Source organism: Neurospora tetraspora (assembly GCF_033439725.1).
Source record: "Neurospora tetraspora strain CBS 560.94 chromosome Unknown B0H65scaffold_9, whole genome shotgun sequence".
Classification (NCBI taxonomy): domain Eukaryota; kingdom Fungi; phylum Ascomycota; class Sordariomycetes; order Sordariales; family Sordariaceae; genus Neurospora; species Neurospora tetraspora.
In genome coordinates this window covers 1-122,822 of record NW_026944391.1, presented here as the reverse complement: position 1 = coordinate 122,822, position 122,822 = coordinate 1, and the positions used below count along the sequence as shown (strand labels likewise).

The 122,822-nt window shown below is 48.7% G+C and overlaps 29 protein-coding genes across 29 annotated transcripts; 17 read left to right on the top strand and 12 right to left on the bottom strand.

Annotated features, from left to right (window-relative positions):
- Positions 1-1,183: 1,183 nt before the first annotated feature.
- B0H65DRAFT_436465 (uncharacterized protein) lies at positions 1,184-1,357 on the top strand (the record flags this gene model as incomplete). Its single annotated transcript, XM_062825244.1, has 1 exon — positions 1,184-1,357. A coding segment is annotated over one exon (174 nt), but the record flags the coding sequence as incomplete, so codon positions are not given.
- A 10,426-nt stretch (positions 1,358-11,783) lies between these two features.
- Positions 11,784-15,906, top strand: B0H65DRAFT_436245 (uncharacterized protein; the record flags this gene model as incomplete). The annotated part of the gene is made up of 3 exons (XM_062825236.1): positions 11,784-12,042; positions 12,093-12,888; positions 12,972-15,906. Coding segments are annotated over 3 exons (3,990 nt in total), but the record flags the coding sequence as incomplete, so codon positions are not given.
- A 502-nt stretch (positions 15,907-16,408) lies between these two features.
- B0H65DRAFT_329780 (uncharacterized protein) lies at positions 16,409-17,671 on the bottom strand. The gene is made up of 3 exons (XM_062823497.1): positions 17,273-17,671; positions 16,810-17,105; positions 16,409-16,724 (listed from the first exon to the last, which is right to left on the bottom strand). Exons 1-3 carry the CDS (start codon positions 17,560-17,562, stop codon positions 16,543-16,545), a joined length of 768 nt encoding a protein of 255 aa, XP_062676895.1. The 5' UTR covers positions 17,563-17,671; the 3' UTR covers positions 16,409-16,542.
- Positions 17,672-18,681: 1,010 nt separating this feature from the next.
- Positions 18,682-20,250, bottom strand: B0H65DRAFT_329808 (uncharacterized protein). Its single transcript, XM_062823498.1, has one exon. The coding sequence runs from the start codon at positions 19,907-19,909 to the stop codon at positions 18,917-18,919; it is 993 nt and encodes a 330-aa protein (XP_062676894.1). The 5' UTR covers positions 19,910-20,250; the 3' UTR covers positions 18,682-18,916.
- A 10,951-nt stretch (positions 20,251-31,201) lies between these two features.
- On the top strand, positions 31,202-33,210 carry B0H65DRAFT_436036 (protein phosphatase PP2A regulatory subunit B; the record flags this gene model as incomplete). Its single annotated transcript, XM_062825219.1, has 5 exons — positions 31,202-31,245; positions 31,492-31,532; positions 31,638-31,735; positions 31,822-32,473; positions 32,564-33,210. 5 exons carry the CDS (start codon positions 31,202-31,204, stop codon positions 33,208-33,210), a joined length of 1,482 nt encoding a protein of 493 aa, XP_062676893.1.
- Positions 33,211-34,727: 1,517 nt separating this feature from the next.
- Positions 34,728-35,604, top strand: B0H65DRAFT_329690 (HRDC-like protein). The gene is made up of 2 exons (XM_062823495.1): positions 34,728-35,130; positions 35,251-35,604. Exons 1-2 carry the CDS (start codon positions 34,812-34,814, stop codon positions 35,370-35,372), a joined length of 441 nt encoding a protein of 146 aa, XP_062676892.1. The 5' UTR covers positions 34,728-34,811; the 3' UTR covers positions 35,373-35,604.
- Positions 35,605-35,831: 227 nt separating this feature from the next.
- On the bottom strand, positions 35,832-37,325 carry B0H65DRAFT_329696 (uncharacterized protein). The gene is made up of 2 exons (XM_062823496.1): positions 36,402-37,325; positions 35,832-36,315 (listed from the first exon to the last, which is right to left on the bottom strand). Exons 1-2 carry the CDS (start codon positions 37,105-37,107, stop codon positions 36,029-36,031), a joined length of 993 nt encoding a protein of 330 aa, XP_062676891.1. The 5' UTR covers positions 37,108-37,325; the 3' UTR covers positions 35,832-36,028.
- A 690-nt stretch (positions 37,326-38,015) lies between these two features.
- B0H65DRAFT_479612 (armadillo-type protein) lies at positions 38,016-40,508 on the bottom strand. The gene is made up of 2 exons (XM_062827540.1): positions 40,082-40,508; positions 38,016-40,006 (listed from the first exon to the last, which is right to left on the bottom strand). Exons 1-2 carry the CDS (start codon positions 40,316-40,318, stop codon positions 38,216-38,218), a joined length of 2,028 nt encoding a protein of 675 aa, XP_062676890.1. The 5' UTR covers positions 40,319-40,508; the 3' UTR covers positions 38,016-38,215.
- A 142-nt stretch (positions 40,509-40,650) lies between these two features.
- On the top strand, positions 40,651-41,609 carry B0H65DRAFT_479611 (ubiquitin-conjugating enzyme/RWD-like protein). The gene is made up of 2 exons (XM_062827539.1): positions 40,651-40,880; positions 40,952-41,609. The coding sequence occupies exons 1-2, from the start codon at positions 40,814-40,816 to the stop codon at positions 41,566-41,568; spliced, it is 684 nt and encodes a 227-aa protein (XP_062676889.1). The 5' UTR covers positions 40,651-40,813; the 3' UTR covers positions 41,569-41,609.
- On the bottom strand, positions 41,610-43,102 carry B0H65DRAFT_479609 (uncharacterized protein). Its single transcript, XM_062827538.1, has one exon. It carries the CDS (start codon positions 42,983-42,985, stop codon positions 41,822-41,824), a length of 1,164 nt encoding a protein of 387 aa, XP_062676888.1. The 5' UTR covers positions 42,986-43,102; the 3' UTR covers positions 41,610-41,821.
- Positions 43,103-43,972: 870 nt separating this feature from the next.
- Positions 43,973-44,815, top strand: B0H65DRAFT_436354 (uncharacterized protein; the record flags this gene model as incomplete). The annotated part of the gene is made up of 1 exon (XM_062825240.1): positions 43,973-44,815. One exon carries the CDS (start codon positions 43,973-43,975, stop codon positions 44,813-44,815), a length of 843 nt encoding a protein of 280 aa, XP_062676887.1.
- Positions 44,816-45,445: 630 nt separating this feature from the next.
- Positions 45,446-50,371, bottom strand: B0H65DRAFT_542896 (muts domain V-domain-containing protein). Its single transcript, XM_062829213.1, has 6 exons — positions 50,338-50,371; positions 50,004-50,238; positions 49,508-49,891; positions 47,221-48,931; positions 46,726-47,155; positions 45,446-46,667 (listed from the first exon to the last, which is right to left on the bottom strand). The coding sequence occupies exons 2-6, from the start codon at positions 50,057-50,059 to the stop codon at positions 45,532-45,534; spliced, it is 3,717 nt and encodes a 1,238-aa protein (XP_062676886.1). The 5' UTR covers positions 50,060-50,238; positions 50,338-50,371; the 3' UTR covers positions 45,446-45,531.
- An 815-nt stretch (positions 50,372-51,186) lies between these two features.
- On the bottom strand, positions 51,187-53,563 carry B0H65DRAFT_512415 (uncharacterized protein; the record flags this gene model as incomplete). Its single annotated transcript, XM_062828571.1, has 4 exons — positions 51,187-52,828; positions 52,909-52,965; positions 53,044-53,171; positions 53,474-53,563. 4 exons carry the CDS (start codon positions 53,561-53,563, stop codon positions 51,187-51,189), a joined length of 1,917 nt encoding a protein of 638 aa, XP_062676885.1.
- Positions 53,564-54,325: 762 nt separating this feature from the next.
- Positions 54,326-55,250, top strand: B0H65DRAFT_479599 (uncharacterized protein). The gene has a single exon (XM_062827537.1). It carries the CDS (start codon positions 54,651-54,653, stop codon positions 54,963-54,965), a length of 315 nt encoding a protein of 104 aa, XP_062676884.1. The 5' UTR covers positions 54,326-54,650; the 3' UTR covers positions 54,966-55,250.
- B0H65DRAFT_329626 (uncharacterized protein) lies at positions 54,872-55,380 on the top strand. The gene has a single exon (XM_062823494.1). The coding sequence runs from the start codon at positions 54,974-54,976 to the stop codon at positions 55,238-55,240; it is 267 nt and encodes an 88-aa protein (XP_062676883.1). The 5' UTR covers positions 54,872-54,973; the 3' UTR covers positions 55,241-55,380.
- Positions 55,381-56,747: 1,367 nt separating this feature from the next.
- On the bottom strand, positions 56,748-60,042 carry B0H65DRAFT_329611 (uncharacterized protein). The gene is made up of 5 exons (XM_062823493.1): positions 59,434-60,042; positions 59,279-59,373; positions 59,099-59,216; positions 58,937-59,035; positions 56,748-58,881 (listed from the first exon to the last, which is right to left on the bottom strand). Exons 1-5 carry the CDS (start codon positions 59,608-59,610, stop codon positions 57,010-57,012), a joined length of 2,361 nt encoding a protein of 786 aa, XP_062676882.1. The 5' UTR covers positions 59,611-60,042; the 3' UTR covers positions 56,748-57,009.
- A 1,130-nt stretch (positions 60,043-61,172) lies between these two features.
- Positions 61,173-68,359, top strand: B0H65DRAFT_329600 (Ion transport protein-domain-containing protein). The gene is made up of 2 exons (XM_062823492.1): positions 61,173-67,306; positions 67,368-68,359. The coding sequence occupies exons 1-2, from the start codon at positions 61,542-61,544 to the stop codon at positions 68,206-68,208; spliced, it is 6,606 nt and encodes a 2,201-aa protein (XP_062676881.1). The 5' UTR covers positions 61,173-61,541; the 3' UTR covers positions 68,209-68,359.
- A 1,386-nt stretch (positions 68,360-69,745) lies between these two features.
- On the top strand, positions 69,746-70,114 carry B0H65DRAFT_436570 (uncharacterized protein; the record flags this gene model as incomplete). The annotated part of the gene is made up of 1 exon (XM_062825250.1): positions 69,746-70,114. One exon carries the CDS (start codon positions 69,746-69,748, stop codon positions 70,112-70,114), a length of 369 nt encoding a protein of 122 aa, XP_062676880.1.
- A 2,503-nt stretch (positions 70,115-72,617) lies between these two features.
- On the top strand, positions 72,618-73,556 carry B0H65DRAFT_446443 (uncharacterized protein; the record flags this gene model as incomplete). The annotated part of the gene is made up of 1 exon (XM_062825796.1): positions 72,618-73,556. One exon carries the CDS (start codon positions 72,618-72,620, stop codon positions 73,554-73,556), a length of 939 nt encoding a protein of 312 aa, XP_062676879.1.
- A 4,348-nt stretch (positions 73,557-77,904) lies between these two features.
- On the bottom strand, positions 77,905-80,037 carry B0H65DRAFT_329515 (G2/mitotic-specific cyclin-B). The gene is made up of 4 exons (XM_062823491.1): positions 79,806-80,037; positions 78,434-79,711; positions 78,231-78,369; positions 77,905-78,173 (listed from the first exon to the last, which is right to left on the bottom strand). Exons 1-4 carry the CDS (start codon positions 79,815-79,817, stop codon positions 78,061-78,063), a joined length of 1,542 nt encoding a protein of 513 aa, XP_062676878.1. The 5' UTR covers positions 79,818-80,037; the 3' UTR covers positions 77,905-78,060.
- A 1,431-nt stretch (positions 80,038-81,468) lies between these two features.
- B0H65DRAFT_436496 (60S ribosomal protein L2, mitochondrial precursor) lies at positions 81,469-82,749 on the top strand (the record flags this gene model as incomplete). Its single annotated transcript, XM_062825247.1, has 3 exons — positions 81,469-82,444; positions 82,507-82,580; positions 82,645-82,749. The coding sequence occupies 3 exons, from the start codon at positions 81,469-81,471 to the stop codon at positions 82,747-82,749; spliced, it is 1,155 nt and encodes a 384-aa protein (XP_062676877.1).
- A 2,130-nt stretch (positions 82,750-84,879) lies between these two features.
- On the top strand, positions 84,880-86,541 carry B0H65DRAFT_553063 (PAP2-domain-containing protein; the record flags this gene model as incomplete). Its single annotated transcript, XM_062829941.1, has 3 exons — positions 84,880-85,160; positions 85,244-85,686; positions 85,772-86,541. 3 exons carry the CDS (start codon positions 84,880-84,882, stop codon positions 86,539-86,541), a joined length of 1,494 nt encoding a protein of 497 aa, XP_062676876.1.
- Positions 86,542-87,050: 509 nt separating this feature from the next.
- On the bottom strand, positions 87,051-88,863 carry B0H65DRAFT_479580 (casein kinase II, regulatory subunit). The gene is made up of 3 exons (XM_062827536.1): positions 88,494-88,863; positions 88,163-88,408; positions 87,051-88,071 (listed from the first exon to the last, which is right to left on the bottom strand). Exons 1-3 carry the CDS (start codon positions 88,548-88,550, stop codon positions 87,526-87,528), a joined length of 849 nt encoding a protein of 282 aa, XP_062676875.1. The 5' UTR covers positions 88,551-88,863; the 3' UTR covers positions 87,051-87,525.
- A 177-nt stretch (positions 88,864-89,040) lies between these two features.
- Positions 89,041-93,018, bottom strand: B0H65DRAFT_479577 (RIC1-domain-containing protein). The gene is made up of 3 exons (XM_062827535.1): positions 92,429-93,018; positions 90,195-92,372; positions 89,041-90,134 (listed from the first exon to the last, which is right to left on the bottom strand). Exons 1-3 carry the CDS (start codon positions 92,825-92,827, stop codon positions 89,370-89,372), a joined length of 3,342 nt encoding a protein of 1,113 aa, XP_062676874.1. The 5' UTR covers positions 92,828-93,018; the 3' UTR covers positions 89,041-89,369.
- Positions 93,019-93,504: 486 nt separating this feature from the next.
- On the top strand, positions 93,505-95,051 carry B0H65DRAFT_329365 (WD40-repeat-containing domain protein). The gene is made up of 5 exons (XM_062823489.1): positions 93,505-93,730; positions 93,821-94,133; positions 94,186-94,561; positions 94,617-94,661; positions 94,721-95,051. Exons 1-5 carry the CDS (start codon positions 93,600-93,602, stop codon positions 94,882-94,884), a joined length of 1,029 nt encoding a protein of 342 aa, XP_062676873.1. The 5' UTR covers positions 93,505-93,599; the 3' UTR covers positions 94,885-95,051.
- Positions 95,052-97,220: 2,169 nt separating this feature from the next.
- On the top strand, positions 97,221-100,994 carry B0H65DRAFT_436008 (fungal-specific transcription factor domain-containing protein; the record flags this gene model as incomplete). The annotated part of the gene is made up of 8 exons (XM_062825218.1): positions 97,221-97,515; positions 97,598-97,946; positions 98,030-98,107; positions 98,229-98,498; positions 98,561-99,224; positions 99,279-99,521; positions 99,585-100,225; positions 100,457-100,994. The coding sequence occupies 8 exons, from the start codon at positions 97,221-97,223 to the stop codon at positions 100,992-100,994; spliced, it is 3,078 nt and encodes a 1,025-aa protein (XP_062676872.1).
- A 1,550-nt stretch (positions 100,995-102,544) lies between these two features.
- Positions 102,545-106,681, bottom strand: B0H65DRAFT_479567 (Pkinase-domain-containing protein). Its single transcript, XM_062827534.1, has 3 exons — positions 105,867-106,681; positions 105,508-105,810; positions 102,545-105,422 (listed from the first exon to the last, which is right to left on the bottom strand). Exons 1-3 carry the CDS (start codon positions 106,467-106,469, stop codon positions 102,795-102,797), a joined length of 3,534 nt encoding a protein of 1,177 aa, XP_062676871.1. The 5' UTR covers positions 106,470-106,681; the 3' UTR covers positions 102,545-102,794.
- Positions 106,682-113,459: 6,778 nt separating this feature from the next.
- B0H65DRAFT_582861 (uncharacterized protein) lies at positions 113,460-117,754 on the top strand (the record flags this gene model as incomplete). The annotated part of the gene is made up of 4 exons (XM_062830866.1): positions 113,460-113,604; positions 113,662-113,819; positions 113,878-116,539; positions 116,579-117,754. The coding sequence occupies 4 exons, from the start codon at positions 113,460-113,462 to the stop codon at positions 117,346-117,348; spliced, it is 3,735 nt and encodes a 1,244-aa protein (XP_062676870.1). The 3' UTR covers positions 117,349-117,754.
- A 491-nt stretch (positions 117,755-118,245) lies between these two features.
- Positions 118,246-121,358, top strand: B0H65DRAFT_542880 (uncharacterized protein; the record flags this gene model as incomplete). Its single annotated transcript, XM_062829212.1, has 3 exons — positions 118,246-119,266; positions 119,441-120,273; positions 121,273-121,358. Exons 1-3 carry the CDS (start codon positions 118,623-118,625, stop codon positions 121,356-121,358), a joined length of 1,563 nt encoding a protein of 520 aa, XP_062676869.1. The 5' UTR covers positions 118,246-118,622.
- Between the last annotated feature and the right edge of the window lie 1,464 nt (positions 121,359-122,822).

Below are 122,822 nucleotides of genomic sequence, written 5' to 3'. Positions count from 1 at the left end.
TATACTATCTATATTTAATTATAAAGTATTATTATTATATTAACGTAGAAGTTTATTCTTCGGTAAATACCATTAAATATATTTATAAATATATTTATAAGGGTACGAATAGAACTACCATAGAGATTATAAAACCGGACGAAATTATATAATATTTAATAGCATAATATATTAACTTTACGGAAGTATTTATGCGGATTATAGAGTAGCTTTTATATAAAGAATTCCCTCCTATTATACTATTTACTATTTATTTTAAGGATAGTCCGATTATTATTTTACGTAGTAATTTAAACCCTTAGGAGGTAGCGAAATAAATAGAATATACTATTTAAATTATATTTAAGAGCTTCTTCAAATATAATGCCGTATATCTTAACGGTCCAAATTGGGACGTTCTATACATAGATTTTCCTTTTAAGTATATTTAGCAGAGTAATATATATATTTAATAATTTCACTAAAGGAGTACTACTATAAGCTGTATTTATTATATTCCTCTTATTATTAGCGAATAGTATTATTTACGGCTATTATTAATAAATATACCCAGTCCTACCTCCATTAAGAATTTATATACTATAGATAGCGTAGTATATAATACTTTTAGGGAAACTTATTTAGTATATAGGCTCTTAGAAGATAATTTTCAGTAGGAAGCCTTATTCGAAGAAATAGGAAGTTAGTAAACCAGCCGGTAATTACGGTATTTATTCGCTATTTATTTAATATAAAATTCTAAAATACTAGGGCCGCAAATTATTTAAAATAAATTTACATATTTAATTTATAATAATTAACTCCGTAGGGTTATTGAAATAGTTAGGGTTGTTTTAAATTTAGAGAATCCGTATTACGATTATAGTCTTTATTTTATTAGTTAATATTTTAATTAGATAAAATATTTATAGATATATATCTTTCCGAATTGGTATTTGTATAAGAGTAAATAGATAGGAACTTTCTATTATAGTAGGAATTATAATACGATTTAGAGTAGTAAAAGCGGGATTTTAATAACGTTCGGTCTAAATTTAATATTAGTTAAACTATAATTTTTAATACAATTATTATAATTGTAGAGAATAACCTTAAGAAAGCGCTCTTTTTTATATAGGGATTAGGGGGTATTAGTAAAATATTCTTATATTAGGGTTTATATATTTATTTTCAGGTTTAAAGTAAAGTAGTATTATATATTATATTTTTAGGTATTATAGTACTTTTACTAGAAAGTAGGCGGACTATATTTTCCCAGTTCAAAATCCCGCTAAATATTTCTACCCTACAAGTTTATAAAATTAAAAAGGGTATTAATTTATATAGTTTATTAAAATATACTACTTTAATTATTTAGAATGAGGTTCCTATATAAAATCGGGGTTATATTAAAACCGTTAATCAATTCTTATAAAACCTTCTAAGCCGTAAGGGTATCCGTTTTAGCGGTATTCCTACTATATTCGGCGGCGATTTTGCTCAAATCTTACCAGTAAAGAAAAAGTGCTCCCGTACGGAAGTAATTTCTCTTTATTTAAAGTACTTTCCTATTTGGGCTAAAGTAAAAATTTAGCGTTTTATAAAGAATATATATATTTAAAGGGTTAACCAACGCACCCGTATTTTCGTAAACTAATAATAATAATTATTTTATAATTTTAACTTTCGTAAATAAATTTAAGCTTTCCTGGAAACGTTCGTTATTAATATAGAATAAAATTTCCTATCCCGGATTTATCCTAATTCCCTTCTTACCATTACCTTTGAAAATAATATTATTTTTATTAAAAGGGTTATCCTTTATAACCGTAACAATTTAATTAGGGCTATAAATACCGAAATCCTATCCCGTATACTAAACGAAAGTGTAATGGGGATAGTACGGCTAATATAAGTACTGGTCGTATAGTTTAATTGAGGTTCTATGAAGAAGGAAAGTTCTGTTTGAGAGGCGGTTCTATCGGAGATACGAGGTTTTGATAGGGGCTACACAAACATAGCCACGGCTCCTTATAACAACTCTAATCGATAATTAAAGCGCTATAGCCCGGGCCTTAGCCCTATAATATTACCCCTCTCTTCCCTCTTCCTACCCCTCTACACGTTCGCTCTTTCTATTTCGACCGATAAAGGTAATAGGTAATAAGTAGTAGCGTATATATATACGTACCTTTAAATTATATATAAAAACCTTTCTTCTGATTTTTTTTTCCTTTTTCTTTCCTTTCCTCTTTTTTTTCTAACCGTCGTTCAACTTATTAAAATAAATATTATTATCCCCTAACTAATTCTTTGCCTACCTTTTTTAATTAAAGTAGATACTTTATTTAATTTCGTCCGAACTATCCCCATCCCTATTTTAGCCGTTTAAGAACGAAGCCTCGTCTTCGCCGTTATTACGCGGCTCTTAGTCCCCTTCTTAGGAGGCCGCTACTTATTATAGGTATATTAAAAACCCCGTCGCTACCCTTAAAAAATTTAAATTTATTAAATTTAAATATTTGCTAGTAAATTTGCCTTATTACTCTTACCTTTAAAAATCGTCGTTAATCTTACTTATTCTTTAAGCGGATTATAACCTCTCCGAAGTCCTGTACATTTCGTATTTAAACATCCTACGCGAATACTATATTAAATTTGGAAACCGGGTATATATAGTTTACTATAATAACGGTAAACGGTGCAATTAGGCTTTATTCCTAATTTAGAAGTTCGTTATAATTTAAGAGGTGGCGACTTCTAATAAAGAAAAAATAAAAGCTTTTGGGTACGTCCGTAAAATTATAATTATTTAATGTTATATTACCAAATTATATAAAAATAACGCTATTTTTTTATAAATTTCTTTTATTTTATTTACTTTAATAAAAGTAAATTTCAATTAATTAAAACTTTTAAATAGGAGTATAGCTACTTCTTTTCGGCCTCTGGTAATATTATTACCATCTTTCCGACCTTTACTGCTCCTATTACTTTGGCCGTTTTTCTGACCCTTACCCTCCCCTTTAGGGATCCTATTGTAATAAAATCGGTAGCCTATTTCGAATCGTTTAAAAAGTAGTTAGAAATTATAAAATTAGGAATAACCGGAAATATAAAATACCGAAGAAAAATTAAAGAAATTTAAAATCAATATTTACTACCTTCTTTTTTCCTTTTTTTATTGCCGTCTCTATTGCTTCGTATATTCTATACTAAAATATTCGATTAGTTTATTATTAATATCGGCTAGGCTATATTTTGCTTTAAAACGGTCTAAGGCTACTATATTAGCAAACTCCTCTAGCGGCTCCTAAAATTATTATGCCTAGCTAATTTAATTAACTAAAATTATTTTGCGACCTCTTTTAGTCATATAGTAAAGGATTTTATTTATAAAGTATTCTTTTTTTCTATTTATTATAATAATTAGCAGTTGAGAATTGGTAATAATTTAGCCTAATAGAGGGTTATTATAAACCCTTTTAAATAGGTCTATATAAAATTTATTAAAGACTTTTGAGGAGAAATCGGAGAATTCTATTAGGAAAGGGTTGAAAATTCGAAATATTATATACTTCGTATAGATTTAATCGAACTTCTTCTTAGGGTACGCTATAGTAAAATTTTTAAAATTTAATTAAATTTTATCCCCTACTTTAAAAATTTTAATTAGTTACTTCTTACGATTAATAAAACGCTTTTACTCTTATACAGCGATTATTATAGTTATTTAATATAAATTTATAATTTGTTATAGTATTGTAACGAAATCTTTAATTTTTATTTACGGGTTCTTAAGATTTACTTCTATTAGGGGAGTTATTAGGGCTATTGGGGATTACGGGTAATAATTATGGGTAGTAAAGAATAGAAATATATTAATAGAAGTATTAATTTAATTATTAATTACTAATTATATTATTAAGTATTAACAATCCTAATCGTTTTGGGCGTAATTGATAAAAATTCTTAAGAAAGTTTATACCTCCTAGTTTATTCTCTCGGGGCTACTATTGGGTTGGGGGTAAAAAGCGGTGTTTAAAAATTGATCGATACCTAGTAAATTGTAGAAATATTTTTAAAATTAGTTAGTTTAATTAGTACCCTTATTACTAACGATAAATTACGGCTACCTATAATATTATACGAAGTATTTAAGGGAAGTTTTTACTATGACTTTTACTTTTATAGAGGGTATTAACTTTAAAATTACCAATTTACTAAATCTATTTTTAATAACGAAGAGGTAAATATAGCTTCTTATAGGGGGGAGATTAATAATGAAATTTATTTAAATATTTTTGAAAAATTAATCTAGGATGGGAAGAGGCTTTAATAACCCTTTTTTTTAATTTTTTTAGTATTTTACTTTGTTATAAGTATTATAATTGGTTAAGAACCGACGGATATAAATATTTATTAGTAATTAATAGAAGTTTTTATTTATAATATAAATAATACTTTCTTTTCTGTGTGACTTAAGAATTTTGAAATTATATATTTTTTAAATAATATAGGTACAGAGAACGTTCTTTTTAATATTTTTTAGGGATATATATAGGGTTATATTTTCGGTAATAGCGGAAGTTCTTAGAATTTAAATACGGCTTCTATAATATAATTTACTGAGTCCGTCAATAGTATATTTGTTGCATTAAACTTTTAAACTTTACGCAGAAGTTGGGAGGGTTTTATCTTTATTAATAACAGTTTAGCGGATAATTTAGTAGACTTCGTTTTTTTAAGAGACTTTTTCGAAGAATTATTATAAATCCAGATTTTTAAATACTTTTACGCCCTCTCCTACTATAATAAAGGAAACGATTATATAAATATAATTCTTAAGAGCGGATTAAGGAATTGATTATATTTCTTTAGCCTTTACGTCCTCTTCGTTAGGGTAGTCTTAGTCCCAATAGGATAGAATATTAAAAATTACAACGAATTTCCCTAGGCAGTAGAAGATTTCGAAATTGAATTGTAAGAGAAATTTAGCTTATTATACTTACCGTTTAGAAAGTTTTTACCTTTCTATAAAATATTTAAAATTACAATAATTAGTAATAATAACGAACTTTTTATAGCTTTTAAATTCTATAAATTATTCCTTTATATACTTAATAATTACAAATATCTCTTTATTATAAATAGGGTAATTATATTTAACAAGGGTAAATTTTTAGGAGTAATAAGTAATTATTATCTTTTATTTATATTTTTTTTAAGTAAGGATACTATTAAAACTATATCCGTAGTAATCTACCTTTAAAAAAAATAGGTAAATTAGGATCCTATTAAGTAGGAATAGGGGCTTTAATAAATAATTCCTTTAATTTTTTAAAAATTATATCGTATTATTCAATCCATTTAAAGGGGACCCTTTTATCTATAAGGGCTATTAGCAGTCTTATCATTAAAAAGAAATTTTTAACGAATATTTAATAATAATTAATAAACTTAAAAAAACTTTATACCCTTTTTTAAAATATAGGTACTTCTTATTTAATAATCGTTTTAATTTTTTCTAAATGCGTTTAAATATTAATATTTACAACGATAATAAAACCTAAACATTTAATATTCTTTACTACGAACTCGTATTTTTTAGGGTCTAAATAAAGCCTAATAATAATTATACGTTTAACGATTTTATATACTTTAATTAAATAATTTACTTTAAAGCCTAATAAGAAATTTAGTATATTATTTATATATATTGAGGTAAAATTATTGAAGTAATTCCCTAGAATATTATTAATATACTATTAAAACGTCACCAATATCCTTAATAGACCAAAAAATATAACTAACTACTCAAATAACTTATATCGAATTCGAAATACCGTTTTCCCTTCTTTTCCTTCGGCTATATAGATTTTATAAAACGTTTATACGATATTTATTTTGGTAAATTATTTTACTTTAGCAATAATTTTAAACATTTTTTTAATTAAGGGTAATAAGTACCAGTTTACTTTAACAATAGTATTAAGAGCTTTATAGTCGTAATAGAACCGAAGATTTCTTCCCGGCTTCCTAATAAAGAGAATTAGCGTAGCGGTAATTCAATTATTAGTACGGATAAAACTTTTATTAAAAAGATTTCTAAAGGTTTTTTTTAATATTAAGAATTCTTTTCGTAATATGTTATAAAGGTAATTATAAAGGAGAGGCAGCTCCTTACCGTTTTCGTCTTTTTTGAGCTCAATTTTATAGTCGATACTTAGGCGGTTAGGATTAACCTTATTAGCCTCCTCTTATTTCTAAACGAATAAATAATTGTATATCTTCATAGGGATTATTTTTCGTAGCTCTTTATTTATTATACTGACTTTGGGTTTAAAGGCCTTTTCGATATCTCGTAAACTTATTACGAATATCGTTAATTCTATAGCTTATTAGCCGCTTTTTTTCTTAATTTTATTTATTGTAGCTACGAATATAGTTATTAAATAGTATATTATTTTTTTAAATTCCTTAGTTTTTGGGGAGAAATTCTTCGGAGAATATCCTAAGTACGGAATTTAATAATTAATTATTATATGCTAAAGTTTATACTTATAAGGAATAGAGTAAGCTTTTATAGTAGTTAATTATAGTTTCTTTAGAATAATAGGGAATTCTAGTTTAGGGATTATATAAATATAAACGATGGACTCATACTTATAGATATTTGCCTTGAAATAAATAATCCCCTTAATTTCTACCCTTTCTATTTTTATTAAGGCTCCTTATATTTTTTTTTTAAGTCTAGGTATAACAGGAATTTTTAGCTTTTTAATAATATTTTTACTAATTGCGGTATAGTATTAATAACTTTTATCGACGAGGGTATAGAAACGATTTTTATTATTAATAGCGATAAGTATTTTAGTAATATTTATTTTTATAGGTCCTAGGAAATTTTTAATTCCTACTTCTTTATTTGATATTTTAGAATGCTCCTTTATTCGACTTTATAAGTGAGTTACTCTTTTTCCGACTCTTTAGAGGAAAAATACTTATTATTGTTTTTCAATATAGGTTTTACTTTAAGTTTAATTTTAGTAAATATAATGCTTATAAAGGGATATTATATTAATTAATCTATATAATTACCGATTATATACCCGTTGGCTCTATAACGGAAATAGAAACCTAAAATATAGCGCTTATTTCTTTCGTCCTAAGAGACTTATTTAATACGTTTAGCGTCTTTATTATTAGGGTTGCCCTTTATTTTAATATAGCCTATTATAATATTATTATTTATATTTTTAGGATATTTAAAGGTAGGGGTAGGGTTGCGCTAGAAAAGGGAGTTTTAGCGATAACTACTATATTTTTTACTATTACCCCCAATATTATAGAAGGCTTTACTAACTTTAAATTTTTGTATAATATTTTTTAATTATTCGATATAAATGTTATAGGTTTCGGGTATATAAATTATAAATAATTAACTATAAAGAGTATTAAATATAGAAAATTTTAATTAGGCTAGTTTAGAATTATTTTCCTAAGTAAAGCTTTTAATTTTCGTAAAGTTTTTTTCGAATGTAGGGAGTTAGTCTAATAAGGATTAATTTTCTCTTTATTATATAGTATATAAATTGGTTAGAGCTAGTCTTTTTTTATTCCTATTATCGAAGATTAATTTAAAGTAGTTAAAGAAATCTTTAGGTTTATAAGTATTATTAATACCGCTACAATACTAGAAGGCTTTTACTTTAATTATTTTATTAGCTGGGAGGGCGTCTAATAATATTAACTAGCCCGATTTATTATTAGTAATAGTTCCTGCCAACTTTTCTTCTTTATATATAAGGTGTAGTTAAATAATATAGAAATTAAATATAGAGGAGGTTCCGTCTTACTTTAACTAGCGGATATTTTTACGCTTAGAATTGCGGTAGGGAACGGCTTTTTATATAGTACCGATTGCGGCGTTCGGGGTAGTAATAGTTATTATAGTAATTATATTAATATTAAAGGGGTTCTATTAATTTTGAGTAGTAGGATATATATTGAACGTTATTTTTATTATTTGGGCGAATACGTTATTAGTAAATAATATCCTAACGAAGTTTTTTTTTTTATACGAGGCGTACGGTTTCGTTCTTTGTAATTTATTCTTATTTTATAGCTACAGCGGCTATAACAGCGAAAAATTCTATAGGAATTCTAATTGCAGCCATTTGGGTAGGTAAACCCTATTACTATTATTGTAGCGTTTATTTATTTTGTTTTATTGGGTCTATTATAATAGAACCTGATATAATAGGGATAGTATAATTAATATAGGTATTAGTCGTATAGTTTAATTAACGTTCTATAAAGAAGGAAAGTTTTATTTAAGAGGCAGCTCTATTGGAGATACGAGGTTTTGATGGGGGCTGTATAAATATAGCTACGGCGCTTTATGATAGCTCTGGTTGATGATTAGAGCGGTATAGCCCAGGCCTTAGCTCTATGACAGAAAGTATTAAATACCTTTCTATAAATACTATTAATTTTCGGCTAAATAAAATTCGGGATTTATAATTCACGCCCGAATTTTTATAAATTTAGGAGATTACGGGACTCCTTCCCGGTAAATTAATTTTAAAGAAAAGTATACTTATTTTATTCTTATATAACTTATACCCCGAGAATGGTATATATAACGGTACTAGGTTAATAGTAATTAAATTAAGTAAAAACGTAATCGAGGCGAAGATTTTAAGCGGTTCCTTTACGGGCTAATTACAGATGATTCTTCGTATTACATTGATTGATATAGAGAATAAATAGGTTTATTAATTAAAATATATATAATTTCCGAAATTATTTTATTTTTTTATAATTATTAATAAGAGTTAAGGATAATTCTTCCGGGTTATTAGCATTAATTTATATAATCTAGTCTTTAATTATAAGTAGTTGTATATAGCTATAAATAAGATTACTATATTAGAAAAAGTCTCCGTATTCTTATATAATATTAAAAGCGAAGAGGATAAGCGTTTACGTAACGTTATAGCCGGAAGCATTAATTTAAAGGTCTCTATATATATTACTTTTACTCTTTTCTTTCCTTACATCTACTTTTACCTTTATATTTTATACTAATATTATACCTAATCTTATACCTAGTTTTATTATTACCTATATATATACTCTTATATTCTTAATCGATTATTCGAATATATTATCATATCTATAGGTTATTATATTATATAAGGGGGTATTAAATTTCGTATTTTAATTAGGGTAGGAACCTCTAATTATAGTACAAATTACTTATTAATACCGAATTTAATACTTTCTATTATAATTTACACACTGAACCTATATAAACTCTATACTTTATACTATAAAAACCCCCTTACTTATCCTTCTCTAGCCTTACAATAGCCTTATAGTTTATAATAAATATAGTAGAAAATTAATCTCCTATAGTATTTAAAGCCGTAATACTTATAATTAGAGTGGGTAGTAATATATAAATATACGCGGGGGTAGTAAGGAAGTATAGGGATACCGGGCCATATTATATATATTATTTATATACTTTACGAAAATATTTTAGGGGGTTATACTATAATAATAATATATATTAATTTTAATTTATAGAGTATAAGTGAGAGTACTATATTTATACTATAAAGTACTATTAGGTAGTAAATTCGGGGTAAATAAGCCTATCCTTGCGGGCTTTCTTTATAGTATTAAGGGATTTAAAGTCCTCCGAAAGTTCCCTTCTAGAACGGCGTATAATATAGCGTACGGAGCCGGGAATATCGCCGTTAACGTTAACGTTGTAAAAGGGGTATATATTATTATTAGTATTATAGTAGTAATTATTATATATATTCTTATAAATATTAGGTAGCGAATAATATACTATAAATATACTACAGTTACTATAAATATTATAATCGATTTCTTTATTAATAATTGTTAATAATCATACTTCTATACGAGTATTATAGGTAGTATCGATTTCCTTAGCCTAAGTATTATTAAAATAATTTTTAAAAATTAGATCGCGCTTCTTCTACATATTTATTAGTATATAAAAAGTAATAAAGTAAAAGTGTAATATAATTTACGGATATACCGGTAGCTATCTTCTTATAATTGCCCGAAATAGAAATATTCCTATATTTAATAATAAATTAATCTAAGAAATTATCGCCGTTAATAGTAAAGCTACTTAATTTAATATTATCTTTAATTAAAGTTTTAACGCATTTGTAAATAGCTTATTAGGTATCGTTAAAGGTTTTAATATCGGTTTATACGATTTATTTAAATTAATCGTCGTCTTTAAACTATTTATTTTCGTCTTCCTTCTTACTTTGTTTCTTTTTACCGCGGTTACGAACTATAATAATGAAGTGGGAATTGAATAAAACTAGTATTAGTATATCGAGAAAAAATAAGCGTGCGTATATGTAAGGTACTTATTTATTTAATCCTTAATGCGCGCGCGCTTAATTACCAGGGTAAGGGTAACAAACGGGGGTGGAACGGGGGCAGAAGGATTAGGAGGGTAGTAGTTGCGGTAAGAAAGGGAAGGTTTCGAAAGCGGGTCAGAAATTTTTGCTAAATTCGTTTGTATGAGGGGTAGGTGTACGGACTCTTTGCACGGACCACCCCAGAATCCAGCTCTGTACGGGCCACAACCCTGGATCCAGCCTTATACCCTCACGGAAGGGTCGAGGACAGCTTGCTGGCCTCCCCGAACACTAGTGAGGGTGAGTGGCTGCTTATACCATGCAGTTGGTTCTGTTCATTAAGAAGGTAGCTAGACGATTTAACGACAGATGTATGTACTCCAAGCATAATTGAAATTGTAGAATGCCTCAAAAACATACCAAGTAAAGATTGTTCTCAAGAGTCAAGATGGTGTTCGTTCATTCTTCCAATCGGGAAAAGAACGTCATTAGACGAGCGGGACCCAGAGGATGCATACCGTGCGAATGATTTGCGAGTTTATTTAGCGGGTACATGCCGCCCATCACTCCATAATCAGCCTCTGATCCGGCGGGTTATCTGGGCGTCAACTCCCATCTTCTTGTGATCATCGCTCTTTGTCCTACCTTGACTGCTGGGGGCAATTGAATTTCAGCCTTATATATGGCTCCCAAGGCCGTAAGACTTGGAATCCTCATTTTGGTGTCCATTGATGCCAGCATGTTTCTTCACGAAGGAAGGATGTTGAAGCTTATGGTGGACAGGCTCCGTTGTTGCTGGCTAGTCGCTGCTGCCCCCTGGCGGCACTGCCTCTTTCGGCCATGGTGTGGTGGATCCTGTGTGGCTGCCACCTTGGTGTTCCACTTTCCTTGTGGGGAGAGGGTGGAAGAGCCTTGGCGCCCAAAGCCAGAAAGGCACCTCACCCACCACCCTCGAGTACACAGTATCAGCGACGATAAGGTGCATTGAACGGTGAAGTGGAAGTTGGCTACGCAGGCACTGGCAGGCCGGAAGCTTCCCGTCATGGAACCTCAACACCTAGCAGTGCTACCTGTAAGCGGCTGACCGTCCGCTGCCGCTGGAGCCGTGGAGTGGTGTGCTGGGGTTGGAACTTGTTGAATGCTTAGGTTTCTTTCCTTGCCAACTGCTATGCCTGTTCCTTCCAGGCCCATTTGCTTCGTTCCAACATCGAGATTTGAACTTCTTTCATATTCTTTCCGTCAGCGGGCATCTGATGGACCGACTCTGGGCCTCACCGTCTTCCTGCACCCGACCAGAGCGATTTCCACTGGATTCCAGCTCAGCGCCCCACAGTGGCGCATCGTTTGGGCACACCTTTAGCAGTCAAGTGCTCTCACTAGAGCAATCGCTACCACTACCACGACAGTCGCGACAAGCACCAGATCAATTACAACGACATCTACAGCCCTTGCGACGACGTCAAAGAAGCAGCCAAGACATTCGATCGCAACTACAACTGCAACTGCATCCACGACAGCAGCACCAACTACACGATCAACATCGGCGGCGGGGACGGCGGGGACGGGAAGAACGACAAGGACCAGGGCGAGGACAAGGACCAAGGCGGGAAAGAAAAGCGAAACACGAGGTTGCGCGACGGTGCTGCTTCTACGATTCCCAAGGACTCCGATATTCCTCAATATGTACAGCATGTAGACAATCGCCGCTGCACTGCTGTCTGTCATCTTCAACCATGCCGGTGGTTTATCCCTTCGACCTTCGGTTTGCGCCATCCGCAGCTCTTGCACCAGATCGAACATTGGAATTGGAGGATGGAAGCGTTCAAGTTCCGGGTCTTTGTCCAGGTTCCGCTGTCTGTGCCCACATGCCAGCGGGCTGCTGCGTCGACTGCGCGGACATGACATCTCAGAAAATGATCCCCTCAGGCGCCTCATCATCTCGGACGGGACGCACGGACAAGGACGGCCCAAGGTCAAGCGCACGCATAGCCCCTGGCTCACATAGCCGCCTGCTGCTGCGGTTATCTGGCAGGTTGAAATGCCTCTTTCTCTTGGCTTTGCAGTTGCTCTGGGTACAATCCGCTACGGCGGTTCTGATCCCGTGGGTCAATTGCCTGGACAAGTCCTACCAAATGGACAAGCCGACACGTCTACAATGGGTGCCTCTCTTTGTCGATGCCTCGTTCGATGATCAGGACGACAGACACACGCTAAAGCTGACCATGTGGGGGAATGTGACGGGCGTGGCTTCTTCTGGAAACATCACGCTTCCCCCGCCCGGCAGTCCGGACTGGAACGACACATCCAAACAAGATGGCAAGATTGTCGGCGTGCCAGAACCGTTCTCGGCCAATCCAAAGGTCACCACTCTTTTTACGAATATCAACGTTCTCACGTATTCTGAGGCTACGGAACGCACCGACTTTTGCAACCAATCTTTGAGGAACGCACACTGTCCTTTGGGTCCTGTCTGGGAGGTTAACAGGTAGGTTCAATCTCGCCCGTTCCTCATGACTGAAGGACTCGACACTTGGCCTTTCAAGAGTTATTGGCTGACTATGATCTCAGCACGAATCGGGAGCATCTTCCCTATGTGACCTACACCAAAGACTTCTATTCATCCTATGCTTTCAGCTCCTTTGCCTCCAAGTTTTCCATCGTTTACGGAGATTCTGGAAACACCCAGATTGGCTGTCTCACGGCTACCGTGACGCCTGACCTAGGAAATCTGGGTTGGATGCTCAAGTTCCTGCCCCTAATAGTCCTGGTCTTCGTCGGAGTTGCCACCATCTTCGCCGCCATTTTTAGTCCGTGGGGCACCAGCGATGTTTTCCACTGGACATCCAACTACGGCCGTGACCCCGACCTGCTGCGTTTGGTTACGCCAGGGTTTGGAGATTGCCTTCAGTACATACAATTCGTCGTGCTAACCGGCGGCCTAACCCTCAATTATCCGGGCTTTTACCAACCGATCGTCAGCCAGGGCTCATGGTCGGCACTAATGTTTAATCAGAGCTTTGTGAGCGACAGCCCTGGGTGGATAAGCCTGCGAGATGGCATCTATTTTACCGAGGGCAAGTACGGACTTGAACGACTTGCTCACTTGGTGGGAGTGGGGGAGGTCGAAGACATCTGGGCCGGGATGATGGTGTGGCTAATGGTCATCATCGGAGCCGTTTTTGTCCTTACCCAGGGAGCCTTCTTGGTCAAGTGGCTGTATCGTTCCGTTAGGCAGGTTCCCGAGGAAGATCTCCGACACAAGAACCTCCCATTTACTCTGGGCAACGTGGTCAGACTTGTCTTGAACTACTTCCTGCTACCCATCGTTGCTCTCTCGACCTTTCAACTGGTGGTAGCAACCCACTCGCCAGCTTACACAGTCGCACTGGCAGTTGTCACTTTGGTCCTCATCATTGGCTTTGCCGCATGGCTGCTTCACCTTATTGCTACCTCGAGGCCAAGGGCGTTTCTCTTCGATGACCTCCCTACGGTGCTTCTTTATGGGCCCCTTTACAACACTTACTCCGATGAGGCGGCGGCCTTCGCACTTATACCAGTTTTCCTGAGCTTTCTTCGAGGCATTGCCATCGGAGCTGTCCAGCCTGCTGGAGTAGCTCAGGTGGTCCTCCTCGCCATCTGCGAGGTCATTCAGATACTGACCTTGCATGCCTTTCGCCCTTTCCACTCTCCAACCTCGATGAACGCCTACCACACCCTCTTCAGTGGGCTCCGTCTCGTCAGTATACTCATGATGGTGGCCTTTGTACCGTCGCTAGAGGTTGAAGAAGGGCCAAAGGGCTGGGTCGGCTACGCAATCCTTGTCGTCCATGCCGGCGTTCTCGTTCTAGGATTCTTCCTGAACGCAGTCCAAACCATTGTCGAAGTTGTAGCGCGGCTGTTGGGGGCTGGTGGAGATGATGTTCGAGGGCAATCGAGGGGTGGACTATCCAAGATCTTTGGCATGCGACAGTTGTCACGCCGTATGCCCAGGCGTGCGGGTGGCCCCATCAGACACAGTCAACTCTCTAGCGCGGCGATGCTCGACACGGACGAGACATTCAAAACCGGTTATGTTATGAACGGAGGCCACATACGGAGCGAGTCGGCAGGGAGCATGGGGCTCATGACGAAGCATCGCCGTCATAGCTCGTCTGGGCTTGAGGACGTCAGCCTCAACACGGCCGTTCGAAATCTTGACCATGGATCGTTCACGCCGACCACACCTGGAGAGGCTAGTACGTTCTCGTTTGCGGCTTCTGCCCAACCTCAAGGACGATCTCCTAGCGCATTCGGCATGCCGACTGTCGACCCCTACTTTAGACCACCTCGAAGGCGCACAACCAACGAAAGCGCGTACTCTCCCGATGCCAAACCAGGTGGTTCGTGGACTAGCGCCGACTGGTCACAGAAACGCCTAAGCCAGTCAGGAGTACCGCTCAACGACACCGCGGAATTTGATCCTCAAATGTCGAGAAGTGCCAACCCTGGTCCTTATATGATCGCGTATCCGCCAAGGACCGATTACACCACTCGCGAAGTTGATTACTATTACGGTCTCAGAGGGGAAAGGCTCAACTCGGACGCGCCTAGCCGCAAGCTCGGAACCGGACCGGCCGACCCAACCGGGCCAATGGCTTCGGCGGCTGGGTGGCTTCGGAACATTCTCGGTAGAAGCAGCAAGGAAAAGGGCAAGGGCTTTGAAGTAGTGAGGAGTGCGCGTATGCCACCAGCAATGCGTACCGGAGCGGTCGACTACGAGGATGAATCGCCGCCCGAAGGAATACCAGTGGCGATGGGAGTTATCCGTAATGGGCCGATTGAATCCGACGAAGAGGATAATGTGCGACAGGCCAATGCAGACCGGGACACAGCAGCTCGTACAGCAGCAGAAGCGGTGCCTCTTAGGGCAGCAGAGGGTACCAACGATGATGTGCGAGACGACACGGAAACATACCACGACTCGGAAGGTTTGCCAACTGAGCCGGACCTCGCGACAGTTAGCCAGTCTAGTAGGGCTCAGACAGTTACCCGCCGCGGTAATCGGACTTCGAACGAGGACAACGGCCCGTCTCCGCTTCTTTCGCCGCCGCGGAGAAGCTCCAAACGCAATTCTTACCACCACACACGCAACGGCTCCGTTAGCAACACACCTCCCGCCCAGCCAGTTCTAGAATCCGGTCCTCAACAACAAAACAGGCCCGCCTCGTCACTGGCGGTGTCTGCACGCCTTCCCTTCGAACGCACCAATTCGCAAAAGAGACTGTCCAGCTCCTCGATTGGTGTAAGCGAGGATCTGAGTTCCGCTGACGCTTATGGAGGATCCAGAACGGGATCAGGGTTGAATGAAAGCTACGGATTCGTGAACCAGGGGAACGTAAATAGGGTCGAGCAGGGTCACGAGCCTGATCTGTTAGGCAGTGTGGCGGAGGTTGGGATAATTGGCCGTGACAATTCTCGGGGGAGCAGTCAAACGGGAAACACATCAAGGTACTCAGGGCTATGAAATGAAAGAAAAGAGTGGGGAGCTAGCTCGGCTATAATGTGTTCCATTTTGTTCACTTTTCCTTTTGATTTTATGTTGCCTTTTTCGCTCCCAGTTTAGATGGATATCGAAAAACGGTTATATAACTTTATGGTTTTGAGAGTTTAGCGATGGCGTACACAAGCGACTACAAAAATTGCTATGTTTTGGAGAATCCACGATGCCTTTTGCTTCTGTCCGACGAGTTGGCTTTGGTTTTGTGCATTGCGATATATGCCTTTTCACCCATAATTTGTGGTCACTCAGTCTTCTTGATCCTTGCGTATACTCACCACACTCGACTTTGTGGACCTTTTTGACTTGGCTTTCAATCAACGTCTTCAACAACATTTTGCAATTTCGTCATTCGTGTTGACCGTTTATAGATTTGGGACGTTGCTAATCATGATGCATACGTACAGACCAAGACAGAATCTCATGGCTCCTTAATTTCATTCATGACTTCGTTGATATCATAACTGCAAAGGAAAAGGTACCGGCCTCATTAAAGGTACCACTTTCGCGCTCCTCGTCACTCCGTTCGTTACTTTCCACTCAAGTGTCCGTCACCGATTTGCTCAAAACCGATAGGGGTAAGCGCCTCCCGAGAGCGCAGAATCAGAGAAGAGCCGACACCGTCGCCACCACAACGGCAGCGACAAGAATGCCGCTAAAGCCTCTGCGCGAGGACGCCCTGTTAGGAGCACCCGTGCCAAAGTAGAAGCCGCTGGCGGTCGTGGCGGTCATCGAGCACATGTTATTCTCTAGACCGTGGCAAGCCACGCTCGACAAGCTGCTGCCTGTAAAGAAGAAAGAGAGAACCAGTTAGCGGGATGCCCCTCAAAAAAAACCCGTTCAAGGACCAGCAGGGCAGCTAAGACTTACAGATGCTGGAAGCACTCGCAGGCCCAACCGTGGTCCCGACATTAACGCCCACGGTCGTCCCTGCGCCGCCGGGCACCACAATGGTGACGCCGTACTGGCCGCCTAGCCCGTCCAGCTTGTCGCTGCAGGCAACGTAGTTGGCGCTGCATTGGCTGACGGCCGAAGAGCATTGCTCGGCGTCCGGGAAGTACGTGGCGACATAGGGGAAAGAGAAATACGGGTTGACGACGAAGGAGACCGGCGCGGTTGGGCTGGGGGCGGCGAAGCCGGCCGGGGCGGTGCCGGTGCAGACGGCGCTGTGGTGCAGGTGTTAGTGAGTTTTCTTTTCTATGATATGAGGTGTGAGGTTTTCATCACCACCCAACTCTTTGATACAATACGCAGGCAAGAATGCTTGTGTACCGTAGGGATGAGTTGAGTTGGGGGTCAGTATGACAATATGTTGATGTTGTTGTTTACATACTTTACAGGACAGCAAGCCGGTTGGTTGCTCTGATCAAGGGCGCAGGTGTAGCCGTACTGGCAACATACGTCGCTGAAAGCAGCTCCTACTCCTGAGCAGCTGAAGAAGTTGGAGATGCATCCCTGCCGTTTTTCGAGTCCTGTGCTGCCACTGCCGTCGTTGTTGCTGAGTGCCCTCGCTGTTTCAACGGGCAGGAAGGGCTGTTGAGCGTGGACGACGGGCGACTGTGATAACGAGAAGACCAGGAAGGACAGCACAAAGGCTTGCCATGTCCCGAAATGATTACCCATGATGCAGTGGTAAATCTGTATGATCGGAAGTTGAACCAAATAAAGTCGGTAAGAGGGATGTGGCTAGAAATGGTTCGATAAGACCTGAGTGAGCTTGAGATGAGCGTGCTATCAGCCCCGTCCGGTCTCTGAGGCTCTTTCTCGATGAGGCTTCCGGATGAAGTCGGTCAGCAGCAGCAGCAGCTCAGACCAGCCACAGAAGTTATGAGTGAAGAGTGAATGAGTTTCCAGAGCATCCAGGTGGGAAGCCTATATGCAAAACCGAGATGCAACCCTGCGCATCCAGGGAACCCGGGAGGCTGGAAATCGTGGTTGGTACGGCGTGATAGGACTTGGCGAGCCCACCATCGCGGCGGGCTGACAGGGTGCTGGCACATCTCAGCTACGAGCAAGCGCTTGTTGGTGCCCGCGAGACTGGCCGGTGTTCCCGTCTCCCGTCACTGAAAACCTTCTAGAGAAGGTGCTTCTGAGTAAAGGGTCTACAGTCCAATACTGGTTTGTTTGTTAGCTCGAGACTTCGGGTATAAGGTTTGGGATAGCCCGGGATAGATTTCGTCCAAAATACTACACGTGTACGAGTACCCCAGCTAACAAACAAACCAGTATTAGATTGTAGGACTGTATTGACCAATGATGTGTCTTCAATACAGGCTATACGGTTGTCGTGTAAGCTAACCGATTGAAGCAAGCAAGGATTGCGCAAAGAAATGATTCAAGGATGGGAATATGAGATTGAGTGTACACTGTCAGCCCTAAAAGCCCATCAGGTGTTGAATAATAACATCTTCTTTCTCGAAAGGCATTGTCTGGTGTGTGTAAGGGTACCTAGAATTGTTGATCTAGGCGATAGCCTCACAGCTACCATCTCTCCACCGCTTGTGTAACATTCAGTGATGTCATTTGTTGGCCGAATCAGCACTCAACACTCAGCACCGCTGCCACAGCAACCACCACACACAGTACGGGGGTAGCCCAGCGGGTGTGTAAAATACATACGATCCATACGATCCATACTCTGCCTGTCGCCCATGCTAATTAGCAAAAGGTTTCGAAAGGTTTGCAGCAGAGACCAAAATGAGTTCAAGATCCCTTTGTCTATGATCCTTGTCTCTTTTCAGCTGGAACCCCACCGTCGGCATTCTCATATGAAGCTATGATGCTTGCTGTTCTTCTCCGTGGGGCTCGATGGCACGTCGACTACTTCAACTCCTAGCAACTGAGATGGCGGGTACACGGGGTTCAGTCATTTCAGTATCCGGGCGATAACACACAATCAACGTGCCCATGACCGTTGAACCGGGGCTGTTTCTGAACGGGCCGTGACTCTTGTCTGGACGTTCCCGAATCCCCTCCGCTATGCTCCCCGCAAATGTCCGAGAATGGCGCGGAGCCGCAAGAGAGCTGTTGGCTCCGGCGGCCTTTCGCCCGGCTTGACTTCCTCTAGTTGTTTTACCTCCTTCTTCGCTTCCTCCACCAGCGCGCCCAGGTCTCCCCAAACCTCGTCGTGATAGCCGGTCAACACGCGAGACCACTGATCGATCCATGTCTCCCAGCCCTCACTCACGTCGTCCGTGCCCAGCAGATCCCTCGTACTTGACGCCGTTGGAAACCCGAGCAAGGAGGGCGGGATGAAGTTGAGCGCGTGATCCCACGCAATAGGCGAGGGGCTGGTGCTGAGATCGTCTTGATTTCCGAATAAAGCCTTGCGCAAGCTAGCCATGTCGTCTGGCGATATCGTATCCTCCTCCGGGCCCGCGAGCTCTGAGTCCAGATCCAGATGGCCTGAGAGCAAGGCTACCACTTCCTGGCCATCGCGGGCTTCCTGTTCGGCGACAGTGGATGCCGGAAGAGAAGGAGTCCATTGGTTGTTTATTGTTGGTACTGTTGAGCTCGGAACATTGCTTCTCATATGCCACGTCCCTTGCAATCCGTCTGTTCCTTCGGGCGCCGAAAGAGGCTCGGTGGTGTCGAGAAAGGCGGCGAATTCGGCCTCTTGCATCGCAACATGTTCTTGTGTTTGAGCTGACCTGATGGCCTCGGCGCCATGAGAGGCAGAGTGAAGCTGGGCAGAACTCTCACCCACGCGCTCGAGACTTTCCGTGGCCCTTGGCGCTGCCGCCGCCGTTCGTGAGCCTTCTCCCTTCTCGCCGTTGCCTAGCCCTGAAACTGCGCCGGCCATGTTCTCTTTTGAGAACAAAGCTGAAGGTAGTGATGTTGCTGACTTGGCGATGCGGGCAAGCAGGTCGTCCCCGCCCCCGGTCTGCCCATTGTGGCCGACATCCTCCGACGTCCCAACATCCTTTCCTTTGCCCTTGGCCTTCTCAGGTATTGACCCTTTGCTCTCCATCTCTTGTTCATAAAACGGATTGGTGGTTGTATATATCCAGTGATACGTTGAGATGGTTAGATGGATGCGCTAATGGAAGAATTGAGAAAAAAGAGCCGTACCAACGAGATGATGATAAGAATGAGAAAAGGAAAAGAAATCAAGAATCAGCAACGTGCTGCCCAATGGAGGCCCTGTGACCTGTCTGGCCCGGGCCGGGGCCATGATGCGGACGGTGGGAGGGTGGGTATCAAGCAACTTATATAGTCTAGTCCCGGCTCCCGGGGCCTAGGTTTCTTGCAATGTTGCGGATCCCCCGAATTACACGTGCTTTTTGGATGATTCATGCAACATGTGCGTTTTGACATTTGCCGTGCGGCTACAGCAGCGACTGGAAATTTTAGACTCCTCGGATTGAATGACATCTATCTTGAAACAGATATACCAGATCTGCCACATTTTGCTGTCCGGTTGCGAACTTGACAGTCGGGCATGTCTCCGTTAAGCCCGGTCCCGAGATAATTGACAGCTGCGAACAAAAGACGGAAGCTGAAAGAGCTGCTGCACTTAGGCAATGAACAAAGAACGACAGGACCACAGGGCAACACATGCCATTGGCACGATAACCCCATGATGCCGTCAAGGGACGGAGAGACACACTTTGCTATGTTGATCCATAACATATCTCTACAAGTTCAATAGCTAATCAGATGGTGCAAAGAGACCATGCCTTTCCAGTGTTGATGTAGTGTAGAGGTTGTAGTATATCTCGTAGTTGTAGTCGCCGCCCGGGATGGAATGGACCCCGCAATTGCTCACTGGCGGAAGCTGTTGGAAGAAGTGGAAATGAACCTACGGGCGGACATAGAGGCTGTGCGTTGAAAACGCAGTGTCAGTCCCCACTTTTGAATTGAGCCGGCAGATACACACACATCGTAAATCCGTCGATACGTGACAATAGTAAAATCTTCAAACGCCCATATTATCACCAATCTTGAGGGTATTTACAATCCGATTACTACTATATACTCGCATAGATCCTTCTAATCGATTAAAGTTAATATTAAAAGGTCCCAATCAATAGGCCAGTTTATACCATATACGCTTCATACTAGGCACCGCCGCGCCCGCCTTAATTATACCTCTTAAACACTCCCTTTTTAACGATAGGGATAAACCCCGACGATCGAAGCGGCTTTCAATACCTAATGCCCGTATAGCTCGTATAAACGCTGGTTTAAAAGACGGAAATGGAGATAATAAAAGGACTCCTACTTGAGCAGCGTATACTATAAACGGTATAATTACTACAAAACTAACCCAACTAGCTAAATCTAATCTACGCATTATTATTCGAAACTCTATATTAAATAGCGGTAATACTTCGAAACTGAAGAAGGCTAATACTATTAACAAATAATATACAATCTCTATTACAATTCCCGCTGCCTCCTCAAATAATTTAAAAATTATATTCAAACTTCTAATTTCCTCCCTATCGACCGCTCCCCCAACTACTTCGACTACTCTTCCTCCAACTACCTCGACCGCTCCTTCTTCAACTCCTTCGACCTTTCGAATTCCCTTAACCTTTTGAATTCCTATTATTACTTCGTCCTTTCGAATTCCCGCCCCCCTTTAAAATTATAATTAAATTCCTAAATTACTATATCGTCGAATTAAAAAGTAATAACTTCCTTACTACAAAACCCTAGCTGATAATAAAAATAAAGACTATTTATTACCGATGGTAAATAATAGTTGAAAATTATACGAAGAATATATATATTCGCTATAGAAGTTATAAAGCGAAGTCGAAATTAACGAGCGAATTAATACTATACTTCCTACTCCCCATTCTCGTCAGTAATTAGCTTAAAAATCCTGTACTATAATAATATTTCGAAGGCCGCCCCTAATCTCCGACTTTCTATATATTTTATTTATATATAACGGACTATAGGTAGCGGATACCTATTTTAATAATCTCCTTATATAGTCCAGCAAATTACTTACTTTCGTTTCAACTAACCGTATTCGAATTGAGAAAAATAATAGCGGTAGTATCAATATAAAGGATTATAATAATTTTAGTATCGAATTCGTAATTAAAGTACGGAAAGTAAAGGGCAACCTTATAAACACAACTTACAACGAATATAATTTCTTCGGTATAAACCCTAATATTATTATACAATATATAAATTAATCGGTTAATATATAAGAGAAGAATAAAAAAGGTACTACGCTTTATTAAAATTATATTATCCCAAAAAGAAGTAATTATAAAAATTTAATTACGCTATTTAAGTATTATAATATTTCGAAGGTAATACACAATTTTCTTTAATAACCCGTTAAACGATATTTTATTATAATCACCGCTTATATCTATATTATTAGGGGACTCCCGCGGCCAAATACTACCTCTATCTTTAGTACGCCTACCCTATCTCGAATTACCTCTTTTATAGAGTGGTTAATTAGTTACAATATTTCCCAATTCCAATTATAGTCCTAGTTCCAATTATGGTCCCAATTCGTCAACTCCTACCATTAATTATTTATACCTATTACCGCGCCCGCCGCTACGTCCGTTAATACTTCTAAATAATTTAAAATAGCTAGCTCTAATCAAAAATTAATAATTAACTTAATACTATACGAATTCAAAAACCGCTGCGAAATTAAGCGCGAAGCCTAAAAGAAGGGTAGAGAATCATTTAATTTACTATACAATAAATTAGTCAAGACGTAGGGATATAAAGCTAAGCGCAAATATAAGAATTACTATAAAGAGTAAAAATAGTATTAGTATTATATTATACCTAATTAAAAGTATTACTTCCCCTTAATAATAAAGGATTTCGTTAATTAAATTCGCACTATTATTAGTAAATAAGCTACTATTAATATCACAGGGCTAGCCTATAGTATGGTTGCACTGTACTAACTACACATATACTATACCAGAGCTGGTGCTATAGCCTAGAGCCATATACGCACGCACTAGTCATATATTCTAATTATATATAATCTCACGTACGCGCGCACAAATTAGCCTACCTAAGCTCTCGCCTATATAGCCAATCCTCTATACACACTTCCCTTTCTCTCCTTCGTATAATAACGTATATCTTACCCTACCCTTAATAATACTCTTTCGCCCCGTAATAATTTATTATACCTAACTATTACGCTGCGCGCACTTATTTAAGGGAAGAGTAATTATAATTAATTAATTTCAATCGTTACGACGTTATTAATTTAATATTATTGATTCGAAGTTAAAACTCGTTTCTATACGATTAAAACCCCGCGTTACAATCCCAACCTCGAATTAAATAAACTACTAAACCGAATATCGCTATTAAACGGCTCGTACTCTCTTTTCCCTTTTACTTACTTAGCGTATTAATTTAATAATTAATATTTAGTAATATCGTTTTATATACTCCCCTAATAACTGATAACTTTCTTATTATTACCGCAATCAGCGCCTTCGCTATTCTAAATCCAGCTAATTAAAAATATTATTCTAATATTATTTAAACATTCAAATCTTTTAATAATTAAACAATTTAAATCGATATCGCTACTAAATATACATTTAATTTTATTTAATTCCTCGTCTTTTAAATAATTTTAGGTCCCTTAATTGCTTTCTCTATAATAATATTGTCGCCGTTCGTATTTAAATATAAGAAGTATAAAAAGAATTCGAAATATCTGAAGCTAAATTCGCTACCGCCCTATATAATATTAAACGTTGTAATAATAATATTACTATAATCTAAATTTAAACCCTCCTCTACGTATAGGAAATAGTTAAGAATTATAATAAGGTTATTAATAACTTCCATAATAATTACGCTGACGAATTCAAAACTATCTATAATATTTATTCTAATATCGTTAATTCCCTTAATAACAATATTATTATATAAAATAAAAATTCGCCGACTTTCGTACTAATTCTAAAAAAGCGTATAAGAAGCAACGTAATAAATATTTAAAATATATTAATAACCTTTATTAATATTTTATCGCCGCCTCTAAAATAAAACCCGTCCCCGAGCCCGAAGCTGCTATCCCGCCCCTACCTCCTAAAAATCCTAATAATAACGAAGACCCTAAAATAATAACTTCTAATAACAATAACGGCTATAGGTCGGTAATGTATATTATTATATCTTCCGCTTTCAATAGTAAAAGTACTTCTATTAAGCGTACTACTAAATATTATACTTAGCGTCTCCGTATTAAATCAATTTAAATTAATAAATTAAAGATCTTTATTACGGAACGTATTAAATTTTCGTTAATTGCCCGTTCTATTGAAGGCTCTCCCTTCAAAATTATCGAAATCGAATCTAATAAAATCCTTACTAACGAGCCCGCAAAATAGAATATAACCCTCGAACTATTTAACGAACTTAATAAAAAATATAATAATAGTAATATTATAATATATTCTTATTACGAATTAAAAGAATTAAAAATAATTAAAATAATAAAATAATAAAATTTTAAGGAGAAATTTACCTTCTTTATCGATCGTTATAGTTTCAATGATAATATAAAGATTTATTACCTTCGTTAAAAGATTAACGAATATATTCGTATTACTTTCGCTTATTAGAATAATTAGCCCGCTAATAATAAATACGAAGAATAGTTTACTAAAAGTCTGCAATTTAATTAAGAACCTAAAAAATAAGGATTAGTATAAGAAGAACGCTAACCCCTTTTATAAAATTAATACCGCTACCGGTGCCGGTATTAACGCCTCTACCCCCGAAGCTAATATTAATTAAAGCAGTAACGTTATAGACTTCAACGCTATATCCGCTTCCGATATCTAACTCTTTCATATAATTAATAATAAAATTTTCAAATTCTATATAAAGAACAGAATATATACTGTAACGGGTCTGCAAGAGTAAGGCACAGCGAGCAGTCGTGTAAGGTTGAAATGCTATATTTGATAAGGAAAGAAAGAGAGGAAAGATTGCACTAGAAGGGTATAGTCGAAAGAAGGTTTTGTATAATTAGTACTAAGATCGTATAGGTTAGGTAAGTATGTAGGTCTAATTAATTAAAAGGTTTATATCTTTATTGATAAGGTAGGGATTCTATTAATAAGGTAGGATACGGTTTAGTAATAATTAAATTTAACCTTTAGGCTTTAGCCCTATAATACTACCCCCTTACTCCCCCTTAGGAAGTTCGGTCTACCCTTCTAAAGAGTGTAGTCTACTGTATAAAGTATTGAGTAGCTAATTATATGAAGATAACGAAATTTATTAATGACCGTTCCTAACTAAATGCTTATTTGAATAGGGAAGAAATTAATAGTATTAAGAAAAGTATTTATATTGAGCCCCTAAATAAACGTTGTACGATTACTTGCTTAAAAATTATTTGGGTTAGTGATGTTTACGGTTGAGTATTACCTTTATAGAGTTGCGCTAAAGGCTTTGGTATTAAGATTAAATTAGGGGATATTTTTAGACCTTGCTTATTAGGGAATTTCTTTTGCCGTGTTATATTAACGATTTGTAATAGAGGTAATTAGATTAAGGCTATTACTTAGTGTTTCGTATCGCTTTACTTCCTTTGTTAGTAAGGGCTTTACCCTTATTGCTATAAAGGTAATTTAGTAATTTTTGTACCTACGAAATGTAACGTTTGTTGCCTTCTTACGGTTGCGTTTTGTAGTAAATACTATTAATAGTGTGGTTGGGCGGCGAAGGATATTGTATAGTAGTTTTATTATTTATTTAATTAATAAATAATATATTTAGTAAATTATAAAGGTCTCTCCTTTTGGATATGTAATACTCCTTTACTCTTAGTATTATTAGGGCTGCCTTTAATAGGGTATTGTTTAGTTTAAGAGTTTTTCTTCTTGGTTGTTGCCGTTATAACCGTTTGGGCCCTTAATTGGGTTGAGATGGATTGATTTTATTTTTGCGAAATTGGTATTGCTTTTTGGATTAAGGTTACCGCCGCTATTATTTTTTTTCTTTTATTTTTTCTATATCTTAGTCGGTTCCGAGGAATTCGAGGAGCGATTAGTTTTTATTACCGAAGCGTTGATTAGGGTGTTGGGTTACTTTTATTATTAATTGTAATATATTTTAGAGATGAGGAAGTAGAGGTTAAAAGAAAAGTGTTATTATTAAAGTATTTGATAGCGGGCGAAAGGTAGGCGATAAGTTTGTATTGTAGAAGGCGAGTTTATTTACGTGGAGGTTTGAATGTTCGAAATTTTAAGGAGAATTGGTGCTATTATTAAGAAGGATAAGAGTTTGGGTAGTAGTAGTTAAAATTAAGATAAATTATAAACGAATAGGGTAAATTGAGTAAGAAGAATATTATTAGGGATTGTAAGAGCGGTAGAGATTCTTTTAGCGTACTGGCGAAAGGGAGGTGATACGAGAGACGTAGAGGAAGGGGTATTATTATTAAGGGAAATGAGAGTAGTATAAAGAGGGAGATTTTTTGGGCGTATTCGCGAAAAAATAGTAAATATAATAGAGTATTAAAAAAGAGGGTTAAATATAATATAATAGGTTTGTAAGAATAAAGTATAGTAAGTAGTTGTGTAAGGTTGAAATGCTATATTTAATAAGGAAAGAAAGAGAGGAAAGATTGTGCTAAAAGGGTATAATCGAAAGAAGGTTTTGTATAATTAGTGTTAAGACCGTACGGGCTAGGCAAGTATATAAGTCTAGCCAATTAGAAGGCTCGCATCCCTATTAATAAGGTAGGGACCCTATTAATAAGGTAGGATACGGCTTGGCAATAGCTAAGCTTAACCCCTAAGCTCTAGCCCCATAACATATACTTACTATAGTAAAAAGGGTCACTTCTTAGCCGAATACTATTTTCGTATTAATTTAAAAAGGAAATTAAACTTTCTAACCGTAATAAAAATAAGAATAAAAATAGAAATAGCAATAATAATAATAATAATAATAGTAGCGGTAATAACGGTAATTAATAACTTACTTAAAGTTAATACGGCTATAATTACTAATGTCCCTACAATGGCGGTAGCTATTAAATTAATATTATAAGTACCGCTCCTCCTATAAATATACTAATAAGTACTTTAACTCCCAGTACCCCTAACCCCGGCGGCTATTACCACCCGGTCTCCGTTTACTAACCCAATTTTATTGACCCTATTATAGGCAACGAAAATAATTCTATTTATAACTAAGAAAATATATAACCTCCTAACTAAATTACGCTTGGAATTATTAATTTATAGGATAAAGAAGAAAATAAGGGCCTATCCTTATATAATTAAATATTATAAAAATAAATAAATCTTTAATAAATGACCGTTATAAATACCCTAATTTATTAAATCTTTCTATTTACTTATCTTATAGACCGTATAAATTATACTATTCCGCCCTCGTTAACAACGGTTATACTACTCTTAATTTTATCGACTATCGTTTTATTTATCGTTACCAACTCCTTTATTTTAAACTAGTAACCCCCAAATTCCTTTATTTCACTGACGGCTATACTAAAAGTAATATTACCCACTTCTTAAAATTAATAATATAAGTAGGCGTTTATTACGAAATTATCGACTTATTTATTTATAATTTAATAAAGGATAATTCTATTATCTTAAGCCACCCTTAATTAATTTACTATATTCCTAATATCGATTAGCCTAATAATTCCCTTCGTTTTAATTCCGCCTACGAATACCGTAGCTACTTCCTTTACGGAATTCTAATTTACTTTCGTTACACTCCGTTAATTAAACGATACGCCCTTTCAATACCCCCGAAAATAGCTAGTACGCGCCCTATATATAAAAAGCCTTCTTATAAGGAAATTCCTAACGAAAAGGAACTAAAACTATTATAATTAGAGTCCGCGCGCGATCTCTCTATTTCTATAATTATAAAGAAGGCCGCTTGTTAATAGTTTAACCGCTTTAAGAATCGAATCGCTAACTAATTAAAAATTTTACTTATCGGTAAAACCCCTAACGGCCCAGGCTAAATATTTATATTTGCCGCCTTGCTCCCGACCGGATTTTATATATTTTTAATACTTTACCGGATAATTAGAAAGGTTTGTACCGGTAATATTAACTACCAGATGCTAATTAGGTTTTATAATATCCCTAAGGGTCCTATTAACCCTAATGATATTAAAGAATTATCCGCTTTAAATTTTAATTAATTAACTAAAAAGTACAAATTATAAATTATCCGAACAATACGAATTAATATAGAGGAAAATATTAAAAGAATAGTTAAAGAAGATAAAATAAAGGAGGAAGGAGGAGCCTTAGACCTTAATAATATTAATAACGAATTAATAAAAAATATAATAAAGGGAATATTAGGAAGAAGAGGTTAAAAGTATAAATAATTCTTTAAGAATTATTTCTATTAAAAAATTAATACTCTAGTTAGTAAAGGAAATAAAGATATACTACATATAATAAAGGTAATTAACTCTATCCACCTTACTGGCAAAAATAAAAACTTTCCCAACTACGAAAAAGTTATTGACGATTACTTTGCGGTTAATAATATCTCAATTAATAAAATCACGTTTAAGGATATTATTAAATTCTACGAGAAAACCGACAAACCACCTAAAACCGACGCCTAAATCCAAACGAAACTACCTAAATAATATTAATATTATACTAATACTTTCCAGTAAGAAGGAGTTAAGGTTCTATCCCTAAACCGATTTTATAATTTAAAATTTAAATTCCACCTATTATACTTATAAATTATATTGATTTTAAAGAATTTCCAATATTTCTAATACTTTAAGGGTTTTTATCATTATTATTACTATTATTACACATTTACGCTATTTTCTTACTTTTTTTTTCATTTTATATTACTCAATTAGGCATTTAACTACACTCAATTCTAACCATACTCAATTCGGTATATCTACTATATAATTTAATATCTTATACTACCATTCCTATTAATTTCAATTCGTATAATTAATTCCTATACAACACAACATAATCCTTTAACTCGCTAGCCTCATTAAATTCGTTAAAGGGCACGTACGCTTAACGGTAATACCTTTGTATAATATAAACCTCCTACTCTATTACCCGCATTATTCCTTTAAAGAAGCTCTTAATCTCGCCCTCTTTTAATTGGTTACCGCCAACCTACTAATATAACCACTTTATATATACCTTTATATTATTAAAATAAACCTTAATAGGGTTAAAACTTAAAGAGTATAGTAGTAAAAACTAAAGTAATATATTTCTATTATCGTACGCGTTTTTAATAAAGGGGTATTTATATTATAATACGTTATCTATTATTAAAATACTATACCGGGCAAGGAAGGAATTTGTTTAAGGAGCACCTCCTCCTTTAACTATATAATAAAGCTATTCGTATCTATTACTCCTTTATAATATATTATAGCGATAAAGCTATCTATAATTAATATTAATAATAGCTAGAACCGTTTACCCCTAATTAACGCGCTCTCTAATTATAAAAATATACCCTTTAGCGCTTATCTTATATAACGAGCACCATCCTTCTTATCGATACTAAATTCGTTATAAAAACGTATATTTCTATAAAGAATTTAGAAATCTTCCTCAACCAATCTAACCGCAATAATTCATTGCGCTAGGAGGCTTTATAGGCCATCCTCTTATTACTCCAATTAGAAGATTTCAATTACTTCGATATAGCGGACCGTAATACGTATATATTTAATTTGCTAGCTAAAAAGTGCTATATCTCATCGAGGTATAGATCGGGTTTATATCGAAGGAACTCGAGAACTTCCTATACAATAGTAAATTAAATATAATTTAAAGCTATCGTATACAACTAACTATAATAGACTAACCTCTATAACCTAAGGCGCTAATATAATTGCGTTAAATATTAAACGAAATTAGGGATATAATTACCTAATCGTATCGTAATTCTTTTTCAATCTCCAAACCTACTGCTCACTAATACTAATAATATATACAATTTTACGAGGATGCTCGCCAGTAACTAGTATTACGTATATCGTTTGGCGCTGCTGGTTATTTATATAGTGCTTTATTGCTATAACTATCTTAAATCTTTTCCCTTCCAAAATCCAGTTAAAATCGTTAAATTTACGTGTAAATCGAGTATAAAACGACGAAGTTATAGATTTCGAAGGTCTGGTATATTAATATTGATGTATGTTTATGTATCTGGCGGCTCAATTCAAAAGTGGGGACTGACACCGCGTTTTCAACGCACAGGGGCATGGGCTGACCCCATGTTGAGGAGGGAGGGGCCAACCTGACCACCACAGTAAAGGGTACCTCGGCGCCCGCCCATCCACCCCGTGCCCACTCCGTACCTCGCTAACTAGCTCGTCATTCCCTTCAATCAAAGCTTAACTGCCCTGCCCAGAGGTCGTCTCGCTGCTCCTTCCCACGTCTCGGCCCATCCATCTCCATCTCCATCCACCATCTTTTGCTCAATCTTGCAAAGGCAACAACATTGACCTTCAACAACAACAATTTACGCCATATCCGCATACAGCACTCGACTTGACGTACCCCGCATCTCCATCACTTGGCTTTGCGCACCTGCAGCACCACGAAGCTGGCCCACGCCTAGAGGTAGCTCCCAGGAAGCAACGTCAGATTATCGCTCGGTCGGCGCCCACACACCTCCCGTCGGTCTTGTCCAGGTCCCGTCGCTGCGACAAAACCCTTTCAGTTGGGTTTGCACCTCAATCGCTTCGCTGCACTACTAGTTATACGTCTGGCCGTTGAGCCTCACACCCTCCATCCCGGTCCCTTCAGGTCCTCCTCCGCCCAGCTGCCTCCTCTCGTCGCCCTACGTACCTTACTACCACTCGGGTCGGGCTCTGCTTCCACCACACCCGACCGCCCACCACCTAGCCAGGTACATACCTTACCTCAACACCTACCAAGTCTCCGCTCGCTGCTTATTGCCCTCCTCCCGTCCTTCCCTACCCAACCCTTACCTTCATCCATACATACGCTCCCTGCAACAACATCCATAGCGCACCTACCTGTATTGACCCGGGCTCTGTTGGGCACCTCTACTCCAGATCTCCAACTCCCGTCTCTCCGCCATCCCTTGATTTCGCGCCTCGGAGCTCGTGAAATCTCTTCTTGTCCATCATCGCCATTGGGAACGCCGTCCCTTGCCATCGTTGCCCGTCTGTCCCTCCGTCCGCTCGTCGCCCTTGTCCAATATCTGGTAGAGGTGGGGATCTAATCGCCCACGGCCCCGGGAATCGTTGAAGATGGTGGAAACAGATACCAACTCTCCGACATGGAAGTTCACCCAGTAAGTCCAACTCCTCCCTGACCCTCCGTCTTGTTTTCCATTCCCATCGACTTCTGCCTCGCGAGCGTCCGTCTCGGTGCGATTGCGCTCGTGCCTGTCCCTGTGCCCGCACCCGCGCCCACGTCTGGGTCCGATCTCCGCTCCACGTTGGCCTACGCCTTTCTCCGTCATCGCTCTTCTTTGCACGAGACGTCGCCTCGTCTTCCTGCGTTTGCATCACTTCATCGTACTGAGATTTTGTTACAGATGCTTCGGCGACAAGGGAGATGTTGAGGACATCACCGAAGGTACGACCCACCCCTCCTCCCACGACGGGTCCCTCGACCAGGAGCCCGTCAATGCCCCTCCTCACGTCATCAATATCCTCGGCCATGCTGACCCGCCTTTACCAGCCGATATCATCTCCACGGTAGAATTTGACCACACCGGAAACTACTTGGCGACTGGTGATAAGGGTGGACGAGTCGTGCTATTCGAACGGAACGAGACGGTTAGTGGAGTTGCAGAACTCCCCCTTTCCCCTCCGGCCTACCTGCTGGCCCGCCACTTGTCTATATCTTGCTTACCTGTCGACAGAAAAAAACCTGCGAGTACAAGTTCCATACCGAATTCCAGTCCCACGAGCCCGAGTTCGACTACCTCAAGTCTCTTGAAATCGAGGAAAAGATCAACAAAATCAAGTGGTGCAGGAGACAAAATGCCTCCCACTACCTCCTCTCGACAAACGACAAGACGATCAAGCTATGGAAGGTGTTCGAGAAGTCGCTTAAGGTTGTCGCCGAGAACAACCTATCCCATGATTTGACGCCTGCAAACGTGGCCGGCGGTGGAGGCGCACCCCGTGCCTTACCTCATGCTCAGTTTCGCAGTCCCGCCGATCTCAAGCTACCCAGGCTTACCCACCACGACACAGTCGTTGCCGCCGTGCCTCGGAGAACATATGCCAATGCCCATGCGTACCACATCAACAGCATTTCCGTCAACAGCGATGGCGAGACCTTCATCAGCAGCGATGATTTGCGGATCAACCTATGGAATTTGAATATCCAGGACCAGAGCTTCAACATTGTGGACATCAAGCCGGCGAACATGGAGGAATTGACAGAGGTCATTACGGCCGCAGAGTTCCACCCTCTGAGCTGCAACTGGTTCATGTATGCCAGTTCCAAGGGCACAATCAAGCTGGCAGATATGCGCGAAAGGGCGTTGTGCGACCAGCACGCAAAGAGTACGTTGAATTTTGGTGAACCGTATTTGGAGAATGTTTTCTCCTCTATCTACCGCTGACCATTGCTTACAATTCGTTTTTCCGATACAGTGTTCGAACAAGAAGAGGACCCATCGTCCCGGTCTTTCTTCTCTGAAATCATATCTTCCATCTCCGACGTTCGATTCTCCCACGACGGCCGGTATATCCTTTCCCGCGACTACCTGACGGTCAAGATTTGGGACGTCAACATGGAGCGGCAGCCAGTCAAGACGATCCCCATTCACGAACACCTCAGGCCGAGACTCTGCGACACATACGAAAACGACAGCATCTTTGACAAATTCGAGGTTGTATTCTCTGGAGACGCCAAGAACGTAATGACAGGAAGCTACAACAACAACTTCATGATCTACCCATCGGATCCCGACAAGGAGGTGGAGGTCGTCCTGCAAGCGGATAAGTCGGCGTTCAAGGCCAAGAAAGTTGGGGTGCCGACACCCATTAACTCGTCGACAAGTCCTACAGCTAACGGTGGTAAGAAGGGAAATTCACGGGCAGGAAGCCCGGCAGCGGCAGGCCAGGGCCAAAGGATGCGCAAAGAGACAGACGCCGACCAAATCGACTTCAATAAGAAGATTCTCCATATGAGCTGGCATCCGTTCGAGGACAGCATCGCCATCGCAGCAACCAACAACGTAAGTTCTTGCCCCGCTAGTTCTTGGTCGCGTCTTCATCTAGGCCCTATTGATAGCTAACCATTTTTCCTATAGCTTTTTGTCTTTTCCGCGTTGTAGGCAGAATAACGAAGGCGGGAGGATGGATGAGATTGGGATTCCCTTCACACAACTGCTGAGACTATTATGCCTCTCGTTCCACAGTCTGACTGGGAGCGTTCGCGGTTCTGGTTTGTTCGCGCTCGATCTGTCGAGGCCTGGGGCATGGTGGCGTCTTTAGGAAGAGCGAGGCGGATAGTCGGGTTGAAGACCAGGGCACGTATAGGTCATGGATGCATTGGGAGGCAGTTTTGCGGGGAGAGTAGCAGTTATGAAGAGCTACGCCCGGTTCGGCATATCGACTTTTCCAAGACCCCATGAAGAAGACAGCGCGGGCGTGTGGAACGAAGCGGAAGTGAAACAGAGGGCCCAGGGAGCCGCCAGCCTTGGGCGAAGAGGGGAGAGTAACTCGTATGTTGAACAACCATCATGTCCTTCTCATTCCGTCTGCAGGACAGAGCGCCGAGTGTCATGTCACGATGGGGGGTGTAAACGCTTGGCTCGGCATGAATACCCACCAGTTCCCAGATATTCCGCACAGAACGTAGATGACAAAGATATAAATATGAAAACATGGCTAAGCGCAGGTTTTGGATCAATACTGGAATTCCAGTCTCCTAGTGCGAGTTGGGTTGAATTACAAACAAGGCAAGTTGTCAACACCCCCCCTGTTCGTTGTTTCTTGGTTAGCTTGGTTGGCGGAATAAGACTCATACCAACCCGTCCTGAACGCTGTAATGATACTTTGAAATGCATAATTATCAGCCAGACATAGATTAGCAGTACTTCATTTAACATATTCATACTAACTTAATTCCGTGTCATCGAAGACAACACATAAACTGGATGTGGAAACTCCTGGACAAGTTGACTAGAGGTCTCGAGCTAACGGACTTTCCAGGGGTGTATTGTAGATGTTAGTGGTATTGATACCGGTTCATTTGACGAAATATGCATGACTGTATCTTACGCTGTGTGTATTAACATGACGCTGTTCTGTCGGTTCCATTTGCACAGTGAATGCGGTGTCGCACAGGAGACACGGCCGGCAAACAACGACCCCCAACCTGGAACCTCCCAGTGACAATTCCTGGTGCGTAACAACCTTACCATTCAACGCCAAATCATATCTGTCATAACTGCCAAAAATACGAGCCTACAACCACACCTCGACACTTCAAGCAGACGTTTTATCGAATCACCGAATTATAGTGCCATTATCTTCGAACGGCGCACCCGGTACCAGCAGCAGCGCTCGAGCGCGACAACCGTAGCTTGGATTTTGGAAGGTTCAGTAGGAGGACAAGAACACAACAACTCAACGTCGAAGGCGTCGCGAACAAGACAAGAAACTCCACGAGGCTCACTGCCGGTCAAGCACATCGGCAACTTGGATCAAAGCCCATCTCGATAGCGAGCGCATCAATCCGAATACCGATCTCTTTCCTCTGAAACGCCAGGTTAGCCAGCCAGCCAGCCAGCCAGCGGCGCGCGCTCCCGTCCCCAGACGACACACCACACCAAACACACACACACACACAAGTGAACGAACGAACGAACGAACCCCCCAACCAAGCAAGAAAATGTCGGACCAACACCACGCACCCACCTCGCGCTCCAAGCCTCCCCCTCCCGGCGAGGAGGAAGCCTCGGCGGTGCTCAAGCTGGGCGAGTTCCAGGACGTGGACACGCTCACCCTCTCAGAGGCTTCCCTCGTCATCAACGCGCTCATGACTAAGCGTCGCAAGGACCGCAAGGACCGCAACGAGACGGACGTGCTCAACAAGACGCTCGACTACCTGGACGCGTTTGCGCGCTTCAAGCAGAAGGAGAACGTGGAGGCCGTGGAGAGGTTGTTGAGCGCGCGTAAGGAGTTGACCAAGTTTGAGAGGGCGCAGATTGGTATGTTTTCTCTCTCTTTCTCTCGTTCCAGGGGAAGTGGAGTTGGAGGATGGGGAACATTTGTTGTTGAGTGAAGATGTATGTGACTTGCTGACTGTTTCTGTTTCTGTGGCTATCTAGGATCACTCTGTTGCGATAGTGCCGACGAGTGCAAGACGCTGATCCCCTCCCTGGCGGACAAGATCAAAGACGAGGACCTACAAGAATTGCTGGATGAGATGGCCAAGCTCATGAGCACCTAGGAGGGCACACCTGAGAGAGTCATTAATTAGTACAGCAATTGGGAAATGTGGGTTGGCTTGCTTTCTTTGTTCCTCTCCTCTGTTTCTATCTGTTAAAATGCTTCTTACGACACACTACATAACTTCCTCGCTGGAAGATGATCGAACAGTGTGGGAAACCGGTAAGCTTGTTTTGAAAAAAGGACTTTCGGGCCACAAGCTGGATCATCGTCGTTGTCAGGACTGGTCACGGAAAGGGGAAAATGCATGGTTTGGCGTCTAAGGGCCGCTTTTTGATCAATTAGACCGTCTATTATTTCTTGTTCATCACATCATTCTAGTCCTTCGCTCGGGTGATCCCATTGAAGTGGTTGGTTTTTTCCAGGCGAGGTTAGGGCCAGGACACTATCCTAGTGAGCCGGAGTAAGTGTCCTCACCCTCACCTGCGCAACTGATGTGCCTAGATTAACAGTCCAAATCACCCATGATACTCGACCATAGCCCGTTCCTTCAATATCGTCTCGTTCTGGAGGTTGCTTCTCTCATGGAAGCCTATCGCATTCTTCATCGTCTCTTGTGTGGCTGTATATTATGGCCCCTTAAGAAACCCGTCTCATTATCGACCACAAAACCAAGCTATCGTGTCTCCCTGCTCACCACAATGGAGTGAGTCCTCGCTAGTTGTTCGGGCCTTGGGAGTGTTGTGGTGGCCTTTCATTGCCTTCAAGCTCGGGGATTTCGTGCATTGGTTCGAACCTTGTGCCCCATCCACCCTGCTGGTACGCCTGGTTGGTGTCGAGTTCCGAGGCCCCTCGTGATTGGAAGTTCGGGCTGGCCGGAGTGCTTCCGCTGTTGTGGCTCGCTGGGGTCGACATGGTCGTCGCTCCGCTGAAACGGTGACTCTCGTAGTCCATCGGCGAGCCTGGCCAGTTCGTGTTGGTCGTGGATGCCGAGCTTGTCACGTCTAAAGAGTTGTTGTCAGTATAGAAATCCCTACCGACTCAGTGCGACTGCGTTGCGTTTGACGCTTGGGGAATGGAGTTCGCTTACCTCGTCCTATGTATTCGTAAGGAACACCTGTGGGGACTGGTTGGTAGCTTCCAAGTGGGAAACGGGAGCCAGACTGGGACACATTCTTTTCTTGTCCCGTTTCGACTGGGTTGTTCCTGTCGGTTGGACCGAGAAACGACGAAACGTTTGCAGTGTCCGCGCTGTCCTTCTTCTCATCTTTCTTCGCTCGGCGCCGACCCCACCACATACAAACGGAGATGGCGAAGAAGATGAAGGCAAGGGAACATCCCACTGCGATTCCTGCTATCGCGCCAACTGAAAGTTCCTTGTGGACTACAGTGGGCGGCGCATCAGGAGTAGCAGTGACCGTTGCGCTAGCGGTTGAGGAAGCACTACCAGTAGTGCCTGTTGACGATGAGTGGGAAGTCAGAGTTGGGATAAGGTCCGATCTGGCAGAGGAAGTGATAGTGGTGAAGTGAGTTTCTGTGCTGGGAGATTCTGTACTGGTAATGACGATGGTTGTAGACGTGATATCATCATCAGGTTTGTACCGATCAGGGCAATCGACCATATCCGGACGGCAAGGATCCATCGCGCAGCAGCCCGAATAGGGAATGCCTTGGGCCACGTTACAAGTGTACCATTGGTAATCCTTTGGGCAGTCTCCGCCACCCCTCTGAACGACCATCGGGGCTGCTTCTGGGAGGCGCAAGCGAGGAGGCTTTCTGGACAGACCCAACTCCATGGCTTCCTGCTACTTTGTCGGGTGCGAGAGGCTGGTCGTGCCTGAGAAGTTGTCGCGATGGATGATGGGGAAGGTGTTTGGGTACAAGAACAGTCTGAGATCGAGGTCGAAGTCGCGTTGGAAGTGGTGACGGCGACGAAGGGGGGCGGCTACCGCAGAGCTGGAATTTGCTGCAACCTGGAAAGTGTCGCCTCGAGGAGGAGGAAATGGGGATGGGAGTTGGAAGGAAAGGAAGAGGGGAAAGCAAACAGCAAGAGTGAGTGGCACTCGTGGACGGTCAGAACTGGAGGGACGAACCGCCAAAGTGGGAAAGAGCAAGTGAAGGCAGCCTGAGGAAGGAACGATGGGGCACTCGCGTGCAGCCCCGGCCGTGGTCTCCCCGCTGGTGCCCGGAAATTCGGGAGAGGTGGCTACCCTCGGGAGCGCAGGTACCTGGGATGAAAGGGGGTACACTAGGTGATGATCCCATACCTTCGTCAAGTTCAACCCGGTCAGCAGAGTTGATGCCGGCTTCAAGCCTCCCGCCTCGTCTGATCTTTGCAAAAAGGGAGAGAGGCTTTGGAATCTGGCGAAACGCAAACCGAGGACACCCACCGCTGGCAACACGTTCAGAAACCCTCGTCCAACCTACCAGAACACCAGAATTCGCAAGGTCGTCCGGTCGATGGCCGCCCGGTGAGCTGGCCGGTGCACGAAAGATGTACGCGGCCTTGCACTAGTGTAGCCTTGAGACGGCTTTCTTCTTTCCTATGACTTCCAAGCGCCACTTGGCTATCAAGTAACGGTGAACTCGACACCTGTTTGTCCCGGCACCGCAGTCAAAAGGGTTGCACAGCAATTTGCCTCTACAACGCCATGTGGGTATGGAGAGGTCAGTATCAAATGTCACATCTGAGCCATTAATGAAGTCCGGAAATAAGCTTTTCTCTATACAGTCATAAATATCATGTCCAGATATGTAAACAGGGCTATCAATCATCCGCAAATTACGCGGGGCCCAACAAAATCGCATTGACAAAGTAAACAACATAAAAGGGGTATTTAGTCAACCTGTGGCCACCGTCCACTTTTGTCACTATAACCATGAGACTCTTACACTCTCCTCCACCTAAGCCTCAAGCTTCTCCAAAAGGAGCTTCGAACCCTGGTTGCCCTTGGGGGCAGAGGCATTCTTGCCCTTCTTGGCCTTTGGCTTCTCCTCCGTCTCTTCCTTCTTCGGCGCTGGTGCTTCAGTGGCGGCCTTGGTGAGAGCCTTCTTGTTAGACTTGAGGGTCTTGAGAAGCTCCTTCTTCGAGGAGAAGTCGGAAGCCTCGAGCAGACCCAGCGCTGTGAAAGAGCTAGGGCCGGTGGCCCATTGCACAACGTAGTCCTTGATGACGGGATAGAAAAGATCGGCAAAGTTGAGCGGGGGGTCGACCTTCTGGATGCTGCCCGTGGCCTTGTCGAACCGGCCGCCGGAAATCAGAGTCTTGAACATGCGGCCACCATGAATAGTAGTCGAGATGTGAGGGGGGAGGGCTTGGTAGGCATCCTCGGGCGCCTCGGCGTTGGGATCGCCACCAGCGGTAGAGGCAATAGCCTCCAACGCGGCCTTCTTATCGCCCGTTGCCGAGAGCAAAACATCAGTAACAAACTGGCAGCCGAAGGAGGTGGCCACCAGATCAGCGGGGGAGCTTGCGATGGCCGCAAGCAACTGAGGCGACATGGCCGTCACCAACTCCTTACGCCTAACCTCAGGGTCCTTCTTACTGGTCTTGGTGCGGATCTCGTGAATTTCCTTCAGAATCTCCAGGTCGGTGGCGTGGCTGGCGGGGAACAATGCTTTCGACATTCCCTCAAAGAGATATAGTGCCGTCGTGCGCGCGTTGAGGTCATTGGCGAGGAAAGCAATGTGCTCGGCATCCTTGCCAAGAATCTCGGAGAAGATCGTCTTGGATGTGAGAACAGTGTCGTCGAGAAGATCGTAGGCCGCGAGGATGATGGCATGCGCGTGATTGTCACCACTCATGAGCTGGTAGGTGTCCTTGTAGGCCTTGAGCAACTGCTTACGGTCCTTGGCGGTTCCGTGCGCAAGGAGCAAGCACACAAGACGAGCGCCCGACTTGGTGAATGCCATGTTCTTGAGCAAGTCGCCAGTCTCGTCCTCCTTGATAGTCTCGAAGAACTCCTTGAACTCGTCACTCTCGGGGTTAAGGTTGAGGAAGTACTGCAGCAGGGCGTCGTGGAGCATGGTGAAACCAGTCATCTTCTTCTGAATGAGACCATTGGCCATGTCGAAAAGGTACTTCATCGCCGTTGTCCTCTTGCTGGGCTCGTCGGCCAAAATCTTGGAAAGATCGCCGGTGACCTCGGTGCCCTTGGGTTGCCTGAACAGAGCAAATTCGGGACCGTACCACTCGCGAAGGAGGTTGGCCTTTTGCTCCTTGGTCGCAACACCGCGGTAGACATCGTCCAGAATCCACGAACCCTCAGCATGGTTGATGAGCTTGCGAACTTTGCCGTAAAACTCGGGGAGGATAAGGTCGCGGATCTCCTTGTCGTTCTGCACCAAAAGCTTGCCGATCAGGAACTTGGCATACCTGCTCTCGGCGAGCTGGGCATAGGTTCCTTGGAGCTCCTTCGCGATCTGCCTGCGCTGAGCCGGGGTGGCGTACTTGACGGCGGTCTGGACGGCACGGACAGCATCGTGCTTCAAGACAAAGTCCTTGACGCGGCCAGTTATGATGGTAAACAACTCCTCGACGAGCTGTTGGCGCTCCTCCTTGGGCACATGCGACTTGCGACGGAGCTTCTCCCACAGCTTCTTGGTACGGTGCACCTCATCGGCCAGCGGCTTCGCGTTCTTGCGTTCTTGGGCGACTTGTTTTTGCTTGGCGTGCGCCTCCCTAGAGCTTGTGCCTGCGTTGTGTTAGTCAAAGAACAGATCGAGGTTCGGTCATCATGGAGCGGATATGGTAAAGAGAGGCGACGTACCAGACTTGGCCTGGTTGGAGCCATTGCCGGACTCATTAGGCGTGGATGTTGTGTTCTCTTCTGTGTGGAACTCGACGTCTGAGCTTTCATCGGAGGACTCGTTGTCTTCGGCTTCGGCCTTGATGTGTTTCTTGCCAGAGATGGTCTTTGCTGCCTTCGTACGGCCATCCTCGTTGTGCTTGCCGAACGCCTTTCTCTTTCCGCCGGCAGCGGCTGCTGAAGACGACTTGGTCGCCATTACTGCTGTGTTATGTCTGTGTTGCTCCGGGGTATGGATAGTTGATCTCGAATTGGAGGTCGTGTTGATTTGGATTCCGGGTGGGCGCTGGTTCAGAGGTAGTGGTCGAGCAGGAATGAATGAAGTGCAGGTATTCAGAATCCAAAACTTTGGAGTACCCTGTATCTGAAGCCTCTGAATTGGAAATTCTGCAGCATGTTTCCGCTGAAAATTTCTGGATCCGCATCCTGGCATCTGCCGGGCGGTGAGGAGCTCTACTGGGGTCTTGTAGTGGGGCGGCTGGATTGACACTGTCTGGAACTGTCCATTGATAACAAGGAACCCAGGCGGGACCCACCATGGATTGAGCCGCGCTCGCATTTTGGAGTTTGGCCTGCACGCTGCAGTCACTGTGCCCCTCCTCTTCGCTAAACGCCTTGAAAGTCAACATTGCCAGCATCTGTCTGGAAGTCTGTCGCAGTCCATACACTCAAGTTTTGTACCGAATTGAACATCATGGGTCGCGAAGAGCAAATCGAAGAGAGGGAAGTCCTCGACTCCATCTTCCCAGATGAGATCCAAGGTTCGATTGTTCGCCCACTTCGGTTGCCGTTCAGGCATGGGCCTGTCCTAACCCGAGCTCGACTTGTTTAGATATCTCCGATACCGAGTACAGGATTTCTATCACACTGGACATTCCCGATGACGATGCCGAAGAAGCGCCAAGCATGGTCCTTACCGTACGGTACCCCGAAGACTATCCCGACAAGCCACCTTCCCTCGAGCTTGCGCCCGCCCCGAATGCACCGCCCCATCAGTACATAAACATTGCCGAAGATAGGTTCCAGCTGCTCGAAGGCATCCAAGAGACAATTGAGGAGAACTTGGGGATGGCTATGATCTTTACTGTTGTGTCGACGTTGAAGGATGCTGCGGAGCAACTGGCAGTAGAGCGGAGGGACGCTGCCATCAAGGCGCAAGAGGAGGCCGCCCTTGCCGCGGAGCGCGAAGAGAACAAGAAGTTCCAGGGCACTCCCGTCAATCGCGAAACCTTTTTGAAGTGGAGGGACAGCTTTTTGCAGGAACTGGAAGATCAGAGGATCAAGGAGGAGGAGGAAAAGGCGGCCGAGATGAAGAAGGCAAGGATAAAGGAGCCTGTCAAGCTCACGGGTAAACAACTCTGGGAGAGGGGCTTGGCTGGGAAGGGTGATGAGGACCTGGAAGGCGATGAAGACGTCCCCGTGGAAGAGGTCCAGAAACTCACGGTTTAGGACACTTAGACAAATAGTAAAGCCCTCCATCATGTTCGCCCAAATTATCTAATTCTTTGTTAGGGGTCTACGCTCTATTCCGCTTCAAGTATACGTGTTACCTAACCCGTGTGAAAACCAATCCCGAACATTACTTTTTTTTTCCCTCTTAACCAGACTCCAGGATATGCCATAAACAGTTTGCTTGAAAAACACGCCTCAACTGAACGCGGTATAGTTAGAAGATGAACGAGACGAAGCCAGTTCGGCCCCTTTAGTTCATCTCCTCATCTTCATCCTCCTCAACATCTGTATCTTCCCAAACCTCATCTTCCTCAGCACCAACAACACCAAGCTCACCCCTGATGGAGTCCAGCAATTCTTGTGCGTGTGCTCCGAGCCTCTCATCTTCGTACTCAATGGCCGCGTATGTCCGGAGGCACTGGGCAAGGTACTTGCGCGACAAGCGCCAGACATCTTGCCATGTCTCGCCTTCGGGAGCTTGCAGTTCTCCATTCTTGATCTTCTCGCCCAGGAGATATCGGCCGTAACCACTCAGATACCAGACTTCCACGGCTTGGTCATCTTCAATGATCAAGCGCTCTGCGACGTCTATCGCTTTCTCCTCCATTCCAACCTCAATCAGTAGTCGGACCAAGCTCACCCGAGTAGGGAACTGTGGCACGTTGGGGTCCTCGGGCTCAAGATGTTCCCACAGTGCCATACTCCTCCTCAAAGCCTCCTTAGCCTCGTCCACTCTTGTTTGAGAAATGCGAACATTGGCAACGGTTTGCCAGGTGTCGGCCAGCTCGGGTGCTAGCATGATGGCCTCGGTGATGAGAGCTTCGCATCGCTGCTCGGCGTCCTCCTCCCAGCTCAAATCGGTCATGTAAACCTCTGCCACGGCGCAGAGGATTGCCGCAAGCCGTCTCTTCTTCTCGGTAATAAGAGCCTCTTGTTGTTCCTTCCCGTGGGGCCTCTTCTCAAGCTCGTCGCTTAGAGTCTGGATCTGGAGGCGCAAAGCAGAGGCACCGCGGTCGTACCAGGAAACGCTGTCTTGTCCGCCTTCTTCGCTGAGCTGCGCAAGCCATAGGAACTTCTCGGGGCCTCCGGCAACATCCTCGGGGAGCGTGCCATCCTCGTCTGTTTTGACTGCGGCAAGGAAGAACTCGCGAGCAGCTTCGATCTCGCCGAGTTCGACGTAAATATGGCCCAAGAGGGAGAGGGCGGCGCCAGCCAGCTTTCCGTCCTCGCCAATAGCCTTGTAGGCGGTCTTGGCTGTCTTTGCCGCATTTTCAATGTCGCCGACCTCGAGCATCGCACTCGCATTGTTGAGCAGTTCTCTCGCGTTCACATTCGAGGGTTGAGCGGCGCCAGTTCTGGCTCGCGCCTTCGCCTTGTCCTTCTGGGACTTGTTTTTTGGCTTGGTGGGCGCCATGTTGTCGGATGAATCTGGCCGGTTCGAGGTAAGGTGAGGTTGGCGGTTCGTTGTTTACTAGCAGCTTGCGGTCCTAGCGAGGTGACGGGATCAGTGGTGTTTGGAAACTGGGAAATTTTGGGCTTATCGCACCTCACGATAAGAAAAAAGCCCCACGATACCGTCAGGGATAGTGCAATTCACTGCACTGTGGCTAGCGCGGCACACAGTGTCCGGATGAGAGGCCTAGACCAAAAGGGAGTTTCCCCACACTCCACAGGCGATCTGGGGCATGTCATCCGCTGACAGACTTCAATACGGTTACTTACACAACATACACAGTACAGGCCAATACAAACTTGAAAGATTCTCTCAGTCACCATCCAATACTTCTGAATACCCTCATTTCATTCCCTATTTGGACAAGTATGCTGAGCGATTCACCTACCTTTGCAAAGTGCATAGGACGCCCCCGTACACCACAATATGACTCCAATACGTATCACTCAGATGAGCGCGCTCAGGCTTCAAGTCCTTACCCGACCTTGACGACGTTGCATTGGAAAATTTGAATGATTGGCTGCCCTTTCTCGAAACGGCAACATAGCCCTGCTCTTTCATGTTTCAGAATGGGGGCGCCATCACCAGCACCATCTTCTTGGGCAACGCGCCCCCGCACGCGATCTTGACAAAGTGAGACAAAGCTTCCGTCTTCCATGCCAGCGGGCGGCCAGTCATCGTGAAGAAGTGCCAGCGGCATTGGAATGTCACTGGGAATTCCAACCGATTCCAACCACCTGGCGGTTGCTTCTCCTAACCTCCTCTTGATATCTGTCTCTTCCGCTTGCGTCTTCATCGTCATCACCAACCTCATCGTCTAACGCCCTCCAGGCACCATGCATGTTCTTTAAGAGTTACAACTTGACCTCGATCCTTCTCACGAAAGGAGCTCACTCACGACCACATCCAGCACACTCCTTCGTCCGTGAAGCCGAATCAAACAACACCATGATATCAAACAGAGTCATTCGTTTTGCGCTCATATGCGCCAGCTCATCACTCTTTTACACACCTAGCCGGGCATCTCCCACATCGTCCTCATCCTCACCATCGCCGGCAACATTTCCCTTCCCGTCCTGCGTCGAGAGCTGCGTCAATGTTTCCGGCTGTAACACCGACGACCCGCGGTGCTTGTGCCAGTTCTCAGGCAAGGGTATCTTCCTCGAGCTAGCCTTGACCTGCATGTCCTACTACTGCGAAGCCGAGCTCCGCCGTGCCGACGACACTCTGATCGACATCATGGAAGCTGGTTGCAAATCCGTTCGCCAACCGATACCCGAGGAGAAGCTGGAGATGGCTGAGGCGTGGGCTAGCAGGCTGGTGAAGAACCTTCCCCCATCGCCAACAATTGCGACCACCACGGTTCACCAGCCTTCCTTGCCTACGACACTGGTTACGATACAGCCGCCGCCGCCGCCAGTGACGGCAATTACTACCACGCATGTGTCTCCGCCAACAGCGGTGACGACCACAACAACAACGAAACCAACGACTTCTTCATCATCAACAAGCACTTCTTCCCCATCAGACGCCACCACCTCCGCCCCAGAAAGCAGTAGTAGCACCACCAGCGCTACCACGCTCCAACCCCAGACCTCCTCAACCAAACCAGCCAACGAAGCAGCTACGTCTGCTCCCGCACCAAAACCACGTCCGGATTCGAGTCCGTATGGGCCGTTTGTTGGGCCGATCCCCAGTTCTGCCGTCATGGGCGTCATGGTTTCACTTCCCTTCTTGCATTGGGTATCGACACTTGTGTGTTCGGCTGTTGCGGGGATTTTGTTTGCATAGCTGGAGTGATATTGAGTGGGTCGGGTCGACTTGGGAGAGGATGTATATACAGGAGAAAAAGAGGTGTGTGAAGAGGGGGAGGGGGGATGATCTCCGTTGTTGGGCGAGGAGGCAAGAATGAGATATGAGTTATGAGTTACGAGATAACAAAAACCAGGAAGCGGGCTTTTATGGTTTTGTTAGGGGAATCGTAATGGTTTATGTTGGAGAGCAGAGAACAGAGAGGTGATTGGCGTGGCATTGTGGCATTTATGATACCCGGGTGAGATCAAGTACTGGTGAGAGAGGGTGTTTTGTATCTTCATAATTATACATCAAACGATAAACGGTGGTAGAATCTGGATACCTTTAAACAAATGTAAATCTAGTACTCCAAGAACTCAGATCATGACCTGTTTTTGAACCAGTTGCCTAACATTGCTCTCCATTTCAATACTCATCTAAGTGACTTGTTTATTATGCCTCACGCACAAAGGCTCTAGCTTCGAGAGTCACATAGATGATGGACAACTCAGTCCGAGTTATTTAATCAGAGTAATGTCACAATATCACATCTGGTGTACATAGGAAAGAGACGTGAGCTGAACTACGAGAGTTGTGTGCACCTGTGTGACGCAATCTTGTTGCCCTGTGATTTAGAACATCCACACAAATTTACGACATCATCTCCAAGCAAACAAGACACTATGATTACAAGTTGACATCCACCTCAATATTCACTCTTCAGATTCAACCTCACCTACTTCTCCTCCATCCTCCTTAGGTGACAATATCTCCCTCAACATATCCCGAATCGAGCCAACTCCGCTCAAGGTATCCCTCCCACCTTGTGGTATATGCGCAGCAAGAAACCGCCTGGCAACAAGCTCCGAAGCCTTCAATGCCTCAATATCCTCATCAGTGGATTTCGCAAACACCTCCTCAATATCTTCGTCTCTTTCCAGCATGCCCAGAATCTCTCCCGCTCTCTTCAACACATCATCCTCGATATTATTGATCGCCGCACACATAAGTCCCAGGCTGTGTTCAGCCCGTCCGTGAACGAGACGGTACAAATATGTGATTTTCTCTTCACTCTCTTCCGCCTCCGGGTCCAGTCGAACTTCCATATGAGCATACGCAACACCCTCTTCAGGTCTTAGGAATCCTTTGTTGAACACATCGTGAAAGTGGGTGCTAACGAGCATCCTGGGCCGATCCGCATCCAACTCCAAGAAGTGGTACAGATAGGCTGTGAAGACTGCGGCGCCGGCTTCCATGGTGGTGCCTTTTCCAAACTCGTCCGCGAGAATGAGGCTTCGTCGGGTCGCAAAGTTGATGGAGAAGGCCGCTTGTTTGAGATCGGTCATGAAAGCGCTTTCGTCGTCCATGGCGGTTTCTCGGGTGGCAACCCGTGTGAGAATTCGATCAGTTACTCCGATCGTGGCACGCGTGACGGGCACGTAGCTTCCAATGTGTGCCAGATAGACGATTAGGGCAACCTGTTTCATGTAGATGCTCTTTCCGGAGTTGTTTGGACCCGTCAAGACTAAGGCCGATGGCTCTTTGGGTTCGTCTTCGACGCCTATGAGGTCAATCTCATCGCCATCTTCCGATCCGCAACCACCCCTGAGTAAGCAGTCATTGGGTATAAAGGATGGTACGAGAAGCTCCTGAAGTGGGTGACGTCCGCCCTCAATGTCAATGATATTCTCGGATGTCATCTTTGGTGGAGCCCAATTGTACTTCTCTGCAGCCAAAGCCAACGCAAGCAGACTGTCGAGCTCCCCCAGTAGTTCCAAGGCGCGAATCAGTGCATTTTCATGCTCTGAAACAGCCGCCGCGAGCTCCACTATCACCTCGATTTCCTCATCTGGATTACTGTCAGATGTGAATCTTGGAGTTGATATATAGATGTCATGGAAACTCACCGGCAATCTCCTCAGTTAAATCACCGTACATGTCGTCCAGTTCAACCATCGTCCTGTTCTTGTAGTAAGCCCGCTGTTCGTCCATCACCACCTGGCGCCACTCGTCATCAGCAATGCCCCTTCCGTTGAAAGCACCTTCTCCCGTTTCAGGGTTCAGGGTCACTGCAATGAGAAACCCAAGTCGGGGCACTATTGTACATTCCTGGACATATTGGACAGCCCATCCGGGGACTTGCGTCAGAACATCTCGTTTGACGTCGGAAAGAATTTGGTACACCTGAGTATAGTCGTCCTTGAGCTCGTCTAATCTTTCACTAGCGCCTGGTAGGATTTCTGTTCGGCCTGTGTCTTGTGATAATTTGAAGTCGATAGTGTTCACTATCGTCTCGCCGGCCTGCAGAATACCCTGAGTGTCAATATCCTCTTGGAGCTGGTAGAAAACCATGTGTGTCAGCAGACTATCCAACTATCCCCGTATGTGGCATATCGAATCACCTTTGCATAGATGTTTAAATCTTGGCCTCCCACAAGGGAACGTATGTCCTCCCTTAGTTGGGTGGCAAGCATTGTAAACCTTAAAAGCGCCCTCCAGTCGTTGATCCGAAGGGATAGCTGCCCTCTGATTCGGTCAACACCACCTCTGACATGATGTAATGCGGCCTTGATGTTCTTGACTTTTTTCAACTGCCTCCGCATGCTCTGTACGATATCACTATTCTCGGGACGGAGAAAGACCGCAATACTCCTCTGTCGCCCCTCGATCACGTCGACATCAATGCTTGGTTGGAAGAGCATTTGACGAAGTCTTGATTTTCCCTGGACCGTGCCTGCTAGAGCTTGGAGGAGCCCTGCAATCGAGAGGCTTTCCTTGACTTTGTTCTCGGAGCCGCCAAGGCACTGGAGCTGCGGGTTTGGGTGAAGCTCTGTTCGCAATATCTGTAGTGACAACAAGGCGTCTGCGCTTATGAGCATTACATCTGACGGCGAACTCATGGTGATTGACTTGACTCTGAAAGATATTGGTGCCTCGGCACCAGGGGCGAGATATTCAGTGCTGCGGCGACGCTCAAGGTCACTCAACACGGCACCAGCGCAACCAATGGAAAGATGGCTATTGAGATTGACTGTCTTCTCTAAGCGCATTAATCGCCTGTGGTTCGAAGAGCCAATGCAATGCACGGCGTCTTCGTCTTCTTCCCCTGGCGGTATCCCATCTCCGGACGAGGAATCATTGTAAAGCCCCGATAGCGCTTCTTTGCCTGCGTCATAGTCGAACTCTGCACTGGCAAGATGACGAAGGATATAGAGCCCTCGAATATCGGTGGCATCGTCATCGTCAAGCCTTTGAGCATCCTGTTCGAGGAACTCGGTAAGTGTTTGAGGAGCTCTGTTCGGCACCATGATAGTCGTTGGCTGTGCTTGGAGTACCATAGTGGCCACAGTTTCGATTCCGCCCATGGAGACATCTTCTTCGATGATCAGAGTCTCGTCCAGGACGACGTAGTATGCGCATCCGACCTTTCCATCTCTGTTCATATCGACAGCCATAATGACTTCGTTCAGAGCATCGGAAGTCTGCTCTCTGTACCTCTCCTCTTCTGCCTCATCGTATCGAGAAAACGTAGCAGTCTGGGTAGGACGGCGAGAAGTCGAAGATTTCGCGGTCAGCGGCGTGGCTGAAGAGGATCGGCGAAGATCTCTATTCGATGCTCTTGGAAGAGTCGGCAGTTTTGGAGAGCTTTGAGGTTCACGTCGCGATGAAGAGGTAGATGGGAGAAGGGGCTCCACGGGTCTAAGAGACCTGAAATTCAACCCGGGCGGCGTAGACCGGAATGATGACGATGACAATGTCGATCGTCTCTCAGAGGCTGTGGAGCCAGTACGTCTGGAGGCCTGGGTTCGAGTGTTCGGTGTTTGATGTTGTCTATGACGGGATGACGATGACGACGCGGGTCGAGGAAGAGACTGTGACGACGCTCGAGGCCGTGAAGTTCCCGATGGCGTGGAAGACGGTAGAGCAGCACTTGAACGTCCACCATGGGCTGAAGAGGAGCCGTTTACACTTCTACGAGAGGAAGAAGTGACGCTTCGCCGTCCCAAAGAGGCCCGAGACGCACTCGAATGAGGACGAGGTGAGGCCGTTGAGGATGCTGCCAGGCTTGATGGAGTGAGCGCCGGCGAGGCAGTAGAGCGGCCAGAACGGTCACTACTGATCTGAAGGGAGGAACTCATAGTCAGGAGGTTGACACCCTAACACCCTCATTGGTGGTATCGACGAGAGAGGTGAAGAGTGAAGAAAAACGGAGCTGGGGTCGCGGAAGGGAATAAACAATGGACAGGATACCATATGCTGGTAATAGCTGCTAGATAAGGATGGGCGCCGTCAGCACCTATAAGTAAAATAAAATCATTACTTGAAGGGAAATTGAAGAAGTGTGTGTTAGATTCTACTCCTTTCGATGAAAAAAACTTTTGTGAAGACGGGAGTCGACGCCTCCTTGTGGATGATTTGTCACCAGCAAGGCCGCTCAAGGCAGGAACTATCCTACCATCCTGGCCACACAACTTGGGAAGGAGCACTTTGAGCAGTCGTGGAGCTAGATATGAGGCATCTACTCCACCGTCACAGGAGCCCAAATAAGGTAGATGGCTCGCTAAAGCCTTAACAATATGCTCTTCACTTTGAACCACAACTATGCATGCACCCCATGGCCTGGATTATAGCACCAACTCAACGTAGGTCGTGAGTCTCCGATTGAATCCCGTCCTATGGGCTCTTCACTTCTTCCCACCGGCATCGCTGCCACCGTTCTTGACCCATTCAGCAAACTCTTTTCGCTGCCTTCGGATGTCGACAAAGCTGGGCCTGGACTCCAGATAGCTGAAGGGGTTGCCCATGTAGTCCTTTTCCACCTCTCCGTTGTTGCCCAAGAAGCCCTCCTCCCCTTCCCGCTCAATCTTGCCGGCCCAGACGCGCCATTGAATCGGCCGCAGCGGGCGCGTTCCCAGAACCAGACCAAGCACGATAACTAGAGTCGCGACAATGGTCTCGATGGCAATGTCCACGGGCAGCGACGATGCGACTGGAGGAGTGGACGAGGTGAGTGTGCTCGTGGCCGCCGCCTTGAAGGATTGCAGTGCTGCGTGCTCTTGGGCCGAGTAGCATCTGTATTTTGCGCGCAATTGTTAGATCCGAACCGGTCAGAGTAGGGTAGAGTAGGCTTTGTAGCAGACAGGGGTCCGACGCGATTGGGGGCGAGGAAGGGAGGGATGCTTACGCATGGGCGAGGAGAAGGCCGCCAAAGACGGTGATGGTTTTGGATATCCACGTCATGATTGACGTTGTTCAAGATACAATCGCAGCGTAAGAGGCGTCGAAAATTGGGTGGTTGCGACGGGCAGATTCGATTGCAGGTGCTGTGGCCGTAGAGGTGTCTGGAATGTAGATGATGGATGTCGATGTCAAGTGCTGGATGTTGACGTCCAAAGCTACAAGGTACCGTGTGTAACCTGCTGAAACCATACATTAGTATGCAGGAAAAAGGCATTTGTATCATTGTATGCAGCTACTAAGCTCAGCTGTGCAAGCGGGGCTATAGGGTGGTATCGCACGTCAGCCGGTGCTAGGGTGCCAATTGCGGCTCCATGGATTCGCAGGGAGAAGATGACTTCAACTCCAAGTCACAACCCTTGATCTTTACAACCACATGCCGGAAACGTCGCGGCCGCCGTGCTTGTCGTCGTCACTCACTTTCAACGCGGAAACTCCCGCCTAGCACCACAGCCACCTCCACCGCATCATGTTTATTTATTTACTTGATGATGAATTGACTAATCATGACCGGAGATTGAACCACAGGAAAACCTACAGATGAGCATGTTTAAGATAACGCGCACGACATACAGTACATGGTGTAAATTGTTTGCTGCCATGACTCGGTGAGTTTTGTCTACATTCAGATACGGTCTACTAGTACAATAAGAAAACCAGATCGAGAGATGCCGGGCACACTTCGGTCCCGAGCACACAAACCTCAAGCCTCAAAGCCTCAAAATACAATGGTGTGTTTGCGCCATGTGGTAAACATACAGGGTCTCTATCCAAGAGGGTGTGGTTGTGGTATCCAAGGTATCTTTCTCCATCCATGATTCATCCAATGCCTGTTTCCCAATCCCAATTTCCAATCCCCAATTCCAAAATTTGTGCCCGTTCCGTTTCCTGTACCCATGATTGTAATTCATCCTTGATCCTGTCCCGTTCTCATTCCAATTCTAACTCCTGACCTCGCAACCTGGTTTCCCAAACTCCGAATCCCAACAAGAGAGAGAGAGAGAGAGAGCGGCCTCCCTTAACCACGCCATTGTGGCAGTGCCTCCGCTTCCCAAGATAGCATCAACATCTAAAAACATTAACTGACATGGGTCCATCCAGGTGGTTACTGTACCCGTGACGACGATCGTTCACGGCGTGTGGCTGACCAGCTCCGTCTTGACGACCGCGTCAGCTACAGCGGGCTGGTCCATCATCCAGCTCGTGTCAAAGTGGCTGCCGTCCGGAAGCGGAGGGTCCACGCTTTCCACATGCCAGTTACCCCCGCTCAGCGCCCGCATGTGCTCGTCCTCGAGCCAGGAGCTGTCGACAAACTGGCTGCCACTGCCGTTGTCGCTATCAGCCCCCGACGCCATGGGCCCTGCTCCCCCGGAGGATCCCAATGTGTTGGGCTGCCATGCGCTCTGCGTCGACGAGGTGGTCGCCTGTGTCATGCTGTTTTTGCTGTCACTGCCGCCGTCATTGCCAGTCATGCTGTGAATGCCTGCTCCGGCCGAGGTCGTGTACACATTCTCTAGCGATGGGTCGATGCGCGGTTCGTCGAGCATATGGTACTTGTGCTCATGGTGGTGGGGGTCGTACTTGTGCTCGTGCTGCGAGTCATGACTATGGTGGTGGTACTTTTGCTCCAGATGCGGGTCGTACTTCTGCTCATGTTGGTGGTCGTAGTGCTCCTGCTTCAACAGCTGTGACTGCTGCGTTGGGAGGTCATACTTCGCCGGGCTGGCAGTGAAGTGATCGGTAAACATGGGCTGGCTGTACTGAAGCAAGTCGTGGGCACCACCAGTGTTGGACATAGAGAGCCCGTGGGCATGTCCCCCAGAGTAGGCCATGGTCGGCGATGGCGTCCTACGCATCACAATGTCCTCAACCGACATGCCATGATGAAGATGTCTCGTCGGCGGCGTGTGCACCTGCGCCTCATAGTACGACCCGTCCCGTAGCACCCCGGTGTGATGCTCATACGGCGCCGGTATGGCCTTGCCCGGGTTGGAATACTCAAAGGCCGACCGGTGCCCGGCAAGGGCTGCCATCGTGTTATGCATACCCGCCGAGTACCCCCCATAAGGCGGATAGGTCAAGCGGCCCATGACATACTGCGGATGATCGTCAAAGTCATCGCTGGATGCCCTTGTCAGCGAGCGAGCGCGCGTTAGGGCTCGCGACCTGATACTGCCGGTGGGGTCCCATTCGGGGTCCGAGCAGTCGCTCTCGTTGCCGTCCTTGTACTTGGGCGCCTTGGACGGCTTGGTGGGCGTGAACTTGTAGTCCGGGAACGCCAGCTGGTGGTTCTCGCGCTCCTTCTCGGCCCACGCCTTGAACTGCTCCCGCACCTGCTCCGGCTCCATCGGCCAGCTCATGCCGCACACCCGCGACACCACCTGGTGGTTGTGCTCGTCCGCCCAGCCCTTGGCCACGCCCTGGTACGTCTTGCGGTACAGCATGAAGGCGTTCATCGGCCGCTTGACTTTGCCCGGGTTCTTGCCGCTCTCCACCTCCCGTTGTCGCACGTCCTTCCCTCGGTTCACGTATTCCTCCATGTTGGTCAGCACCAAGTCTTCGGGAACTTTTTGCTGGCTTAGTGGCTTGTCGAGCAGTAGGGCTGCTACTTTGCCCTCGAGCTTCTTCGAATCCGTTGACGACTTCTTTTTCCTTGGCGCCTTCTTCTCGATCTTGGAGCTCCGAGTCAGGTTCCTGAGGGGAGAGTTTCGGTGGTTGCTGTTCATCAACTCGGCATGTCGTGCCGGTGTCGGTGGGGACGTCGCCGGAGTGCTGTAGGGCTGAAAGGGGTACGGTACCACGTTAGCGTCCACTCACAACCCCAGTTCAAGCCAGATTGGGAAAGAGTTTACCTCGGGGATAGGGCCATAGGGGCTGCTATCTTGCCCGTACAACTGGTTGTGATATTGCTGGATTTTCCCAACTTATGTCAGCATATCATGGACACAACACCGCCATGATGGGGGGAGATGTGATGTCTCTCTTACAGGTTGGACGCTGATGGCACGCTGGTACTGTTGCTGGAGTCCGGTATCAAAACTCTGAGAGTGGGATAAAGGATGGGGAACCGGTGTCCCATATCTTGTCCCTGGTTGCGAATGTGTCTGGAAAGGCACTGGCGCCATACTCTCCAATATTTGTGACGGGAAGGTCATTGGGTGGTGTTGTTGAACATAGTCATGATGAAGACTTATCCCAGATGGGGCAGCTGAAGGTGGAGTGCTTCTATCCATTGCGAGAGAATATGCAATTTGGGTCGATGTCGTCGTTTGGTACTCTTGGTTCCTGATCGTCTGGGCCCGATTATGTCGTCGTCGTCGTCTTCTTCTTCTTCTTCTAAAGCAATGGACTTTCTGAGACCAGCTGCTCTTGTTGATATCAAGGCTTGTTGTTTTTGTTGTTGTCCTAGTGGATAACTCGTGGAGTGGATGACCAAAGAGGAAGTGATCCGGTTACTGGTACCGGAACAGGAGTGATATATATCGAGCTGTTTCGGGCTTTGGACATGGGCAAAGCGAAGAGTTGTTGCAACTGTTCGTTTCCTAGCAAGGATGAGATGCCTTTCCTATCTGTCTCTTCTGTCTTCTTACAAACAAGCCCTTTTTTTTTTCCCAATCGGAATTCCCTCTCAGGTTGGAAGAAATGTCGGGCTTCTTGGATGCCGATGGAGAAGGAGATGTCGAGGTGGTGCGTCCGTCTGTTCGAACACCTTTACCGCTGTTTTCCAACCACTCCCGGAATTCTAGCCGGTCTTGCAGGACGATGCAGATGCAGTTGTCTGGGATGGTGTCTCTGGGCTGGTTCGCGTTGTGTGCTGGAGGAGATTGCGGTACCTATCCTCCTTTCTTTGTTTGCGAGAGCTCGGCCGCAGGACAGACACAGGTCGCTGCGTATGGGAGATAAGTGGCTAGATGCTTGTTGACCGGCTGTGATCTGTGTCTCCCGCGCTCGCTGAACGATATGGAGGAAAAAGGGGGTGCGAGGAGAGACTACCTTTGTTGGCTTGGACAGAGCAGCACTCTTTTGATGGGGCACACACGAGAGAAAGAAGAAAGGCGGGGAGACCACGAGCATGTATTTATTCATGACTTCTTTATTAGACATTGTTAACAAGCTGGAGGTGCGGTTGGTCTACGATCGTACTTCTTGCCGCATCCAGGAGAACGCTGCTTTCGGAAGAGCCACCTGGGCGAAGTTCAGGGAACTCTCTGAGAGGGCAAACACGGGCAACATCATGGGGAGGGGGTAGGGGGGGGTGGGCTGCCGTGTGGGAGCGAGTTGCTCTACGGAGACCTGGCAAACCTGACGTACCCGTGCCCAGGGAAGGGATCTGAATGGGAAGAGCGGTAGCCACCTGGAAAATGATCCATGGTCATGTCTATTTACAGAGGCATTGAGCCGTTGCGTCACAGGGATCGCAGAGCCTCGACCAACTGTTCTTGGCCGGTCCCGGATTCCGGGGAGCAGACAAGCTGTAGGGTTAGTGAGCCGGCAGCAAAAACTTGAAGGGGAGGGATGGGATGGCAGATGGGGGGAGGACCCTTTTCGTGCCAGTGAGGCTCTAGATTCTACAGTCTCTCTGGGGTCCCTGGCCATGGACTGTTTGGTTCTGCTCCACGGGTTCGAGCATCCAGCCGACGAACGAACGCCGCAACCATCTCCGGGGCTTGTCTGTCCTGAGGACCTGAGGAGTCCCAATTTCGAAAGTGGCATACAGTGGTGGGAAAGAGGGCTTGAATACGGTGCGATTTCTACAAACTACAGTACGCTCGCAAGTGCGGCAAGTGGGAAAACTGGGAGTGTTCACCGAGGAGAGGGCGGCTTGGTTGAGGGTCCAAAAGTGCTCGACTGGAATGTGCCGGCAACTCCCGGAAACGGCATGGGCAGGTACTTAGTAACCTGCCGCTAAGGGACCTCATGGCGTTGCGAATTTCTTTCATCGGAGCAAGTGTTACGTCCAGATCCGGGGAGCGGGCTAACAAGGTGGTGCTGCTATCTATCTTGAGTGTCGACTCCCAATCTCCGTCCCGTGGTTGGCACATGACTGGCGTTGGGCGCGGTCATCAGTTGCATCTTTTTTGCCAAGGTCAAGATCAGGAAGGGAGGGAGGTTCGATACGCCCTAGAATCCCAGGGATGGAGGCTGAGAAGAACCAGGATTTGTGGTATTATTATGATTTTTTGACCCTTCCCGCTACCATGTATGCAAGCCAAGCAAGCCATGGAAGCCAAGTTTGCATCCCAGATCTGGCATCCAGGGGAGTTAGTATGCATGCCATAAACTACGGTGTAGATGATGTGTGTAGAGGTAGGTAGGTGGGTTGGATAGATGATCAGCCTGCCATCCCGCTGTTGGGGGCGAAGGCACGGAACATGTTGGATGTGCATTCTAGTCCACCCTCCCTTCCAACGTGCACAAATCAATCTTCAACTAACAGCGCATGTTTGGCAGTGCGGAATCTGAAATATCTTGCGCCGCTCTGCTACGGACCCCTGTCGAGGGGAGGAAGCAAGCAAAGGAAAACTTGGTAGACAATTTCACTGGAGGGATGTCGATAAACTCCAAAGATGGCGTCGGGTAGCTGCATCACTAGCATTTCCCTTCCCACCCCTTGCCCATGTCTAAGGCACCGGATTCTAGCTCGCTTCTGTTTGGAGCGAATGTCAATCGCTGGGCAAGGCTAACCTTGAAGCGAGAGACTTGGCTTTGAAACCTACGTGAGGACTGAAAAGGCGGAAGGGGGACACGCGATAGATCAAAGGGAACCCCCATGGATCTGTTTCTCAATGGAGCCAAAAGGGGGGATTATACGGCAGCTAGCCAATAGCATAAGCACATGTGAATAGGGTAAGGTGAGCATCTCTTTTCCATCATCAACAAGATGCTCGGCCTACGCAAACTCAATGGAGCTGGAAGCACGTGGGATTTCAAGGGCGATCCCTTCTGTCTAACTCCAGATGCATTCCAGAAAAATTAGGAGGACGGGAGTTAACAAAAAGAACGCAAGTTTGAAATAGACGGCATCTCTCGTGAGTCGGACGATAAGCATCACGGCAAGTGCCCATCACATACCTCCCAGCTACAGGTTGAGTGGTGCTGGGCTGGGGACGGCAGTGATATCGCGAAGCGTTGAGAAATATCGACAAAACAAATATCTTGGACATCTCATCATCCTAGCTGGCCAGGACCCCTGAATCCACACCCAGCCCAAGCCAGCTGTTCCTGCGAGCTATCGGCTATGAGGACAATCTATCACTTCTCACCATCCTCTTCATGACAGTGTCGGTGTTTCAATACGCGGTCTCATAACGAACTGAACATGCTCACTCAGTAAGACCATCGTGCTGATGTGTTCCACTTCCCGGTAATTCCGGTGTCTGGGACCCGACATGACAGATATCTTGGTAATCCCAAGGACTGCCATCATCATCACCCTCTTCTCATGACGTCCATTTCATTTTGTATCTATCCATCTACACTAATGATGCTGACCTGTGATTTACAGAGAATACCTGCCTGTGTAGATACAAGAATGCATATACTACGCAAGAAGTCCGACCTTGACGGGCCAACCCCTCGATTCCGACTCTGACAATTCATGTCAAAGAAGATTGACTTCTATCGGTCCCGACCCAAGGGCCCGAGAGGCCACCGCGGACTCTCAGTCTGCGGGAGGCTTCGCTGGCCCCTCGATCACTTCTTTGAGCAGTTCTCGGCGTCCCTCCAAAGGGAAAAAATAGCCGAATGTCGAACACCACTATTTTGTAGCTTCCATGACTTGGCACAAATGGCAGTGCAAAACCTGCCACTAGCTTGTGTTCATCTGATTCTTCTTCTTTTTTTATCTTGTTTTTTATTTTTTTTATTTTTCTACCTGTGGCCACCAGGGGAGTCATTCAACCTTGAGCTGGCAATGAATATGACTAACGCATCGGTCCATCCTATGTTTGTGGCTACGGTTTCGCCGGCTCAACAGGCTTTACCGGCTTCATCGGCGGTGCCAAATTTTGCTGTTGAGGGGAAGGGGCAAGGGCTGCCGAAGGGGGGAAGACTGGAGCGGCGCGACCAGTCCCCGATGGGGAAGCACCAGCACTGGCAGAGCCGTTCACCTGATGGCGCGGCGGTACAGGCGGCGAATGCTTGGTTGGCGATAGCCCTCCGCGGGCGGGCGGTAAGGGTGATGACCGGTCGATGACTCCATTCCGGGCGTGGGGATCGGATTGCACAGGGGTCAGTTGTGGCAATGGCGTGCTCACTATTCTGGCGCCTGCGGCAGGAGAGCTCTTTGTTCCTAGAGGCGATGACGGCCGTTGCGGTTGCTTTGAGGGCGAGGCCCAACGACCGTTTCCGGCAGGGGGCGGCAACACAGGCAATGAGCCCTCCTCTCTGAGGTGCGCCGACTTTTCGCGGCCGACAGCAGGAGAGGGGGCAGAATGGTCAAATATGCTGTCATATGCTCTCAACTTGCCGGGTGACTGGTTGGGAGGAGACAGAGTGGGATGCGGCGATGAAAATGGGTTCATCTCCCGTCGCCCTGGCGAATGCCCAACAGACCCCGTCGCAGTGACCGGTCTTGCCGCACCCTCCTTCTCACCGGGAAGATTGGTTGGTTCGGTCCCTGCCTCTTGTTGCCCCGATGGGCTATCCTGAGACCCAGAGCGCGGGTTCTCCTCGCTACTACGATCGGTAGACGATCCAGACGTCGCCCGAGCCTCGAGCTCGACAACAAGCTGTGACCGGCCAGCTGGAGACTGGGAGATGCCACTGACCGCCTGCTGAGGAGGAGGGGACGATGAAGCATGGCGGTTGACCTTCAGCTTGATAACCCGGGGTTGTTGGGGTTTCTCTGCCTCGCTTCGGCGACAAGAGCTGCAGATGAAATGGAAATCTTCTTGCTCAGCGTCCTTTTCGGCAATACCAAGGCATTTGCTGTGCTGCCAGACATTGCACCTCTCGCAGGCAACGCTATGTGTTCCGTCATCGACCTGCCCATAGACGCCGCAGATGCAATCAAATATCCAGTCATCTTCCTCGTCTTGCAGCTCCTGTAGAGCTCTCCTGTTCTTCTCAATCGCTGCTTGTCGGTGCCGCTCCGACATGCGGCCGGGTCCTGAGCCGACGGATTTGCTGTCCTCGGACAATTGCGCCAGCTCTTCTTCAGCCTGAAGACGGCGAATCTCTCGCTCTTTCACTCGCTCTTCTCTTGACATAAGTCGACGCTCCCTCTCCCTCTCCATCTTGGCTTGCCGTTGCTCTTCTTTTCGCCTGGCAGCCTCCTCTTCTCGCCGCTTGCGTTCCTCTTCCCGAGCCTGTTCTTCCGCCTTCTGTTGCTCTAGCTTGCCGGCAATACGGCTGGATCGTTTTGCGTGCGCCATCTTCTCCAGTGCCTGAAGTTCTTTCTCTCGTTGTAGCTGTTTGCGCTTTTTGGACTCCTCTTGTTTTTCGAGAATAGGGACGAGATGGTCCTGGATTTGTTCGCGCAGAATCTTCTCATTCGGATCCTTCGATTTCTGGATAGTGGCTAGGAATTGACGAACCTCGTCTAAGGAGACGGCGAGGCATTCCCATTTCATTCCGCCAAGATCGTCATCTTCAGGCCCGTCTGGTTGCCCTGTCACAGAGTCCTCGTCGCCAGCATCGCCATCCTCACTGACCGCTGCCGAGACGCGACGTCTTTTGCTGCTTCGAGAGACCGCCTTGGCCTTCTTGGTGTTCTTCTTGGGTTTGGGAGCGGGGGCCGGGGCCTCGGTCAATCGATAGATGCGGTTATCATCTAATACGAAGTACGTACGATCTTCGCTGTCCCATCCGTATGGTTCAATTCGCTACACATGTCGTTAGCACCAAAGCGCCCGTCAAACATGGAGATATACTGCGCACCCAATTTGTCTGGTCCATATCTTTCTGCTCTTCTGTCCTCTCGCGAAGGCGCTCGGGGGTACACATGACAAGCTGGCTCATTTGCTGGAGTACACGGATCTAGTAAAGACCGAATGTTAGTATCATCTTGTGTCATAAGGCTGTTGTTAGACAAAGTCGTACCTTTGTGAAGACGTCGAAGTCGGCAAACTTGGTAGGCAGATCCTCGGTTCCGAATGGATTTTTCTCGGGGGCTTTGGCAAGGAACTGTCTTCGGGTGTACTCTTCGAACACATCGTGGCTAATGTCTGTAAGCAAACGAGGTGGGACAGATGTCGGGGCGTGGGGATCACGTCGACGTACGTAAGGCCTCGATGGGACGAGAGAAACTTGAGAATACCGAGGCCAATGTCCTGGAGGACCATTGAGCCTGGCTTTAGACATTCGGCCTCGAGGTCCTGGCGCAATGGACATGTCAGCTCGGAACAAGTGTGAATCTGTTGCATCTCCCGACATACCTCGATGTCAAGACTGTCGTCCAGTTTAAGCGCCTTTCCGAACAAGAGGACGAACTGGAAAAGGTTGGCAAACTGCCACATATTCCTTATGCGATGGAGTACGGATGGCTCCTTGGGAGGTTGCGCATTGTTGCTGGTGTCGGCCTCTTGGAGGGCCCGCTTGCGCGATGTCGGCATCGTGACGATAGGTATCGAATATGGGTCAATGGGTACGGCGATTCTTTAGACGGAAGCGAGGTGTGGTCTCGAAGACCAAGCCAAAGGTCGACTCGGTGGGGAGTTGGTCGGTAGGTATCCAAGCTAACTGTCAGTAACAGGGCCGGAAGAGCTGCCGCTAAAGAGATGAATATGAAGCCCGAGTAATTGGAACTGAATTTTCGGTCGACTTGATGATGATGAATTGGTCGCCTGACAAGAGAGCCGGGGACTCTTGTGGTGGTGGTGGACTTGGTGATAGGTAAGCAACGGTTGACCAAGTTAAGTCCAGATTTCCGTCGCGGCGCGTCTACTGCGAGACTGCGTAATGGGCAACCTGTGAAATTGGAAGTGCTGGGTAGTACTGCGCGGCCGTGGCCTGCTGCTATGCGGGACCGGGAACTAGGGGCGCGCTTGACGTGCAGTACGTACGTCAAAAACGGGTTCCAGAGACGCGCCGCTAGAGGTACGTATGGTACGTACCCTTTCTGAACAAATTGGATTCCACATCTCTCGCGACGGGGCCGGCATTTGACAAGTGGGTCACCCGCCGCGGCAGGCACATGTGGAGCTGGACGCAGCGGGCGCAGGGCTGAGAGGCTGCTTCCACTTGCTTATGTCATCAAAGATCTCGCAGGGATGCCACTGATCGCTCGTGTTTCACGTGCGGCAGGTGGGGCCTCACTGCCCGACTTTGCACCGGATACTGTACGCGTATTGTAAGATACCTTGGCGGTTCGTAAACTGCTCGCTGCTGATTCCGCTTTGCTGCGCGTCAAAAAGTGGAAACTCTCTGACACACAAGTACCTTGAGGTTCCATTCACTGAACGACCGCAGTCCCCTGATAAAAGCATTCAATGACGGTACCTGCCTATCACCGTATCTGCACATACACCTAAGTACCTCTGCTGCGCCCGTGGCCGCGCAGCACACTAGGATGGATTGAGAAGGCACGCCAGGAACAGGAAACGTCAAAGTGGAATTGACAAGTGCCAAGGCTGCCCCGAGACTGCGGCTGGACAGTGGCCCGCCGACCCCTGGCAGACGTCCACTGGCATCCCCGGGCCGAGAATCCATGATACTTTGAAGCTGAACATGGACTTCTAGAATGGATGAACATCTTCCCCTCGACATCTATCCTCAACCAGGCTGACCTCACCCTCCCAATCAACATCGTCAGGACATCCCGATCCCCGAAAACAGCCGCAGAACCACGGACCCTGTCGTCGCAAGCATTGCTTTGACCTTGTGATTGCCTTTACCTTTTTTTTTGTTTCTCTTCAACAACCAATATCCATGTTCAACAACCAGGACACTCACAAATAGAGAGAAGAAAAGAAAGAGTGCCGCGCTCCCCGTCCTATCTATCCCCCTACTCGCTCGTTACCTTACTCTATACTTGCTGGTCTACACTTCCGCTTCCCTGCGATTTCTGCGATTCCCATCACCACATCCAGCTGGTGCCCCCTGACTGCGCCCCTCGTTGCCCTGCTTGCCGCGATATCCAATTCCCCGAGCCCAGCGCATATCACATCGAACTACGCCTTAACTAGCCTGCGACCGACCGAACGACCGACCGAGCAATCGAGCAATCGAGAATCCCCACCGAGCCGTTGAGCGATCAATCCATTCGTTTCCCCGGGCCGTTTCCCCCAAGAGAACCCGTACCATCAAGCCGATCCTTCAAGACGTACGGCGGTTGTCGGGAGACTGTAACATTGCTACGTTCGATATCACTCCAACTAGTGCGCCTTACCATTGCGACGTAGCTGTCAGCTTCGTCCGACTTCGAGCGCGCAGGTCCATGGCTGCGACGCCAGCTCAGCCGTGGCACGTTGCGCTGAGCCTTACAAATAGTCTTGCTCAACTCGGAGGCTGCCCAGAAATAATACAAAAACGTTGATCTATCAAAATGAGCGACCATCCAACACCTTCGCCCCGACGGGCCTCAGTGTCCTCTGCTTCCCACCAGCAGTCCATTCCATTGCGCGATCTACGACCGGTTCCAGAGGGACAAGAGGGCGGCGGTGGGAGGACTAGCGAAACCAATGATAACGTCCGCAATTCGGGAGCCGGACTTCAGATGCCCTCGCCTTCGGCTGCTCCCATTTCCGCCAACCTTCCTGGGCTCTCGACGTATTGGGAGCACCCTTATCCCGACCGAAGCGCCGCTGATTCGCCAATCGACCATATGGCGCTTCAGTTCGCCTTGCCTCCGAATATTTCTGGCCATGGTCATGACCCCTACAGTGTACCGAACCCCTATTACGAGGAGCGTACCGATACGGACTCTTTGGAGTCGGATAGTGTCCCTCTGAAGCCCGCAGCCCAGCCCATCGGTCGCTTGGACGCACCAGAAGGAGAGGCTGTACCAAGGGATAGTTTCCAGACCGTCTCTGATCTTGGTGATGGTTCCTCGCGACCCCGCAACACCATGCTTGGTTTTGATCTGGAAAACAACTTTACCGCGGACCGTCACCGGAGTTATGGAGATAGTCTGGTTCCCGATGATAGCAGACGCCGCTCTCGGTCACTATCAACGAGTGGCGCTTTGTCGAGGGCAGGTTCCATTATGAGGGCCATGTCTCAGCGTGTTGTCATGATCAGTGGAGAGGGTGACTTGATTGACCAGCAATCGCAACGAGACCGCTCACGCTCGCCGAGCATGGAACGCCCGCGGCCGGGCCACGCATCGGGCCCCATGCTGGTTGACACCTCCTATCCGTCACAAATAGGACAAAACCCCACGGAAAAGCGGCCTGAATCGCATCATGTCTATCCACAGCAGCACCCAGCCTTCAGGCCCCGGTCACGACACGACCCTAGGAACAATCCGCTCAAGGGCAAGTCGCTGGGGATATTCCCCCCTGACAATCCACTGCGCTTATGGCTCTGCGATTTGTTGGTCAACCCATGGGCTGAGCCATTCATTCTCGTCTTAATCGTTCTTCAAGCCGTCCTACTAGCTGTTGAGGCCGCACCAGATGTGTTGGCTGATGGAAACGGTCGGCCTGAGCGCTGGGGTAGCACCAGGATAGACTGGGCCATATTTGTCCTGTTTGTCATCTTTACTATCGAACTCATAGCAAGAATCATTGTGTCTGGCTTCATCATCAACGCCCCCGAATATGAGGAAGCCAAGAACAAACGCCGCTTTCGCGAAAGGCTGGCCGAACAGTATCGGGTCATATTCCGACCTCAGCGTCAGAGGTCGGTCCGTCAACCCCGACAAGAGCAATTTGAGCCTGCTCCGTTTACGAGATCCTTTACCATGGCCCACAGTCAAATCCAAACGCTCGAAGATCAACAGCGACGCCACCTGGCTCGCCGCGCGTTTCTCCGCCATGGCTTTAATAGGTTGGACTTCGTAGCCGTTGTCTCCTTCTGGATATCCTTCGTGTTAGGCGTCACTGGTCTTGAGAGCAAGCACCATCTGTACGTCTTCCGCATGCTAAGCTGCTTGCGCATCATTCGATTACTTGCCCTTACGAAAGGGAATCTGATCATCTTACGAAGTCTGAAAAAGGCCGCGCCGTTGCTCGTTCGAGTGTCCTTCTTGATGGGTTTCTTCTGGCTTCTCTTTGCCATCATTGGCGTGCAGAGCTTTAAGTCAAGTCTGAGTCGTCAATGTCTTTGGATAAATCCCGATGATCCCACCAACTTCCAAGCAGGTTATACGCCGGACATGACTTTCTGTGGAGGGCATATCGATAACGCGACTGGTGAAACCATGCCTTGGGTTTATAGTGACGAAAAGGAGTCCCTAACTGATTTGAAGAACGGAACTTCGCGTGCCAAGGGCTTCATTTGCCCGAGAGGGTCGATATGTATCCGGCAACAAAATCCCTTCAATGGAACGGTCAACTTCGACGATATCGGCCATTCTCTGGAGCTCGTGTTTGTCATCATGAGCGCCAACACCTTTTCGGACTTGATGTATTACACCATCAGCTCGGATTTCCTCCCATCGGCCCTCTTCTATGGTGCTGGCATTATTATCATGATGCTTTGGATGACCAATTTGCTGATTGCCGTCATCACGTCGTCGTTTCAGGTCATCCGAGAAGAGTCCAAGGCTAGCGCTTTTACTGCGGATGAACCTCCTGGCATGACTTCATCTCGAGTTGATGATGCCGTGCGCAGACCGACATTGTTGCAAAAGATATACAACAGGACAAAACCTTTGTGGATCTTGATCGTCGCTTTTGGACTTTTGGCCCAGTCTCTCCGCAGCGCCAGGATGAAGTCGGACCGAGAGCGTTTCGTCAATATAGCAGAGCCTGTGGTCACTCTTCTGCTAGACGTCGAAATCATCATCCGCTTGGCTGCAGACATCCGAGGTTTCCACCGTAGGAAACGGAACCTTGTCGACCTTGGGCTTGCTGTAGCCACCTCGATTATCCTCATCCCTCCTATCCGGAATTCTGGCCAGGTTTACAATTGGCTTACCGCGTTCCAGATCCTGCGAGTCTACCGTCTGGTCATGGTTATTCCCATGACAAGAAAATTAATTCGGCAAGTGCTCGGAAACGTAACCGGTATCGGTAACCTGATGTCGTTCGTCTTCCTCATCACTTTTCTGATGGCCATCTTCGCAGCGCAATTGTTCCGTGGCGAACTACCGAGACAAGATGATGATGGAGATGAGATCAGAATCCCGTTTAACACCATTTATAACTGTTTCCTCGGAATGTATCAGGTTATGTCGACTGAGAATTGGACCGACATTCTCTACAGCGTCACTGCCAGCACCCACCACCTGCACACTGCTTGGATTGGCGCCATTTTCCTCGTCGGCTGGTTCATTCTCGCTTACTTTATTCTAATCAACATGTTCATTGCCGTTATCCAAGAAAATTTCGATGTTGGAGAGGATGTCAAGCGTCTTGAACAGGTCAAGGCATTCCTCCAGCGCAAGGAGCTGGGACATTCTTCTTCGAGCAACCTGGCATTATCAAAAGTTTTCAATTTTGGCCGGTCAAAAAAACAGAGGGATCCGCTCGACTATGGCCCTGCTATGATGGAGATGCTTCTGAAAGAGGCCGTGGTACACGACTTCCTTGACGACGATATGGACCCTCTCCAGCAAAGCGCTCCCGATGGCCAACCAACTCCCCATCTGGGTAGTAGTACAACCATGGAATATGACGGCGTCACTCCCGGGATACTCTCCTCTTTTTGGGGAAAATTCGTGTCACTGTTTACTAGCCGTGAACCCAACCCTTTCTATTCGAACGTCAATCTGGATGGGCTAGGTGAGAATCTCGATCCACGGACTATGGCCGCCCAGGCGATGAATGCCACAAAACGCCGCCAGAGGCAACAGAGAGAGTACCTGATGCGCCACCCCAACTACAACAATTCCCTGTTCATTTTCAAACCCAGAAATCCCATACGACGAATTTGCCAGAGTCTGGTCGGCCCTGGTCGGGGAACTGAGCGGTTCGAGGGAGCCCCGCCTAATACGTATGCATGGTACACCTTCTCGACTCTTATTTATGCGGCCATCGTGGCCATGGTGGTGCTGGCTTGCATCACCACACCCTTGTACCAAAAGGAATATTTCGAAAAGTATGGCAAAACGGCGTTTAACTGGTTCGTCTGGGCAGACACGGGGTTTGCTATTGTCTTCACCCTTGAAGCTCTCATCAAGGTTATCGCAGACGGCTTCCTTTGGACACCAAATGCATACTTCCGCAGCACTTGGGGTGTGATTGATGCCATTGTGCTCATAACTCTTTGGATCAACGTCATCACTCTATTTACCCGAAACGGAGCCGTGTCTAGAGCTGTGGGTGCCTTCAAAGCATTAAGGGCCCTGCGTCTGCTCAACATCAGCGAAAGTGCAAGGGACACTTTCCACTCGCTCCTTATCGTTGGCGGGTGGAAGATCTTGAGCGCTGCTTTCGTTTCCATCTCCCTACTTATTCCCTTTGCTATTTATGGAGTCAACCTTTTCCACGGTAAACTGCTTGCATGCAACGACAGCTCGGAGGGAATAGTCAGACTGGATGACTGCTTTGGTGAATGGAACAGTACTCCTTACAACAACGATTGGCCCGTTCTTGCTCCGAGATCAGTATCGAACCCATACTTCAGCTTTGACGATTTCGGCTCGTCTCTCTTCATTCTTTTCCAGATTGTGAGCCAGGAGGGCTGGGTTGACGTGTCTTTCGCTCTTCAAGCCATTACCGATAGGGGTTTGCAGCCACAGTCAGGGGCTCCCTACAGCGGCCAGGGAAACGCGTTGTTCTTGGTCGTCTTCAACCTATTGGCGACAGTCTTTGTGTTGACGCTCTTTATCTCCGTCTTCATGAGAAACTATACTGAACAGACAGGTGTTGCTTTCCTGACGGCCGAGCAAAGATCCTGGCTCGAGCTGCGGAAGCTTCTCCGCCAAATCTCGCCGTCAAAAAGTTCATATGACGAGAGCAAGAACAAGTGGAGGATATGGTGCCATAAACGTGCCATCGAGAAGCGAGGGAAATGGTATGTGGCCATCACCAGCGTTCTGGTCTTCCATCTTGTCCTCCTTCTCTCCGAATTCGACAGCGAGCCAGATTGGTGGACAGACACCAGAGACGCTTTGTTCTTGCTCTTCACTCTCATCTACATCGCCAACATCGTGATTCGGATTGCGGGGCTTGGCTGGAGCCGCTTCCGCAAGAGTTCTTGGGACATGTTCTCCCTTGTCACTGTTACTGGTGCATTCGCCACGACGATCCTTTTCATGACCAACACGAAGCTGGACACGTACATTCAATTACACAAGTTCTTCCTGGTGGCGATCGTCCTAATGCTCATTCCCCGCAATGATGCGCTCGACCAACTATTCAAGACAGCTGCCGCCAGTCTGACAACTATCGGAAGCCTGTTGGCCACATGGCTCGCCTTCTTCCTGGTGTTTGCGATTGCACTTACACAGACGTTCAGTCTTACCCGTTTCGGAGAGCAAACTGATTACAATATCAATCTCCGCACGGTGCCGAATGCCCTGCTCCTACTCTTCCGGTTCAGTTGCGGAGAGGGTTGGAATGCGGTCATGGAAGACTATGCTAAGATCAAACCGCCGCTTTGTGTTGAGGGCGTCGAGTTCTCTGACAGCGATTGCGGTAGCACCGCATGGGCGCGTGCCCTTTTCATCGCGTGGAACATCATCAGCATGTACATCTTTGTCAACTTGTTCGTTTCGCTGATATACGAAAGTTTCTCGTACGTGTTCCAGCGGACAAGCGGGCTTGCCATGGTGGATCGGGACGAGATCCGGCGCTTCAAGGAAGCATGGCGCAGTGTTGACCCTTCGGGAACTGGGTTCATCAGTAAGGAGGCTTTCCCGCGCCTCTTGGGTGAACTGTCGGGCGTGTTTGAGATGCGCATCTATGAAAGTCATGACTCGGTGCGCCAGATCCTCGAAGATGTTCGTGGTGAAGATACGTCAAGCATCAGACATGCCTCTATCGTTAGTACCACGCAGTTTCAAACCAGCTTGGATCTCAAAAAGTTAAACGAACGGATATCACAAATTGATGTCGCCAAGGTGCGAGAACGCAGACGACGGTTCAACATCTTCTTCGAGGAGGTTATGGTGTCTGCGGATCCAGAGAGAGGCATTTCCTTTACCACTGTTCTTATGATTCTGGCACATTACAAGATTATTAACGACAGCAAGAGCTTACGGTGCGTACCAGACTCCATAAGTCGAGCAAATACGCAACTGATTGCTGACAAATTTTCACAGTCTCGAGGAGTTCCTTCGTCGCCGCTCACGTCTCCAACGCGTTGAGGAGGAAATACACCGTCGCACCGTCCTCGGTTTCTTCGACATGATTTACTACTCTCGCAAGTTTCAGCGCCACATGGAGCTCAAGCGGTCTGCTCGGCTCACGGCGATTCCACAGCTGGGCGTGCCAGAAATCTACGTGGATAACGATCAAACAGACAATGAACAGCAAAACAAGGACAGCAACGGCAACAACAGCGCGAGAGCTAGCGGAAGCGGCAGCGGTAGTGCTGCTGGTACGAATCCTTTCGAATCCACACCCACGAATCCGTTCGGCTCTGGTTCCAGTACACTCAATCCCGGCGGTGCCGCATCCTTCCTATCGGCAGACAACGCTCGCGCAGCTCATCACCGCAGCTGGTCTGGGGTGAGCGCCGATCTTTCGTCGTTTGATACCTCGTACGGCCATCCACTCGCCGGCCCTCGCGCGAACCAGTCGTCCAACTCGGCGTCACATCGCAACACTCATGCCTACAGCTTTGAACTGCACGACTCTCTAGGAACCGGAGGAGGGAACGCCCCTTCGCCTGGTGGCTGGGGCGGCGGGTCAGGGACGATAGGTAGCATGGGATTGGGCGGCGGAAGTGGTCTGGATGATAATAACGGCGGAAGAAGCCCCGGCGGCGATGGTGCCAAGCGCGGAAGCTCGGTCCGTCCCGCGCAGCTCAGCTCCATGCTGGATGATTCCGTGTGGGTGGCCAGTATCAGGAGGAGCGCGACAATGAGACGGGGCCAGAATAATACGGATTGGGGAGGAGGGTCGAGAACTTCGGGAGGAGGGTACTCGGGGGCTTATTGAATGACTTGAAGATGCGAGGATGATGAGAGGTTATGGGGAAAGAATATTTTATTATGATTTCATTTTTGCACACATGGTGCGTCTTTCTTGAGCAAGCCGGGGCGTTATGTGGTTGTTTCTTGAAGTCTATAATGCGACTCGATATGTCATTGACGTCTTCGCACTGTTTCCCCTTGTCGTCATCCTTTTCTTGTCGTATGGTCATTGAGGGGACACAAGATAAGGGACATTATCAGTCAGATGGATGGTGAGTAAAACATGGAGTCACCGGCAGTATTATCCATGGGCTTGCCCAAGATGTGATGTTATGCAGTAATGCAGGCACACGAGGAGGTGGCTTAGGTTATGAAGGGAAAGGGGCGTGGATGGGTAGCATTGACAGAGGCGAGGATGAGGTTCGTGATGTTCCTTGTGAAACACATGCTAGCGTCGCTCTTTCCAATACCCCTGAAACCGCTCGAACGTGCGCCCTCCCCACTTGATGTGTGGGGGGGCAGGCACTAACATCTCCTAGTGCATTTTACTTTGCCGGTTTGTTAAGGACCATGTGTGAGTCCCCCCTGCGATTTGAATCACCACCCATCGAGCCCCATTGTGCTGGTTTCAAAAAGGTCCCGCTTAACCAGGGCAAAAGGCGAAGATTCGGAACTTGTTTCACCACTTCTCTTGGGATGCATCGGTGGTCTGGCCAGACTTCCATCTTATGCATGATCGCATCTTTCCTTTTGAGGCTATCCTCGTCCTCATCCCCGTACCGGTCCATGTCTCCATCTCCATACGAGCACTGAATCACAAAGGTCACAGAACTGAAAATGTCCGATGATATCACGATTCGCAAATATGAGAGATCGATGTTGGTATCATGACTTGGGTTGGTGTTCTGTGCTTGCCCTCGGAGAGTCGAGTTTGGACTGTTGGCTTGGTTGACGGTTGGCTTCTCCCTGCATCACAGTCACCGTGACCTTCTTTTCCGGGACGGTTGGTCCTGTTTCATGGAATGCATGACCGATTCGACTTTTCCATACCCCCTTGCCTGACTTAGGTAGTTCTTGCGATAGTCACAAGGCAGGGTAGTAGTGGTTTCCATCCATCCCTTCCTATGCCGAGCACCCCCTGGGAGTGACTTCCCGGCTCCAGACGGATCGAAGACGAAGTGAGTCTAGGTAGACCCTTGCACTTTCCATCAAGACGGTTACCAATGCTGATGGTTTACCAACTTAAAAAGGGACCATCGCACGCTTCTCTGTCCCGAGTCCTGCTTTTGCCCTTTTATCTCGTCAGCTCGAGCTCGCCGTCAAGTTCCTCAACCTCCCCATCTCCGGTACATTGACTTGAAAAAAAGACGATCCAGAAGCCGGCTTCTTGTTGTTTCGTCATTGTCTCTGTCACCTTACTCTCTTTTTTGGTTTCACCTCCGTCAGTAGACGCTGCCACTCACTACATACCACCGGAGTCACTCCACACTCTTTCACGACGACGACGACGACAACTCGAAACAGAAAGAAAAACAACCGGACATCACAGCCAGCCACTCAAAATGCACAACTCACGCTTCCACTCCCTCGCCGCCCGCCTCACCCCTCACGGTCTCCGGACCTCGTTGCGCAGCCGCCGGTCCCGCTCATCGTCGACCTCATCGCGGGCTAGCAGCTCAGACGGCGAGGTGGAAAGGCTCGTATCGCCAGCCAGCTCAACGGCCAGCCGCAGCACGCTCAACCGCAGTACGCTCAACCGCGCCGGAAGCAGTATCAGCTCCTTGTTCGGCATCCGTTTGGTGCCTTCGGAACCCGAGGAGGAGGATGAGGAGGCTGGCCGCAAAGAGCTCACCAGTGTCTTGGAGCCGAGACCGACGGACGATATGCACTTTTGCAGTCTGGGGGAGAAGATGCAGGTGCGGTCCTTTTGAGGAGGCTGTGAAGGAGTGTGTGTGGTTTGATACCTACCTGCCTACCTACTACCGGGGCATTGACGGCCAAGGAGGAACGACCTTGATGTTCATGGAAAAAAGAAAGAACCCCGACCCTCGCGAGCTCTGGAAGACGGAAGGAAGGAAAATGAGGACATGTCAAGTTTGGGGAGTAATGGGAAATGGGAACGGAAATGGGAATTAGGAACTCAATGGCGGCGGCTTGATGTCCGACCGGCTTGACACGGATTGATCCGGCGCTTGGGGTATATGTTTTTGTTGGGGTTTTGTTTCTTGTCTCTCTCTCGCTGGAAGTATTGAAAAACGGCCTGGGGATCATCAGGCTCCTTTATTGTTGGAACTGGAAGCGTATTTTTCTCGAGCGGCGTCTTATCTTTACGGATTTTGGACTCGTCTACTTTTTTTTTGGTGGTGATATCATGATATGTTGGTGTGGTCAGGCAGACTACATAATCATGATGTCAAGAATGGTGACAAAACTTGCGATAACTTGTCTCGAAATAAAAACCTCATTGCCATGTCGAGAACTTTCGTGCTGTCTCTGATCTTCTCTGCCAACTCACTGCTGTGTGCTTGTTTTATGCTTGGGATGTCTCAAGGCTGTTTCAGATATCTTGTACCGATAACCGGGATTTGTGTTCCCGTGTTCCCGTCGTCTGCGGGCCGGATAAATCGACTGTGTTCGATTCTTGATCGACTGTGTGGGGCCCATACAAACTGACAGCCAAGACCCAAAAGCTTGGCATCGCTTGGCATTGCTCTCGCGCGGCCGCAACTATCACCAAGTCATCACCAAAGACATTGTTTTGAACCACGACAACGAGAGCTCAAAACTACCTTTTTCAGAACGCTGAACTCTCATTCACACGCGGGGGCCTCTCGCCGGCCCCCTGCACCCCGGAACTAACCCTAACACCTAACCCTAACCGCTAACCCTAACACTAACCTTAGGGGCAGCCCGCGAAAAGCTACACAGTCGATTTATCATGGCACACAGTCGATTTATCCGGTTCGTTCGTCTGTGGGGGTAAGCGGGGCTGATCTACCGGTGTGGGGCCCGATATGGGTCTCGGAACGTACCGATTTCCGGCTGGCCAGACCCCACTATTCGGTCCCGTCCTCTGCTTCGTGCTCCGGTATCTCTTGGCTTGATGAGAAGGTCCCGTCTGTCTTGCACGATCACGATGAGCCACATGATTGACATCCGCAGTCAACACGCATGTGGTGCTAGTTTGCAAGCTAGTAATTCCCCCAGATACATGTGGCCGTCTTGGATTCGCTACAGTGTTGCCCAGCCTTGGGGGGCTGCGGGGGCCAACGACAGCAAGGCGGTGACGCGAAAGGCCCGGCCCGGCGAGCTTTCAGAATTTTGAATTTCTGTGGATTTTCTGTCCACCCAGAAGGTCAAGGCGAGGAACGTGTGATTACACCTCAGCTTATCAAGCTGATTTTACCACTTTGCAACTTCCTGAGCGCCTTTGCCGCCTCTGTTTGGTCCGCCTTGTTGCTGAATCGCTTTCAATAGCCCATCTCACACCGTAAACCGGGTATGTCGGGCACCAAGCTCAACATGGTTCGTGTCATTCCACTTTTTCCTCATCAGGTGAATGTCAAGGCTAAAAGCGTCGGATACTGGTCCAGACGTTCCCATGTGGGGTGCACTTTACACGAATGGTTACAGGTGCCCAGTTATTTAAAGAGAGACGCGTGTCAGCACGAAGCAAGCAGCATGGGATAGGCATCATGTCTGGGAAGCTTCTGTGCAGCTTCACCGTCCGCTTCTTCTTTCCTTCCACTTGACTTCCGTCTTCCGTCGCATGGAGCTTGCTGAGAGACAGCTGCCACCAGTGGAACGTTGTTTCGTCTGACGTTCCATGACATCGTCCGGCCTAAACAAAGATTGATTAGGGAAACAAAGTTCGACAGTTGCACTTGCACTTGTGGTCACCGCTTCATCCGGAAGCTTCCACTCTCCCACCAGACATCTCAGCCGAAGGAAGGAACAAACCTTGGCTCTACGCACAAGAGCGCTGGTCGCACACTGGGCGTTGGTCACCGAACTTGACGGCACAAACCTCACTCAGCTGCAGCTGTGCTTGCTGAGCCACGCGTGCCGCCAGGAGTCTGGATACGACGATACGCAGAACCAAACAACTTGGATTTCATCCCGTTGACTACCACCAGCATAAAGCTTTCAACCTTTCCTCTCCAACTCCTTCACCACTCCTTCTTTCAAATTAGACAGTCACGCAGCAAGCAAACACCGAGACGACAACAGCTCCAAAGTACAGGTGCCGGCACCTTTCAGAACGTCTACTCAAGAGTAATGCAATATACCCCTCCTTGCAGCCAGCGCAATCAAGGACAACACCTCGCTGGACATCATTCGTCACGTCAGCCCACCAACACCATCTTCTCAGCAGAACGAATTCACGAGATCCTCAGATTTCTCTGGGATCGCATTCATCCATCTTCAGCAAACATGGCGCTCTCCTTCAGCCCCTCCCAAGATCCCGACAGCATCAACGGCAGACTTAGGCGCCTCATGTCCCGGAAAAGGATTAGAAGCAAGAAGGAAGACAAGAGAAGGGCAGTAGAGTCGCCGCTACCAACCACTCCCATCGTGGCTCTCGCCAAAAGACACGATCCCTGTTCTTTCAGGACCCGACTCTCCGACGCAGGACTCGCTCCCGAGCTTGGTTACTACGTGGCCATGGCAACAACAACAACCCCCAAGGCATCTAACGGATGTGTGGCGGTTGAGCGATCATTGGGAAGGCCCGGCGAGGCACCTCCCACACCCCTCCGCGCTACCATGAGGGTCAGTTCGCGGACGCTACGGTCCCGCAAGCGAAGCCGTCAAGAACACGAAGACGACGGGTGCACTCCGTCCGCATCTGCCAAAATCATCACGGTGCCCAGCAGCATCCTGATAGTTCCCTCGGACGAAGACGGCAGCGACAGCTTGGCGCCAACGCCCCTCTCCCCAGGCTTTGACCTGATCGACATTGCCTTTTCGACCGTCGAAGAGTTCGACGACACGGAAATGGTTTCTTGGAACGATCGGAGACGGGATAGTGGGCCCATCAACTTCGACGCCAACATGTCGACGATGCGCATGCCCTTTTCCTATCAGCACCCACGAGGGATGAGGAGAAGTGTGGTAGACATGGTGGTGACAACCGACTCGGCAGGATTTGGGTCAGACGAGTGGTCCGTTATTGCAGACGCATCCATGATCCCGACGTATGGACCAAGCGATGTCATGAAGCAACCGATCCATCAGGCTATTGTCAGGAGCTTTGTCTCTAGGTGTAGGGCGGCCAAGCGGAGGATGATGACCTCTCGACGGCATTCATGTCGGCTCAGCTTGACGGACATGACTGCTGGACAGCGTGTTTCCGTTGGTGCCGTGCACTGATGGGGAAGTTTAAGATGGATAGAATGGGCTCTTGGACGGTGGCGTGTATAAATGGTTTGTGGCACCGGCGAGTGAAGGTGAAGGATGCAAACGCTCCGGCAGTCAGTAGATGATGGTCTCGAGGGAGATGTATAACCCCTTTTCGTAGAGAACTACCATACGGCATCGGGTATGTAGCACATGACACGCGACTGCTACTAAGGGATTAAATTGGTGGTTTCCATGTCCCGTACAGCAAACTATGTCGAAAAATCGGACAATGATTCACCACATCAAGATTGTACCTTCCATGTCATGACCCCACGGGATCGACCGTACTTTGTGCCTCCTTTAAAAGCTCGCCCAAACCCACGCTTATCCCGAGTCTCTGGAGAGTCGTTCACGATAGAGTGTATCAGCAGCATCACGAGTTAACTTTTTATAATCACCTTGTCAAAAGGACAATACAATGGCCAGCGAGGACCGAGAGAATCTAGATGCGGAGGCGACATCTACAATCGATGACAAGGAAAGCACCGGTACCACCACCGCAGACCCGGCGAGGGACAGTACAGCACCGCCGCCTGACGAAACGGCCTCAAATGATCAACTTGACGATGCCAGAGGTACCAATAAGGAGAATACCAACAACGAGGATACCAAGCCCGAACCCAAAGATCTCGAATCCGAAGATGCTGAACGACAAGATGATGAGCCCAACCTAACCAAGGACCAAAACGCCGAATCTGAGGATGTCAAACCTGAAGCCTCGGGACATAAAGATGTCGAAGCTGAGTCTACGAAGCCTGAAGATGCTAAACCTGAAGATGCACTAGTAGACCCGGCAATGACTACCACAGCAGCGCCGCCTGACAACACGGCCTCGAGTGATCAACCTGATGATACCCAATCCGGGAATACCAATAACGAGGATACCAAGTCCGAGCCAGGGAATCTTAGTCCCGAAGATGCTGAGCCCGACGAGGTTAAGAACCAAGACACTGACTCTAAGAATGATAAACCTGAAGACTCTGGACATGGGAATGTCGAGGCTGAGTCTACGAAGGCCAAAGGTACCAAACCTGAAGATGCTGAAACGGAGGCTGTTCAGCCCGACGATATCAAATCCGGGGATGCCAGCATTGATAGTACCAACCTCGAGCCCGAAGACTTGAAATCAGAAGGTGCTGGAAAAGGAGACGCCAAGTCCGACGAGGCCAAGAACCAAGACGATAAATCTCGGAATGCCAAACCCGAAGGCTCGGGACATGGCGATCTCGAGGCTGGGTCTACAAAGTTCGGGGATTCTGAACCGGAAGATACTGGAACTGGAGCTGTGAAACCAGAAAAAACTAGTGGCGAAGATGCTGTTACAGCCCAAGAAGCCACAACCATTGACAGTGGAGCAGCAGGAGACACACCTCAGGCGACTGCGAAAGACGGATCTTCAGACAAGGAGATCAAGGACCAGGAGGCCGAAGATCATGAAGTGAAAGATCATGAAGTCAAAGATGCTGGACGGGAAGACAGTGATGAGCACGATGAGGCCAAATCCGAGGATGCAAACCCTGAAGACTCGAAAAAGGAGGAGGTCGAAGCCGAGCCTACGGAGCCGGAAGACATTAAACCTGAGGGTGAATCTGACCCTGTTCAACTAGACGGAGCTAAGGCCGGAGATGCCACAGCCCAGGATCTTTCAGCTGGACATACAACAGTCCAGGAAACCGCAAGTGAAGACAGTGGAGCAGGAGACTCGGCCCAGACGACGGCGAATGATGGGTCTTTAGACCAGGAGCCTACAGACCAGGAGTCTACAGATCAGGAGTCTACAGACCAGGAGTCTACAGACCAGGAGTCTACAGACCAGGAGTCTACAGACCAGGAGTCTACAGACAAGGAGGCCGAGGACCAGGAAGTCTCGGAGCAGGAAGTCAAAGACCAGGAGGTTGAAGATCAGGAAACTAAAAGCCAAGAGACTGAAAACCGAAACGCCTTGGACGAGGATATCAACCCTGAAGATACAGTAGTATCCCAAGACACTCTAAACAGAGGAGATATTGAAGTCCAAGCCAACACTACACACCTGACGGAAACGACCGAAGAGACTTCTCAACCCCCGACCCTGTCCAGGCCCGCATCGTCAGCTGCCTCACCAGCTTCTTCTCCTCCTCGCGAGGGTGACCAGTCGAAAGACAACAACAGTCACGAAACAACACTCCTCCCAGAAAGTTCGCGTCCATCAACGCCTCTGCCGGAACCTCTGGAGGATCCATGGCCCCAACTGCCTCCAACACCACCGCTAACACCACCACCTCCCCCACCTGACGACGACGATAGGGTTGAAGGGACGCAAAGTCCTCAACCCCCTTCCCAAAGAAAAGCCAAGGTCAAGGGCAAAGCCACGGCAAAGAAACCATCTCCTCCTCCCGAGGAAGAAAAAACACCCCCGATCCTCATCTGGTTCCTAACCGGCGGCGGCACCCTCCGCACCACCACCAACCCACCACACTCCCCAGCACCAGCACCAGCGCCCACCAAAGCCAGCTTCTTACTCATGACCAAACGCCGCCTTCAAAAGGAGTCTCAACTCCGATCCCAAAAGGAAGCAGCAAAGGCTAAAAAAGAAGAAGAAAAGATGAAGAAGAAGGAGGAGAAGGAAATGGCAAAAGAAGAGAGGAAGAAGAGGGAGAGAGAGTTGGAGAGGTGGTTGAAGAAGGAGAGGGGGGTGAGGGTTGGGTTGTTGGAGGGGGTGGTTGGGGGTGTTGTTGAGGGTATTAGGGCTGGGCAGGGTAAGTAAGAGGTAAGGAAATGAGATAGATGTGCGAAGGTGGTCGACCATGATGGACCGACCGGCGGGAGGGGAGGAGAGAGCGGGAATAGAAACGGGAATGGAAGGGGACTGAATGTCGCTGGCTTGCTTGCTGTGGGGATGAGATGGGGAATTACATACGCCCAGAAGAAAAGCAAGAGGAGGGAGTAAGAATGGAGGTCGCACTGAAGATATCAGTCAGGTAGGGCCGATTGGGTCTGGAGGAGAGGTGTGTAGTTATGGGAGTTGAGTGGTAGCAGTGAAAGCGTTGCTGCCTCCTTCCTGGTGATATAGTAGCTCGTCGGAATTGCTATCCGTTGGAGAAGACGAGAAGAAAGAGGTTGACTACCTACTAAACAGGTCGGATCCGAGCTGTTTGTGGCCTACATCTACTTCCGGCACTGTTCACAAAACTGTGTCGCCTTCTCCTATTAACGTACTGACATGACCTATGCACTAGGTTGTGAGTTATCTAGCTCGTTCAAGAGCTGGGATAACACGCGAGTAGCGAGTCTACCTATAGGAATGTGTATCCTAATCAGCCCAGTCTTCAAGTAAACAAGAGCATCGTCACACTGGAATGAGACAATCTCCGAACTGAACAGCACAGTTCTGGGTCAAAACCTGCCTGGCTTTGGAATGTCACGCCTCCAACTGGCGATGACACTCGCATTCACAGCCTCGATTGGGCATCTGACGTCCTTTTCATCAAGGTGGGTAGGAATACGCTAACATTGTTGTTCTATCATCATCGTCTGCCCTCGATAAAGTCATGGGTATCGCTACTGCGTAAAACCTTGATCCATTCCATTCCCGCGAACACCATATTCATGACCAATACAAAACCACAACGAAGGATCACATCCGCCAAGACACTTGCTTTATGCTTATGCTTTCCATTCCATGTGCCTCGGACCAAGTAGCAGCCCATACAAATGAGGACTTTGTAATCCGACAGAATGTATCTATGTACAGTAGTGCTTTTCCCCCTTGCCGCCGCCAGGAACCTTCCCATACCATGCGTTCATTGCCTCCCAGTGGACCACCATTTTCGTTGTTTTCTCTTTCGCTAAAACCGTTGCTTCATATCTATCACACAATGAATGACATGCATCTTCTCTCCTTGGATCATACCATGCACCGAGCTTGATCGCGCACAGAATTCGATGTCTGGAAAGAGCAGCAAGCAACAGAACAGTGGTGATAACTTCCGTGCCGAACCATTGGGGGTAAATAATGAGAAACCGCAACCTAACCATACCTTTGAAGCCCCCTCTGCACGGAGGACCATAAAATAAAGAGATACCTCTACGCCTCTCCCTGATTTCCCTTGACACCTGACGCCACCGCAAAGAAAAGTTTGAGCGTGTGAATAAGGAGCATTGCAAAAACAAAAACCTGCCATGCCGAATAAATGAAGGAAAAACAAAAGCCTGCCCGTCAGTGCGGGCCAGGTGATTATCCTTCGCCGCGTTTCCTAGAACCAGCTCCCTGTGCATCAAGCAGGTAATAGGATGCTCTTTTGGTGAGAATAGAAAAGTTGGACGAACGCGGTCTCCATTGAATTCAGAGACAAAAGGCATACCGTCATCTATAACTTCATGATTTGTCGTCAAACGCCAGCGGGATCCAACCGCGTCGCAGCCTATCCTGAGGATATTGCATAGGTTAGAACCCAAATGCTAACCCGTGGACGCAGGATGCACCCAGACAAGCTTAAGGCAGCTGGTCAACAGGGCGGTCCTTGAGCTGGTCAAGAGGAATCTCAGCGTCAACAACGCCATAGAGAACAGCGTTCTTCTTGGCCCACTGCCGAGTAAGGATGGATGCTAAGAAGATGTCAGAATAAGATTACGAGGCAAGCAAAAGCCGGTTGGTTGACATACCCTTGAGGAACTTTTTGCTGGCATACTTCTTGAAGAATGCTTCGTGAATGACGGGACGGGCCAGATAGTCGACCATGAGGTGGAAAACAGGCTCGATCTCCTCCTCGGTATAGCCAGCATAGTACGCGATAGTCTCGTCCTGTAATCATGAGTGTTAGCCACAGGATAATATGGCGAGTAAGAGAAGTCCATATATAACTTACCCATTCTCCGCGGTCCAGGATCAGTCGTGCCAAGTACATAGCAGCAGCACCGACATGGCTGGGGCGGTAAGGCATAAAGCGATGGTCCAACAGGCTGATCTCCATCAGATACTTGCCAAGGGTGCGGGACTGAATATCGTAGTTGTCGGCCTTGGAGATGCGGCGGAGAAAGTTCATGGGGTTGGGGTAGCTAAGGTCGTAGTTGAGTGTCGACAGGATGAACCGCTCAGCGCTAAGGATCTCGGCTTCAGTAAAGCCATCATCGGCGACGTGGCGGAAATTGGCGATGTGAGGGGAGAGAACCTCCTCGTACTTGGAGGCAATAAACATTGCGGTGATACCCACAAGCTGAAGACGATCGAGCTGGACGACCTTTTCGCTCAAGAAACGATCGATGATGTTGACGGCAAGGAACAGCGTCTCGGGCAGCAAATGGAATCGAGTATGGACCTCAATGAGCCAGTCGATGAGAATGCCGCGAGTCTTCCACTCGAGGTCATCCTGGTGGCTCATGTACTGGGGGTTCGGCACGGATTTGCACTCGAGGTCGCGGAGGTACTCGAAAATTTCCGTCGCATACTCGGCAACCATAAGAGGATCCTCGAGGTCTTCAGTGTCAAGGTCCTTAACACCTGGCGGATACACTGGCTGAACAGGGACGACATCGCGGACGACAGGAGCGGGGGGCTCGGTGATGGGCTTCGCAGCCTTGGTGGGAGCATCGTTTCCCTTGGCCTCAGTCTTGATAACCTTCTTCTTCTCGGGCTCTTCGACGTGGAGCTTCTTACGGGTCGGCTCACTTTCAACGGGTGCTGATTCCTTGGTGGGGGCGAGCTTAGATGTGGACGGAGGAAGCTTGCGCTTGGCGGGAATGGTGCCAGCACCGGCACTGGTCTTGTTGGGCTCTTTGTTGGATAACGCACGGCGGGCGGTAGTCGCAGTACGGCTCGTAGCAGTCGTGGTCTTCTTCTGGATACCACTCGGCTGGGCCGCCTTCGAAACTAGGCCGGGCTTCGCAATCGCTTTCTTCGCTCCCGCAACTTCGACCTTGGTGACATTGCTGACATCGCCCAGTGCGTTCCGCTTACCGACAGTACGAGCGGCAGTGGCGGCGGTGGTTGTCGAAGTTGTCGTCTTCTTGGTCTGCATGGTTTTCGCGGGCATGGACAATTCGTCGACGTGGAGAGTGGCCGCCTTGGCCCTCGTCATACGTGTCGTGGGTGCTGTACTGTTCTCGTCATTTTCGTTCGCGAGTGAACGCGAAGGGTTCCTCGTCCGCTGCAGGGTTGGGGTTGAGTTAGTACAAACATACCATGGTGTGGACAACCAATTGCATGAATGAACGACAATGCCACTGCGCAGGAAAACTTACAAGATTCGGCATTCTCGCCTAATCCTAAGCTGGTACAGGAATTGAAGTGAAATGTGTCTACTGACGAGGAGGTCAGCTAGCTGTTTGGGTGTCTCGTTATTGGCGAAGTTCGAGGTGGAGAGGCTGGGTGACGTCGAAGGACCGATCCCTGCCACGGAGGGAGGGTTGACGCGAACGACGAGGGAATTGTGAACACGGACAGCGATAGAACTAGACGCACCGACTGCAAAACCCAAAGATGTCGGGAAGGATTGACACCGGCGGTCGGCAGTGATGTCGCTGTCGGCACGTTGTTGAAGCCGGAGATCAACCCTGGGTTCGGCGACAGGAGGTTGCTTCACGGTCCTGTTGTTAATCGGGATGTTGCCCAATTGGTGACGACGGTCGAGGGCAAAGCACGCGATGGCGACGTCCGAAGGATTGACTGATCGAGGCCAAGGGTTGCCGTCGTGATGGCAATGGCCTTGCGGGTCCAGGTGATGCGGAGTGGGAAGGCTAGTTGGCGGACGGGAAAGGGAGATATGCTGTTTATGAGGTGCAGAGAAGTGTGGAAGTCTTGTTTTTGCGAGGTCTTGGTGGAGGTGCCAGTGCCAGTGCAGCCCAGTGGATGGGGCTGGAGTGCCAGTGGACGGAGCGGGCGTGTGGACACGCACCCAGGTACCCGATCGGACGTGCTGGGGCTGGGACAAAGTACCCTTCACTAGTGCAGTGATGCTTCTGAACCTTAACAAAAACACCACAAGTGATGACGCGCCGTGCAATGTCAGACGCACGTCTTGCGGCTTTCTGCAATGTCAAGTTGTCGAATGGTTAGGATGCCGTGCTGTCGAATAAGCAAGTCGAAAAGGTTGTACTGCCAAAGAAATGCCAGACTTCAATGACCGGAGTCGAAAGTTGCTGTTGTTGCTGTTGCTGAATGTCGATTGTTGTGCGTCCAGGGAAATGGTTGCAAGTCGGATGGTGTCGAGTTCAGTTGCAGAAAAAGCGGCCAGGAAATACTTGGGCCTGTGTTTTGCACCAAGCAGGAGGTACAAAGGTCACACCTCAAGCACGCAGTGAAGGAAGGCAGGGCCAGCGCGGGCCACGTCCCCTCCCTTGCCGTCATCCACCGTCAACACTGGCAACCGCAGGGCAACCGGCCGAATCCGGCTTCTGATTGGTCAAAAGTGCTCAACAGGCACCGTGTGAGCTCCAGCAGCTGTCAACACAGACCGCGAACCTTGGGAAGGAACGGAGCAAGATGCACGCTCTTCCCCGCGCCGCGCTTTCTACAGGCCACCAGGCCCCTGCACTGAACCTTCACGCGCCGTTGACTGGTGCCTTCCTCCCGCGCCCGCGTTTCGGCGCGCTGTTTGCAGCACTTTGTCCTGGAAAGGAACAAAGCTCTTTCACCAAAGGCCAGTGGCTGCACCACACAAGCCACACTGTCAACAGCCACAACAGTCCGGGGTCGCAACCAATGCAAGGCTGTGATTGGCGCATCAGCCGAGCAATTTTCCACAAGCAGTTATCGACGACAAGCCGACGACGGGAACCGACGAGCAGCCTGCGAGGACGTCGCACTCCGGTTGCTGGATATCGCAGCAATCGTCCCCTCCAGCACCCCCACCTCCCCAGAGCTCACCGCCAGGAGCTTGGGATATCCGACAGCGATCGAGCAGCCATGCTGCAGCCTCAATTCCGACCCCTCCTCGCGGGGACAGCTTCCTTTGCCCAAACCGTGCTGGGCCGCACCGTCGCCAGATGCTATGCCACCAAGGCCGCCACACAATCAGGAAGCACCAGCACCACCAGCACCAGCACCAAAAAAGATGCCAAGGCCAAGACCGTAACTCCCTACGTCCGGGACGCCGGCATGATGAGAACCTACAAGCCGCACACGCCCGGTATCCGTCACTTGAAGCGCCCCATCAACGACCACCTGTGGAAGGGCCGGCCGTATCTTCCTCTTACCTTCCCCAAGAAGGGTCAGTCCAAGGGTGGACGTAACCACAGCGGTCGCATTACCGTCAGACATCGTGGTGGTGGTCACAAGCGAAGAATCCGTATGGTCGACTTCGAACGATGGATTCCGGGTCCGCACACAGTCCTGCGCATCGAGTACGACCCCGGTCGCAGCGCACACATTGCGCTGGTGAAGGAGGAGGCCACAGGGAGGAAGAGCTATATCGTCGCGGCGGATGGCATGAGGGCGGGAGATGTCGTGCAGAGCTACCGGTCCGGTCTTCCCCAGGACCTGCTCGATTCCATGGGTGGTGTCGTTGATCCTGGTATTCTGGCTGCGAGGACATGCTGGAGAGGCAACTGCTTGCCCGTGTCCATGATTCCAGTCGGAACCCAGATCTACTGCGTTGGCTCCCGTTCGGACGGCAAGGCTGTCTTCTGCCGCAGTGCCGGGACATATGCCACCATTATTTCCAAGGAGGAGGAGACTCGTGAGGATGGTACAAAGGTTATGACGGGCAAGTTCGTCAACGTTAGACTGCAGAGTGGAGAAATCAGAAGGGTCAGCAAGGACGCTTGCGCCACCGTTGGTATTTCCAGCAACATTATGCATCACTACAGACAATTGGGCAAGGCCGGTAGAAGCCGTTGGCTCAACATCAGGCCCACTGTGAGAGGTTTGGCCATGAACGCAAGTGAGTAGACCCCCGAAGCATCCGTTTGTCAAAGCGAGCAGAACCAACTAACGACCCGGTAGATGACCATCCTCACGGTGGTGGTCGTGGTAAGTCGAAGGGTAACAGGCACCCTGTCTCTCCTTGGGGCACACCTGTAAGTCTTGCCCCTTATTTCCTCTCTGTGCTCCAAACAGACGCCTTACCCTCTTCTTTTCTAGGCCAAAGGTGGTTACAAGACACGCAGAAAGTCCAACGTCAACAAGTGGGTGGTTACTCCCCGGGTCCGCAACATGGGTGTCCGGAGGAACAAGAAGACTACATAAACAAATCAACCTGCTGTGCTCAACTTGGGCTATATACCCACCATCTTGTACACTATGTAGTAAAACGTATTCATTTGTTCGCAGGCCGGCAGTTCGAGGGCTCAGTTTTATACCGGAAGGACGCCATAGGAGGTCACTTGGCCGAATAGCATCGGTTGTTGGAGATCCGCCGTGTTGCTTTTATATCTTCACTTCCGACCGAGCGACACTTGGCAGATGGCGATCAGTTGCGGGGCCTTGCTAAGACCGCAACTCTGTCTATCAACCGGGACATGACTTCAGGGATGTACGAAAGGCTAGACTTAATGTTCGTTCGACTCGTTCGCTGTGTGAACCTGATAGAAGGTGCTTTGTTTTTATGGCTGGGACAACAGGCTATGAAAGAAAGCCGTCTGGTCATTGAAGTCGGTCGAGTTGTCCAATCACATTTTGCGTTCATCCCTTATGCAGGGAGCAGGACAAAAATGCCGGCCCCCTTTGCCCTTTCAGATCTGTTACCGGTCCTGAGGAGGCCGTCCTGAGTGGATTGCGAGATAGGTAGTTAACAAAAGGGTGTAGATAGCCGCGTAGACCTGAGCGCAGCGAGATTTCTGCATTCCAGCGGCGGGATCTTTGCAGTGATTAACTGCGCAAGGGCATGTCACGACACAGCGTCTCGGTATGCGCCCGCAATTCGGCCGAACATGCCTACTGTGTAGGATCGCAACGCCATGAAGGGATGAGGGTCAACAAAAGGGAAGCATAGTCTCATCTCTATATACCACAAGATCGGAGAGAAAGGGAGCATACTGCACATAGCTTGAATTTCTCGATCTCTTTGGTGATGAGTAGTGTACTTATTTGAAGAGTCTCGACCGTTCATGGACCAGGGCCGTCTGATATTTTTGGAGATTAGGTTTAATGCCCCTGGGGAGGGATCCACGCGGTAAGGTACAGTAGAAACCCCTGTTAATGCAACTAATTCCGGCACTATGGGGGACAGCTCAGAGTCTTAGCATTAGGGGGGTTTTTGCATTAAGGGGTGCCTCACTTGCATGCAAAACTGGGGATCCGGGCCGCATTCTTTTTGCATCTAATGGGTCAGTTTATATGTGTTTGGAAAAGGGGGGGCTTGCATTAACAGGGGTTCCTACTGTAGTAAAAAAACTGCTCCACCATGTCTTGTACCTCGGACTCTGGCTGCGATAGAGGCATCGCACTTCTCTGCAGTTCTTTCCAGGATGATTGAGTCGATCCCCTAACAAAAGCCGGGGAGCAGTACTTTCTGATGGGCCGCAGCATGGTTCCCCAATGGGCGCTCTCCATGAGTCCATGCAGCGTTACGCTGGACTGGGGTTGGCCAGGCCCGCCACTGCCCCCTTGAATGATCATCTGTTACAGGATCGTTGGTTTCTGTTTTAACCTCGAGCGTTGAACTCGCCGAGGAAGCTGCCATTCTCCTCTTGACTATTGATTCACCGCCGATAATCTCGTTTAAACATTCATTTTTCTTTCTTGTTACGTACGGGACTTACTGCATTGTTGCTGCCTGGAGTAGTAGGTACTGACCTGTCAACTGACTTCCACGCAGACGGCAGGAGTGCGGACTGCGGAGACCAACCAGCAAGTGGAAACAGGCATCGGGATTCTTTGTTGGCGTCATACACGCGCCGGCTTGGAAAGAGGCTTAGACGTTTTGGGTGGGAAATCGTGGACGTCGATCGCTGGGGCGAAACTCTTTTTCTGAACTCTGCACATTACATGCACGCACCAGGTCTTTACCGTATACTGCGTACTCCCGTCACGACATCTTTACGCTAGTCCGGCCAAGCTATTGGTACTACTTTCCCCAAAGTATCATCTCGGTTCCCAACCACTACAGCCCTAGGTTTGTATAGCCTGGTCACATCTCTTGTCGCTTCATCCTTACATTCGGCTGCGGTTTGCGCCTATTGAAACATCCCCTTATTGCCTACCTACGCTCTTTTCGGCTGGCAAACGCGACCCGGCTAGACTCAGCTGGACGCACAATCACTGGACGCACCACCCGAACCCGAACTTGCGCTTCTGACCTTTCTTCTTGCCGTCCCTTTCTGCTCCGTTGAGGTTCCTTTCCCATCCGACTACCCCTCGGATCATTCTTAGGTCCTCATGCCCGACGATTCAGAAGACTTCCTCATCCCTCCAGCACACGCTCGCTCGGTTTCACCATCGCATACCGGCATTACACCAACTTCGACGACGACGCCGATGATGGAAGACCTAAGGCACACCCGGGCTGGTGGGCCAAAGAGGAAGAAAGGAGGATGGGTGGTGGTGGTCTCGTATGTCTTTGACTGGGTCATCATCGCTGTTGCCGGAGTCATTGGCTATATTTTTGGGAATAAAACCCCTAACAAGAGACCCTTCTCACTTCACGACCCCAATATCTCGTATGTAAAATCAAAAAATTTTCTCTGACAGTTTCTGCTTGGTCCATTTCATGGCTGTGATGCTAAGACGTACAACCCTCCAGATTCCCATTTACAGTAAAGGAAACCGTGCCCGTCTGGCTGGCAGCATGCATCAGCGTGCTCGCCCCCATCGTCTTGATCGCCGTCATCTCGCTGATATTCGTCCCCGGCGCTACCGTACCTCGGGGCACGCCGAAGGCTATGATCTGGAAGCGAAAGCTATGGGAATTACATATTGGCTGGCTGGGGTTGGCTCTGTCGGTAGCGTCAGCCTGGCTGATTACGAATGGCATGAAGAACCTTTACGGAAAGCCGCGACCGGATCTTCTCTCGAGATGCCAGCCCGATCTCGCCAATTACGCCAATTATATCGTTGGAGGTTATGCCAATTCGAGCATGGATGGGCAGCTGGTCAGCGCAAATATTTGCAAGAACACGGACAAGGCCTTGTTGGATGATGGGTTCAGGAGCTACCCCAGCGGTCACTCCAGCTCGGCAGCATCCGGTGAGTACTAACCGGTTTCTACCCATAGCAGAGAATGCTTGGGAGTTGAGTCCATGACTGACTGACTGACTGATTATCCCACCAGGTCTCGTCTACCTCTCGCTTTTCATTGCCAGCAAGTTCGCTATCACAATTCCCTTCCTCGCCTCCGGCACCAACGTAGACGCCGCCTCTTTCTCCGCCTTCCCCTCTCGGACTCGCAATAACACCGCCATGTTCCTAGGCGGGCCCGAATCGTACGAGATGGCCTCGCGGGGTCCCGCAGGCTCGGGGAGCGGGCGCACCTACACGGGCGGTAGCATCGGCGCAGCCGAGGAGAAGCGTCTTGCGCGGCACACGCGCGCCGTGGCCGCCGTGCGCCGCCAGGCCGCCGCGCCGCCGCTCTACCTGCTGCTGATCTGCATCATCCCGTGGTTTGCGTCCATCTTCATCGCCAGCTCGCGCTGGTTCGACTTCCGCCACCACGGCTTCGACATCCTGTTCGGCTACCTGATCGGGCTCGTCTGCGCCTTCTTCGCCTTCCGCTACTACCACCTGCCCATTTCGCAAGGTGCTGGGTGGGCATGGGGTCCGCGCAGCCGCGACAAGGCGTTCTGGGCGGGCGTCGGTAGTTATAGCTACTCGACTGATCATAACGTCGGCGAGTACCATCGCGCCGGAGACGAGGAGGAGGCGCTGGGCCCTGATTCCTTGGATCATGGTAGCTACGGACGCCCTGTGGTACGGGGTAATGGCACCGGTTTGGAAAGTAATGTGGGACCGGACCAGCCCATCACGGGGAGGAAACCGCCTTCTCTTGATGAACGCGAACAGGCTGATACGGCTTATAGGGGGGTTCATGACAATCAGATATGAGGGGTAGATTTTGATGCAGTCTCGGATGAGAAGAGTCAAAGTGCATTTTCCGGAAAGAGGGACCTGGCCCGGGTGGCTGGGCTTGATGACAAAACCGATGATTCCTCTACTTGATGAAATCTGAGGAACAGCAAATGGTTATGTCACCTACATGGGTTTTGTTCAAGTTCAGGAGGCGTTTTTTTCTGGGGAAATGAGGAACCTATCCACATATGTATGTATTTATACTGTAGTAACAGTCAATGCATTGAAAATGGTTCATGTTGCCGAATGATACCGCTTGTGAATCTTTCCTCAGTCGGACGCTTGGATATATGGTTTGGTCGTTTTGGATTTCCATGCTCCATAAGACTGCTTTTTACTGAGTAATTTCAATGTGTTCTCGTTTTGACGATTGGTTTTAGGAGGCTTGGAAGAGAGGTAAACGAAGTTTTGCTGTTATGAGGGAGCAGTTCAGCATAGACGAAGAGAAGCAATTCAGGCGATGTCAGAGTTTCGAAACCGTCTGGTAGGAAGTAGAAAAACAAATAGCTAGACCAAAGAACATCAAACACTCTATCAATGGCGCGCTCTCTCTCTCTCTCTCTCTCTCTCCTATTCACATCGTTTCCGAAGTCCGCTGTTGAATTGCCCCATGGGATGCAGAAACTAGAAAAAAAAAAGAGACATCCTGTACTCATTCATACTTTGTTACTCAATACTGTATGGTATATGCATTCCACCACCTCAAAACATCCCGTCCCTCGCCTATTCCCCCATCTCATCAAGCTCCATCTCAACCTGCTCTTCGTAATCCTCTCCTAGCCTGAGATTCCGTCGCAGCCTTGCAGCCGCAGACATGACCAGTGTCGACCACTGAGGTGTCGCCCACTGAGCTGGCTCGCCTTGCAGCTCATCGTCTTGGAAGCCACGATTGGCTCCAATCGTGGCTTCCGAGTTCCAATACTCTTCATCTACTCCACCTCCAGTAGCAACAGGCCCCTTCTAATGAACGCCCTCACCACCGGCGGCAACGCCTCCCGTCGCCGCTCCTGCTGCTGCCGCTGCCGTATGTTGCTGTTGGGCACCCTCAACCTCTTCCATAGCAGCCAGCTCCTCCTCCTCCTCCTCGTCCTCCTCATCCTCATCAAGCTCAGCCTCGTCCTCGGCGTCCTTGAACCCGCTCTCGACCTCGAGCTTCCTCAGCCGCCTGCGCATCTCGTCCCGCTGGCCGTTCTGCCAGCGCACCAGGGCGGCGGCGGCGTGCACCTTGAAGCCGTAGCAGCGCGGGATGTAGCGCTCGACGCTCTTGGCGGGCACCAGGGTCGGGTACACCTGGAAGAAGATGTTGTGGAACGAGGTGCCGAAGTAGGCGCCGTCGATGGCGGCGTGGCGCGACGACTTGGGGTTGTAGATGTCCTCGCACCGCGCGCAGTACAGCTTCACCGGCTTGGAGTTGGGCACGTCCGAGAGGCCCATGGGCAGGAGCGGGTGCGAGGAACACATGACGCGCGGGCACTTGCCGAAGTCGGCTTTTTTGTACTTTTCGAACTGGATGGTTGAGCAAGTAAGGTTTTGTTAGTCACGCTGGATGGATGGCGATGGGAGTGGGAATGGGATTGAGGGTCGGTCGAGTACTAACCATCTTTTGAAGACCCCGGGTTGTGACAATGTATCGAGCATGGACGAGACCGTACAGGTGCCTAGCAGACTTCTCTATTGTTTCCCGCATGTCATCGTCGCAGTCGAGGTCGAAGACATCGGTGATGAGATCGAGGGCATATTGGTAGTACTGGACCTCAGTGTTGAGACCGGTCAAGTTGAACCTGTCAGTGATGTAGTCCTCGTCGATTTCGCAAAAGTATTCATTGCCTCGCGAGGAGATGAACTGCAGAGTAGGACGCGCAAATGTTAGCATGATAATTGGAAGTTTTACTGTAGTAACGATAACAACAATTGCTAGAAAAGCATACCCAGTCGCGCCAATAGCTGGCATAGTCACTCTCAGACTCGCTCACAAAGTCATCCATGGCCGGCGACACCAAGTCTATGCTCGGCGCATAAAAAGAAGGGAGAGAGGGAAGTGGGCGCGAACGACCGTCGGCTGGCGCTTCGAATCAACGAGGCCAAAATTCCGGGTGCTGGGGTGGGGTGCGGCGTTTGAAACTTTTGTTGGACCGAACTGGAGAGCGCCGGGCCGTAGATGGGGGTGGGAGGTCCGGGTCGGATGAGATTGAGCTGGCACAAGGCACAATGACGACAAGATGTTGGAGGCAGAAGAGGTTTGTGATGCTTTTTTGCGACGGTTTGACGGGAGTTCAGGTGGAATCCCTCGTGCAGGGCAGTGCAGGTGGGGGGGTCTGGACTCTGGAAGCAAACAGGCTGACAGTGGCAGGGGCGAACTCTTTTTGGTGGGGGGTTCATCGCCGTTGCAGTGGTCCCCGCAGGGCAGCTGGAGATTGTAGCCCCCCTGCTCCCCGCTGTCTGTTTATCAGCAATCCCCAAGGTATCGTCGGCCTCCAGTCAGCCCAGCGGCCCAGCGTATGAGATCGAGAAACACATGTCAGTACCATACACTTGGGGAGGCATGTGCTTTGTTATTATTCATTTGGGCGCCATGATGATCAATGCTAGACTTTGCTCCTGGTTTTTGAAGAGGCATATGCTGGGGAAAAAAGGCAACCTCTATTGCCTGTGATTATAGCTGTTCTAAATTATTTTGAAACCTCTTTTTAAAAGTTGTCCTACTGTTTGTGTACTCTCATGAGACAAATCGTGTCCGCTTGTCTCGCACCCAGAACCCGTTTTATCCAATTCCCATGAAATCGGCTTTCAAAGAGCCACTCCCATCAGCCCTCGTACCGATTAGCACTGACCACGCTGCCGGCGTCGCTGATTGTCCGCCTGTCGGCATCCCAGTCACTACCCGTAATCCCCTTGGTATTCGAGATCAACGAGCTAGTGGTGCTAGAAGCACCGTTAACACCACCACCCTGAGGAACTCCAAGCATTGTGCCCAGCCCGCTGCCTACGCTGCCATGGCCATCCTCCAGCTCACTTTCCTGCTTCACCCGTATCTTTGCCAGCTCCATTGCTTCACGCAACGTGTCCCCCGTTTCATCGAGCGCGGCCAAAAACCGTGCCAGTTCTTTGCAAAGCTCCCAGTCGCCCTCGCGCATTGCTCTGCTTAGGAGACGCACGCTCTGCTCGCTTGCTGTCGCGAGTTCGTCAAAGGTGTGGAGGATGAGCAAGTAGCCGCCAGCAGTCTTAAGGCTGCCACGCTGTAAGCTCTCCTCGAAAAGCTCCTGAGGTGGAGGGAGATAAGCAAACAGAGTACGCCAGGAACGCACTTCCGTCTTGCGGGTACACTGCACTACAATGTCCAAGTACTGCTTGAATGATGAGAGGAGTGACAGCACCCGTGGGAGGATGGCATGTTCTGGAGCGGGTGGAGGGTGGGCATCCACCTCTTCGTCCAGGACGTGGTGCAGAAGAATTTCCAGTCCATGTGCAAAGTACTCAAGGTGCTCATATTGCTGAGCTAATCGCAACGCCTCAACCGGTCTATTATTCGTAAGGTAGAACCGCAGTATATCGGGTAGAAAGAGGTGTGTCTGTGGACTGTTAGCAGGGCATTCCTCGTACGTGATATGCAGTGAAATCTAGGGGCTTACCCGTATCGAGAAACGAAAGAAGGAGAAGCTGACATCACGGCGTTGGATGAGATCAGACTCCACGCCAAGTACTATGGCTTTGCTGAGAAGAGCGGATAGAGGATAAAAGTCGATAGGGATAGATGTCATGGGTGGAAGCTCTCTAGTGGCTTCTCCAGAGATGGCTCTCAAAACTGGCTCGACATCCGTCCAGGCCTTGATTTCACTACCATCAAAGATCCAGAGTGAATTGCGTAAACTGTCATCAGCCGCGGCCGTAAAGACCTGCTTTTCGGAGGGCGTCAGGACGCCGCCCACAAAAGGCTGGTCCCTCATGCTAACGTAGAATTCGAGGTTGTTCGCAATGACGCGCATATCGTATTTGAGGCCGCCTTCATTGTACGAGGGTCGAAGGAGGACCAGCTTGCCATCTACCAAGAACAAGACAGAGGCATGAGCCACGTCTTGGGATGGGTCTCCGTCTAACAGCTGGCTCTCGGGCAAAATCCAGCTCAGACCTCGAACTCGTGCGGGTGATCGGATAATGCCATGAAAAGCTATGTGGCCAACTTCTACCAGCCTAACGGTGCCACCGAATGGTGCAAAGATAAAGTGGTAGAGGAGGTTGTCGTAAGTATAAACGAGCAGCGAGTCTTCACCAGAGGGAGTGATCAGGACAATCGGTGCCGACATCTCCTGAGTATGTAGCACATTCGAGCTATCGAGCGATGCCTCCCGCGAGTAGAGACGGAGTTCGAAGCTCCTATTAGCCTCCACGGCAGCAACCAGGATATTCTGGTACCAACACATGCCACCCTTCACATGGAACTCGTTCTCCGCATCCGCGTTCGCGAACGTCTTCCAGCGACCGCTGTTAACGCTATAGTGAGCCAAGCCCCTTCTGCCCGCCACTGCAACATATCGACCATCGCTGGAGATGGCAGTACACCTGATTGGCCAATGGTTCATAAGATAGCTGGCTGGTATCCTAGCTGTATGCCACAGCCCAGGTTCGGCCGAGATCGAAGTAAGATCCGGTAGGTCATATCCCCTATAGACCATGACGCTGGAAGTGCTCTGAAGCACGGTCCTGAAGAGATTTGCAGAGTTGTAGCATCCGGTTACTGCGCTTCGTGCCATCTCTAGCAGCCATATTGATTCATGGGATCGGCCCACAAGCAGCAGTTCGCAGCCACCTCCAATCCAGGCTGCGTCGAGGACACCGGATATCCACTCTTCCCCGGTTGTGCTAGCAATGGAATGATCGGCCCCAAAACTGTTACTTAGCGGCTTGCCGTACACGCTCCATGTTGCCCATCCCTTTTCATAGCCAGCAAAAAGACAATAACCATCAGGAGAGTAGCTGAGAGTTGTAAGTCTGCCACAGGTGTTGGTTGAAGCAGGGAGATTGTGGACGTGAGAAGCTGGAATGTTTCCCGAGTAATCTCTTGCCGAAAACACGCGAATGTTGCCATCTGCACAGCCCACGGCAATAAGAGAGAAGACGGCATTGACGACGCAACGTATCGCTTGTTCGCCAGGTGTCTGAGGTGTATAAAAGCAGTAGCCTTTGAAAAGCTTCTTTGGGTCGGCCAGCTGGTTCGTATCGGGATCCTGTCGGCTGCCAGTGATGCGCTGGACGGCGTACGCTTTGCCGTCGCTGGTCACCCATGTGGACAGGTTCATGCGCCTATCATGTGTCATCTCGCGAACCATAACCTTCTTGTCGACCCAGCCCATGCGGCTCAACAGCTCTGTGCTGGTTTGACTTCCGGAGCTGTCTGGGGTCCATCGGATGCACTGAACTGCCGCAGGTTTCCGTGTAGCCACCACCAACTCGTCGTCCAAAGCCAAGGCACTCTCAATGCCGGCGTCAACTTTGATAACCATGCGGAAACGAACGCTGACATCCCTAACTCCCGATCCCTCACCGGGGCCCCATAGTATTTGGTCGGGGGCCATCGCTCCCGGGCCGCCTGCATGGGTTTGCCGCCGTTTCTGAACATTGGTATGACTGGAAAAATGGGGTTTGTAGACTCGAGAGTCGGCATCGGTAGCCAGAGAGTAGGTGATCAGATAGCCCAGGCTGGTGCGCACGACAAATATGGCGGCATCCGGACGCAGCATCAAGCTAGTGTTGGTACCGTAGGATTTTAGTGACGCCTCGGATCGAACAACAACAGCGAGAACAACCGTTGGCTAACACACGAGTTAGCAGGGCGGAAATCCAAGGGATTTAATATATAAGAGTATACTTTTGTCTGCCAGATGGTCATTGACGTTGAGGTGATGACGGCGAACAAGTGGCCAGCTCTTGCAACCCGGAGAGCCAGTATTGGTTCCCTGGGCGGAGCATTGGACTGCGAGGGCTCTGGAGGAGGAGGTGATGGTGGTTCGGACTGCCCGTCGTCATCGTAGTAGTCGTGCTCGACGGACTTGATAGCCGGTGTGAAGGGTGTTACCGGAGTGATGGGCGTAGGGGGGACACTCGAGGAATCGTGACCGTCGGCGGCGGCACCTGGGGACAACAGAGAGCTTCTGGGAGGCCCCTGATCGGCGGCTGGTAACCCATCGTGGGAGTAGAGGTGAGGGTAGGATGGCGGGCAGCTGGCGCTTGTCGCATATATCCGGGGAGTTCCAATAGGCCAGTACATGGCTTTCTGAAGGCGGCCGGTGCCTTCACGGCGGCCTCATGCGCATCAACAGCCTCGGTGCTTGTGGTCGATCGTAAAGTCAAATCATGTCGAGCCTGGAATGGCACTCTGGACAGAGGGTGGTCGTGGGCTCCGAGTCCCGCAGTGAGGTGGTGGTGATGCTGCCGCGTGAGGTCGTTGAGTGTGTTGTCTGGTGGACGTTTAAGTTGGGGACGGGGCGTTCCGTGAACAGGGGACCTGGATGATGGGTGCCGAGTCGGGAAGTACCTCCACGTTGTACATGCTGTAAGCGGCGGTTATAGGCGCCGCGCTAGTGTCGGTTGAGGGTCCCAGCGTCCGATATCCCGTCTTCGAACTCCCTGCGAGCAGCCACCTCCAGGTATGCGATGTACCTTGCGTTAGTGCACAGACACCAACCGCGATGCAATCCCATTGACGACCTAACGACTGGACAAACAACTGAACAAAGCATCTCAATATCCCCTCCATATTCATCCAGGCATGAACTTCCTCACCTTCCTCATTATCCTTTGAGCCTTCCATTTCCCTCCACCGATAGCTTTACATCCCGTCTTCACTAACCCCACTCACGAATCATCGTGTCCAATCGGCTACCCAGCGGGACTTAAATGCGTTGACTTTCGCCTCACTGCGTACGAAGCTAGTAGCTAACAATACTGACAGCTACCTTCACCATCTCACCCTCTCGCATATTCAGAAGGTCACACTAAACTGACAGGTCGTCTTGAAGACAGCCTGAAAAGACGACAGCATGGCTCCGCTCCTACGCCCCAGATACAGCTTGCCGAAGGAGAAGTTTTCGGCCTATTTTGGACCGCTGAAGAGTCAGTCCTACAACGACACCACCTCCGGGCCTCGGGGTGGTGGTGGAAGTCATCACAGGTACCTCGCCCATCATCGTCACAGTTTATCCATGTCACCGTAACTCAGACGGTCACATATCGTTCCTCGCTAACGGTGGTTGTTTCCTAGCCTAAGCACAATAGCCTGGAACCCATTGGGAACTCTTATTGCCACTGGTGCTGTTGACAAGACACTTCGTGTCTGGAATCCCGAGAAGCCCAATGTCAAATTCTCAACCGAGCTCAAAGGTCATGCTGCTCCGATTGAGAAGGTCGCCTTCAACCCCGTCAAGGATGCTGAACTTTGCAGCGTCAGTAGCGATGGCGCTGTCAAGATCTGGGACGTAAGGACCAAGGCATGTGTCAACGAGGTCAAGGTTTCTGGTCACGCCACATCCCTGGCTTGGGCACCTGATGGATCCTCGTTACTCGTTGGTAGCAAGGTAGGTGTTCTGCAAGTTCCAAAGTAAAGTCCACAGGCTAACCATTGTTAAGAATGGCGATTTGTTCCATATCCTGCCCTCTCAGTCTTCCATCGTTTCGACCCACCATCAAGCGGTCGGTACAAACCAGATGGCCTTCTGTTGGAGTGGTGACAAGGTATTTCTGCCCACCAACGAAGGAAGGATACGCATTTTGTCCTACCCCGACTTTGAACCTGTCCTGCATGTGAACCACGCCGTCCCAGAGGGCGAGTCAACTGAATTCACGCTCAAAGGCCATACAGCATCTTGCCTAACAGCTGAGCTCTCTCCCACGGGCAAATACCTGGCAACGGGAGGCGCCGATTCCATCATTGCCTTGTTTGATACCAAAGACTGGATTTGCCAGCGGACAGTAACCCGCATGGTTGGGCCGGTCAAGAGCATAAGTACCTTACCCCTGTTTGCTCACCGGAGTTGTTTCGTTACTAACCACATCCACAGGCTTCACGTTTGATGGTAGTTATGTGGTCGGTGGCTGTGAAGAAGGTACGTCAGCTACTCTTTGGTCATCCACTTGTGATTGAGAATGCTAACTCGCTCGATAGGTGGTAGCTTGGAAGTTACTCATACCGAGACGGGCGAGCATGTCCACACCTTCAAGACAGCCGGTGCTTGTGAAGCAGTGGCATGGGCACCTACCAGATACTGCCTTGCTTACAGTGATCTAGGCGTACTCCGCATCATCGGCGTGGACACGGATAGGAAGTGAGCAGTCTCTACAGAGAGTTATGCTCTGGAAGTTTTCCGGCGCTTAACAGTAGAATGAGCGTGCTATGGCACCGTGCAACAGCAAAAGGCCAAAAGTCGTCCTCGACGCTGCCTTGTCGGATTGACCACATCGATAGCATACAGCTGATGGACTATGCCATACCCCACGTATGCAACGAGAGGGGTCAATGGTGTCCCATAACGGATCCAGCCGGTCTCGGCTGAGTTTATCGAAAGGAGGCTTTGTTGGGAGACATACCGCAATAGGCAGTCACAACGAGGTTCTACCTGCCAAGCGGGAGCTGTGACGGAAACCACCGGACCGCCAAATCTCAATGAAGGAAGAGTCAAGGCAGTTCCGTCAGTGGGAACCAGTGAGACATGCACATGGGTACATATTCACACCTAGCAAGGCAGGGGAGAACAGAGACGGATGCCCAGACTACGCCGTGGGTGCAGGCCCACTGGGCTTTGGTGAGTTTCGTGATTCAGATAGCTAAAGAATCATCGTTCCCTGCTTTGACTTTCTGCTTTTCAAGCGATTGTGAATTATTCCAGTGTCTTCAGAGAAAGCTTACAGAGTCCTCGGAGGCTATAGGTAGCAGAAAGGGTAAGCCGCAGCGGATCCAAGTCCCGGATTTTGACACGTAGGGGGGGAACTCCGTCAAACTGGATTGGACAGAGCTATTAATAATCTAGCCACAACAGGGATGGTCTGACGGGGTATGTACGCAGGTGCGCTAATATCAGGGGTCAAGTACACAATTCCAGCGAAGGACCCCCTCAAGCTACACACGACGAGTGTCCCTCACATACAGTATCTCCGAGTTCTGTATACTCTTGAAGAGTTATTGGACGAGTTCATCTGTGAGTATTCTTCAAGCACAAAAGCATTGTCATCAACAGTCGCAGAGCCTCAACGTTCTACCTTTCGGGCCACTGTTCATCTCTGGTACATAGGGACCAAATCCGACTTCCGTGGTCAACCAGCCTGAATAAGAAGTGTCAGTGACCAGCTGGGCCACTTCCATGCCTTGTACGACACTCTATGAGAACAACGCTGATATTGGCAAAGGCATGCCGACGAGGAGACCACAGCCTACTTTATAGTAGTAGCCAAAGGTGCATACCAGCTGGACATGGCTTCGGGGACTGATGTTAACGTATTGCCAAGCTTTCTAGGTCCCGTTCGAGGTACCCATTCACATCAGCCAGAGCGTTCCAGAAGTCCAGTAGGTAAGGTATTCTGTAGAAGCGAACCGGAAGCACCCGGAATAGTACCACTATCTGGTTCTAGATTGGCCCTGACGTGCCTGGGCCTAGGTGGCCTAGGAGGTTAAACGCTCCCTAGCTCCCTCTGGTGAAGGTCAATTCCTGAAACAATAACAAAATTCCCGAAATTATCAAAATTCAGAAAATATCGAAATTCCAAACCGAAAAATACGGCCCGTGCACCTCACCACCAAACTGCCCTCACTCGAAGTAGTATCAACTTCATCGACCTTATCGGCTACCTAAGATGAGGAGGTGTAATGATAGTTAACGAGTTATTTGGGAGACGAATCTTTGAAATCGTTTGAACCAATAAGCCAAAAAACCTGGACCTGTTTGGCCGATGTCTGCACATCTCTGAGCACTTACACCCTTACGTGCGGAAAGCTTGGCGGAAATCATCATATCTTTTCCCTTACCTTTCCTTACTTTTCCGTTCCTTACCCTTCCCTTGAATTCCACCCCTTTACTAGCTCCCTCATGGTCAACGGCGGCGGCCAACCATCCACTCAAAAGACGGAACGTTTGGTTTGTGAGTGATCGGTGGGGGAACTTCCTTTTTCTGTCGAACCAACATTCACAAGCCGTTCGACTACCTTATCAACCCGGACACACAATAGGTAGCCTCGAGGTAGCTACCCAAGCTGCCAAGGTAGGTAAGCTTCTCGTACTCCAGACCCTAATTCCTACCCTTTCAACCCACATCAGCCGTCCACCTGCCGACCTATCTTCGTTTGCTTACTTTCCCATAGCTCCAACACCTTCCTGCTCAGAGGCAGGACCATTGAGTGTGACCGGAATTTCTATGCCTCAGAACGTGGTTCAAAGACAGCAGCAACAGTATCAGTCGTCCGATTGACTGGAACATTTACACTTGGGATCCGGCTTGAATCGATTCTCGTCACTACGTATTCGTTTGGCTGCCTGGACTGAAGCAGGTGCACTTGCTATACATCTCTCACAGTCAGCAATGGGTTCCCCTTAACCGCTTAACAGAACGTTGAGAAACTCGTTGCTCCTTAGACGACCTAAATCTTTATCGCCTCATATCAAGTACTTTACGACATGGCATCCTCCTCCGCCAACCCTACGGATACGATAATGGCCTCGGACACCCACAACGACAAGCCCACCAACGCGGAAGGGACAGCAGGGGGTGCGATTACTGGGGCGAACTCGAGTACCCCAAAGCAAAAAAGACTGGCATGCGAGATATGCCGAAGGAGGAAACTCAAGTGCGATGGCACAAAGCCAAGTTGCAGCACTTGCTCGCGTCTCGGCCATGTATGCGCTTACGATGAGAGGAGAAAGAAGAGTGGGCCGAAGAAGGGTCATCTCAAGGCCTTAGCGGAACGATTAAGTGCGCTGTTTCACAAACCGTGTCCAGTCCCCTGGCTTCAGTCATGAGAGCAGTTTGCTGACTCACCTTTTTTTGCTCGCAGAGCAAGTTGAGACTTTGCTGAAGACGCAGGAAGCGCCGAGACTGGGTGCAGACGGCACCCCAATAGCACCGAATATCGTCGATAATGGTGGACCCAGCCAACCAAGTCAACATGCTGCTGCCGCGGCCGCCAACTTCAACGTTCCGGACCCTTCGCGTGGAATGGCAACTGGGGGGAGTGTGGATCAGTGGCAGTTCCACGGCGATCCGAGCAGCGCAGGATTGGATGACTTCAACTTGGGCAACAACTTGGGACTAGGCATGAACAGTGTGGGCGGCGACTTTACCTGGGAAATGATAGGCCTGGGACTCGATGAGCCCCTACCACCCCAGGAGACCATCGACGAGCTGTAAGTCCCTCCCACAAGGATCACAAGGGGTAATTGTCTTGTTGCCATGCTAACTTTGCTAACGTACCTGATCTGCGACGTAGACACCAAGTATACTTCGACAAAATACACCCTTCCTTTCCAATGATACATCGCGCCCGCTACTTCCATGCGATGAATCTGTAAGACACCTTACCCATCACTCTCTTCGACCAACCATTATGGACGTCCAACAACTCCTCTTTTGTTTCTTCCCACAGTACAAGGTTAGACATGGGCTTGCTGACCACGTATATATGACAGAGCCCCAAATCAACGGCCACCAGTGTGTCTACGCTATGCTATGTGGACACTAGCGTGCTCGGTTACAGACCGGTTCTTCGACCTAAAAGAGTTGTTCTACCAGAGGGCCAGGAAGTATTTAGAGTTGGATACCATTAAAGGCCACGGAGAACACATGATAACGGTGTCACATTGCCAAACTTATGTGCTACTGGCATCCTACGAATTCAAATCGATGTATTTTCCCCGAGCATGGATGAGTACAGGCTCGGCCGTGCGCTTATGCCAGATGTAAGTCAAGTTCCAACGGAAGCCCTTACCCCAGCCTGTATCATGTACTCATACTCTTCTAGGATGGGCCTCCATCGAGTGGATGGTGGTGACTTGGAGGTAAAACAATGTCTATCTCCCCCGCGAGACTGGACAGAAAAGGAAGAGCGTCGACGGACCTTTTGGATGGCCTTCTGCCAGGACCGCTACGCCAGTATTGGGACGGGTTGGCCGATGATTATTGACGAAAAAGACATTCTCTCCGACCTTCCTGCCTCGGACGAGGCCTACGACTTGAGTCACCCTGAGGAGACTCAGAGCCTGAATGATGTGACACTCCATACAGGTCCTGGCAAGTTATCGTCCTTTGGCGGTGTCATCCTTCTGGCATACCTCTTTGGCAAGAACCTCATCCACCTCCACCGGCCGAACGAGGACGACCGAGACCACGACCTGAATGGGGAATTTTGGAAGAGACATCGACACATGGACAACATCCTCCTCAATGTTTCGCTCTGCATGCCATCTGCCCTCAAACTGCCACAGGGTCTGGGCAATCCGAACGTCGTCTTCACAAACATGTGCATCCACACGTCGACGATCTGTCTGCATCAGGCAGCTATATTCAAAGCAGACACAAACAACTTACCTGCCTCCGTTGGTACTGAGTGTAAGATGCGATGTATCACCGCGGCTCACGAGATTGCAAGCATCATGAGGATGGCCTCTCATCTTGATTTGGATAGGGTACGTTTCATCCTGCGAGGGCATCATCAAAGGCCTGACTGACTCTTCGAACAGATGAATCCGTTTATCTCCTTCTGTCTATACGTTGCAGCAAGAGTGTTTGTCCAGTTCCTCAAAAGCCGACCGGACGATGGCCAGGTAGCCGACTCTCTTCGGTTCTTGCTATCAGCCATGAACGCATTGAAACGGCGGAATCCTCTCACCGAATCCTTTGTAGTACAGCTTGATGTAGACCTCGAAGCACTTGGTGCCAAGGTCCCCAAGCTCAAAAATGCCTTTCAAAGGAGTTCCGATGGCGTAAGTCTCGCGTTTCCCTCCTCTATATGTCCCTAGACATGCTAACATAGAACGCAACTTCAGCATACATCACGAGCCCACATGAATCCTGGCACCGGACTCGGGACATCGACAATACACGAGAACATCCCCCGCCAGGAATGTCTATTCCTCCGAACCCTCGAAGACGACGGCAACCCCGCCAACGCTCCCAACCTAGTCGAGCCCGTTGATCTCAACGACCCTCTCGTTCAGCTCCCCGGTTCAAGCAGGAACACAGCACCCGACTGGTCATCAGCCGAGCAGCGAAATCCCATTCCACCCGCCGGCTGCCAACACGGCAGCGGCTCCAGGACCGATGGTCTACCCTTTGCCACATCTCTTCACGGCATGATGCCCAACAATATCTCGCTACCTCCCAATTATCCTACTCACCCTCCGCTCGACACGGACACCGGTGGGAGCAGCAACGGCGTCCCTCTGTCCACTCCATCACCAAACTCCAACCAGCCCACGCCCAATTCCAGTACGTCGTCTTCGGACCATCATCAGCATATGTACCACCAAATGCATTCGAATCACCATCAACATCCACACCACCACCATCCTCATCATCACCAGCAAGGGCACGGACACGGACAAGCACAAGCACAAGGACAAGGACTAGCCCCCACCAACAACGGTCGACACATGAGCAGCGGATCAGGCGGCTCTTCCTCTTCCATGTCCTTTGATAATAGCAACAACAACAACAACAACAACAACAACAACAACAACAACAACAACAACAACGACAACAACAACAACAACAACAACAACAACAACAACAACAACAACAACAACAACAACAACAACAACAACAACAACAACAACAACAACAACAACAACAACAACAACAACAACAACAACAACAACAACAACAACAACAACAACAACAACAACAACAACAACAACAGCACCACCAGTCCCGTGACTCTCGGTTCTTCTTCCCATCCTAGCAATAACAACAACATTACTACCACAACTACCGCTACCACTACCGCAGCCTCCGCAGCAACCAGCACAGCGATGGAAACACCAACCAACCCCGCCGCAGCAGCCATCGGTTTCTTCCTCGACCCAAGTATCTTCGGAATGCCTGGTGGCGTTGGTATTGCGCCGGGGAATACGACGACGAACCCGGGGTTGGCGAGGACGGGGGGGAGTGATCATCAGCATCAACCACATAACCACCAGCACACTTGTGGCAGTGATCCCAACAATGTTTGTAACCATGGCATGGGTCCCGGTGTTGGCGTTGGCTGCGCTGGAGTGGGAATGGGCATGAACATTGGTGGTAATGGTGATGGTATGACGCCGGATAGTGTGCTGCGGTCGATCATGGCCATGGGAAACATGGAGGGAATGGAGGGCATGGAGGGGTGTGGAATGGATTTGGGGTGGGGGGATGGCGGTACCGGTCACGGACATGGTCATTGTGGTGGGAGTCTTTAACCTGCCCCCCCTAGAATGGTGGTGATGTGACTTGATATACTGCGAGGGAGGAGAGATGAAGAAGGGGAAAATGGGAAAGGGCAAGTGGGAAGTGGGGAGTGGGAAGAGGTAGGTGGAAGGAGCAAGGGGGAAGGCGGAAATGGAGGATAGCTACCTAGGTTTTTTCTGAGGAAGGAATGAGAGTATCTGGAGCAGGCAGACTCTTCAGGCACGAACTTTACAAAGTTTGGCTGTCTGGATAAAAAATCATGGGGTTTTTGTTGGCGGGTTTTTTTCTTCTTGTTATTCTCCATTGTGTTCATTCCCTTTTTGGTTATCTTCATGTTACTTCATCTATGTCTATTAGATCACTCTGTTAGGAGCAAGCAAGTCCATAATGTCCAAACAGCGGTCGGTTACGGATCTTGGTGTGTGTTCACCTCCATGTTATACTAGAGTAGCAAGCGAGTCTTCTTTATATAACTGTCTATACTATATACATACAAGCACCCTTCTCTTACTTACTAGTTCGTGTTCAAGTAAGGATACAGGCAAGAAAAAAAAAAAAAAAAAAAAAAAAAAAAAAAGAGGTTATCGACGAACTGAACTGGTTCGAACGCACTACCTCTCTCTCTGCGGACAAAACAAAAAAGAGCAAAAAAAAAAAACGAAGCAAAAAAAACAACAACCGCTCGTTCAGAGCAGTGGCGTGAACCGTTTAAGCCTCCTCAATTCTGTTATTGCCTCTGTCGACGGGAGTGTTCCCAGATACCACCATACAGGTAGACCGGCTACTAGTCTAGGTAGGTGGTGAAGACCCCTGGCTACGTGTCTTAGCACACCAAACACACCGTTCCCAATCCGGACAGGTAAATAAATATTTACCTAGCGTAGGTAAGTTTTGAGGAGTCAAACGGTATGCCACTATGCCATCTGACCACCTAAGCGGTTGTTGTTAGAAAGAGTGAGGGGACCAACTAGGTCCCTTATATGGTTCATAGCGGCTGTTCTGCTGTATATATATATATAGATTAGGGGGTGGGCTTGATATCGGATGAAGGAGTGGCATGGCAGCCGCGGCAAGCAAGGACGGGAAGGAAGGTACGGTTCGTCCGGCAGCTGGCCTTGGACTCGGAGGAGCTCGAGTGTGTAAGTTCAGGAAGTGGTGATGAACTGTACCTATTTACTTGTTGGATGACTTCGTAGCAATCTCTTTAACCGTATTTTGCGCCATTTTTTTCCCGGCCCATAAAAACTTCAGAGTACCCAGCTTCTAAGCAGCTAGTGGCTCTGTCAGAGGACTTATAGCGTCCTGCTAAGATACTCGGAAAGTAGCCTGAAGTAGCGAAAGGGTTGCATTTTGTTGTTTGCGAAACGTCATTGGCTACAGACCCTGTCGGGAAAAGAATGGCGCAAAACACGGTTAAAGAGATTCACGACTAGGTAGGCGTTGAAATGTTTTCCGCTCGCATTTTATGGTATCATGCCACCGAGGGAGAATGGCGGAAATGATAAGGTACTCACTCCTAACTGTCACTCATGATATTTCGATTTGGGATGTGCGCTTCTGCCACTCAGTCCTTCAAAGTAATTCTGTCATTTTCGGCATCTGTCTTGCCCCCACGCTCTAAAAGAAGTTACCTATGAATGTAGCAAGATATGAAGCCTAGGCATCAAAACTCCATAGGCCAGCAACAGGAGGGGAAGATAGATAAAGATGGATGCGCCACACACATCTAAACTTCGAGAAAATTTATTTCCCCATCCCCAGATCACAGTCACCTTTATATATCCAAAAAAAGAAAACCACAAAAACTCTTATCAAATCCCAAGATCTCCCCATGACTGCCGCGAGCCGGAAGAGGAGCTACTAGAAAAAGAATAGCTTCCAGAATACCGAGAATTAGTACCCTTGGCCACCAGCGGCATCGCCTTCTTCGCCTCTTCAACCTGTCTCTGAAAGTTTCGCGACAGCTTTTCTTCCCAACCGATGCGTGCCTTACGCTCCTCGGAATCCGCGGTATCCGGCGGGTACATCTCGTGGAGGGGATGATACTTCTTGGCTTTCCTCTCGGCGTCGACGCACACCTCGTCCAGCTTCTTGGCCACCTCTTCGCTCACCAGTTCTGGCGTTTTGTGTTCGGAAGACTCTCGGCTGAATCGACTGCCGCCCCAGTTGCACTCGAAGACGACTTCGATCTTGCTGAGGGTGCCATCGTCCTTGGGATCGTTCCAGACGATGATCCTGTCGCCGTTGTAGAGTCGCATCCAATTTTTGCAGATGCTCTTTCGGTCACTGGGTTCGTTCGAAGCTAAGTGTTTGCCGTTGACATAGATTCCGTCGGTGGCCTTGGTGGCGACGTAAAAATACAAGTCCTCGTTGTCGCCATAGTATTGAATCCAGGGCATAAGGCGGTTGGAGGGGTCGAAATTCTTTTCCCTCCAGACCATGATCTTCAACGCGCATTCCGGTATCCTCGTTGCATGCTCATGCTCGTCGGGATAGCGTTCGGTGTTCTCTGATGACCTGCCCCAGGTAACTATCGACTTGCTTAGTCTGATCGAAATGCAAGGTAGTATGGACTCGTATGATGACCGTAAGCAACCCCCCTCTGAGATTGCCATTGATTTTCGTTGAGATGTCTCTGTCACAACCCCGCTCTCCTTTGCCAAAGCCCATAAAAGGGGTTGGTCTGTCTCGATCTTGCTCATGGGCGGAAAGTATTTCTCGGCCAGAGCCCATAATGGGCTTTTACCTGGCTCAAACTTTTCATTTGACCCATCTCTTTTTTTCCTGTTCTCAGCCGCGATACGGAAGGCGTTCCATTGTGCCACTGTCATCTCAGGATAGTTCAGATGACAGGTAGATAAGTTCTTGTTGTCCCAATACACTGACTTTATCTGTGGTTCCGGGGCTGGCGGTGTGACCTTTGGATAGGACCTGATCATGGGCACCTGGGCGAGTAACTCATCTTCGTTCTCGATGGGTGCTATCTTCCGGTTCAGAATAGCACCTACCCCCCTGTTAGATCGACGCTTCTTGGAGACAGGCTCATTTTCAATCGACGACCATGAATTGGTGGTGTTTGTTGCGAAGAAAGATTTCCGTTTGCTCCTATTCAAGTCAGTCCCAACCGATGGTATAGCAAGGCCATGGCGGGACTGCATATTGAGTGGGCCCATTATGCTCTCAGCACCCTCCAGGCTTTGCGAATTGGCTCCCAAGATGGTGTTGTTCACCACGTCGACTGACCTGCTCGCGTCGGACGAAGTAAAATAACTTGAATCACCCAGAAGCGGCTGTGACCGCTGCGTGTGTGGATTGCTTTGACGAGGAGTGTCTTCTTCATCTTCAGAGTTGTCCTGACTGTCCGGAATCTCATCTTTAGACCTGAACAGCTTGGGAGTTTCTACGCTTATTGGCGTGGCGGGCAGATTTAAGCGTCCTGAGGCCACATCCCCCTGGCTTCCCAGCGCCGACTGGCCAACTTCACCATACAAACGTCCGTTCTGGGTGGCCGGCCTATAGGCATAGTTCTCTTTGTCCTGCTCGAAGTCGCTGACATGCTCCTCGTCATCGATCAGCTCTTGTTGAAGCAAGTTGTCCTCACTCGCAACGTTGACATCTCCTTGTGCATCTCCTCTCGGTGTCGCCGCCGGTCTGTCGGTCAAACTCAGCTGAGACGCTCCAGCTTCCAGCAGTTCGTCTACTCCGCCATTTTGTGGGCAAGACGGCGCGACATTTGAAGGATCTTGAGAGGTGTGGATCCATTCATGGTTCAGCAACTCTTGTGCTGTTGCCCGGTTTTCAGGTCTTCGACGGAGCATCTGCCCCAAGAAATCTTGGCACTCAGGCGAAACTTCCGCCTCGATGAGCGGGGCGAGGTTGGGTACAGTTGTCATGACCTGGTGCAGGAACTCAGTGTGACCGACACCGTTTCTAGCAGGGAACGGTGGCTGGGTGGTCAAGGCGAAGTATAGAACACCGCCCAAGGACCAGATATCGACGTTGTGATCGTATCTCTGACTCCGGCGAGGTTGACGCGGGTAGCTGCGAGGCACATTTCGCCGGCCAAATTCGTCGTACTCTTCGAACTCTGCATAAACTTCGGGCGCACAGTAGAGCAACGTACCGCAGAACGTCCTAAGGAATGTTGCGTCGTGATCGATCATTTTGGAAAGCCCAAAATCTGTGAGCTTGACGACTAGCGGAAACCGGGATTGGATGAGGATGTTGTCGGGCTTAACATCGCGGTGAGTAATGTTCATATCATGCAGATACCCAAGAGCGTCCACCAACTGCCTCGCTATCGTCTTGGTATCTGGCTCGGAAAAGGGACCTTTTGCGCCGATATACTTTCCCAGGTCACCTTCACCGACAAACTCCATGATTATGTAAAGGTGTTTATCATCGGGATCCAGGTGCTCCTTGAACTGAACAATGTTCGGCTGTAGATTAGGACGTTAGCCGTGTTGTGCCGGGTTGACGTAAATTGAATGTCAACTCTAGCCGCGGGACGATATAGTGACTTACATGAGATACTCGTTGCATGATCTTCATCTCATTCTCGACCTTTTGGTCAAGCACACCATTCTTCATGAACCTCCGTTTTTCGAGCTCTTTGGCGGCGTATGGACGTCCGTTCATCTTGTCGGTGATCATATACACCGTAGCGAAGGCACCCTGCCCGATTTTGTCTACAAAGTTGTACTTGTCAGACCCCTTCCAAGTCCTCATGCCGCAAGATCCAAGCATGGATGATGGCGATAGCTGACGCATGGCAATCACAGGGGCGCGGACTGTGGGCTTTTGCGGAGAGTCTCTGAATAGATCAACCTGTATTGTGAAGTGTCAGAATATGCATCTGAAGTTGAATCTGGACATTGCCTTACCCGCCCCCCTGGTCCGGGCACGATCGTCTTGTTTACATCCACCTCCGTCCGTTGCAATAAGTATTTGACTAGGTTGTCTTTATAGGCCTCGGCGTGCCTGCCATGGCGGTTTGGAACCCTAACCAGGAAGACAATGTCTTCCTCACGCTTTACCTCTTCACTCTTCCCTGGCTGGGCACCGAGAATTCTTATCACCGATCCACTCCCCAGTGTCCACATTTTGGGATGCTCTCCTTCCCGAGGTTTTCGTGCTGAATATATCCATTTCCCGTTCACATTTGTGCCGTTGAATGACAGGTCTTCAATCATCAAGATGCCATGCTCGTTGAAGCATATTTTGAAGTGCTTGTTGCTGACAGACTTCAGCTTGGGGCTAACGGAGACATCACACACTTCGTGACCCCGTCCAAAAACAAAGCCTTCGAGGGGGTTTTTGAGCTCGGACGAGAACCGAAAGGCGAGGTGAAGTTCCGAAGGCTCTGCAGGCGCACGAACGGACGTGTTCTCATGGTCGTTGCCGAAGTCCATGTGGATTTGGTTGGTATCATTTCGCTCCATGACGAATGCGGGGGCGACATCGACCATCCTTGTCACCACTTTCATTGCGCCAACGGTGTACGGGATAAGGATGCATATTATATCAGCTAGGTCCTCGTCAGAAAAGCCCGAGTGTTGCTCTCCAAGCCGGCGAGGGTCGAGGATCTCTTGAGTGGCTGCCAGAACAAGTCCCAATGGTTAGTTCAAGGAGATACAGCATCAGACATGCTAGAGGGAACACGGGAACAAGCCCACCTTGGGTAGCCTCCAGCTGGGAGTCTGAGATTTCTTCCATGATGGTAGCTTTGGGGAAGCATCCAAGGCATCCGTATCCAAGGCCAATGTCCCGGCACACTCGAGCGTGGTGGACAACCCAGCTGGTTGCCAACAAATCGGCAAAGGCCGTGGGACGATGGCGATAGCTGTAGAGGGGGAAAGCTCAGTCGCGGGCTTATGTTGGGAAGACGATCGCGGCTATCGTGAAGGCATATATTCGATACTACTGCGTGAAGGTAGTATGGTTGTTCTGTTTCTTCGTCCGATCGTGAAAAACGCAAGTGGTTGGAAAGCTAGAGTGACAGCTTGTGTGGAGCAGAGGTAGAGTGGTGTTTCCGATTAAGAAGCTGTGCAGAGGGGTCGCGAAAGCTGTAGTGTGAGAAATGCGAAGAGTCGGGGCAGGTCGAGGGAACTCGGAGTGTCTGGGAACGGACTGGACTAGTAGGCGTGAGTAAACTTTCGGTTCTCCCCATGTGCTTCCAACTTTCGCCGCGGGACCGTCGAGGGCGTCGGGTGGTGCGGGCAGTAACGCGGACAGATTCCACGGGCAATGGCGATGTCAATGTTTGGCCAAAAGGCTTTCTGACTGGGCGCATCTAAGAGAAGGAAAGAAACCGAGAAAAAAAAGAGCCAGTCGTGACGACGGTTGCTAGGTGGGCAAGCGTACTAAGGCATGCGACAATACAGAAATTATACCAGATGTGGTGCAATATTGCCGGTATTCTAGCGCAAACTGATGCGTCGTGCGTCCCTCGTGCAGTGCAGGGCAATGAGGTTCACAAATGCGGTGCACTGCGGTGCAAGGGAAGGTGCGTGACAAGACGCGAAAAGTGTACGGCGCGCAGCGGGGAGATGTACCTACTAGCGTACCTAGGTATACTGTACTAGTAGAGGTACGGGTCCACTTCAGACTGGACGGGCGGGGGCGACACGGGACTCGAACGGAGTCCTGCCGGTTCACGCTCCGGCCACGCGGCGAACAAACACTTTTAATAACCCCGTGTAAGGTTCTATCGCGCCCTCAACTCGCCCAAAGGTCACAAAGAGATGCACGCATTCGAATCTGATAGATACACCATCTTGAGCAACAAACGGAAACCCTTGAAAGCCTGCCATTTCGGAGAATGAAGCCGCTAATAATACGCCCGCATTGACTCGTTTGCTGCGAGGTTTTCATTGTAAACACACAGTGACAATCGCCTGCTTGGCCCGCCACCACAGAGAGGGCGAGAAGTTGGGGGAGAGAGGGCGGGGAGGAGGGCAAGAGGGGCACGCAGCAGGCATTGAGAAATGGAACCTCGAAGCATAGAGGGGATCTGCTGAGGGGGGTTCTCGAGACCTATCAAAAGGACTCGATACAGTCGACCTATTTTTTTCAGCAGCGAGGAACCGCAAAAGTCGTTTGCAATGGTCGCGTGAGAACCGTCCATGGGGGCGTGCCGCACGCGCTTGTTCATTTGGTCCAGACATCAGCATTCCGCCCGTCTCACTTTGTGCCCGCTGACCACTATTTGGACCTGACAAGCCAGAGATTTTGACCAGTCCCCGAATGCCTTCTTCTATGTAAGCCCTCCCTTGAAAACCCCGAGCAAACAGCACGCAAAGCCACTTACTGCTTCCTTTGATATTACTTACTACTGGATCTTGACCCAGTCATCTGCATTTCATCACGCCTTCTGAGGTAATTTGCTCCCCAATGGTGATCAGTCAGTGAAGAGTCGGCAGAGAACGAAACACCATATCGGGACTAGCATTAAGGTCACCATCATCCCTTGCTTAACTGCATGCTTGACCTCTGCTTCGGCACGAAAGAGAAGGCGATCGTCACAGCCCGCCTCTCCCATGGCAAGCCCAGGCATACGCGAATACACCGCCCATGGCTTTTTCAAAGAGAAACGGCCTTCGGTTCCTGGAGTTGTGGTTCTTTCGATTGTGGATTTGGTTATAGCTCATGGAAGAAAAGCGTGGGAACACTACCATCAGGCCTGTGGCGATGGTTCGGCTTGTCACTAGTGACGGATCCCGGGCCTCGTTCAAACACTTAATACCGATTTTCGAAGGAAAAAACATCGATCACCTTCCTGTCAACAGACTCATAGCCGTTGGGTTCGCCATGGGAGCATCCTGCAAGTGCAGAATCTCATCTAAACAGTCCTTGGACTCCGACGAGCGAAAGCCTGGATGTTTGTTTGCGCCACGTCAATGGTACGGAGTTTAACCCTAGGAAGCTTCTTATCAACGAATCAAGGGATGAAGAACCGTTTGCTGCGCTCAGAGAGCTTGGTATGTCGAGTGAATGAAGCCGCATCATTTATTGTACAAGCGGTGCCCCCAAGCCGTTCCCTGTGGGTATTGATCTTGTATTAATACACCACAGTAGTCTTCATCTTACCGTGAGAACACAGCCGCTCTCTCTCCATTCCACTTACTGTACTCACCACTTGCCTAGCTTCCCACGTTCAGCTCTCACTTGGTTGTCTGATGCTCCAAAGAAACTAAGTACAAGCCGTGGGGTAGCTCGTCCCAAGCAAGTGGCCTGGTTCGAGTTATGAAGACTCGAATCCAATAAGGCTCCGAGTATCGTCATAACTGCTTTTTGAAAGTTGCGATTGGGTTCTTACAAGTCTTTTATGTATTGGGCAATCCCAAGTCTGATCGGTTGTGACACTGCAGGTGGACACGGCTCAATCAAGCCTTCAACGTCAACGAAAAGTTAGAAATCGCAAAAGTAACTTCCGGGCTCGTGTTACACAACACACCAGATCTTTCAATTTCGGTACCTACCTACAGCCTCTGGGATGCTACCTCGCTCCGAGTGTCCTTTATTAACGGGCACGTATGTACTGGGCAAAGATCTTGGTTTCATCCGCTTCAGGCATGTGGTGTGGTCAAGTAAGAACCTCTGTGTGAACCATGTGCGGATCACCCGTCCCTCTGGTAGGTGAATGTACACATTGTATCATTGAATCATTGGCACCTGAGTCGACCATAGTGTTTTGGATGATAGTTGAATAGGTGTCTGAAATCAGGGTTTAGCCAGTCTGCAATCCAGACGGTCATCACGATGAATGAAGCATGCCATGACTGGCCACTTGCTTGCTATGGACTATGACAGCAAACGCATCCAGACCAAGGAATAATCTGATAGCGTTTGTGTCATGCACCAGCCTTTTCTCTGGATATCGGTCATTGAAAGATCTCTGGTAAGAGTTCCGATCATGTATCTGCGTGTAGACTCAAGCATCAAGTTATAGATGACGTACTTGGGCTCTTGAGACATCTCCGTATGTGTGTGCAGTCCCATACTGGTTGAATTGTTACCTTGGTCCTCTCTCACTGAGACCTATCCAACCTGCAACAAAGGCACCACCTTGAAAGCCTAGGTATGGACTGAACATAATACATCATCGATATCTGGATCGGTATACTCACGGCAAGATTAGGTTCACCATCGAACAAAACACATCAACTCGATGTGAGAACCGCCCAGTTGATGTTGACCATAGGTCTCGAGCTAACAACCCTTCCATTCAGGGTTACATTCTGTTTCGCATGTCTTTAGCTCCAGAAAATTCTCACACTACCGAACAACGAGAAGTCCTTGCGTCGTGATGCTCTCACTTGTTGCCAGTGTTCAAGACGATGTCTTTCGCATGGAAGCAAAAATTGTTCCGCGTACACATAGCTTCTGTTTAGCCGAGCGAAGCCAAACAGTTGACTACTAAATCTCACTGCGAAGTTAGCCCCTACACTATCGAGCGGTATAGCGTTGTTATAGAATCGTATTCTTGTCTTACACACATGACTTGGTCGTTACGAAGGTGGTATGTACTTAGTGTTGCAACTGTACCTTAATAAGCCCTAGCATGTGTTAACCATCACCTGTTTCATCGAAGCCTCGTATTCTAGTTTATGTTGCCCACATTGCCTGCGAAACATGCTACGGGCTGAAACCTCCAAACTCCAACCCGCGTATAGATGTCAAGAGGGTTGCACAGCCACTCTTGAGTCTCTTGGGCTAGTTAATCATTGGGGTCAAGAAGACAGATGCCGTGCTTGGAAGGCTTGGAAGCGTCTATGCTCCTTATAGCGGCTAGGCGTTGTCTAACCGCCAAGGGTTTACGGCGTCACCGATGAAGCGCCAAGCGCCTCAGACACGGAAGTTTACTTCTTAGCTCTTGACATCTTCCGCGTGTCTTTTAGACCCCAATGTTCAACTCTGGCCTTTCGCCGGTCTCTATCTTGAAAAGACGGCCAAATAGTCAGTACACGATGTCAGTGAATCAAGCATGAAGGTCCGTGATCAGATTCTGTAGCTTCGATATCTTCGGCTTTGCTGTAGTTATGCTGTATGGATGAGAGAGGCCTCGCTTCTGAAGTTTGGGCTGAACTGTACACCAAATGAGACACATGCAATTGCTGCAAAGTGCCTGTGGTGACGCATGAGGTTTGGGTAGAAGTCCGACTGTGAAATCTCGGTGGACCTGCTCCGTTCGTTCTTGCCCGGGCCTCCCCGGTACATTCCTTCCGCTTCGTGAGAAGCAGCCAGGCCCTATTCTATATTCCAGGAAGGCAGCATCCTCTTTCTTTTTAGCCAAGCAATCATGACTGTCTTCCCGATCCTATTCTGTTCATTCCCTTCTCATTGGCTTTCGGTCTTTTTCAGAAAATTTAAGAGCCTTGTTTACCGCAGTAAAATCGGCAAATGTCGAGGACCAACGAAGAGTGTCGGTGTCTCTTATCAAGTCTGATCGCCCAGGGGATTGATTCCGGTGCACTAACGCCAACTGAAGCATTCCCTGCCAGATAGGTACGTACCCCAGCTGGCCAGACTTGGCTGGTCTTTATCCACTTCGCATCGCCAAGCCGCCATGTGACGACGACGACATCATCCACCAGATCCCAGAGAACGAATTCGAGGAATTGCTTGCTGACTGTCAGTGGTTCAATCGAGCCATACAGGGACACACAGTGGGAGGAGACATTCCGATGAAAAAGTCGACAACTTCATGCTGACTTGAGCGGACCGAAGCGCCGACGTTTCGAAGTCAAGGCCGAGCAGCGACCCTGATCAACACCCGGACGGTCGGGTTCTGCAGTTTCGAGCGCGGACAATCGATACGCAATCAAGCTGTCAAAGTAGCCGCCGGCGAGCTTTACACCCTGCACGAGCCAGGGTTCTCCATCTCGGTGCTCCTAAACTCGGAGACGAGCCCGTGAAGAAGCAGACAGAGCACAGAAACAGACATCGGGAGACCTCCCGCTCTCGCTGCTGACAGGCATGGACGGAAGTGCCAGCTAGAGTGCACACCACTAGACAAGTGCCCAGAGTGCGTACGCAATCAGGGCAAGCACCATCTCCATCCGACGATCCCGCATCCCCACCCGCCAACATTACCAATGGAGTTACAGTGGAAGCAGAACAATCAATGACCTAAGAATACCGAGCCTCCTCCTCCATCCACAAGCATCGAATCCCTCCGTACATTGGACCCTTGGCGCAGCACGCCTTTTTTTCCGATACGAAGCTCACAAAGCACCCATCCATACAACTTTTAGCAAGCAGGGCCGCCAAAACAAAGAAATCCCGTTCCGCCTCTGCTCCTTCAACTTCCGTCCGGACTTTTTTTTTCTTGTTTCATTTTTGTGGCCGCGCGTCCTTCCCAATTACCCCGGGATCCCCAGCTCCTCTCGTCCTTGCTGGCCAGCGTATTCCCGACTTTCGATTATCAGATCACCTTGCTCGCCGAGTCGGCTTGACGACAACCCCGGGATATTTTTTGGACAAGAAATCCATTTGCACTCTTACTCTTTGGAGACCCGTGTTGCACGATCAGCGCAATCGGAAGTTTTAAAATTATACGACGGAGCAACCGCAACAAACTGAAAAGTTGTCTTAGGTACTAGCTTCGTCCCGAGGCCACAAGATGGGTCGAAATCGAGGTGTGTATACGTTCCCCAAATTGTCCTGATTCAGCACCCCAACAGCAGATGATACCCCGTCACCCGCTCGCTAGAGAGGTACCTCTACGCAGCTCCCGGACCTCCTACCTGTTGTCCATGTTGCCCATGCCATTCCCCATCGTCACCACACCCACCACCACCTACCTCCTTCGGCCTCCGGCACTGCTGCCCGTGTCGTTCCTAGCGGTCACACACGCCCATCGAATGTCTCGTCGTTATCCCCCTACTACTTGCACCTGCGGTGGGAGAGAAGCGGGAGTACACGAGGGCATGTGTCCACGTTGGCCAGCGCCAATCTGGAACCCGGTCACCCGCAAGAGTGCTGGGCACCTTGGTAGACTTGGTCAGACTTGGCTACTCTTCCCTCTTCGCCCTACCGGTCACCCGGACTCGCTGGATCGCCGCTGTGCTCTGTACATCCCACGGCGTTTGCGTCAGGGCTGATTTCCGCTCCCCCAGCCATTACTACAACTGTACATGGGTGTCTGGATGTGCAAATCTCGTACGTTATTAATGCTGACTACTGGCACGTCATACAAAGTCCTCTCGTTTATATCCCAATTCTCGGCACCCCACAGGGATTCAAAGACCCCGACGCCTGCACCGTCACCCCCTAAGGATCTCCGTGTCCGTGACGACCTTCACCCCAAACCGGATTCTCCGAGCGTTTCCCTCCCAACTCTCGCTCCATCACCACCTCAACTTCGAGATTCCGGCGAGCGCTCACCCGATAGACCTTCGCCTACCTTTGATAAAAACGACCCATTCACACAAAGTCCTACGGGGAGACAACGGAGCAATTCACGACCCTTGTCTATGGTATTGCCCTCACAGCGGCCCCTCATGGAAAGCAACGAGGAAATCATTCCGGAGCTCCAGCCCATCTTTGCTTTGCTCAGCAGTCATGCGAATAAGTTGTATCAGGAAGGATACTTCCTGAAGCTGGATGATCAGGATATAAGTACGTTTACTTCACCTTCGCTCCATACTCTGTCTAATTCCAGCTAACCCCGATCAGAGGGGAGACCGAATCCGGACCGAACATGGACAGAGTGCTTTGCCCAATTGGTGGGCACAGTTCTGTCTCTCTGGGATGCTGCCGAGCTTGATGCCGCCGGAGAAGACGGTGAAGTCCTCCCCAAGTTCATCAACCTCACAGACGCTTCCATCAAAATGGTATGTAGAGTTTTGCTGATGCGCCCCGGCCGTACTGTCATCCTAACCAAGTATGTAGATCGAATCACTTCCGACAAGATCAAGCGACGAACAGCCCCTCCAGAACATTCTCAGCATCAGCACTGCTGGGAGGAACCGATACCTGCTTCATTTCAACTCGCATCATTCCTTGATCCAATGGACGTCCGGCATACGATTGGCCATCTTTGAGCAATCAACCCTCCAGGAGGCTTATACGGGGGCCCTGATTGCTGGAAAGGGGAAAACCCTAAACAACATCGGCGTCATCATGGAACGAGCGAGAACACCCGTCCAAGAATGGGTGCGGGTCAGATTTGGAGCTGGCGTCCCTTGGAGACGCTGCTGGTGTGTCATCGAGCCTCCAAGCGAGAAAGAAGTCCTCAAGGCCCAGAAGGAGTTCAAGAAGCGCTCCCCTTATGATCGCTCTCACGGTCCAGTATTGAAGGGCCAAATCAAGTTCTACGACTCGAGAAAGGACGCAGAAAAAAAGAAGAAGCACTCGAAACCCATTGCATCCATCACCGACGCCTATGCAGCGTATGCCATTTACCCACAGGCAAAGGCGTTGATCGATGGGTCGTCACTCGTTAAGATTGAGGGAAGCATCACCATCCACTCGGAACCGCCATCATCGACAGAAGGCTTCGTCTTCATCATGCCTGAGGTCCACCCCGCGGTCTCCGGTTTCGAGATGCTACTCCGGTTCTTGTTTCCTACCTGGGATACTTTTGCACTATACGGCCGCCCTGGCCGCCTAGTCGCTAGCGTGCTTGACCCGCGCTCTTTGATGTTTGCCATGCCTAAGCACAAGCGATACGGGTATCTGGAACTTCTCGATGTTAGCGGTCTGATTCTGACTGACGGGAGCTCGGCGTGGACCGAGCAACAGTGGAAGAAGAAAATGAAGGAACTGACAGGACAGCGTATGAATGCCGTCGAAGATGCGCCTAGTCACAGTCGAAGCGCGAGTCGCAGCAGCAAGCGGTTAAGCTTTGGCCAGAATCCAGCGTCCTCTTCTAAGCCACGTGTAGGTTTTGCGGAGGAGGGCGGTTCCGTCAGATCATCTCGGTCTCTCTCACTGTCCAGGCCCGCCCAGAGGACGGACTCGGCGCCGCCGGACCCCAGTCGGGAGCCCGTACCATCGACAATGGCTGGACATGCTCGCCATTCCCGCAACATTTCTGATACACAACTTGCTAACGCCGCATCTGCCCATGGATTGGATGGTCCCGGAGCCCCGCAGCCCAATATGCGAGGCCCCGAGCGTGCCAGGACTTTTGCTAGCGATTTGGCGTCTACTCCCGAGAGAGTCAGCTCAGAGGATGAAAGCCCACTGAGGAGCCAGTTAACCAACGACCTCCAGGAGATTCAACGGATGCCGACACCAGAGCCGGTCAACGCCCCACCAGCCTTCGCGCATGGTGCAGGCTCTCGACCGCAACAACAACCGTACCACTCACCCGAGATGCGCAGAGCACATAATCGTTTGTCAAACACGACTTTATCGCAGATAGCCACAGCAGGCGGTTTGCCTTCGGATGCGGTCCAAAACGAATCTAACAGATACCCTGAACAAGGCAGAGGCCAATCACAAGGGCAACCAGCGGTACAGCCACAAGCCAGCGTCAAACCCATGAGGATGAATGCTAATCTTATTGGAACTCGTGAAGCTCTAACATCGCCTTCGCCGACGAACAACGGGCCCTCCGGTCCCTCCCCAGGGCTTACATCGCCTCAAAACCCCTCCACGGCTTCCCTTACTCGTTTTTCCGATAGTCCAGCCAGCGGCCGTGCCACTCCCCCGATGACGAGTTACCAAGGATCAACAACTGACGGCCGACGTACCCCACCCCATAGCCAAGGACCACCGCCATCTAATATGCCAGGAAGATCCCCACCGGTAACTAGGAAACCTCTCCCTCCAGGATCGCCAGTCCTCCGTCGCTTATCTGAAGACTCTGTCTCGTCACTGCCCGTTCGGTCGGGGCGCGGTGCCGGAGGCTTTGACCAGCAGATTGAAGACGCCAATCTGTGGTTAACTATGCTTGAACGGCAAGACAGCATGCGAAGTTATTCGGACAGCCGTTCCATTGACGCCGCATCTACAGCGAGCCCGGACTACGCAAGCACCCACAGATCCACGGACACACAGGAATCGGCAGACCGAGAACGGCCACGTGCTGGAGTTTTGAAAGTCGTTGGTGATAGCTCCGTTTCTCCAGATGACGGAAATGGCAGCAGCGGTGGGAAGACTGACCTTGGGATTGACATCAATTTTGGACCGACTTTCAACTATTCGGCCATGAAAACTTCTTCCGCCAAGCCCACGGGATCCAGCGCACAGCCAAACCGGTCCTTTTCTCCCAATACCGGCAGAAAGTCACCGGGGCCTGGTGCTTCGTATGCTCACTTCCGGCAAGACTCGGATGATACTATCCGTAGAACTGTTCCGTGGCAGCCTGGTTCTGGTCTGAAGGCTACTGCAGCCCACAATGCTGTTTCTCCCGAACAGTTTGTTCAACAACGCGCGGCTGCTCCTTCCACTCCCGTTTTTGTACATCAACGTAGCCCGTCGTCTCAAACAGTCACCGACTTCAGAGCAGCAACCCCTTCATCTCCCTTAAGACGACCCGGTGCCCACGGCGGTAGCCACTCGAGGCACAATTCAGCCGAACTACTTTCGTCAGGACGCCCGGCAAGTCGTGGCCCTGCCGAACTACTTTCATCGGGACGTCCAGCAAGTCGTGGCCCTGCCGAACTGCTTACACCGGGGCGCCCGGCAAGTCGTGGACCGGTAGCCATTCTGTCGGGCGCTGAGGTCTCGTCTCATCTCTCTGCTCGTGAGCAAGAATATGTCGCTCGGGTCACTGGAACTCCATTGATTGCGATGGCTGGGAACAAGAATGATCACCAACCGAAAGCCGGCCTCGTGGGTGCCATACAACATAGAGAAAGAGAAAGAGCGCAGATGAGGCAAGGAGTAAGTGGTCAAGCTGTTGCGCACGCCATTGACCAAAGACAACGAGAGCAAACCCAACAAGCACAACGGGCAGCGCAGGCTGCATACGCCCAAAAGCAGGCACATCGTGTTTCTGGGCATTTCAACCCAGGAGTGGTGAGCAACGGTGCTGCTTCTGTCTACGGATTCGGTATGAGTGGTTTGGATAACGGGCACATGAATCATACGGGGCGTAGTCAGCCTCTACAGCCCAACACTGGTTACGGATCCCGACAGCCTAGACCTCGCTCCCAGCTCCTGGCGCAGCACAGCTCATATGCCCTCGGTGACCCCACTGCCGCAGGATACGGAGCAGGCAGCGCCGTGTGGGCAAGTCCTCCCATGGATACGCCACATGGATCGCACCCTCTTCAGTCTCCTTCAAGCTACAATGTTGGTGGTCAAATCAGCCAGGCTCAATTTTCTATGCTTCGGTCGACATCGAATGGTCAATATGCACCAGGCGGAATGCCCGGCAGGCCGGCAACACCAGGTCGCATGCAATACTAGGGTCAGACCTTTGAGGCCTGGAGGACAGTTGAGGCTTTGGGCGAGACGGATCAAATTATATCTGGGTTCAGAAACAAACGGAGGCGAGTACTTGTTCGAAGTTGAATGTTTTTCGGTGCATTGTTTGGCGTAAGGTTGTTTTGAATGGCTATTGCCAGTATGCGCATGGGGTTTTTGGATAGTGATAGATGGCATGGGGATTGTATAAGTCACTGGTTTATTTACAGGTTGGGGAAATCCTCGGCAGTTGGTATCGTTGTCAGATTTGCATAAGTCATGGCGTGTTGGTTAGGGTGGGGTTAAAACCGTTGATAAATCTGTGTTGAATACATTAGTAATTTGTTCTTGTTATCTGTCATACGCTGTCTCTGTTCCAACTGGCTTTTTGGGGAGTTTTGGGTTAGTGTCATCAGGAAGCCTCGGAGCATCGCAAGCTGCCCGTGTTTGGATAGTCTCTTGTCATCTTGTTGGGGGTGATCAAGGGAACTCAATCTTAGACTTTTGGATCCCACAAGGCGCGTCCACCATCCGGGAATTGGAAGTATCCAAATGTCGAAATTTGAGTCGGGAGAAGTCGTGAATATGCCTTTCGTCTAATGTAGATCAGGCGAGTCAGGTTAACGGGCGTTCCCGATCCCAGGTGCAAAAAATGGGGATTCCATCTCGTATGAAGCCGGACTTATAGGCCCCTCCTTATTGAGCATCACCAACTGCACCAGGTAACGTTAACAGTGGGGTCTCCCGTCAGAAACGATCCGCTCGTACCTACATGCTACGCGGTACACGGCGACGGCCCACGTACAGATTTGGATTATGACTACCTTGGAACCCCTGGAAAGATTCCCGATGTTCCGGTGAATATATTATTAGCATGGTGAGAATCTTAGTAGGCTTTTACATAGCTACTCGTACATATGCTCACGCAGTAGCGCAGGAGGTGAGGGGGGCTTTATGTGCGATAAGATAAGGCTCCCCTGTACTGTTGCAGTCCAGGCGCCCCAAAAGGGCAAGAAATCTGGGAACCACCAGTCCTCACCAACCTGAAGTTTCCATGCCTTCTGGCCCAGCCGCTCTTTTCCCTTCATCTTTTCGGTCGTCTTTCTGCTTGTCAGGTCAGGAGTCTTCCTTGACACAGAATCAACGCCGTGCGCACTTTGCTGGGAGCCCTTCTTTTTCCTCCCGTCCATTCTCACCCCTCCTCAGGGTCTCTTCCTCTCTCCTCGGATGCTGCTCCTCAGCATCACCATAAATCAGTTCGATCGCGCGCCACTGGAATGAGGAGACTACCTCCCCGACTGCTGGCCTCGATACCACACGCAAGCCCGCGGGGCGCTGTGCCCGTCTTACTATCGTCTTCTATCGCCAAACCCAGCCTTCAGAACCTAAGAGGGGGATCACGACTACGAGTCATTGCGGAATGGCAATGCCACCCTCAATGGCAACAACAGCGTGCCGGCTTCTTTACGGGGCCGGTGTCGCTTCGTCCCGCCGACAATGACACAACCCGCGCCAGTCCCTCTCCCACGATCGCCCAGGAATCCTCTACGGCGCCAACTACAACACTTCCTGATCTTGAAGAACCTGGCCATGACGAGCAGTCACCTGTTGGACTCCACGAGGACGGAATCACCGAGGAAGAGCTCCCTAAGCTTCCCTTCCGCTTCGACACAGGCATTGGTCTATACGCAAAGCGACCGCCACGTCCTTTCCCACCACCATTTCTCTCGCCACCTTCCGGTTCTTTCAGCGACCCTCTCAGTACACACGATCGCAGCCGAGATCGTCGCACCGCTTATGTCAACGGAAAGCTGATACGAGGTTATACCAATGGCGACGATGCTGTATTTGCTAGCAAATACTTTGTCTGCGCGAACGACGGCGTGGGCGCATGGAGTACACGACCCCGAGGGCATGCTGGGTGAGTTCTATCCCTCGAATCCTGCCCTCTTCCTCTTTGTCAAACTTTTCTTTCGGCCCTTTTCCCCCGTTGCAGTGCTGGGAATTCTTTTACGTCACTTGCCGTCCCCGTCGTCCGGGGTTGGAAGAGTCACTTACAGATTGCTAACCGACATGGACCCGGTTGCGCATACAGCCTCTGGTCCCGACTGATATTGCACTTTTGGGCCAGCGCCGTGTTCGAGGACGCCGTACGACAAGGCGACGCCTACCGTCCGGACCCGATCGCATATCTGCAGCAAGCGTACGAACAAACAATGGAAGCGACGGCATCACCGAACGACTGGCAAGGCACGACGACGGTCGCGGGCGCACAGCTGCATTACCGTCGCAAGCTGGGAGAACCCGGTCAGGATGCTGCTGAGTCTGACAAGGGTTCCGCAAGTGGAGGTGCCACGAACCTGACAGATGGGGATCGGTCATCTTATCAGAGCGCCGATAGCGCTGGCCACGCTAAAGAGCAGGGGGAGACTGAGAAACTGGACAACAGCGGACCAAGTGATGTGGAGCCGCTCCTTTACGTCACCAACCTTGGCGACTCGCAGGTGATGGTTGTGCGGCCGCCGACACGCGAAATCGTCTACAAGTCGACCGAGCAGTGGCATTGGTTCGATTGTCCGCGTCAGCTGGGCACCAACAGTCCAGATACCCCCCGTACGATTGCGGTGGTGGACGAGGTACCAATACAGGAGGGAGATGTCGTACTAGCCATGTCGGATGGTGTTATCGACAACCTTTGGTCGCATGAGATCTCGGAGAAGGTCTGTGAATGCATAGAGAAATGGCGGGCAGGTGAAGTGAAAGTGAGCAAGAGCGCTCTACGGGGGACCGTGCTGGACAATGATGCTGGCATGATGGGATTCGTGGCGGAGGAATTGATGGAAGCGGCAAAAGCCATTGCTCTGGATCCGTACGCGGAGAGTCCATTTATGGAACATGCTATTGAAGAAGGTCTTGCCAGTGAAGGCGGTAAGTCCAAACCCTCCCTTACTCTACAAACTCGTCCGAGGTAACTAATATGGGAAACTCGGACAGGCAAGCCAGACGATATCAGCGTCGTTGCAGCCATTTGCAAAAGGAACGATTGACGACCATTACTGTTTGCGCATTTTCCGTTGCCTTTCTTCATTTTCGAAGCAGAATTATAGATATGGGTTTCTTTTGTTGGGTTCTTCGGAGGGGCGGGACAAAAGGAAGATGGCTGTTTTACCGGAGACGGCCTACACAGCATGGAGTTTCCAGACAGGTTTTGGTTTGCTTACTTTTGAGCGGCTTCTCTTGGGTTGTACGTTCATCATCTTGCAATTTCTACTTACATATTGGTTTCTGAGGATACATTTCAAGCTGTTGGTTTTCTAAGTGGGAGACTCATGGTGGACGGAGAGGAGGAAGGCAGCGGCAGTGAGGATCCATGGGTTAGGGGCTCTAAGGGTGGCGTCCGGTGTGGGTTAACAGGGGCACTTTAACTTTATAAGCTACCTTAGACTTTTTGCTTCCCCGGGGAACGCTGGTATTACACAGACTCGAAAGGGAAATATTTTAACCTTGTGTTCATCTGTTCTAGTTACGCCTGCCCTTGAACAGCAGCAGATTGTGTTTCGGATCGAGGTGCTAACAACGGTCTTGTTGCTCACATACGACACAATCCATCATGACGCAAAAGTATTCGTACTTCTGGTGCAACCCACCGAGCTATCATACTTCCGAAGACGGGAACGGGGAGTGTGGTGTTTCGCACGTGGGATGGATGATCGACGAAGTCAAGGGTCCAGTGCGGCTGACAAGTGGACATGTGTGGCTTCCAGTGCACGCAGGGGCTTCTGCTCAGCTCAGGTTTGGGGCTGCAGCTTGGAGCGGGATGTGGGGCCTTTTCGAAGCTTTTGAAAAAGCGAAATCGGTATTCCCGTAGACCAGAAAAAGTATTCCTTTAGATCCGCCCTATATATTCTTGCACGTGCACTCGCCCAGCCGTCCAGCCGCTAGAGGCGCGCCGTGCCAGTATATTGCTGCCCAATTGCTACTGTCGTTGCGCGCCCTCTGTTAGCAATCGTTAGTTTTGTACAATTGAATGAAGTTATTGCGAGACCTTCCCTTAGTGTTAAGTAATTGTTTGTACTGATTATTTGTCGTCTTTGTTATTATTTCGTATAGTATCCTCGACTTCGTAGTATTTATTAATATATTTCGCCCGCTCGCCGTACGTCGTATATTCGCCTATATAAGTTAGACCCTTAGCCCAGTCGATTAAACTAATTAGTATTGACGGGACTTAATTAGAATCCCTAGTTAAAATGCTTTTAAGTCCAAGAAATCCATTTCGAATAATTATTCCCGATAGGAGTATAATTCCCTTTACTAAATTTTAATTGTTATTAATCCGCTGTCCTTACGAACGAGTAAGAATGTAGTTATTGTAGTCCCTTAATAAGCGCGCTAGTAAATAGTAGTCTCCCCCTTCGACGCTTTTATTTATTATTAAATTATTCGATATAAAGGTTTAAATTCAAAATACCCTCTTCTAATACTCGTCGAACCTCGGTTACTATTATAGGGCTAGCGCCCAGGATATTGGCTTGGCTTTGCCAAGCCGGATCCCTATAGGCTCGATGTAAGAAGCCCAAAGCGTCACGATTAAGTTGGACTTTGATGTGATGATTGTAATCAATTTATTAATAATCTGAGTAAAATCCCAACTTAATTCCTGTATAAATCAGGTTGAACTAATATATATAGTAGCCGTAAGTCGTTCCTAATTTGCCCGATTAAAGATAGGCGAGCTTACTTTAATTTAAATAGGGTCGGGTTATAATAATTATACGAGCTTGCCTCGACTTAATTTACATTAAGTTGGGCGAGAGGTAAATTTGCCTTAAATTAATTTTGGCCTCTTATAATGATCCCTAAGTTGATCCTTATCGTTTCGATATAGAATTTAAATACTATATATATAAAAAGAGGAAAAACTTTACTATATTACCCTCCTTCCGATCTATCTATTTAAAGGTAATATTAAATTTAAATCTCAGCATTCTATTAGTAAATATATAAAATCATATCATATTATTCTACGCTATCGATGGGATAATCCAATTCCTAGTTAGTAAAATTACTTTTACCGATGGTAATAAATAATTCGCCGAAGCGGACTTCGGCTCCGGAGATTCTAAATAGATTGCCGCCGTTATTTAAAATATGAATTTAATTATCCTTAATTTTAACGTATAATAATACCTATTTTTTTAGTAAATATATTAGTAAGGATTTAGAAATAACCTTACGTTATAGCCCGAAGTAAAGCACGGTTAATTACAAAGCGCTAATTTTTATTATAAATAGGATTGTTTTAATAATAATAATTTCTATGGTTTAATAAATATATTGAATATCTATATTAGCTTTAATTAAATTAAAATATAGCGTTTCAATTTTGGTAGCAAATTAGCGGTAAATAATTTTATTCTTTTCAGCGATTCCTAGTAGGATACTAATAATTTCTTTTCGAATTTAACAATACAATT

Bases quoted from the DNA above. Each gene is read 5' to 3' on its own strand.
- B0H65DRAFT_329780 (XM_062823497.1), bottom strand. From the start codon at position 17,562: ATGGGTAATCATTTCGGGACATGGCAAGCCTTTGTGCTGTCCTTCCTG. The intron at 17,106-17,272 runs GTATGTAAACAA...CCTGCACCACAG, and splicing joins CCGGCTTGCTGTCCTGTAAA to CGCCGTCTGCACCGGCACCG. The intron at 16,725-16,809 runs GTAAGTCTTAGC...TCTTCTTTACAG, and splicing joins TGCGAGTGCTTCCAGCATCT to GCAGCAGCTTGTCGAGCGTG.
- B0H65DRAFT_329808 (XM_062823498.1), bottom strand. From the start codon at position 19,909: ATGGAGAGCAAAGGGTCAATACCTGAGAAGGCCAAGGGCAAAGGAAAG.
- B0H65DRAFT_329690 (XM_062823495.1), top strand. From the start codon at position 34,812: ATGTCGGACCAACACCACGCACCCACCTCGCGCTCCAAGCCTCCCCCT. The intron at 35,131-35,250 runs GTATGTTTTCTC...GTGGCTATCTAG, and splicing joins GTTTGAGAGGGCGCAGATTG to GATCACTCTGTTGCGATAGT.
- B0H65DRAFT_329696 (XM_062823496.1), bottom strand. From the start codon at position 37,107: ATGGAGTTGGGTCTGTCCAGAAAGCCTCCTCGCTTGCGCCTCCCAGAA. The intron at 36,316-36,401 runs GTAAGCGAACTC...ACAACTCTTTAG, and splicing joins TTACGAATACATAGGACGAG to ACGTGACAAGCTCGGCATCC.
- B0H65DRAFT_479612 (XM_062827540.1), bottom strand. From the start codon at position 40,318: ATGGCGACCAAGTCGTCTTCAGCAGCCGCTGCCGGCGGAAAGAGAAAG. The intron at 40,007-40,081 runs GGTACGTCGCCT...TAACACAACGCA, and splicing joins GCTCCAACCAGGCCAAGTCT to GGCACAAGCTCTAGGGAGGC.
- B0H65DRAFT_479611 (XM_062827539.1), top strand. From the start codon at position 40,814: ATGGGTCGCGAAGAGCAAATCGAAGAGAGGGAAGTCCTCGACTCCATC. The intron at 40,881-40,951 runs GTTCGATTGTTC...CGACTTGTTTAG, and splicing joins CTTCCCAGATGAGATCCAAG to ATATCTCCGATACCGAGTAC.
- B0H65DRAFT_479609 (XM_062827538.1), bottom strand. From the start codon at position 42,985: ATGGCGCCCACCAAGCCAAAAAACAAGTCCCAGAAGGACAAGGCGAAG.
- B0H65DRAFT_542896 (XM_062829213.1), bottom strand. From the start codon at position 50,059: ATGACGTGGATATCCAAAACCATCACCGTCTTTGGCGGCCTTCTCCTC. The intron at 49,892-50,003 runs GTAAGCATCCCT...CGCAAAATACAG, and splicing joins GGCCTTCTCCTCGCCCATGC to ATGCTACTCGGCCCAAGAGC. The intron at 47,156-47,220 runs GTGATTCGATAT...GTTTTCTACCAG, and splicing joins ATTTAAACATCTATGCAAAG to CTCCAAGAGGATATTGACAC.
- B0H65DRAFT_479599 (XM_062827537.1), top strand. From the start codon at position 54,651: ATGGACTGTTTGGTTCTGCTCCACGGGTTCGAGCATCCAGCCGACGAA.
- B0H65DRAFT_329626 (XM_062823494.1), top strand. From the start codon at position 54,974: ATGGCGTTGCGAATTTCTTTCATCGGAGCAAGTGTTACGTCCAGATCC.
- B0H65DRAFT_329611 (XM_062823493.1), bottom strand. From the start codon at position 59,610: ATGCCGACATCGCGCAAGCGGGCCCTCCAAGAGGCCGACACCAGCAAC. The intron at 59,217-59,278 runs GTACGTCGACGT...TACAGACATTAG, and splicing joins TCGTCCCATCGAGGCCTTAC to CCACGATGTGTTCGAAGAGT. The intron at 59,036-59,098 runs GTACGACTTTGT...GGTCTTTACTAG, and splicing joins ACTTCGACGTCTTCACAAAG to ATCCGTGTACTCCAGCAAAT.
- B0H65DRAFT_329600 (XM_062823492.1), top strand. From the start codon at position 61,542: ATGAGCGACCATCCAACACCTTCGCCCCGACGGGCCTCAGTGTCCTCT. The intron at 67,307-67,367 runs GTGCGTACCAGA...AAATTTTCACAG, and splicing joins AACGACAGCAAGAGCTTACG to TCTCGAGGAGTTCCTTCGTC.
- B0H65DRAFT_329515 (XM_062823491.1), bottom strand. The intron at 78,370-78,433 runs GTAAGTTATATA...TCATGATTACAG, and splicing joins TCCTGGACCGCGGAGAATGG to GACGAGACTATCGCGTACTA. The intron at 78,174-78,230 runs GTATGTCAACCA...ACATCTTCTTAG, and splicing joins CAGCAAAAAGTTCCTCAAGG to CATCCATCCTTACTCGGCAG.
- B0H65DRAFT_479580 (XM_062827536.1), bottom strand. From the start codon at position 88,550: ATGGATGACTTTGTGAGCGAGTCTGAGAGTGACTATGCCAGCTATTGG. The intron at 88,409-88,493 runs GTATGCTTTTCT...CCTACTCTGCAG, and splicing joins CCAGCTATTGGCGCGACTGG to TTCATCTCCTCGCGAGGCAA. The intron at 88,072-88,162 runs GTTAGTACTCGA...TCAACCATCCAG, and splicing joins CCCGGGGTCTTCAAAAGATG to TTCGAAAAGTACAAAAAAGC.
- B0H65DRAFT_479577 (XM_062827535.1), bottom strand. From the start codon at position 92,827: ATGTACTGGCCTATTGGAACTCCCCGGATATATGCGACAAGCGCCAGC. The intron at 92,373-92,428 runs GTATACTCTTAT...CTCGTGTGTTAG, and splicing joins TGACCATCTGGCAGACAAAA to CCAACGGTTGTTCTCGCTGT. The intron at 90,135-90,194 runs GTAAGCCCCTAG...AACAGTCCACAG, and splicing joins TCTTTCGTTTCTCGATACGG to ACACACCTCTTTCTACCCGA.
- B0H65DRAFT_329365 (XM_062823489.1), top strand. From the start codon at position 93,600: ATGGCTCCGCTCCTACGCCCCAGATACAGCTTGCCGAAGGAGAAGTTT. The intron at 93,731-93,820 runs GTACCTCGCCCA...GTTGTTTCCTAG, and splicing joins GGTGGTGGAAGTCATCACAG to CCTAAGCACAATAGCCTGGA. The intron at 94,662-94,720 runs GTACGTCAGCTA...CTCGCTCGATAG, and splicing joins GGTCGGTGGCTGTGAAGAAG to GTGGTAGCTTGGAAGTTACT.
- B0H65DRAFT_479567 (XM_062827534.1), bottom strand. From the start codon at position 106,469: ATGAAAGTGGTGACAAGGATGGTCGATGTCGCCCCCGCATTCGTCATG. The intron at 105,811-105,866 runs GTAAGGCAATGT...TTCACAATACAG, and splicing joins TGCCCGGACCAGGGGGGCGG to GTTGATCTATTCAGAGACTC. The intron at 105,423-105,507 runs GTAAGTCACTAT...CCTAATCTACAG, and splicing joins TCATGCAACGAGTATCTCAT to CCGAACATTGTTCAGTTCAA.